We start from the raw sequence: 112618 nt of genomic DNA on the forward strand, positions 1-112618 counted from the left end.
CAACTCACCTCGCCGTTTTCTAACGGGACAATCCGTGAGTACTCCGTGCTACAGATCTGATCATCATCTACAACAGTCCTGCCATTAGGCTCCTTACCAAACCTTTCAATACAATCCTGTTTTGAATCTAAAGCAAATCAGAAGAACCCAATATATATTCTGCTTTAGTAACATACAGACATAAAACCCATCTTCTTCTCATTTCAAGCATCATGGATATTTCTAACTTTCTTCATCTCTGTGTACAAACACATGGGTTAGCCAGCAGCATAAAACTAATGGAAACAATGCTGGTTAACCCAACAATGTCCATAGCACTAAAACATGCAATTTTAGCTGCTAAATTCAGGGCACAAAAAAATCCCAAAGACTTTTTATACACCAATTATTAGCTCAGCTGTCTCGGTTACTGCCATAGCCTTTACTGAATGTTTTCTTACAATAAAATGGGTAAAAACAACAATCAAAAAAGTAAAACACTTTAAATTAAAAAAAGAGAGAAAATGGAAATAGGGGAAAAAAAAAACATATTTTTGATTTTAAAGATTTAAAAGTCGGTGTATACTGATGAACATCATCTCACGTGCAAAATACTGCCAGGGCGTGAAGGTCTTCCCGTGATCGACGGAGCGCTCGAGCACCCACAGATCCGGCCGTGGCGAGTTGGCAAACTTCACGATAATGTAAGCGACATGGAAAAGCTAGAAAGGAAACAAAAACAGCGGTCACAGAGCTGCAGTGCTTGAATGAGCGCAGATTTAACTTCTACAGTCATCAAAGTCGCATCACCGTGTCTCTCTTAACAAAATCAAGCTGTGATGGGATCTTAATCACTGTCGTTTTCCACACACACACACACACACACACACACACACACACACACACACACACAGAAAGTTGCTGGAGGTCAGTTTAGGTAATGTCTTGGTATATCTAATTGCTTCTATACCTGTGAAAACCCATGTGCTGAGCTTGTCTTCTCCATATTATTGAACTCAGTGGTAAATCTAGACACTACAGAGACCTGAGGCCCATAGTGACCAATTTTATTTTTTTTTTTCCCCTCAGTGTACTAACCTGGGTCGGTTGATATAAATGGGCTAGCCGGGCTAAGCTTACCCTCTATTTCAAGGATGCATATAGTCTAATGCTGCATACAAATTAACTCGGAAGCAGGAAGTCAAAACATGGATGCATCCATTATATGCTCGTTTGTTTAATAATAAAACCAAAGCCTGCACTTTCACCTGAGCTGAGGATCAAACCAGGTCGCTGGCATTGTGAGACAGCAACAGTTTCCTCTCTGCTATTATACTACACCTGGTTTATCTAACTTAATTTTAACACTAGAGTCTTTCTTTGCATCAGCACCAACATCCTCACGAGATTTCATAATGTAATTGGATCACGTTATTACTACATGAATCGATCACATTCACTTTACATAACTGAGACAGGTCATTAAAAACGTGTTTAAATTAAATTTAGTATAAGCAATTAAATCATATTTTGAGGAGAAGCTTAATATTTTTTATGTAAACTATTCGTAATATGATCTCTTAAACCAGACCGACCGCATTTTCCTTTTTTTTAAAGCTTAGTAATGCTTTGTTATCTTATTGTGTTCACCTATTTTCTGTTAGTAGCGTCTTTATGTTTATATATACTTTCTGTATATACGTACTTTCTTTGCACTTTCTGGTTTTGACCTTCGGCTGTTTTTCCTCATTTACTGATTACAGATTATTCTTGTTTGATGCCTGTGTTTTTACCACCAATTTGGATTCTGACTGTTTTTTTATTATGTTAATTAAGATTACTTAAGATAATAATAATAATAATAATAATAATAATAATAATAATACAGTTTATTTCTAAAGCACTTTTCTAGACCTAGATAGATAGTCTCTTTAGATAGTCTAGATAGTCTCTTTTTTTTGGCAAGACCTCCCCCCACTCCTAAAAAAAAAAAAAAAAAGATATGAGATGTAGCTCTTTTTGCAGCTGTTAACATTGACACTCCTATGTTGAGAGATGCACTCAAATTTGGATCTTACTATACATGCCATCTCCTAGGAAAGATCGGATTTGTGAGTTCACACACAGCTTTGAAAAAAAATCAGAACTGAGAAACAAAACTGGTGATCTGGACATGGCCTTGGATTTCCATTTATCGTCTTTGATGAATTGCCCTGTGTCTTGTTCACACCTGTGTGTTAAGAGGGATGGCATGCATACGTGCTGTCACACTGGCTCCTGCAGACGATTGTAGGCGAAGTCGGGGTGTGTGAAGAGACATGTCAGCTACACACAAATTCCTGAAATGGTGTTACATACCGAACACAACACCCCTATACACCCCTTACACCCACCCAACATACTATCATTCATGCCATGTCACTCCCATGCTACAGAGAGCAAGTTCCAACAACAAATCACAAACATTTTCTCCATCTTGTTGAGTTTAACGATGACTATGTATAATTATATTCCTTCACCAAGGATGATGGTACTAATAAAGTAGATGTAGCGGGACATGAATAACAGCAATACTAAAGAGTATAAGAATTAACGCTAAAAAAGCATTTGCTTTATATTATTAAATTTTCTTATAAAGGAAATCTGCATTGTGCATTTATTAATCATTTAGTAATATAGTTCTAATTATTTAATAGTCATAGGTATACAGTTTATACAGAATTTTTAAACAGTGTTATAGAAAAAAAAGGGATGAAATATGAAGAAAAATAGCAAAAAAAGCCATTTAAATCATTTAGTTTTATTTATAATAACTACCTATATGTTTCTCTTTCGGCTGCTCCCATTAGGGGTCGCCACAGTGGATCACTGATCCGCGTATATTTGATTTGGCACAGTTTTTATGCTGGATGCCCTTCCTGACGAAACCTTCTCCAATTTTATCCGGGCGTGGGACTGGCACTAAGAGCGCACTGTTGCACATTGGGGTTCGTTCCCTGGCCGGGAATCGAACCCGGGCCGCAGAGGATATGCAAAGAAAAGAATTTCACTGTGCTGTAATGTATATGTGACAAATAAAGGCTTCTTCTTCTCTTAAATAAAAATATAATAATCAATAAAATCCAGTCATTATCCACATTGCTCTTTAATTTGCTTTTTGACTGAATTTTAGTTGTCAGTGTTATGTTGTCTTTGCTGCATAAATAAAAATTATTCAAATGTGTTCCAGTAGGTTTTCTTAGTTGTTTTTATTTTGTAAACTCAGAGGCATTGTGTTAAAATGCCTTCTACACAAAGCATTAACTTTTAATCCTGAAATGTATGAAATCAAACACCATACCAGTCCCTGTGTATGCTGTTACTATAGAAACAATATAACATAGATAACATATTAGAAAGTGCTGTTATGGAAAATTAATCAACACCTTCTAACCAATCAGAATGGAGCGTTCATCACTACTGTGTTATAATGTAAATTTCACACAGCGATTGATTTCACACCTGTGATTTCAGGTTCAGAGAAAGTGTGTGTTCAGTTCACTAGTCCAGTCCTGCATGGAGCAATAAAAACACAATACAAAAGGAACAACACACACTCTTGCCCTAACATGCACTGACTGAATAAGACATGCTACTTTCACATTTTTCAAAGCCAAACAGTCTTAAATCAACTCCTTTTGTTTGTCACTGCTTTACACACGCTGTGGGCACACCACATATACAAGGGTACAAGGGTCCTGCAGTGTGTTAGGAAAGAACGTGTTTGATCATCCGTCATGTCATAGCACACAAAGAATGTGACGGGTAAACTCAGCACACACGGGACATGTATCCACTTCTTTTATTATTGCCTTCCTCATCCAAATGTAGGCATTGGTAAATATTTGAAAAAAGGGCCAAAAGATTACAACCTGTCACCACCGCTTTAACCAGAGACTCAATTAACACACTTTAGCATCTTCAGGCCAAAGGTTCAGGAGTCATGTTCTCAACTCTAGGTTCAGGAGTCAACTCTAAATAGCATTTCAAGGAGAAAATAGACAGCTGTGAATTTCAACACATCCTCCATTACCTCGCTTTACTTTCTCCTGTTCAGGTTTTACAATGACATGTTTATAGTTCTGCAGAAATGTCAGGATGGAAGCCAGAGCTCAGGCTGGTATATAAAGATCCATATAAAGATCATACAAGCTTAGGAAAACTTAGGTAATCAGTGACGAAGTAATGATAAGCTACCTCTGAAGTACAAACCACTCCTTCATTAAACACTTTTTCCTGCTCACCAGCGAAGGTGGATGGGACAGGGCACCTTGGGAAGTGGGAGGAAACCGGGAGAACCCTGAGGAAACCGGGAGAACCCTGAGGAAACCAGGAGAACCCTGAGGAAACCGGGAGAACCCTGAGGAAACCCTAGGCATAAGGAGAACATGCGAAACTATACAGTGACAGTAACACTGTCAAAAATTCAAGACCTTGAAGCCGTGAGGTGGAAACTCTACCCACTGCATCACTGATTAAACACTCAATATAACAAATAGTGATTCATACACACTGTAAAGGAAAGAGACGACCACTGAGCAGATTGTTATTTGAGCTGGTAGTGTGTTTGTGTGTGTGCGCGTGTGTGGGGTGCTGATATGAGTATATCAGTTGTATCAGCAGTGTTAGGTTATAAACACCTCCGCGTCACTGCTGTATTGAGAAACCACCTTAAAAAAAACATCAGAAACTGAGAATGAACGGAGGTTAGAGTAGGAAATAATTAACACACACTGTGCATGGAAAAAGACATTGTTTAGTATACATCAACAGTATAAAGATTACAATTATCATTTAGTTCAAAACTAAACAACATAACAGCCTTAATTTAGTAAAAGATTCACTGCTTTTTCTGCGTGTATATCCTTAGCGCAGTTCACTCACTCAACTGCAATGCTCTGTGGTAGCTAACACTACACAGCTAGCTAACCCAAGCTAACTAGACAAGATTTCTGAGCTGATTTTAAGCCATTAAATGTGTGTCCATTTAAGTTCAATAAAAAAAATCATGTCTCATTTTAATTATTGATTAAAATTCTGATGATGTGAGGTTTAATGTGAGGTTTTCATTACAGCACGTTTGCTAACTTTCATGTAGCTTGTTCACTCAGGCGCTAGTGTCACGATTAGCCAACCATGCTATTAGAAATGTAGATTCTCTCTGTGTTTAAGAGTGTACTTGAAGACCCATGGTTTAATGTCTTTTCCTGGTTTATCATACCTAAATCACCTCACTCATCACCTCATTATCAGTTAAAGTTTAATCAGAGCGAGACTATGTGGCACCCGTGTGTGTGTGTTTTGCTCTAGACCACAGGCTATTTTGGACATCTGTATATTGTATGTGAGCTCAGTGATTAAGAATGCTCCACAAATGAACAATCACCTGATGTCGCTGCAGACAGAGACAGACAGTTGTTACGCTCGGAGCCGGACCCCAAAGCAGCAGGACGAAATGAGGCCTTTAAAATAATATGAGCAGCATTAGTGTAACTGAGGGAGACAGGTGGCTGGGAAGGCCGTCATGTGGCGAGACGGATTTCTATTCTACTCTCACACACACACACACACACACACACACAACCTAAAAGGCATTATGTTAAATAACAAATGAGGTAAATATTTCCAAGAAAAGCTACATATACTTTCATAAGCCAGGTTACGCAAAGAGTCTTTTCCTCGAACAAATCAATCTTTGTGAGCTTTAGGCGTAACCACAAAATCCTCCACTGCACGCTCTTATATCTTCACCTGTGCGCATGGCTGAAAGGCTGGAAAAGGCAGGTGGTATTAAAGGTCAATCCCTAACAATGTTCCGTGCTTTAGCTCTGGACTCCCCAGTCCAAAAATGTCTCCTGATTCCAAGAAGAGTACCCGACGAACACAGAAATCATAAAAGCGCCACATAAAGGAGCAATATATTTCATCAAGTATTGCATTTGAGCATAAGACAAACACCTGTTAAGATCTACACCAAGGGTTTGAAATGTGTTTGGAAGTTTCAGACAGACTGTAGGATCGGTTTCGTATTGTTCATCACGTTCATCAGTACCACAGGTGCCGCTATTAAAGTTTCATAACATTTTCCACAACTTCAGCAAGAAGAGTCTACGGAAGACACTGCAGGAAGAAATGTCATCCATCTTGGAACGAATCAGCTTGGGAACACCTCATTTATACCAAACAGTCCAAGGCTTTACTGTCACTATAACAACCAAGAGAGCCGAGAGGTTCAAAAACAGATAGAGCTAAAAACTGTTCCACATCCACAACACTAATGCAAGCAATAAAGCAGGTCATATTTCTTCTACAGCTGTATGCAGTAGGTCAGTGATGGAAGGAAGTGTTCAACACTGACAACAACTCAAAAAAAAAGAGAAGAATGACAACTAAAGACAATGACGGGGTGGACAAACTGTTACAACTGTTTTTCACTTTTACATCACATTTTCCTGTTTTATTTTCTTTTTTTTTTTGTTTTCCTTCCCTATTATTCTTCTTCCATTTTCCTCTTTCTTTTCCTTTCCTGTCTTTGTTCCCTTTTCCTGTTTTTCCTTTCTTTTCCTTGTCTCCCTTTTCCATTTTCCTTTTTTCTTTCCCTGTTTCCTGTTCTATCTTTTCATAATCTTTCCCTTTTTCTTTTCTTTATCCCCTTTGCCATTTCCTTGTCTTCCTTTTTCCATTTATTTTTTTCTATTTATTTCATTTCCTTTACCCTTTTCCTTTCCATGTTTCATTTCCTTTCATTTCCCTTTCTGTTCCTCTTTTCCTTTCCATTCTTTTTTCCATTTTTTCTTTATCATCTTTCCTTTCCGTTTTCCTATTATTTTCTTATTCTTTTCTGATGCTCCTTTTCCTTTTCTTTTCCTCTTTCCCCTTTATTTCTTTTTATATTTCTTTCCATCCTTTTCATTTTCTTTAACTTTCTTTCTTTCTTTTCCCTTTCTTCCTTGTCTTTTCTCCCTTTTCTCTTCTCATTTTCTTCTATTTTTCCATTTTCATTTGGAGCGCTTTCCTTCTTTTGGCGCCTCTTCTTTCTTTCTTTCAATTTTCTCCTTCATTTCCTTCGCCGTCTCTTTTCTCTTTTTTTTTTCTTAATAAGACAGCTTTAAAAAGGTGAAGGTGAACTCTCCCTGCATTCCAGTTTATAACATGCCCTTATTAGCTTTCCCACATCACTTTCTTCTGGAAGAATCCCTGTTGCCATCTTAAGGGTCGTCCCATTACTGTAGCTTGTAAGATGAGCCTTTGAGAGCTGATGGATGAAAATATTTACCCAGAAGTGAAATCTGATGCCGTTTCCTTCTCAAAACTACAAAAGCAGGAGCAATACACCAGCCAGTAGGACAAATTCTCCATATTGATCCTCAAATATATGTAATTAGCTAGAATCATGCAATCTACATTCATGTGATCCTGAGACAAATTCAGATTAAATGGAATATAAGTGGAATAGCAGAAAAAGGTGCAGGAACAATAAAAAAAAGCAAGACAAAGCATTTTACCGACATGCCTAGAAGAACACAAACTTGTGTTCTTTTCCCACTTTGCTGTAAGCTATCTCGTGTGATGCAGGTGATACACACTTCCGAGTCATGAGGGAAAGTCAACAAGATAGTGTTGGAATGCAGGGAAGATGAGCACGCCCTTACTCGCCATGGTGGTGGAGAAACAACGGCTTTTGGATTTTGATTTTATTATACAGGTGATCGTGAAAGAAATTTCCGAATACATTTCCAAAATATTCTTGGTAAACGACAGCAAAAACTTTTTATTCCATCAGCTAAAAGACAATTTATTTTATATTGATGCTCAATCAATAGAGAGTTCATCTGATTGATCACCTTTATCCTATGATCCTGATGGGTGTGGTCTCTTCCAGCAGGACTCCGCCCCCCCATCTCAACCCAGATGATGCATTTCCACATTTCAATTGCTATGGAATAGAGTCAATCAGAAAAAAGGGGGTTGAAAAGCATTCTCGCTATCATTGCGAGATGAGGAGTTTGCCGGGCGTCCTATCAAAATTGGCCGTGCTCTCTGGGTGGAAGGGAAGGCATACTCTATTTCCCCCTGTCAATCACAGCAATGCTAGCCAATCGTGGGTTTCTCTGAGCTCACGTATGTGGAAGAGGGCAGATAGTGCTTTGCTAAGAGTGTGTTCCCCCACCCTGTGCTATGCTTCAAGATCCCTACTTGGTAGCTGTCATGTGATTAGGAGAGCTAGCTAGTGGGTGGGAACTGGCAAATGACCAAACTGGTATAAAATATGGTTTGAAATATTCACTGATGGAAAAACAAGTGACAGGTTTTGTGGCACATCTGCAAAGGTTTTGTGGCTTTGAAGAAGAAGCAGCAGCCATTATTTGTCACATATACATTACAGCACAGTGCAATTCTTTTCTTAGCATATACCAGCTTGTTAGAAATCTGGGGCCAGAGCACAGGGGCAGCTATGATACAGCACCCCTGGAGCAAAGAGAGTTAAGGGCATTGCTCTACCTGGCAGTACTGGGGCTTGAACCCCCAACCTTCTGATCAGTAACCCAGAGCCTTAACCATTCAGCCACCACTGCCCTAATATGCCCTTTGTGGCACATCTTCAGATTCAAGAGCTCCCTACTGATGGATTTGCTTGTGGTGGGTTAAACATCTTCCTCTTATGGCTGTAGGACTTGAATCTGGTCTTGCGACGTTATCAGAATTGACCTGGACTTGTCTCAGGCTTATAGGCATTAGTACTTGGATTTGTCTTGGTCTCAGACATTGGTCTTGCTAAATACAGTCTTGGTCTTGATTGACAGTTTGTAAAAGTAATGTTTGTGTTGTCTTTTGTCATTGAAACAACACACGAATGAAGCCATCTAGCTAACGTAAAGGCTTGGCCTCAAAAAGGTTTTGATGGTTTTTAGTCTTAACCTTGACTCGCTTTCATTTGAACTCAAGCTTGAATTAGCCTCAACCCCCTTAAGACTTGGCCTTGACTCAGTCTTGGCTATTCCTGGAATTGCATTTGTCTTGGATTGATATTGGTGGTCTTCACAACAACCCTACTTCTGCTTCCTAACGCCCTCGCCTAATTGGTTAAACGTAACATTCATTTCGACTGCATTCATTTCACTCCATTTAAGCTGCAAAAACATTTGATTTTTTGGATTTCTCTCTCCACACACAAATCCCTATGTGCTACAGACTATAATAATTGTTTACTTTAATATAATAAATGTATTTGTGTCTAAGATTAGCTCAGAGATTCAAAATCCCCTGGGAATCAACAGCCTATTTAAAAAAGTCACACTAAGAGAACCTCCTCATTGTGGACTGTAACTCAGTCAGAGATTTTAAAGTGGCATTGTTAAAGTATGTCCAAAGTCTGGGTGTTCTTTACACATAAAGAACCTTTTTTTTAATCAGTTCTTCAAGTTTATGGTTCCAGCTCTGTTCCCTGCATTAAACAAAGTCTCTAAACCCCCACATATCTCTATAAATAAACACAATGACACACACTTTCAATAACACACACAGGCTATTTTTGAGAGAACAGAGTCTCACTGGCGAGATAAGCGCCGGGATTCTGTATCCTTCAACAGGTGGATGTGTGTGCGGTGCGCGCGTGTGTGTGTGTGTGCGTTGTGTGAAAGAGAGAGTGTGTGAATGAAGAAAGCAAAAGCGAAAGAGAAAGGGGAACAGTGACTCCTTGATAAGCCATTTAGCAGAATCCGAAAGTCCATTATGAGTTATAGAGTTACAGCTGACCAATCATTTTGGAGAATTCAACAGCACTGTGGTATGAGAATACAGTAAAAACTTGACTTGATTCTGGAATAATAAAGCTCTATTTTTTACATCTTGATCTCTTGAGACACTAAAAGCAGTAGCATGGCAGCAGCAGTCCATTAGCTTCCCACAAATCCCTAAGAAACCATGATGACCTACTTGGAAATAAAGCAAAAGCACAGAACAGCATTAAACCCTAAAAAGGGCCTTGATATGAGGTTCTGTGCCAAAACCTTGAGTACAGATGAAAAGTGTCTCACAGAGGCTCAGTGCCCACCAAAACCTGCAGGATTATTAGTCTGCGTCCTCTTTTTTTAGCCTGAGGAGAATTTTTTCACTGTTCATCAGAGCAAGAAGACAAGCTCGGGATACATTTTATTGTCATAATCAAGAGGAATGAGTTTCTGAAGCTCAGGCACTCTGTAACATGACAGACTCAGTCTTAGGAAATGCCAATTTGAATCTGCTTGCAGTCACTTGTATAAATATGGGTGTGTAAAAAAAGTGATAGTGCCAAGACTAAGTAAGGTTCTTGGCGCATTCATGCTATAATTAATGTTTGTGTACAGGGGCATGTTTTTATATCTTGGTGGGGACCAAGGATAAGAATATCTGAGAGTTTGTATGGATATTTGCCTGGTCTCCAAGTTGTTTTCTTTTATATAAACTACAGCTTTTATTTAAAAAAAAAATCCACAAGGACTAAAATGTTTCCTTTTGGTTACCGAGGTTACGGTTAGAATTAGATTTAAGTGTAGACACAGCAATAATTAGCTTCATCAATATCAACTGGTTCTCACAACTAATGATATTAAGACAGATATGTGTGTGTACTCGTTTATATATTAGCCAATTTTCTTGGGAATGCTGCACACAAGTCCAAGTGATTTAAGAGAGAAACAAGAGATGGATACTGGCAAAGAATGCAAATTCCAGCAAGTGTGTTTCTCATGGTACACTCACCTGACCCAAATCCAGTGTGACGTTTATCTCGTTGTACCTCAGCCCCCTTGAGAGAGGCGGGCTCTGCCACCAGCGCTCCGTGCCGTCAATGGCGTTGCTCACTGGATGGGCTTTCTCAGGGTTATTGGCATTGCAGTGGTCACAGTACTGCCCCTGAAATAATCACATAAAGTCTCAGGGTCTCACACTTGTATTTTACATATCAACACTCTAACAAAAACAGGTTCAAGGGTTTGTAACTTCCTAAAACTTTCTACTCCTGATAAGGAAACATCCTGTTGTTGGGGTTTATGTAGGACCATTAAAGGTTTCACAGAGGTACAACCTGTACACCTGTTATCTAATCGGCCAATCATGTGGCAGCAGCATAATACAAAAAAATCATGCAGATACAGGTCAAGAGCTTCAGTTAATGTTCACATCAAACATCAGAATGGGGAAAAAGTGAGATGTCTATGACTTTAACCATGGCATGGATGTCGGTACCAGATGGGCTGGTGTGAGTATTTCAGAAACTGCTGATCTCCTGGGATTTTCACACACAACAGTCTCTAGAGTTTACTCAGAATGGTGTATAAAACAAAAAACCCTGAGTGAGCGACAGTTCTGTGAGTGGAGATGCCTTATTGATAAGAAAATGGCCAGATTGGTTCAAGCTGCCAGGAAGCGATATAGTAACGCAAATAATCACTCTTTACAACCATGGTGAGCAGAAAAGCATCTCAGAACACACAACACATCGAACCTTAAAGTGGATGGGCTGAAACAACAGAAGTCCACATCAGGTTCCACTCCTGTCAGCTAAGAACAAGAATCTGAGGCTATCATGGGCACAGACTCACGCAGTTGAAAATCACAAGAAAAAAAAAATCACCTGGTCTTTTTCCAGTCATCAACTGTCCAGTTTCGCATGATTTTTATTGTTTTTTTGCAATTTAACAGATCTGCTCACAAAATTAGCTCTCCTAAACAGATTCAATAACACTAAATAAATAAATAAATAAATAAATAAATAAATAGATTATTAAAACTCAGATGAGGATGGGTTCCATTTTGAGTCTGGTTCCTCTCAAGGTTTCTTCCTCATGCTGTCTCAGGGAGTTTTTCTTTGCCACCATCACCTCTGGCTCGGTCATTAGGGATAATTTTATAAATGTATCCAGAATTTACATATTTTTATAAAGCTGGTTTGAAACAATGTCCATTAAAAGTGCTATCCAAATAAAACTGAATTGAATTGAGTTGAAATAAATAAACTTTAGGGGATTATGGGTGACAAATACGTCAAGTCTGTGTTCTCCTTTAGCACTGACTCACAAGCAAATTTCAGCCAATTTCACAGGGAAGAATTCTAAAAGCTTTGAAATTTGAAAGCAACTTTGCACCACAGTTCAAATTTACATATTCAGCATCAGGGTAAAACCTAATTAATTCACTCATAGATGTAGTTTTGAGTCAGAAGTCACAAAGGCACAAAGTAGTTTCGAAACTAATGTAGCTTTTAAGCAAAGGCTGCTCTTGTGAGAGAAAGGTGTGTTGAATTAGAGAAGCTAGTGACCTGTGCAATATCTCTCTCTTAATCTGCAGTTAAAAAAAAAAGATATCTTAGGACTTTAAACTATCTTAAATAAAGGAAAATTTATCTAATATTATTCAATAGGAGTTAACTATAAAGGCATTAAAAACATTAATTCTAAATTAAAGGATAGAATTGTCTTTTTCTACTGGCAGTTAATTTGGTTTCTATCTAGAAAAAGATTGGTGTAAGTGTGTGTGTGTGTGTGTGTGTGTGTTTCCGCCACCAATCTTGGCTGACAAAGTGTCAGTGTTGCCTTATGTCTGATTAATGTTTTGTTTCGACATCTGAAAATGTCTTGCAAACTTTGGGGCCTTTTTTCTCAAATCAGTTTTTAAGGACAACATTTAAACAACAATCTCATCTAGTATATCTTTTTTATTTTATTTAATTCTTTGTCTTCTTAATACTACTACTACTACTACTAATAATAATAATAATAATCCCTCATCTTTCTCATTATTTATGTTCATTTTCCACTTATAATAAATAAAATATTTGTTTGCTAATGATAAATTTTATTTCAATTGTAATTCTTTCACCAAATGCTGTGAAATAGCTAAAGATCATCACTGCAACATGGAAAGAGGTTTCAAATTCTAGAATTTGTGTGATGCAGTATCAAATCTATCCTGCTTATGTTTGTTTAAAAGCATCCTTTTACAACATATATACTGAAATACGGTCTCTCCAAGGTTTAGCTGTACCATGGCACCAAATATCACAAACCTACAACCCTAAAGCTGAAAGAGAGTGTTTCCTTTCCCTAAAGCTCAGTTTCAATTTCCCTAAAAACAGTTTAGTTCTACTGAAAAACTGAATAAAGCTTTTGCATAGTTTCTATTGTCATACATCTCCAATCTTCTGATCTTCTTCTTTCTCAAAGATTTGTCCAAAGATCGCCCTAAAACAGAACTTTTAGTTTACATTTTAACTGATACTGATCTGTTGCTGATGAGTAAGATAGGTGCTAATGTGTACTATGAATACAACTACATGCTACCCAGCTAAAAACACTAGCTATTTTTTTAAATTCCATTTTTATCAATGACAATCATAAAAGCTTACAAGTGAAATAGCAAGATGCTTTCCATCTTCCTGAATTCTCCCATGACCAAAATGCAGCATAAAGGCATGCGGGGCAAAAAAAATGAAAGCTACCAAGCTAGACATGAAGAAACAAGTTTAAAAGCTATATTTTGTGCACATACGTTATCTCTGTAAACATAGTGATGATGGATCAGATCCTCAGTGATCACCGAGCCAGTTCCTGGAGGTTTACCTTGCGAGAGGGTTCAGATCAGCTGTAAACAAACATCTGCTCTAGATAATTAGTCTGTTGGATTAGGAACGAAGCTCTATAGGAAGGTGAATGCTCTGTGAAACTGGAAACTTCTTTAAGGGAAAAGTTACATTTATTGATGATGTTGTCAACATACAATATACTCAATGTTACCTCAAAATGGCTGCCCATTAACTATAAAAACCTGATTACGGTGTTTCAAGCTCTGAATGGTTTAGTTCAGGTGTAATTTGCTGAAATCCTGAAGCAGTACAGCCCATCCTGAGCACATCATTCAGCTCAAACTGACCTACATTTAGTCCTGAACATCTCTCGCAGCTCATTGGTCGAAGGTGGTTTTCCTACATCACCCATAAACTATGGAATCATGTTCCAGAGAGTATTATCCCATACAATATTACAAATATTAAAATAATAAAACTACTTGTTTAGCTTGGCTTGTTCATGTTCTTGGGTCTTTTTTCATGATTTGTAGGAATTGGTCCTGGTCCTGGAGAACCCCCTGTCCGGCACATGTTAATGTTTCCCTGCTCTAACACACCCACGTCAACTCATTAGCTGATGACTACTCGCTCACTCACTTGCAGTAACCGCTTTATCCTGATCAGGGTTGTAGAGGATCCAGAACCTATCCCAGATACACCCTGGATCTGGACAATAGTCAAAGGCAGGGCACCACACACATACACACACATTCACATTCACACACTCATACACACCTAGGACAATACAACACTTTCGTGACCTAGGACAGTCTTAGCCAATCCACCTACCCACATGTTTTTATGAGGCAGGAAGAAACCGGAGAACCCCGAGGAAACCCACTAGGATACAGGGAGAATAACTGATATTATCATCCGGCTGCATGATAATTAGTTGTTGATTAGCTGATTGCTTGAATGAGGTGTGTAAGATCAGAGAAAACTTGAAAATGGGCAGGACAGGGGGTTCTCCAAGACCAGGACCAGAACCAGGACCAGGACTAGACTAACAGTTGCAGATTGACTCATTCGTGTTGTGCATCATTAATTCTTTACTTCATCTTTTAATAGTCTAACTTTATCTTAGCTATTTTATCTACTGGCATGTTTTTGGAAGGTTGGAGGAAACCAGAGAACGCAGAAGAAACCACGTGGACACAGTAAGAACATCCACTGTGAACCTCCACACAGATAGTAACTCGTGCTCGGCTTCGAACCTGGAACCCTGGAGCTCTGACTTAATAATAATAATAATAATAATAATAATAATAATATTATTATTATTTCAGATAGTTGATGTGAACTACACTGTTTGCCATCAATAATCAATGAATACAAGTTTCAGCACTGAATGCTCAGCAGTGATTTCTGGAAGTCTTCACATCTTCCTGTTTTCCCAGAGTTGGGAATAACGCAGGTAGGCGCGCGCGCGGGTTTTACCTGGATAGTTTGGCTGGTTAATCCCACCGTCGGCCCTCCGACCAGCTTGCAGTAGAGATCCGTCCTCGGGTTGCCGTTTTCCTCCTCACCACACGTAGCCGTGGCGGAAATCACCGAGCCCTCAGCCAGGTTAAAGTACGGCGGGGTCAGGCTGAATCCACCCGGGACGTCGCTGACCGACGCTCGCGCTCTCGCCGCAACAACCACGCAAATCAGACACGGTACAAGCAGCCGTGCGGCGGAGTTCAGCGCTGCTCTTCTGCTCCGCGCCATTTTCCGTGTGCTTGGACTGTCGTGGACATTCAGTCATATCCGAGCCATGAAAGCTGCCCTCTTCTCTTCACTCCTCAACTTGTGCGCGAGACATCAGAGTTTATTGCACTTGCTGAAAGAGGTTTCCCCGCCGCGCTCGTGCACACGGGCTTCCTCTTTACTGTGCGTGTGCGCGCGCGTGCGCGCGCGTTTATAACTTGGTGGGACCAAGCATCAAACCAAGGACAATATAATTCATTCTGAGTCAAACTCTCCAAAAATACTTTAAAAAGTAGACTTAAAACTATATATATATATATATATATATATATATATATATGTATGTATATGTATATGTATAAGAAATAAAAAAAATATGTTAGTAGAACAATTAAGAAAATACCAACATGTACAAAACAACAAACAAACCACAAAACTCACTTAGTAAATTAGTGTAATTTTTTTAAAAAAATCAACAGATTTATCATAGTCACAAGTATGAATAAGCCAGTGTGAACAGGTCAGGTTTTAATCTGGATTAAAAAAAAAACATTCATAGAATAGTGATTCCTGATATGATCTGGGACATTATTCCAAAGCTAAAGGGCAGTATATGAAAAACATCTACCACCAGCTGAGAGGTGATTGAGGAACTGACAGTAGGCTTGCCTGAGCTGAATGAAGTGCTCGAGATGGGCTATACCATTCCAGAAGATCATTATCAAACTTTACCTGCCGGGAGATTCCCATCTGGGAAAATTTGCCAAGCAGGGAGTTTCTGGGACTTGGGGTTAAAACCCTTTATGCGCCACAACATCATAAATCAATACAGCACATCGGCACCAACTTATGAAATTCATTGGGGGTGCTCGTAATAACCTCATACAAAATCCACCCTCATATAAAAGTATATTGCGAAAAGTAAAAACTAACTTCTACTTTGCCAGAGAAAATTACTACATTTAATCCTTATTTCTGTTTGGACATGTGCCAAGATTGTGGGACAACTGATGCAGGGTTGCCTGGGGCATGTCAATTCATTTTTTTTTTCGATTTTCTCCCTAATTTGGTCACGTGCCAAGCCAGCTCTCTCCATCATAAAACAGCTACCAAGCAGGGAGGGTGAAAGCTAATGTACCACCTCAGAGTCATGTAAAGCCAAATCCTGCATCTTTTCGAACTGCTGCACAAGCAGCATCATAACACACGCGAAGGAAAGTGCTATCTGCCCTCTTCTGCATACATGAGCTCACAGACACCTACGATTGGTTAGAGTCGCTCTGATTGACAGTGGCATTGTACTCATTTCTAATAAATAACTGTTAATTTAATCATTTCTTTCTGGATAGGAAATGACTTACCTATTATTATTATTATTATTATTATTATTATTATTATTATATGCTCTAATTGTATTTGTGTATATAGTTCCAAGCTAATAATCCACTCACAAATCCTGTTGTTAGCTTATGCTACCAGGCAAGGGTATTTTGGTGTGTTCAGCCACATGTGGGCCACAGAAGGACCTTATAAAGATTCCACATAAAGCCCAGATGTGCACAAAATAGACATTTCAAATATGGCTTACTGCTGGTAGAGATGTAGCTGTACAGATGTGAGCCTTGTGAAATTTTCTGATGTGGCTGGTAGAGGTCTGGCTGCATTATGGAATTCCTCATTACGGATTTGAGCTGTTATTCGTTCCCCTATGTAGGCCAGAGGACACTTGTTTATGGTGCCCACATCTAGCCCAAAGGACATTTGCTGACTGCGAATTTCTTCAGATGTGTTTCATTCATGATATCTTCCTGTGAGCATTTCCTTTCAGGAAACTATAATTAATTGGACATACTTAACATATATATATATATTTTTTAAAGTCATATATAGTAGTCAGTTGCAAAGATATTGACTCAGCCTCAGATGCTCCGCCCACTGAGCGTCTTATAACCTTTGTACACTTTTCTAGCCACAGGCTCCAGAATCCTGAAGGTTGCAATCTGATTTTTCGGCAAAACAATGCAAAGTAAGAGTCTTCCAGAGAAAGATCTTCCTTTGAAAGTAGGCAGATCTTGGCTACATTTATTAAAGAAGAAGAAGACTTTTTTTGGTCCCATATACAATACAGTACAATGAAATATTTCTTCACATGTCCCAGCTTGTTAGGAAGCTGGGATCAGAGCGGAGGGTCAGCTGGGGCTTCAACCCCCCTAACCTTCTGATTAGTATCCCAGAGCCTTAACCACTGAGCCACAACTGCCCATACCAGAAACATACCAGATTCTCTAGAGAAAGCTAGAGGTCTGGTTCATAACACCAGCAATGACATTGCATGTGTTTGAGTTTTGGCAGTGAAACATATGAGGAATCAAGTGATTCTAGATTATTCTTCTTTTTGTGGCAGTTTCTACATCAGGATAGTGTTTCTTAACAGTCTTTCTTAATCAATGAAAGTGTGTTTGGACATCTACTGGTCTTTTCCTGTTTGATAGGTAATTTCTTGCTTCCTTAGCTCATGCCTCTGAGCACTTGCTGAGGAGGAAGTTATGTACAAGTGCACCATTTTATCTATAAAGTTGTGAAACACTGGGTTCAAATTTCACTTTATGTCAGACTAATTACTTTATTACATTAGTAAGTTCACTAGCTAGTCGACTAATGGGTTTATATGGTTTTTCCTGTGAAGCTAGCTTGTTGGCATGGTAGAACTGGTGAATTTCCTTGTCTTCCACTAGTTATAGACTTCCTTTGACTTGCCTTCATAGCGTTCATTCTTAAGTAGTTTCATTCAGTCTTCAATCTTCATTTAGTGTTTTATCCTGATTAGGGTCACACTGGATCCAGAGCCTTCCCAAGGAACACTGAGCTTGAGGCAGGAATGTGTCCTGGATTCCTGCCAGTCCATGCACACACACATTCATACACTCATTCATACTTAGGGGCATTCACACCTAAGAAAGTGGAGGAAACCAACACAGACATGGTGAGAACATGAGAAAGCTTTCAAAAGTTTACTATTTGCATGATAAATTTCATTATTAATTAGTTTAGAAATCAACAGGTAACTTCAGCTGTATTGTAAACCCAAATATTTAACTAAGTAAAATGTAATGGTCCAACTAGAGAATTAACATAATGGAGATTAAAAATTAGCAATTGATCTAGTATACATTTAGTGTTTTAGTATATTTACTATGACATATTTCTGCAATGTGGACCTCACAAAAATCTTGATTCAGGTTCCGGCTCGGGTCCTACAAAATGTTCTTTTATAGAGTGATGCTATAAAAGAACCAGGTTTGGATTTCCTAAAGAATATTTCAATTAATTGATCTTTAATCATTTTTGTTGGTGCTACAGAGAACTGAAAAATTCTTCTCCATAAATGTTAACAGTATATGGAAGGATCTATGTGGTGGAAAATAATGATTAATTTTATCGCCTCAGCAGCAAAGAAATGGTTAAACACTCAAGGTCTGAATGTTAAGGAACTGAAAAGTTTATCTCGCTCTAAAGAATCATCCATCCATCCATCCACTTATCTGATAATCCATCCATTCATTAACCATCCATCCATCATCCATCCACTCATCTGTCTATTCATCCATCCATCCACTCATCCACCCATCCATTATCCATCCATTCTTCAGTCATCCATCCATCCACTCATCTGATCATCCATCCATCATCCATCCACTCACCTGTCCATCCATCCATCCTTCATTCATCCACCCAATCATCCACACATACAGTATGTCCATAAACCTGTCCATCCATCCATCCATCCACCACTAACACATCCATCCATCCATCCACCACTAACACATCCATCCATCCATCCACCACTAATTAATCCCTCCATTAATTCATCCATCCATTCAGCTGTCTGTCTATCCATTCATCTACCCATCCATCCGTCCATCCATCATTCCTTCCATCATTCATCCACCATCCCTCCATCCACTCAATTGTCTATCCATCCATCCATCCAGCCATTTATCCGTTTATACATCCATTATTCATGCATCCTATCCATATCCATCCATTCATCTGTCTATCCACCATCCACTCTAATCACTCTAAAGAACATTTTCTGACACCATTCTTTTAAAAAGTGCATGTAATTAAATTTTATGTCTTTAAATTAGTCCACATTTTCTGGTAAAGAAGGTGAGTTGGTCAGGTGTTGTAGGTGTTTTAAGATGAAGTATCTTAAACTTCAAACAATCCTTTTCTTTGTTACAGTGATATTTTGGGAAAATAATCTGAGGAGCAATCAGAGAGGGGAAAAAAATCAAGATGGAAAGTTGAGGCTTTGGTGACATCTGTTGGAGGAGGGCTGCAAATAAAGACCTGTCAAAATCTAAAATCTAGGTCTTCTGCCAAAAACTAATCACAGCCCTGAATATTTCTTATCAGAAATGAGAGCAGCTCACCATAAATGACACTCCTGTGATTAGATGGGATTAGATGAAGTGACCTGGTTCTGATCCATCCAAGTTACTGTACTGAACTGAACTTGTAAGCCTTGTAAAACTGTTATGCCCTTATAGGGAAATAATCAACGACAGGGTGGTGCGATGCAGCCCAACACGAAGCGAATTTACTGTTACCACCCCGAAGACGATTAGTTTACAACAGGACATCCTTAAGTGTTTTATTCCTCTTATACCACGGCAATTTATTTAATTTAAATTTAATGTATTTACAGTATTAATGAACAACACATTGTACTTTTTATCCAGTTACAGTTGTAACTAATGTTGTAAAACATCAGAGAAATGAGTTAGTGTGTGTTATCACTTACATTATAGCAGGTATAAACAGTTGTTCCATCATCAGCATCTCTTTTTTTCTCTCTCTTTAAGTCTTAAGTCAAACCATGTCATGCTTCATCCAAGAAACAGGAAAGCCAACCATCCTAAAGACTTTCCCGTGGTGTAAAACGTAAAGTTACAGCTGTATCTCTGACTGTTACAACGCATTGATACTGGAGACTCCTTCCATTTTTGGAAGGAGTCTCCAGTGTCAAATGAATAAACTAATTAATGTCTCCTTACAGGACGCTTCACCATATATCAACAATGAAACATTTTTCAACAATCTGCTTGTTTCTGATGATGTACTACTATCAGAGCTGCTGTTATAGAAAATGAATCAACACCTTCTGACCAATCAGAATCGAGAACTCTGCAGCACTGTGCAGTTATGTTTGAGCTCAGTCTTTTTTCTAGCGTCTTCTTGTACATGTTAGTGTGTTTTCCTGCTTTAACACACCTGACACAATTCATTTCCAGGGGTAAGATTGGGAAAAATGTGCCGTCCACAGGGAATTTAGGAATTTACGCCTGGGAATCTCTGCTCTATCCGAAACTGTTAAGCATCCTCACTATACAGGGTAATTTCAGCACATCATCTTTACACACATTCTCGTGTGAACATGAGGTGTGATTTTTTTTTTTTTTCAGTGAAGTCTCCCACCCCCAGCTGCCATTACCTTGACAGATCCTGACATCTTGAATATATATGTCTTTTTTTTTATGCTTCTCCTATATCGCTATAGCCTGGCCAAACACTGAGGCACTCGAGCACAGGAAGCAATTATGAATGCAGACCAGCAGCTATGAGTGCTTTCAGAGAATGAGCATAAGAGTATAGGGGCATGTGGGTGGGAAGAAACAGAGAAAATCAATTCACTGCCAAGGCAAGCCAAGTGCGTTTGAATGCTTTTTGCACAGGATGTGCTAATGTATAAGAGAATTCATTTGGCTTGGAAATGTTCGGGAAATGACCTGCGTTTAACTCTTTACAGTGTTTCAACAAAAAAAAAACGATGAAAACATTACGCCGTGCATGATGCGTGTTTTATGTAAGGCTTGATTTAGGCTTGAACCTGATCGAGAGAAGCTGAGAGAACAGAGTCTGTTGCCAGGTAACAAAGCAAAAAGAAAAATACCAAAACCACTCTCATCAAAGCCGAGGTGAAAATCCATCAGAAATTACATAAGCGTCCTTCAGACTTGCGGCGATCAAGGCTGAGAGGGGTTTATGGGCCTGCTGACTTCTGCTGGAAGCAGTGCTTCTAAAGAAAAGCTTTCAATGTGGCACAACGTAATTAATTTCACGAAATCCTTCTTCTTTTCTTGACTTTTCAAAGAATATACCACCGATCTTTCCACTACTTTTATATTAGAAAATAAATCAGTTCAAAGGACTTAGATGAAGTTCCTCATTATGGTCTACAGGTTTTATATCTTTAATCTCTAGCAGGGATGGGAAAAATGATTCTAAGACACATGACAATTTTCTTAAAAGATTCTTCCCTGATATACCGAACATCATAATAAGACTTTAATATAGTTGCATGCTTTTTTTTTTTTTTTTTTTTTTAACCGAATCTAACATTTCTGGTTAGAAATAAACACTAGAAGTCTGGTGTTTTTCTACAATCAATAAAACTTAATAATAAAAAATAATATTATAATATTAAAAGCATCAAGTGGTCATACTGAAAAAAAAAACACATAAAGTAAGCACATATATTGAGGTGCCACTGAAGGTGTTTATTAAATGGATCAAAATGGATCAAATGGATCTCTTGGCAAGAGACTCGTGTTCTCGCTCACATTTGGGTGATTAGCTAGCTAGGCTATCAGGTAAGTACTGAAGAGTCTATGATAGCATAAATTCCAGTTACTCTTGGTCCAGTATCTCTATACACTGCTTCAATCTACTTTCTTCTTTGCTTATTTTTGGTTATAAACCTTATATAAGGCACACCAATTTCATTCCCAGAACTGATTTATCATTGCAGTGTTGTACTACACTTAAAAAAAAAAAACTCCACCAACCTAAAACCAATCACGAAAATAAGCATAGACTAACTACATGTGTTAATTTTATGATGTCAATACCTGGCTCGTATTAATCATTTTATCATTTCAGTATAACAGAATTATTTGACTCCAACTTATAAGGATGATGTACCTGATTCCAAACAATAAGCTTTTAGTTAAAATGATGGAAAGGTATTAAATGTTAATATAACTCAACATTCCATTACTGTTACAGGCCCAAACTGCTGAGCTAGCAGATTAATTGTTTCATAAAGCACATACTTTGTGCTAAAAGTCTCAGAGGCTTTTATTTATCTTTAAGCATGTACTGTATAAACCAGTCTCAGAGACTTTTAGCACTAAACATGTGCTGTATGAAACAATTATTCTGTAATAGCAGTTAATTATAAACATTCAAGCAATAAGTTGAAGGTGGAAAAATTGACCATTGGAAAGAACATACCTGACCATACAGTCCATACAGTATGTCATATGTTCAATTCATATCCATTTGGAAATCCAAGAACGGAAAACAAAAAATTATTGTTTTCTGAACTTACCCATTTCTTTTACTTTGGCTATGAATTTACAAAAAAAAAAACAGCAGTTTTTCAAATTTGTTGCTGACAATCTGGAATCTGAATATGTTTTTTAAGAATATTGGCCTATATACTGAATTTTAGGCATATATTTTGACAATATGTTTTGACCCAGAAGAATGACAAAAATGAAATGACAAGTGAATGACAAAAATGAAATGGCAGTGGCCAGGTCGATAACTGAGGTAAATCTGTCGAGCCTACAAAATCATTGCATTTAATAGGTGTATGCAGTGTTCAAACTAAACTACATTAAATACAGTGATACTCTGGGCTCAACAAAGTTACATTCACTGGCCACGGCCATTTCTAGGACATCATCACTCACTTGATTTTTCCTTCTCAACTTGGGTTTTGACAAAAACCTGCGGACACTCATGGCCGAGCATTTCTCAACACAGATTTGAGCCATACCGGTGTATGTCACTCCATCTTCAAACATGTGAACTATGATATCTGTTTATGGCTCTGACAATGCCATCTTTCCGATGCCTTTTTGCTATTTTTCCTGCTATTTTCAAATCCTCATATCTCCCCCTGCTGGTGACCTTTGCTAAAAATGGTGCATTGCCACCTCACAACTCAAGGGTACTGGGTTTGAGCTTAAGCTTGGGTTACTGTTGTGTTCATGTGGGTTTCCTCCAGTTTCCTCCCACTGTCCAAAAACAGGCAGGTAGGTGGATTGGCTACTCTAAACTGCCCCTAGGTGTGAATGAGTGTGTGAATGGTGCCCTGAGAAGGACTGGCTTCCCATCCATGGTGAATTCTCCCACATTTTGCCCAGTGTTACTGGAACCAGCTCCAGGTCTACTATGACCCTGACCAGGATAATGTGGTTGCTGGAAGTGAAGTGAAGTCTTTCCCATTATACTGTTAAGAATGGAAAATGGAAAATAAGAAAATGTTGCGAATTCAGGACTTTGACTTCTTGTTTTATTTGAAACAATGCATGTTTGTTTTGCAGAAATAAAATAGAAAAATTAAATTAAAAAAGTTCATATTTTTGTTTCATTTCCCTTTATAAAATTCAATGGATATGGATTGAATGGATGATACAAAGACCCCATACAGAGGACATAGAATTTCTCCAGGAGGAGACACTTTTGGTCATTGTACTCATTCAAATTCTAAGCCTGGGTGGTCTCTCTTAGAGAGAGGAGTTGCTGACCATCTTGTTGTGAAACACTACATGCCTGGCCCCCATTTGGTTATGCTGGTCAATGGTAACATAGGAGCTTCAAGGTACACTAATGGGTATTAACGGTGTTGCAACTCCTACGTTCTAGGAGATTTCCATCTCCTGCATACTGTGTTAGAGAGATGTTTTATTGCCAATTCAGTACTCTAGAGCTACTACAAAGCCAAGACAGCAAGGTCACTGTGTGGCCATTCAATCTGCACCAAGGAACAAATCGGACATTCTGCAATTGTGACTTGTCCTATATATAATTAGGTGGTTCCATGCATTTCTGAATTTCTGTTCCCTGTGCAATGGCAGTCTCTCTGGGACCCTACCCCTCTCTTGAAAATGCAAACGTTTTTTAGTCCAGGCCTCTTGGGGTCTTCTTCTCCTATGGCCTCTGGGTAATCATTTCAACCAGCAGTGCCGCTCTTACCCCGCCTTCACCACCACATATCTAAAAACCTGGACAACGCAGTGTCTCAGAATACTGGTCTCCCTGCAGTACTGCTCTTACCCCGCCTTCACCATCATATATCTAAAAACCCGGACATGCCAATGTCTCAGAATACTGGTTGCCCTGCAGTACCGCTCTCATCCCACCTTCACCACCACATATCTAAAAACCTGGACAAAGCCAATGTCTCAGAAGACGGGTTAGATGTTTAAGAGCCTCCAGGATGCTCGGGTTACTCTTCACCCACTTGATGCGCCTCAATGAAATCACCACTGAGGAAAATGAGCATGAGCTCATTGGTGTGTCTCTGGTGGCCATGTTGCTCTTTGGTCCAGTTCAGTCCAGCCGGAGCAGGATTGAAAGCTTGACTCCGCACGCTGGATCAGAATCTGCCCTCGGGATGGAGCAGCTTTTCTGTGGGAGAGCTCACTCTATTGTACAGCAACTCTTTTTTACACAAATTTGAGTGGGTTTAGTTGCCATGGAAACAACAGTTGAGATCAAAATGTTTAGAAAAAAAAGAACAAAAAAACGGTTTGGATTGCATCTTTAGATTTTAGTGCAGAAGAAACATACATACGTGTATATATACATACACACACGACGCACAGTACGGTTGTATGTGGAGAGAGAATGCATTTGAAATCAGAATGTTACAGTTATGTGAACATTTAATCGTTTCCAAAAGTACTTGTTCAACGTCACATTCTCTAAATCCGCTGGGAAACAGGAAGAGTAGCCTGAGTGTTAGCGTTTTAGAAGTACACCCCGAATGCCAGCTACTAAATAAGCGTCCAAAGGTGCCTACCATAAAAAAAACCAATCTTTCATCCAGTTACAGTGAATTTCAGTGCATTTCCACTCATCTAACATGCCCGATCATGTTTTTCTCATGCATTTTTTCCTGTAGTGTCAACACATTTGTAAACATGTTAAACCAATGAGGCATTTGTAAATGAGTGGGTACGAGTGCCATAATTAGAACGTCCATTACCTGGACTGGCATATTGTATACCTTCTTTTGTGCCAGTAACACATACACACATACACACACCTAAATATTTTACCACATTAGATGATAAATGTGTGTTAAAACTAACTGCAGGAGTGTGAAACTCCAGGAGGAGGCCAACTACTTCTGCCCTGAACATTTAATTAACCCTGGATTATTTATTTAATACTTAGTAGCAAAATGAACCTTTCTTGTGGAAACAGAAGAAAATTCTGTCACTTTTCCCTCCAGAGGAGATTTCATCTCATTGGGGCATGGATGAAGATATTTCCAGCAGCCTATATGTGTTTAAATGAGCTATGAACATGACAAATACTTGTAAGTGTTCCATGAATGGCTTTAAAGAGTCACAAGCTGACATTGCTGCATTGTAGCTGCTGTTGATGTTAAGTGTTTTTAACCTGTCCTTTTGTGAAAATGAATGTATTATGAATATGTTTGTGTGTGCTAATACATTAATATTCACATGCAACAGCGTAATGGAAAATTCCCAGCCATCATGTTAGGTGGGTGGCCCTTTCAGTGCCATTGTTTGCTTTAGTATTCACTCATACAAAGAGTGTACATGTTTCTGGGAGAGCCCAGAGGAACCTCCCATAGACATGGAGGAAAAAATATGAAACTCCATACAGACACGAACCCAAGCTCAGGACCAAACCTGGGACCCTGGAGCTGTAAGGTGGCAATGCTACACTTTCAGAATATTTTCAAGAATTATCAGGGTTTTACATGCTGCTGAATGGTTCCAGTTGGTTGTATAAAAATATACACTATGCGTCTGTCAGGCGCTTGTTATCTTTTTGCCATTGGTAAGCTTTAATTTGTCCTGAATACGATGACACACATTCTTGTCAGCAAGATCTGAGCTATTTGGCATTCCAGACCCAAATTTAACAGCTGTGAGGAAATTACCTTGGTGCTATATCCATAGTCCATTTCAATATGCAATAAATGACTGATAAACAAAGAGAAATCACTCAAATCACTTATCTGTTCATTTTTCCTCTGCTAAATGGTTAAACATTCTTATTGCCAGATTTTCTCCTTCAATTAGTGCACAGAGTTAGAGCCCCTCCTTGCACCTCACTTTCTCTCCAAAAGCAGAGCAGTCTTAAGAACTATTTCATGATCTATTTTTGACATATTATATTTGCACAGTGACCTGGATAGGAAATATTCATGAAACTGTCATTATGAATAGTTGTGATGCTACTCTGCCATGCAATCCAATATGTCACTACATTTCTCTGGGCTGTATGACAAGCTGGGGGATTATTATATGTACTCAAATAAAGTACGACATCATAGTGAATTCATTATGGTTATTAAATCAGTGTTATTGCCAAACAACGGTGAAACATTTGCAATCTAGAATGTGAAGGGCAATAAGGAAGAGTGAGTTGTTGTTGTTTTTTTTTTTTTTTTAGATCAAGTCATAGTCAACAACATGCAAAAGAAAACCCATAGCCAGATCAACTTCATAAGGTCAAATCAATCCAATTTTATTTTTAGAATGCTATAATGTTTTTACAAATAGAGTTTGTCACAAAGCATAATTATAGAAATCTGGGTTCAGATCTAGGTCTCTAATGACCAAGCCAGGGGCTACAATGTCAAGGAAAAAAATCCTCATCTTGGTATAAGGAAGAAACCTTGAGAGAAACAGATAGTAGGATTTTGATTAAAAAAAAAAAAGCATGATACACTTTTACAAAGGGCTAGACAACCACTGAAATCTGTTTCCAAACCCCAATGGATGTAGAAAGTCTGTTCAGCCACAGTGTGTCCTTGACCAGAAGATCGACAGCTTATATCCTTGATAACATCCACAACAGTTTCTGTTCTCCAGCCTCAGCAGCCTCCTCAAACTAAAACCTTCAATACTTGCCATTTTTCAGAGTATACACTCAAGCTTCTGGTCAACTAAAGAATATCTTTTCCAGTGCTTAGTGTATTTTGAGCAACAACTCTTCCTGAAACAACTAAGCTTTCTATCAGACTCTTAGAAATCAAGGCATGAGCTTGTGTGTGGGTGGCTACTCAACCTAGAGAGTTTCAGATTGTAGCAGGATTTGTGGGCTTTTTGCATGCACAATTTGATCCATCACCAAGAGGGATGATCACAAGCAGAATTACTGTTAGTGGGGTGACAGGTGACAGGAGCTGGCCCATCATGTGCCTGGGCCCCTTGAGAAGCATGCTTGGTCTGTCCTTTTTCTGTCTTTGCCAAGGTTGATGTGGAAGAACTCAAGTGGCATGCACAGAGCCCTGACACCAAACCCACTGAACACTTTTAGCATGAATTGGATCTCTGACTGCTCACCAGGTCTCCTCGTCCAACATCGGTGCCTGACCTCACTAATGCTCTTGTGGTTGAATGGGCAAAAATCCCCACAACCACACTCCAAAATCTAGTGGAAAGCCTTCCCAGAAAGTTGGAGGTTATTATAACAGCAAAGGGGAACTAAATCTGGAATGGGTGTGATTGGTCAGGTGTCCACATACCTGGCCATATAGTGTACCTATTATATTTGCTAATGGTCCTATTTTACATGCTTTAGGGTTCTTGTAATATTGTGTCTGAAAATTCTTGAGAGCAACACAAAGATTCGATGATTTCATTTGCCACAGAGCCAGGCATCCAGACTTCAAGCCCAACCAGCCTCAATTTCAATCACATTTGCACATGGTCAGGTTTGCTGTAAGGTTCCATATAGAGCCTGAGTTTGACTATGGCAGGATTTGTGGTTATTCTGAATGCACATTTTCACTCATCACCCAGAAGGAAATACTCCATTAACAAGATCTATGTAGAACCTTTAAGGTTCCCTGCAGAGGGACAAACCAAAGCACCTTTAAAAGTTGAACCATTGAACCTTTTTTAAAGGGTGTAGCTCATCCATCTCTAACTCTAGGTGTTGTGTGTCTCAGTCTGGTGGATGGCTTTGACTGGGAATGAAACCCTTATCTCTACAAATCTCATTTTGGAAGCAAATTTGGATCAGATCTCAAAGTCAGCTGTCAAACTGCACCTATGAGGGGTACCACCAGTTGGTAGGTAAGAGTACAGCTCAAGTTTCATACAACGTCCTGACCAGTAGACCAGAACTTCGGCCTCTTCTTGCTGACATTGAGAGTGGATATGTGTTAAGCCTGAAAGACACCTCTCTATGGCTTCTGGTTCAAATACAGTATGAGGTTCACATAACCTTTTGACAAATGTAAGCATAAATACAAGCTGAAAGTATTCTTATTTGATTTTATTTCATTTTTAGGCACGGTCTTGTGCTACTTCTTTAACTACATCTATAGCCCAATATTGAACAAAGGGCTTGTAATTGTACACATGCTTATTCTAATGACTTTTTTGTTTTTATTTATCTTTTTTTTTTTTTGCTAATGTATAATGCTGCCTGCATTATCCCAGCTTTATCCCAGGTAGGTAGGTGGCCCTTTCATTCCTTTTGGCTGCTTTTGAGTTCACTCATGCCAAATAGCTATAGCCTGGCCAAACATTCCACCAAGATGGATTTTTTTCCTTCAATGAAACAAAAATGAGGATGATTCATAGGCACAGTTGGAGCCTGGTACTGAAATGCAACTGCGTGATGTGATTTAAGAAATGTCTTTGTGCCAATGTGTAACCATACATTGTGTGAGGAAGCTAGTGTTTAATTCATTGAGATATGAGTGTCTCCAGGAACAGAACTGTAAATGTTTTAGGTATCGAGAACCCTTTTTTATGACGGACACATGTATGGGGCATTGCTTCGATTGTTTTCAAAGTTTCTATTTAATCAGAATGTGGATGGGAAATAAATTGGCAAGACATCCAAGCATAAATCATCACTCCCTACTTGGATAATATTGAATAAACAAACTAGATTTATCTACAAAGATAAATTAGTGGCACAAAAATTAAATTTAGCCTGACTGTGTAGGAGAATTACAACCTTCGGGTTTAATCTTTTGCAATCTGCGTTTCCATGGTATTGAAACTGTGACAGTGCTGTTGCACATCAGGCTGCCATGTGTCACTCGTCTTTGTTTCGTCTCTCTATCTCCTTTTCATGTGTTTAAACATTTTTGACACATTATTATTCGGCGAGCTCAGAAGCACATCCCACTGAAACTGTGGACAATTACAGCAATGCAGACCTGCGTCTCGTTAAAAACATAGCCCTGGTTGTTCACTTTGGTGGATTGTGGGACGAGCCATGTAAAATAGACACAGATATTTGAATGTGTCGCAAGTTGAAAAGTCTTCCAGTTCAGTGCTCTGGCTGTTATTGTAATCATACACATGCATTCTTTATTTCCTTTTCTTAGACGAGGCATCCAGCTTCAGACATTCAAAAAGCTGCAAAAGTAGCACAAAACGTGTTGACTATAAATCAGTGACTCAAACAACACGGCACCTGAGGTCCTGCTGCTATTCTAACATAAAAAGTTCTACCCACTTTGTATATCCTTCTGTGGATACTGTAAATGTGTACCTACAAGCTGCTGCTGTAATCATAATGACTGTCCTGTGCTCACCCCAGGACTCTTATTCACAATCTGCTCATATTGAACCTCCTTTTAAAACTGTAGTACTGTTTGACTTTATAGTATAGTATAGAGTCGAAGACGAATAACGATTTATAATCTCTCTATTCCGTCACCCAGAAGAGGATGGGTTCACATTTAGAGTCAGGTTCCTCTCAAGGTTTCTCCCTCATGTCATCTCAAGGAGCTTTTTTTTCCCTTGCCATTGTTACTGTATCTAATTCTACATCCAGATTTCTGCTTTGTGACAATTTGTATTATTAAAAGTCTTTATCTACAAATAAAATTGAATGAATTCTGAATTCCTTTGTGAATTTGCAGATTTCATCTCTAACATGGTTGTTTCTTTAGACCAGGAATTAATTGTTGGAGACTTTAATATTCATTTTGATAACCCAGAAGACCATCTGAGAACAGTAGTTGTGTCCATTCTAGATTCAGTAGGGGATAATCAGACCGTAAAAGGACACACTCATAGTGGTGGTCACACTCTTGATTTAATACTAACACTCAGATTAAATATAGAAAATATAGTCACATTTCCACAGTCTGAAGCTATCTCAGACCATTATCTCATCTCATTTAAAATGTGTCTTAATCATAATATATGCACCTTGCCACGTTACCGCATCAAACGTACATTCACTTCAGCAACTGCACAGAGTATTATCAGTAACCTCCCAGAGTTACCAACCATGATTGGATCACTGTCTGATCCCGAAGAACTTGACCAGCCAACTGAAGGCTTAGAATCAACGTTCCGCTACACGCTAGATAAAATAGCTCCACTTACAAGAAAAATAATTCGAGAGAAAAAGCTAGCACCCTGGTATAACGATCGCACGTGCACCTTAAAACAGACCGCTCAAAAAATTAGAACATAAATGGCATCAAACTAAATTGGCGGTATTTCAAACAGCATGGAAGGAGAGCCTTCTGAGCTATAGAAAAGCTCTTAGTGCTGCTAGATCAGTGTATCTCTCCACCCTAATTGAAGATAACTAAAATAATCCTAAATTCTTAATTAATACTGTAGGAATAAGAGCACAACAGAAACATGCACACAACCATTATACAGCAGTGATGACTTCATGGATTTTTTCAATGGTAAAATTGAAAATATCATGCAAAAAATTCAGACTATTAATTTAAAACCGGACAGTTTTATAACTAACCCTGTAGATAATAACATAATGATATCAGATCAACAATTAGAATGTTTTACTCCCCTTCGAGAGACTGAACTAATTTCACTCATCAATTCCTCATCAATATCATCAACCTGTATACTAGATCTCTTACCTACATGTTTCCTCAAACAGATAATTCCAGAAGCAATCGAACATCTTCTAAAAATAATCAGTTCTTCCCTTAGCATTGGCTATGCACCTAAATCTTTTAAACCAGCAGTTATCAAACCCTTGATTAAAAAACGGACCTCAACTCCTGTCAATTGTCCAACTATAGGCCAATATCAAACCTCCCCTTTATCTCCAAGAAAAGGTTGTAGCACAGCAGTTATGCTCATACCTACATAGGAATAATATTCATGAAATGTATCAGTCAGGATTTAAGCCTCATCATAGCACAGAGACAGCACTGGTTAAAGTGGTAAATGACTTACTACTGGTCTCTGATCAGGGTTGTGTCTCCTTGCTTGTGTTGCTTGACCTTATTGCAGCTTTTGATAACATTGATCATGCGATTCTCCTCGATAGACTAGAAAATGCTGTAGGTATTAAGGGAACGGCCCTTTCCTGGCTCAGGTCTTATTTGACTGATCATTATCAGTTTGTAGATGTAAATGGTGACTTCTCTTCTCATACTAAGGTAAAGTTTGGTGTTCTGCAAGGCTCTGTTTTAGACCCACTGCTCTTTTCTTTATATATGCTACCTCTGGGCAAAATTATTGATAAACATGGTATTAGCTTCCACTGTTACGCTGATGACACACAGTTGTATGTTTCAGCAAAGCCAGATGACAGACACCAGCTTAATAAAGTTGAGGAATGTGTAAAGAACATTAGACACCAGATGCTTATTAACTTTCTTTTACATAATTCTGACAAGACAGAAGAACTTGTACTAGGACCACATGCAGCTAGAAGTAAGCTTTCCGATTACATAATAACCCTGGAAGGCCTTTCTCTTTCATCATGTGCAGCAGTAAAAGATCTTGGTGTGATTATTGACTCCAGTCTTTCATTCAAAGCTCATGTAGATAATATTACTAGGATAGCCTTCTTTCATCTCAGAAATATTTCTAAGATAAATATAATGTCACTACACAATGCAGAAAAATTAGTTCATGCTTTTGTAAACTCTAGGTTGGATTATTGTAATGCCTTACTGTCTGGATGTTCCAGTAGATGCATAAACAAACTTCAGTTAGTCCAGAATGCAGCAGCGAGAGTCCTTATTAGAACCAGAAGATATGATCACATCACCCCTATCTTATCCATACTGCATTGGCTCCCAATCAAATTTCGTATTGATTATAATATACTACAATTGACCTACAATGCACTGAATGGTCTCACGCCTGAGTACCTGAGAGAACTTTTGGTCTTTTATGATCCGCCACGCCTACTCAGATCAAAAGGTGCAGGCTATTTGTTGGTACCTCCAATAGTGCGGGCTACAGCTGGGGGTAGAGCTTTCTCTTACAAAGCCCCACAGTTATGGAACAGCCTTCCACTCAGTGTTCGGGGCTCAGACACAGTCTCAGTGTTTAAGTCTAGGCTGAAAACATGTGTGTTTAGTCAAGCCTTTTGTGAAGAGTTTTTTTAGGTAAAGGAGCAGGTCTGGAGGGTTCACAGGCATAGAGTGTTGTGGTGAACTGGGACGTTTGGATGCTGTTGCCCCCCCACTCTCACACGTTCACTCAGGTTTGTCGACGGTGGAGTGGCTGGCTTCCTTATGTCCCAGGGTGCCCTCATGTCTGTGTTAGCTTCTGGCTCTCCCTTTTAGTTATGCTGTCATAGCTAGTCTTGACAGAGTCCCTGCTTGCACTCTGCATGCAAAGTACATTGTCCATAACCATTATGGGACAAAAGCTTACCTAGCAATCTCTCCCTCTCTCTCTCTGTCTCTGTCGAGCTACACATGCTACTCCTGAGATACAAATGATCCTGACCCCTTCTGCTCTCCGGACCTGCCTGATCCATCCTGATGCCCTACTTCTGGTTGGAGTTCTCATCGGTTGGAGATCGCTCGCTGCCTGCTGGGGGTGGCCCCATATGGACGGCCTGAAGAACTGTTTGGATTGCTGGGTATAGTGCCACCTGGGGGCTGTGGCAATGGCTTGGGGATCTTATATGGGGAATTGTACTGTGATGGCTTGGAACTGCGATTACTGTGGTGGCTTTGGGGCTGCAGTCGCCGCGAGCAGTTTTGCACTCAGGTCTCCATCAGTGGACAGTGGATAGGTTCAACAAACCAGAATTCATGTGAAAACTGTAATGAATTTACTGGTTGCACAGTTACACTATTTGTCCATTTAGTACATAGTTATAGAAGTTAGTTATTAATAATTGCATCTGTTATCACCCAGATGAGGATGGGTTCCCTTCTGAGCCTGGTTCCTCTCAAGGTTTCTTCCTCATATCGTCCATTGTTAAAAGTGCTATACAAAAAAAATTGAATTGAATTGAACTGAATGATTGTAAAACACATATCTTTTAATATACTAGAGAACTTTTTTTTTTTTGCAAAGCACACACTGTTCTGCAGTAACACTCAGTTAACCAAGTGTACATGGATGCATGTCATTTCATATCTGCCATACAGCCATCTTCATTTAATAGGTCATGTTTTAAAAGTTTATATTCACAGGTGGAAATACAAGAAAGGAAAGATATATTAGCACAAAGCCAATGATGTCCAAAACCATTTTTTCATGCATTTCCTGTCAAAACACTGAGAAGTTATAAGAAGGAGACCACACGGTTGATACAAGAACCACCAGTTTGCATCACACCATTTTCTGTCTAATCAGAGATGTGATGAATTTAAAATAAATAGAGTTTTAATGTGAGATTTTCCATTCTCTCTGAACTCTCTCTGAGCAGCTAAATCATGTTGCAGTTCACCTATTTTTATTGGGGAGTGCATGCATGGAAACATGAGTGCTTTCTTCTCCATGCCAATTCTTATACATGTAAAGAGCATGATGCATGCACACATACTCACTACAGTACTGAGGGGAAGGATGAGTGTAACACAGATCGCCATGGTAACCGATTTTCCCGCGGCCCGATCTGCCTGGAGGGCGAAAAGAGATAAACTGCTCCTCTAAAAAGTACGTGGGAGACGGTAGTGGATCCGGAGGGGAGGGGGTGGGTGGAGGATGGCAACTGTTCCACCACCGTTCCAGCCTTTCCTTGCCTTCCTGAGTCTTTCTGAGTCTTTCTGTGCTGCTGCTGCTGCTGCTTCTCGCGCCCTAAGCGTGAGTCCAACGTGCAGGATTTTCGCCACCTCTCGACTGTTTTGCATCACGGAAAACTACGGGCGGGAGATGAAATGAGGTTTAGTGCAATGCAATTGGAAACGGAAATCATTTTTTTTCTCCAAGGTTTTGCATGCATGCATGACAAGAGATATCACATTATTATTTGAGCTGGTTTTCTGGTTGGAAAATTCTCGCGCGCACCGACAGACACCAGGGTTTGTAATTAATCGGCTCGAGCCGACGGGAAAGGGGAGATGCACCTGCGCCTCACGCGCCGCCCGACATCTGATGCATAGCCAGCAACTTTTTTTGGGAGAAAAGTTCCTGGAATGTAAACAGCAGGAGCGGAGCACCGATCTGAACTCGCTTTTCAGAAGTGGATGCGCTTGGCATGGAGTGAGAGCGGCATCGCGCTCCTTCCTTGCACTCGCTCGCTTCACGTCCGGTCGGCATGGTCCGCTCCGGACAGCACGCGCCGAACGGGACGGGCTCGGGCTCGGGCGCAGCAGGCTCGGGTGCAGCAGGCTTGGGTGCAGCAGGCTCGGGTGCGCGCGCAGACGGTCCCGGTAATGAGGCACCAAAGAGCATCAAAGCGCGGCGCGCGAAACCTCCACCTCCGGGCCGCCGGAACTGTCTCACGGCAAACAGGTCGCTGTTCATCTTCGCAGAGAATAACCCGGTGAGGAAGTACGCGCGGAGGATCATAGAATGGCCATATCCTTACCTTTTACACCTTCATTCATGTGCGTGTGTGTGTGTGTGTGTGTGTGTGTGTGGAGTGGACATAGAGATAAGGTGAAGGGTCATGACTAAACTTTGACCCACATTCAAGACAAAATCTTTAGGAAATAATACAGATCCAGGTACCAAACTGTACTTTTCCTTGGTGGTTCCATCAAGTACCTTTAGTACGACTCTTTATACCTTTAAAATAATTGAACTGGACCTTAATAATCACCTCCGAACCACTGATATACCTTTAAAGCTTTACTCTAGGTACACCACATGCACCTTCCCAGGTAAAAGATTCATACTAAAGGTACAAAAGATGCACCCTTGATGATACCACCCCAACCCCATGCAGGCAACGAAGCAACATACAGTTTGGCACCTTTATTTCTGAGAGTGTTGACTAAATGGTGAGCCCATTAGGTACACCTACACCCACTAGCCCTTTTATTTGTAGATCATTTCATTCCAATTACTGACTGTAACCCATATGTTGCTCTGTACAATCTATTACCCCATCCACCACTGGACCAGTGGAAAGAGACCACCACAGGACCACCACTGACCAGATATTATAGACGGTATGAATGTATCTGGCTAACTGTTGCTTAATACTAATGTTGCTTAAATAATATCTGGTCAGTGAACATACTTTCCATTGATGGACGTGTTTGAGAATGACTGACAAGCCATGCATAGTAACAGTCAGTAATTGTATACCTATAAAGTGACCTATATGGTAGGTTTACCATTTACAGGGCCAATAAGGGGTTGTAACAACAAGGTGGGTGTATCTAGTGGCCCCTGAGTGCACTTCATATTTAATATGCTCAGAACAGGTCTGTTGTGCTGTGTCGAACTCGGCTTTGTTGGCATTTATGAATATCTTTGAGTGCTGAGGAAAACCTATTGTGTTTGAACAGGCTGGAAATGTGGAAAACAAGGTTTTTCCTTCTTTTTTTCACATGGTAGATGATGATTGACGTCAGCACCACGGACAGCGCAGTTGCATTAGTAAGCCAGAAAGCGCAGTTGAGTGTTTTCCCTGCTATAACACACACTCGGTTGGTCTCATGAAAGGTTTGGAGAGTTGAGTCACGTGTGTCAGAGCAGGGCAAAGGTAAAATGTTCTGGGATAAGGCTAGAAACACTGCTCTAAAGGAACCACTGTAGTTTAGGTGTCTTGTGTCCACCACCATGACTCCGAGATAATCTAGGATTGATGTTTCATTATCAGAAAACAGGCACTAAAGTCTACATTTAGGTCTAAAACTGTTTGTCACTGGGATCATACCATCAATGGTACATCTTGTATACCTTTAGTTAGAGGTCTTAGAAGATAGTGTACATATTTATAGTACATAACTGGACCATTAGGACTGCGATTGGACCATTGCTGACACTAATGAATCTTAAATTGTCTGTACCTTAGGGAACATAATGTACTTGCACTGTAAGGTTTGGTTAGGACTGTGAATATAAGACTGGTTGTGCTGTGTTGTGGTTGTGCAGTTAGAAAAATGATCATTTTTCAGTCAGCTCAAAGCCACACTGCACCATGTGTAAACTCATTCTTGCCTAAGGAAGCTCATGTGTTTCCCCCTGACTTCTTGAAGATAATAAATCTTGCCTGTTGTAACTGACAGCCCTGGAACATCAGATAATAATAATAATAAAAAAAACACATAGGCTAAACTTAGCTTACCGATATTGGAAGTGTAAAAGAAGCTGATTCTGACAAGTCCTAGATTAAACTCATCTTCACAAAGCGCCTTATTCCAGTCAAGGTCGAGGTGGATCCAGAGCCTTTCTGGGGAAAACATCCTGGATGGGACACCAGATTTCTGATTCCTTTCCCCAGTTCCACTCCTCACTGAGACTCCGTTAAAGACATCAGGGTTTTAATTAGTGGTATTTTTTCTGAACTCTAATAGATAGTCTAAAAGATACTCTCACCAAGAATACATATTAATGAAAAACACATTTGATTTGCATATTATTTTGGCATGGGAAAAGAGGGCCTCATCACCGAGTCCCAGTTATTTGTGCATATTTTCGATGTAAAACATCAGTCATATAGCTGGAGCAAATTTCCAAGCCAAATTCAGATTAATGCATGAAATTCATAGTTAATAGCTGTACTAAAGTCACAGTCCCAATCAGGATTGCTATATTTAGTGAGGCCTCTTTTTAGCAATGCACCAACAGAGACTTTCTAACACTAATGGAACCATTAGTGTTTAACATATCATAGATACATTTACTTCACTCTCGATCAGTAAGCTAAGAGCTAATTGTGGGCTAACTGCTGCTCTGTGTTGGGAAATTCCTGATTGGGCCATTAAGAGGTGCACAATTAAAATACTCCCATTTAGTTTTACATATTTTGAAACCAATTAGCCAGAAATATTGGTCTGGGTATTTGATGTGTTCCAAACAGAATGATTGGTAATACCTTATTAGGATAGTCCACTATAGATACGCTAGGGATAAGTTAGTAGTCTACACTAAGGGTATTTAACTAAAATGGAGAGCAGTGGTAACTCAGTGTTTAAAGCATCAGGGTGCTGCTCAGTGATACAGATCAGAAGGTTATAAGTTCAAGTCCCAGCACCACCAACTGCCCCTGCTAATGGCTCTTAACCCTCAACTACTCAGATCTGGATAAAAGCCTCAGTGAAATGAGGTCTATGTAAAAATTTGTCCAGTTATTTACAACTTCCTTAATTGCAAAGGATCTGCATAGTGACAACAGTTATCTTCCAGTACTTTTTTGCTATACCAATTTTGACTAGTGTCACAGACTAAACAGATGACCCTTCTTTTTTTAATGTGATGCAGGGAAAGGACACAAATATGTCTCTGTCCAATCACCTTTAAACATTCAGATCACTTATCAATATGTTGTTTAGTTCATTTTCATCAAAAATCTACTATGAAGTCTCCCATTTCTGAGCAAATGTCTCTAGTGCTATAGCTAGGCTCTGGTCCGATGAGCTGTCTTCAGCTAAATCATTTACATAAATGCATGTTATTGGATAATCTACAACCGAGGATCGGCTACAAGAAGCCAGGCTGGGTCATGTTTAGAAAACTTGAGTCACTGAAATAGTACGTCCAGTTTTGCATACGTTTGTCGGCTCTGCCACGGTGTTTTTCCGAGTACTCGGTTTGGACTACTTTGCTGGGTCCACATATGGATCCTGGGTGAAATATGTAGATTATGTACTAAACGTCAACAAACTGTCAGTTGTTGGAATGCTGAGACTCAGTTGATAGGTTGGTCATGACAGACACCTGACAGGTTGTTGACAGTCTACATGTAACAGGGAGAGTTTTGTGTTGGAGGTCACTATACAGGACACCACCGATATATATATATATATATATATATATATATATATATATATATATATATATATATATATAAGCATATATACAGCACATAGATTTCTATGTACAGTCAGAGGTAAAGATGCACGTTCAAGCTACTATAAGAGTAGAAGAGAAATAGATATAAGAGGACACTTCGGGACATGCTGTTATTGGAAAATGATTAACTTTGGTGGGGTTCAGTACACCTGCTTCATCACACTATGCTGTTGTTCCTTAATTAATTAATCCTTAAGCATATTTTTCAGTATTACTTATCTAATACTATTATCACAGTATTCAGTATACTATGAATTATTCAGTAACTACAGTGAAACTAATAGGAAATCTGTGTAGTTATGAGGGTGCAGAATGTAAGTCTGAACCTGCCAGCGGCTTCTATGGATAATTGTTTTGGGTTGGATGTTTTTCTGTTTGGAGTGACAGTATCTCAGTGCTTTTTCTAAGGATCTGTGTTTCTTTGCTGCTGAAACTGCGACAGCGATGTGGTGCGTCTGTCTGCCGTGTGTCACTCCCTATTGTTTAATCTGTCTGTCTCTCCTGTCTTTTTTCATATGTTTGACCATGGAAAACACTGAAAAGACTAAGTGTATTCCTGTATTCACCTGAGGTGTTTTAATGAGGTCCTTGTTTATAATCTCCCTGAAGGTGTTTTACATAAAGCTGATCGGAGATTAAGCGAATGTGGGAAGTTCTCGACAACCGGGACTATTTATAGCAGCTCGTTGTTGCGTGGACGTGGTTTGTTCAGCGTGAATCACTGAGAATCCCACAGCTTCATCACACCGTCCATTGTGGCTTAATGACACCTTTATGATGTTGGCGAGAAATTAATAACGGATGAGAGGACTTTTTAGCGTCCTAAGGCACATGTTCACATTTGGGTAGATGTCTTTCGCCTTTTTTAAGGAATCTTCATTCATTCATTCATTCATTCATTCATCTTCAGTAACCACTATATGTTAGTCAGGATGGTGGTGTATCCTGGGTCTATCCCGGGAACACTGGACACAAGGTGGGAATGCACCCTGGATGGGCGCACATTCACACACACTCATTCACCCCTACAGGCAATTTAGTGTAACCGTGTTTTTGGGAGGTGAGTGGAAACCAGAGAACCCAGAGGAAACCCACACAGACACTTTTGCAGAGAACATTTGAAACTCTGAAGTATAATTTACTGTAGATTGTAATTTAGAATGAATTGTATGGTGAAGAAATGTAATTTACTACAGACTTCATTCTCTATGTTCTTCTGCAAGTTACAAAGAGGCTTCTAACCACAGCATACGGTGTGAATGTGAGGGTTTTTTTTTTTTTTTCAGTACAGCCGCCTACACACAATAACCACTGTGCAAATGGTTTTCAAAACACTCATCACAAGGCACATTGAACATAATTTAGAGTCAAAGCTATTAGTATGGATGGCACTGTAATTTACCACTGCAATGCACATGCAATTTTAGTGAATGGCTAGCTAATGGAAATGATTATGAGAATCACAGATTAGCATCAGATTTCCTTGAATTTAGTTTTTTTTTTTACTGTCTAGTTTTTGGGGTGGATCAGGTATATTTCGATTATGGGATGTTTAACGGCAAACTCCACCCTAAAACACATTAAATGCATTTGTAATGAAATAATAATGTAATGTAATGTGATGTGATTCTGGTAACTTCTTGGTTAAGGCTGTATTTTCATTACTCCTGTGAGAAGTTAGTGGTTGTGTGCCGCACTGACATCACAGGAAGTAATCTTAAACATGAGGCTAGCTCCTAAAAACAAAACAGCGAGAGCTTTTTTTCTCACTCACTATTTTCCAGCAGCATTCAACCTCAGACTGGACTCGGTTCGGCTAGTTAGTGGTCAACAAGGTGATAAGGGTGATGGTGTCGATGGTGGTATTAGCATGAAAGTTGAAGCTTTGGAAGTTGATCTGTTTGAGTGTACAGATGAGGAAGTGACAGAGCTGGATAGACTAAATGAATAAAGCGCCGCTGCATGACTCTCTTTAGGTAGAGATGAAGCAAGGGTTAAATGCTACTGTCAACACTGTCAGCAAGTAGTCAAATGGTATTGTGGGTAATTTAGGAAACTGTTAACAACATGTCATTGAACAAATTTTAAACTAAAAACGTCAATTCATAATTTCATAATCTTAGACACCATTGAAGATCACATGTCGGTTAGATGATAAGATTAATATGCAAGTTGTTTATTTTTTGTTTAATGACTGTCCTCCATCTTATGGGAGTTTTATATGCACCTTAACCTTGCTGATACTCCATTTGAGTACATGATCCTGGCTACCATCATCGCCAACTGTGTCGTTCTGGCTCTAGAGCAGCATCTTCCCGGTGAGGACAAGACGCCCATGGCCAAAAGACTGGTGAGATTTTTTTAACAACTATAACACCTGCATTTACACAAACATCATAAGCATTGCATGAACACTGGGGAATTTTCTCTATAGTGCATTAATATTGCAGTAAAAGAAAGCATATGTGTTGTTAAACAGCACTGAGTCATTTGATGGTGTGTTATCGGATCCGTGTTTCTACACTAAAGAGCTTTTTAGTCTGAATCTCCAGGTGAGATAAGAGTTGTGCCATGATCATCATGATCTCTCCACAAAGACAAAGTGGAGGATGTGTTCACTTAATATACAATCACACGTCATATCTGCAACGCCCACAGGCCTTGCGCTCGGTGTGTGTATGATTCATGGGCGGACACTGCAAATCGTCAGCGTAATGAGAAATGTCATATTAATAGCAAATGCTGATTTTTTTTGGTTGTGCAGTAACAGGAAACAAAGTGATGCATGTCTTTATCTCACCTCTCACTTATCCATGTATCCCTGCTCTTCACTTAACCATGGTAACGACTCAGTGCTCATTTCCTCTCCTTTTCTGACTTAATAAAGACATTGAAATAAAACATAAAGGATGAAACAAGCTCACCTACCGTCTAGACACTGCTCTGTTATACAAAAAGAAAAACCCTTTCTCCTAACTAAATAATCTGAGAGCACAGTGTGGAGAATTGAGCTTGAATAAAAAGAAGTAAATTAAATCTTGTGAACATCTTTCTTGAATGATTTGCTTGCGGCCTCATTTACTTCATTTCTATGTGTTCACACCCCAACAGGAGAAGACAGAGCCCTATTTTATTGGGATCTTCTGTTTCGAAGCCGGCATCAAGCTGCTAGCTCTTGGGTTTGTTTTCCATAAGGGCTCATACCTGAGAAATGGCTGGAACGTCATGGATTTTATTGTCGTACTAAGCGGGTAAGTGATATTTCTCTCCCCTATAAGTGAATTTCCTTTATTTACTGTTACTATCTGGAGCAGATGGTATAAATGTGCTATCAGAGCTAAGCCCCGCCCCTGTCAATCCATTGATGCATTGTTAAACCCAACAGTTTCATTGTCTATTGATAAATATTATATTTTCAAGTTTTATCCCTTCCATCTAATATCACAACCAGCAATCACTGATTATTATTAAAAAGTTCATACCAAGCCCATGTTCCCCCAGCTTGTACAGAGCTTCATTCTGTGCTGATAAATGCAAGCACTTAGACTGCATACTTTCACACCGACATCACAACCCTCCCTTCTTTTTCGATCAGGCTTATATAAAAGCGGCATCATCAGACTGATTTGCTGGTAGCTATGCGACAGAACAAGCTGCCGGAGCTCTGAGTAAGACTGGATCCTTACCAAAATGATTCTTGGATAATCTCGGTAGTTCTTTATTTTGGTCTGATCAAGGTTTCTGAAAGGTGCTACCTGTGCATGTAGGTCTAGCTGTGAAAATGTTTTCCCAACTGGAGGACACTTTGTTGATTTGGAAGCTTTTTTTCCGTGGCTATTTTCACTTCAACACCAAAGTGGCTTGTCCAGTAGTGGCTTATCCATAAGAGGAGGTGAAGCAGAGCCCCACCATATACATCAGCCAATCAACAAATGTTAATCTTCATAAAGTCCTCATTCCCAACTCCATACATTTTAAATTCCATTGAAATACTAATTACCTCTTTTGAGTGACCAATGTTCCACTGATTTGCTCACCCTTCAAGAAGGTGTGTGAGTTGCACTTTTAGCTCCATAGAGTTATTATTATGCCTAGTGGTCAAAAATTGGAACTGCAATAGAGATCTACTGGGGCAGGCATCATGCTGCCCCATGCCCACTCCATGAACATTTTCAGTGGAGGAGAAGCAGACAGAACAGTTAATGACAGGTTGCCAGATTGGGCTAGTTTAAAAATACCATGCGTCTGACAAGATCTTGCTTTATACCAAATCATCAGAATTAAATCTAATACGTTTTCGCAATCAAAGGCACAGTGTAAGCGCCGACAGTGTGTCTATCGTGTACAGAACCAATTGTACTGTAAGATGTATTGCAAAGATTGGGAAAGGGAGAGGGGAATTATGAAGTAGGCAATGTCTATACATCAGAAATGCAGACGTGAACACCACAGTGGCCTTGTTTCCCATGCAAAGGCTGGAAACGTCAAGTGTGATAGCGTCTTGACTTAATTTTATTTGAGGCTGTGTTGTAAATAATGTTTTTCTGCCTCACCAAATTATATTGTCCGGAGCCACTGCAACTTATTTGAGCCACATTTACATCAAGTAGTTAAATTTTTATACAAAATGCTCCCTAGATTCTTGCCTTCCTTTCTCTTATGCAAAGTTGTTGCAATACAGAGTAGCTTGACTAATGAAAATGATACATGAACATGGCCTAAAAATTGGCAAAACCAGTTTTTATTTCAGCTGAGAGCTTTTGCAATAGGCCTTTATAAATGTTTATGTAAGTTTTATCATTTATGTCATTAAGGCATTATGTAAGAGTCATGTAGCCACATGAACACTGCCCTAAGGTAAAGTGTCGTAATACTTTGTAAATACAAATACCTGGTTATCTACCCAGTTTGTCACGATATCCAACCAACCTTTTAGTATAATACCCGTCAACTGGTGGTAGGTTTTTTCCATCCTGTAAGGAAGATAAATATACAAGTTACCGATCGTGGTAGGTGAGAACTTGGTGATAACTCACTATTTACCAAAAGGACTGAAAGTTTCTACTTGTGTATGTGAAAATTAGCTTCCAGTTGGTGGACATGTTGTTGGTTACCATCATGCATTGGAAGTTTTACATCTTCCGATCTTCCTGAGTTTTATTATTCAAGAGTTTCTCCATGCGGTTCTTCCCTTAAGGCCATTTTCTGCTTATCAGTTAGAAAGTGGCAGTGAGTAACACTGTCAGCTGGTGCTGAGTTTTTTAGCGTGGGCGTCGTTATGCGTAGGTTTTGCAGCATTCCAAACACTGCAGTGATTCCAGGTTAGAAAGTTGGTTTTTTTTAGTCATTTACATGGATTTAAGTTAAACTTTCTAAACTGAGATTGAGATATTGGAGTCATTTCCATATTATGAATTGAAGATTTCGACATTTAACTGCTCACCTTTGAAGTCTTTATTTTAGCATCCTTTGCATGAAGTAGGGATCAAGTTGAGTTAAACTGTTATATAAATTGCTCCTTTCTTTCATGTATAGCTTTGGCAGTATACAATAGCTTAAGAGAATGGAGAAGGAAATGTCATGAATAATTAACTGTGATTTACGTAATTAGTGTTTAAAATTTGATTATTTCTATAAGGACAGGATGGATAGCTTGAGTTGTTTTTTGTTTAAATTCCCTGATCCATAATTGACGTGACAGCAGTTTTGACATTTCATTATAGATGTTATTTATGCAGGAGTTCAATTTGATCGCTATTTAATTTATGGAAGACACATTTTCATTCTAATGACCCATTTTTTGTGTGATATAGTCCTGAAATCATCCTTATTGAGGCTTTCAGAGCTTTCCAGTGCTGATGAGAATGAGAGGCTTCATCCTTCCAAACAGAATTTTGGCAAAGGTCTCATGACGTCAGCCAGTCAGCAGACGAGATGAAGTGAAACTCAGCCAAGATGTTGGCTTCAGAAGCTGCTCTGCTCCCACACTCTAGTTTAAAGGTGTCGAGGTAGAAATGGCACATAAGTGGCACATGTTACAGTCACATTGTTTTTCACTCTGGTTACATTTTTTTCTTTTATTTTTGTGAGTCAGGCTTGAAAGAGAATAAATAATTCGATTGACTTGCATGTAATGAATCTAACCCATCCATAATGATCTATGATGATTAGTTGCAAAGTTAGTCATAATGACGTTCTAATGTAAGTCAGTTCTGAAAGCATCTTAACAATCTTATGTCTATCCCTTGACTAATGTGTTATGTGAAAATGACAAGAAAATTGGAAAAAGCTGTTTTTTTATTTGAGCTGACACATTAAAACTCTTTATGTCAATTTTGGAAACATCTGCAAACAAAGATATCTAACCTCATGACCTCATATCTCATGATTTTATGATGTTATGACAAAAGCAGTATTACAGCTGACAGCTTTTGGAATACGTTTCTATAAATGCTTGTGTAACTTTATGTCACTCGTCATAAGGGGTGTATGTAGGTGTCATGTTACCACATGTACACTGCCCTAAAGATACCTGGTTATCTCACCAGTTTGTTATGATATCAACTCAAACCCCCATCAACTGGTGGCATTGATGTTTTTCAGCCATTAAGGCTCATGTTACACAATTCATTCCCACAGCTTTGGTATCTTGTTACCATGGAAAATTATATGGAATTTCAGTTTAAGTTAGTGGCCTTGAAATATTAACTGATGGCCACAATATATTAATGTGTAGCTACACTTTATTGTAAAATAACCATAATGTCACCTCAGGGTTAACCAAAAGGATTGATTCGTAGGTTTCATCCTAAATGATTGTATTTTTAGCTGAGTGAGACACAAAAAAATGAATAGAATCTGAGCATTGTGGGAACAGGAACCTAAGCATGGACTTGACTGATAATATTACACTTTACTTCAATCTTGGAATGATGCATAAAGACAAACTGGAGTCACTGGCATTGTGAAATGGATATACACTCTCTATATCGAGCGAATTCTCAAAGCAAATACACTTTTTCGTCCATTCCCTCCAAGTAATAAACTGGAGGCCGTGTATTAAGTATAAGCTTCCCACAGCATATTAAGTCGTGGCCTCAATATATTAACCTGTGGCTTCAATATAATAATTCTTGGCCACGCCTTATTAAAAAACAACCACCAATAGTGTAGAGTCTCTGTACACTATTTCACATGGCCAAAGCTTTACTGTATATTACTGGCAGTGTTCAGACTTCTGTTGTCAGTTAAAATGTGAAAATAGTTCGCAGTTGGATGCTAAGGTGACCACTTCTCCCCTAAATTTAGAGCTCTAATCTGTTATATCACACTTGCCCCTTACTAGTACCATCCCTCCTCTTTGCAATGTAACCCACTTTCCCCCTGTATGCAGCTGACACACTTTTAGCCATCACACGTTCGGCCTCCTTTGACACAGAAAAAAAGTAAGTCAGACTTAAAAGAAAACTACACATGTGTCACTCTGGTCTGCTGGGACTAGAAACAAGGCCAGTGGACCACAGCTCGCGGCTGTCATTTCATCTGGAATTAATGAATCGCCTCTAGCAAATCTGCAGAGACGCACCGAGCTAATTTGATATTCTTTTGCGCTGAAGTCTGAGGGGAACGCGCGTGCAGAAAGTTTATATTTAATATACCGTCATATTCATTTCTGTATAATAGTCTTTTATTGGCAGCACTTGCATTTGCGTAAGTGGCCCCCTGTCGGAGGTTAGTGTTTTCCCCCTGGGCGGCTGAAGCCATTCTCCGTCTTTATATTAGTCCTGTTTGAGAGTGTAAAGTGCTAAAAATGGCAAGTGCTGCTTAAATAAGTCAAGACTGCCTCGGTAAACTAAAAGGTGTGCTGGGCTTTCTGGCAAGGTTGAATTTAGACTATATGGTGAGTGACAGTATGTCAGTGAAGGGCTGAAATGCAGGTAAAGCCTGCACAGGCATTTCTGTCATGCTGAACCTCTGGTATTTGCATTAAATTAGGCAGTCACATGACATTTAAAGAATAATATGTGTAGCAGCCTTGGAAACCCTCCACATGATGAAATTTGGACAGTTTCTACTATGAAAAGTTATGAAAAACTACTGACTTTTCTGAACTGAAATGATGTTTCTCTTTTGGACATATTTCAATCGCAAGTAAAGCTCTAGCATTGTAGCATTGTCTAGCATTGGAACACTGGGAGTGAATTGTGAATAAACCATGGATTAGACTCCAGTGCATCACAGGGTATCATGCACACACATGTTCATACACTCATTCACACCTAGGGCCAGTTTAGAGTAAATCCACCTACTGGCATGTTTTTGGAGGTTGGAGGAAACCTTTTGGAGGTAATAAATAAAAAATAAATAAACATGACCATGAAACTTTGTCTAACATCCTTCCCCCGGTTGATTCACAGCCTACAGACTATCAAATTGTCCATCAAACATTCCTCCATCCGTCCATTTCTGTACCACTTATCCTACACAGGGTTGCAAGGAGCCTGGAGCCTATCTCAGGGGCCTCAGGGCACAAGGTGGGGGACACTTTGGTGGGGTGCCAACCCATCACAGGGCATGCACAATCACACACACACACAGTCAGGCAATTTAGAGATGCCAGTCAGCCTACAATGTGTGTTTTTGGACTGGGGAGGAAACTGAAGTATCCAGAGGAAACCCCCAAAGCAAACTCTGCACACGCAGGGAACCAAACCCCCAACCCCAGTGGTGAGAGGTAACAGTGCTAACCACTAAGCCACCATGCTCTCCAGAGGGCAAATATCAGAACAGCAAACTAAACTTAATTTTCCATTAGGAAGCTATCCAAAGAACTCTTGAGAAATGCCAATTTATTCAAATTTATGTACACATATGGGGCTGCATCGTGGCGCACCAAGTATTGTTGGCATCTTTCAGCTCTAGGCTCCACGGTTCAGTTCCAAGCTTGGGTTACTGTCTGTGTGAAATTCCATGTCCTTGTGGGTTTCTTCTGGGTTCTTTGTTTACCTTGTACCTCCTAAGAACATGCCAGTAGTTGGATTTCCTACAACAATTAGCCCCTTGGTGTGAATGTGTATGTGCATTGTGCCTTGCAGTAGACAGCAGTTTCATCCATGGTGTATTCGTGCCTCACACCCAGCGTTCCTGGGATAGGCTCCAGATCCATAGTGATGGTTACGAAAGATGAATGAAAATGTCATCAGAATTGATAAAAGCCATCCTTATGTCAACTGACTCCTGTTGGACTAAGCCTTTATAAATGTCTAGGTTATGGGTTCTAGAGTTCTAAATGCATTCTCGTAACCTTCAATAGTCCATCAGAGATGCTAGATGGAACATTTATTCCTGTATGCATAGCATAGCCCAGTAAGCACTGCTCTTGAGTAGTTAGTAAGAGCAAATACCTAGTTATGATATCATTCATTTTCTGTGAAGTCTGTAGCTGGATTTGAGTAAAAGAGCTGACTTTCTTTTCTGTGATCGTGCTGAAGGTGGAGATCTGAGTCATTTTTGCATGTCTGAGTAAGTGTTTCACAGTCAGCTGAAATAAATAAAAAGTCTCAGCACTAAGTAGCACTAAAGAGTGTTATTGTTTGTGTTGAGCCTGTGAAATGACCAAAAGTGCGATCTTTGACAGTCATGGCAGCCTGCGAGTCTGAAGATAGGCCTCATTAGTCAGACGTTAGCACGGCGTCCCATGTCTTAAACATTAAACCTGATAAAAACTATCATCCAAGTGGAAATTCTGCAAATGTAATGCATCTGCTACAGTTATATTGATGATTTGCATGACTATATTATTTATTCATAAATAAACATTTCTATTTTAACAGGTATCAGTTGACGTAATGAGTTTTTTTATTCTGATATTAAGCGACATAAATTTTAGTCCTTTGAATAGGGTTAATAGCTTCCTAAACAGGGTCTACTTCAGATTTCCTCCAGAGGGACAAGCCAGAGAACCCTTAAGCATGTGAGATTTAACCTTTTTTTGAAGAGTGTAAGGAAGATATTATGTCTGAACTAATTTTGTAGCTCAGTGTACTTCTGTCACATCCAAACCAAGCTTACTGTAATTTAAAAATATAGAATAAAATAATAAACACAACCTCTGTTTCTGTGGTGTCATTATATTGTCATATGTTTTTAGAACATTCTTATAAAAAGATAGACCTCATTAGTAAGACACGCATGGCATTGCTTGTCCAAAATGTTAAACATGTATTAAAAAAAAAAAAAATCCACCATCCGAGTGGAAATATCTCAAATGCTCTGCATCTGCTACAGTTATGCTGATGATTCACAGTTCGTTGTTGATATGGCCATCCCCCCCTCCCCCTTCTGATTTCGCCTTGGCCTCTAACAGCTCGTTGCTGTGCGGCATGTAGGTGTACGTGTGTGGGAGAGGGCAAATTCTGTTCATGTTAGGAATTCAAAGCTTGGACGTGTCAGGTGCAATTTTTTTCCCTTTTCGAATTCGCATAGTTGGACAACATCATCACAAAAGGCAGAAAGCTCTCATTCAGGACAAGCGTGGCATGCACGTTCACTCCGTGATCATTAATTTGTCAAAGCCTTCAGCAAAGCTTGAGAGAAACCATCTTAAGAAATGTGTGCTGAATGCGGTGGGTTGGAATGTGGTGTTGAGCTGTGTGTGTCAGGTTTGAGAGACATAGTGATAGGAAAATGAAGTGTAAGTTGTACAATAGCAAGATTTCCTGCAACAGGGCATGAATATGGGAAGACGTGATATGTGACATGCTTGTCAGGGAACTCAGTGTTGGTGGCTTGTTTATTTAAATGTGACACCAATTATTTTTGCAATTTAATTCAGATATTGGATTAATAGTATATCTATAAACATGGAAAACAGCTGCATTTGATGCCTGGCTGTCTTATAAGTCAGTTAAGATGGTGCTTTGATATCTATGGAAATGGTACACCACTACATTGTCAGGTTACTATATGCCAACGATCATTAACCCTGAAGTCCCTTAGGCAAGACAGAATAAAATATTGTCAGGAAAGCAAAGCAAATATTGTGTGACTACATCAGTAATAACATCTTAAATCTAAATAAATTACCAATAACCTATTTGTCCACAAACTGCTCCTTCACTTTCTGGTGTTTTCCGCCACCATTTTTGTACAGCCTGCCTGACATATAGGATTATGGAATATGTAAGCCATGTATACTACCTTCAAACATCAGCCAGAAGAATGCACTTCAAAGGGCAGTTGACAAGCTTTAATGCCTTCCTGTCTTCGAATACAGCTTTAACAATTTTCACGCACCGATCGCATCACCAAGTGTATGGGCAGTGGTAGCTCAGTGGTTAAGGCATTGGACTACTGCTCAGAAGGTTGTGAAATCCCAGCACCACCATGCTGATCCTTTTGGACCCTTATACTGCTCAGTTGTATGAATGAAAAATGGAAATGGTACATGTATCCATTGGTTCCTGTTGGACAAGAGATACATGCATTGTCCAACAGGAACCAATGAATACATGCATTGTCCAATAGGAACCAATGGATACATGTATTGTCCAATGGAAACCAATGGATACATGCATTGTCCAATAGGAACCAATGGATACATGCATTGACCAATGGAACCCAATGGATACATGCATAGTCCAATGGGAACCAATGGACACATGTATTGTCCAATGGAAACCAATGTATATATGCATTGTCCAGTGGGAACCAATGGATACATGTACTGTCCAGTGGGAACTAATGGTAACATGCATTGTCCAATGGGAACCAATGGATACATGCATTGTCCAATGGGAAACAATGGTTACATGCATTGTCCAATTGGCAATTTTTACTTAATTTACTAATAAAAACTTCAATCCTCAGTCCCACTTAACCTCATTCTCAGTGTTGATGGTTATGCATGGGTAATTCTGGCTTGATTCTAAATTGTCATGAAGTGGACAGATAGACACGGTGAAGGTTTTCTGGTTTCACTGCAACCAACGTCGCAAACAAACCAAAGAGTTAGGCAATACTCAGAAATGTGAGGCACACATATGGTCAGGTTATCAGCAAACAGGAACAAACTACACACTAAATCAGGAAACTAGTAAAAAAAAATGAATCAATACGAGTAGAAAAGCTTGAAATCCTCACAATACAATGTTGGTGCAAGACGTCCAGGTTAGAATCCAGGTTATTTAAAGGTAGTAGTATGACTGCAGACAGGTGAGTGTCATGAGTAATCACTGATTGTGATGAGGTCACAGGCTGAGGGTCATGGGAGTTGTAGTCTGGAAATTCAGGAGTCACAGCGATATCACACAAATACTATCTACGAAAGCATAGAGCCTATGTTCTACTCTGTCTTCCACAATCAATAAGTCTTAATACATCAATATCATGCAAGGTTGGAGGAGCGTTAAACATGGTTTCCATGGTGTGTGTGTTTTAGACATCACTGTTCAACTGTCGCATTGCAATTAAAATTAGCATGAGAACTCTATTAAACCTAGCGCTCTGTTATCCTTTCACTACTTTTGCTTTACTGCAGTGATTTTGATCAGCATGTACCAGGTGTCCTTGCAAAGTCTGCTTTAATTCTGTTTTTTATTCAGCTTCGGTCTTTGTGTGCTGTTCCACTGAGGTGTATCTAGATCCATTCAAAGCTGCTTTTCTGAAAAGGACCTTTTTTAAAAAAAAAAAAAAAATGACAAAACGTGCTTATTGAGTGCTATTTCTATCAAAAATTATTAATTTTTGTGATTCCCAGTTTAAGACGAAAGCTTTCACAATCTCCCATATCTCCATTTATTGGTCTTGTTAGAACTTTGTGGAAATGTGATCAGGTTGGTTGGTTGGAAAGTTCTTGCAAATTTGGAGGAAGAGATGTGAAGCTTTGCTGGTGCATCTTAGGATATAGCATGAAATCATTTGGGTTCTGGTGTTATCCAGTGAGCACAAACGCATTAACAATTTAAAAATGCTGTCTTTGTCAGACTTTAATCTGGTTGTCAAGATTTTGGCTAGAGTGAAAGTTCTAACACACCTTTTCTATGATGTAGGAAAGACTACATTGTAGACTGACTATTCTGGTCACATACAAATCAAATTTAATATGGGCTAAAAAAAAAACTGGACAGATTTAGTGGACAGATGAAGGTGGACCAGGACTGAGCAAAATAAACCAATAACAACATCTTTTCTGCACCAACAATGAACGTCTGGTCATTCAGTGTTGCCATGGATACTGAATTGACTTGCATCAATGTAGAAAATCATTTCTACATTTTTATGTACATTACAGTGATACATTTGTCAGATGTTTTATCCAAAACAGCATACAAGTGAGACAGAGTCAAATTCATGAATCTAGATCAAGTGAGGCAGATTCGAATCCGAGAATCCAAATCAAGTGAGGCGCAATTGAATATGAGGATCTAGATCCAGTGAATCAGATTAGAATCTAAGAATTCAAATGAGGTAGAGTGGAATCCAATGAGTTAGATCTTTCTTTAACAGTGAGGCAGAGTCAAGTCTGAGGATCAATATCAAGTGGCACAGAGTCAAATCTGATGATATAGATCAAGTGAGGGGGGTTAAATACAAAGATCTGGATAAAGTGAGCTACAGTCAAATATGAGGGTCTAGATCAAGTGATGCAGAGTCAAATCCAAGGATCTAGATCAAATGAGGCAGAGATGAATCCACAGATCCAGATCAAGTGATGCAGCATTGAATCCAAGGATCTAGATTGAGTGAGCCACAGTCGCATCTGAGAATCTAGCTCAAGTGTGTCAGAGTAGAATCTGAGAATCCACATGAGGTAGTGACAAATGCAAGGATCTAGCTCTTTCTCTAACAGTGAGGTAGAGCTACATCAAATGAAGCACAGTAGAATCTGAAGATTTAGATCAAGTGAGTTGAATCTGAGGATCTAGGTCAAGCAGTCCAGACTTGAATCCAAGGATCTAGATCAAGCCAGGCAGGGTTGAATCCAAGGATCTAGATCAAGTGAGTTGAATCTGAGGATCTAGGTCAAGCACTGCAGAGTTGAATCCAAGGATCTAGATCAAGCAAGGCAGGGTTGAATCCGAGGATCTAGCTCAAGCGAGGCAGAATCAAATCCAAGGATCTAGATCAAGTGAGGCAGAGTTGAATCCAAGGAACTACCTCAAGCAAGGACGAGTCAAATCTGATGCTCTAGATCAAGTGAGACAGTGTTGACTATGAGGATCCTGATCAAGTGAGGCAGAGTTGAATCCGAGGATCTAGATCAAATGAGGCAGACTCAGATACAAGGATCTAGATCAGGTAAGACAAAATTGAAAACGAGGATCTATATCAAGTGAGGCAGAGCTGAACACAAGGATGTAGATTCCATATAGTTTTCATTTACAATTCAAAAGCAAAAAAGTTGTGTTTAGATAACTATTCACCCCCAATGCTGGGAAACCCAAAAATTTTTTCTGCTGCAACCAGTTACCATCAGAATTGATTTAATTAGTTGAATGAAGTCAGCCTGTGTGCAATTAAAGTGTCACATGATCTCAATATGAATACTCCTGTTCCTGGAAATCCTCAGAATTTGTTAGAGAACATACCTAAACAAACAGCATCATGAAGACCAAAGAGGTTTCACAACAACTCCAGGACAAAGTTCTGAAGAGATATCAGTCAGGGTTTGGTCATCAAAAATATCCCCCATCAAAAATATGACAACTACGATGTGAATTACAACTGTCCTACATGTTCAGCCTTCAGGTATAGATGCCCCAGATTGTCTATATTTATTAAAAATACAATTCTCCATAGACCCTTTTATTAAATCAGCTTACTTTTTTCAGGCGTTATTAAGAATGCATGTGTTTTTACAGTAAATCGGGGCCTCTGTACTGTTATTTTCTCCAGGGCAAACTTCATCAAATATTATGTGGTGGCACAGATCATTTTGAAGGAATGCATAAAAATAATTCTGGAGTGTTAAACCTATTTGCACTCAGTGGGATTGAGTTGATGGTGTTTGAATTGCTCTCAGGAGAGTCTTCAAGCATTTCTTGTGGATTTTATTTTGTTCTGTATTAGAACTGTGAGCAGCCTCACCTCTGTTTACTTACAGAGCACCAAATCTCTAGTCATTGAATTATTTTTCAATTATTTTAATGGCTATATTCTGAATATCTTTTTCCATTTGTGTTCACCTAAAAGCTTCCCCCTGCCCATTTTTATGGTTTTGTTTTTTTATACACTGCATCTACTGGTATCATCACAGAGTCTTTTCAAGCTATATATATGCCAGTGAAGACTGGACATAGTATAGGGGTGAATAGTTCATACATTGTTTATGGGCATGCGTGTTTCAAATCCAATTTCTGCTTTACAGAATTCAGTATATTACCCAGTTTCTTCAGTTTATGTAATGAAATCTGTTCACCAGTTGCTGTGATCTGTTGGTGATTTGTGGCCTTGGTGTACAGCACAGCCGTTTCCTTGAATAACAGCCATACACGATGTTCCGGTTGGATTCATAACCTTGAGACCGGTGCATTTTCACTCAGCAGCGTTCGTTCAGAGCCTTGAACACCCTTCGACGCCCCCGCGCTCGGCCTTTTTCTTATTGCTCCCACTCAGCATGTGCTCATTCTCTACCTCTGTACCTCATTCCCTCTCTGTTCTCTACAGCCGCTTCACTTCTCCTCACTGTACTCACAATCATGTTTATTTACATGTGGTGTTATGAAAGATATGATGGATGTCGAGATGAATTGTTTGGATATACAGGAGATCTATACTTACACTGTTTACTCAAAGGATGAAGGCACATTGGTGAAAGATTGGTAATTAAATGCTAATCATATGGGGAGTCGTGTTTTGCATCAAATTACCGCTAACCTGTTATTAACAGCACCTCAGAAAAAACGATGATGCGCCTTTATACATTTATATAGCTTTTTTTTTTAACCACATGGTGCTGTATATATTCTAATCATGCTGGGATTCCTGTTATTCTCCTCTATTTATGCATTCATTCTGTAATCTTTCATTTTTTCCACATGTAACTGCTTTATCCTGGTCAGATTCTTGAGATCGCTGAAATTTTCTTATACTCCATTGTAACTGTGATAGCATTAACAATGTACTGCTTTGACATTAACGTGATAGACATTTGCTATCCTTTCACGAGATTGGCAAAAATACAGCCCCAGCCAACAAATGAACACAAGATACACTTAATCAAACACTAATTTCACAAATAGTTTAATATTTAATGTGTTTCAGGGTCGAGTTGTACTAACCCTTGATCTAAAACTTGAAACAATTTTGGTCAAAAACATGAATTTGGAAGTGAGAGCACTTTGGTCATTTTTGTATTCCTGTTTTTGGTGTGAAGTATTTGAAAATAGGTCAGTGATGAGGCATCTGTGTGTGTGTGTGTGTGTGTGTGTGGTGTGTGTGATTTATTGTGCTGAACACAGGATCTTGGCCACTGCTGGAGCTCACATGAACATCCCAGTGGACCTGAGGACACTGAGAGCAGTGCGAGTCCTGAGACCTCTCAAACTCGTCTCAGGAATTCCCAGTAAGTGACTCAAATTTATGTAATGGATTATAAGTGGATAGCTCAAGAGTACCCAAGATTGTGACATTTAAACCATGAAAATGTAATCCGTGTAGGATAATAAATTGTTAAAATATGGTCTTTAATTCCCAACAAACTCACAACACTGTCTTGAACAAACATCACACCTTTACCTGTACATGAAAATGACAGGAATTATGAATATGCATGAATATGCAAATTGGAAATACAGCGTAGCTTGATTAGCTGCCAGACTGACTAGTAAACGTTGAGCTGCTTAAACTAGTAGACCATATCTACCAGCTGGTAAGTGTTGGTAGAAACTGAATTAATAAAGCTATTAATGTTTACATAATAGACAAAAGTCAAAATCTAACACATTTAGTAATCAGTTTAGTCAATTTTGACCAGCTTGGCCAGTGTTTTGGCAGCTACTTGCTGGTCAGACTAAGCTGGTGTGTCACTAGCTGGCTCACTAACGTCTGATAAACTAGCAAAGTATAAGAGTCTTGGTTTATTGAAGTCTCTCTGGCGCAGAGAAGCAAGAAGCAGTAATGCTCTAAAGACAGTGATGATCTCAGTTGCAGGGAGAGAGTAGCATCTAGATTTTACTCGATTTTGGAATGCCTACATTTCACAATCAAATTCCAGTTGATAAAATCCCAGGTCTGCCGTCCAAGTATGATGTTTCACTCAGAAATATGCTACTTTTCAGAAGAAAAATATGTTTGTTGGGTTTGTTACAAATCCTTAGTGCATACCTCAAACTAGTCATATGAATCCTGAGCATGAGGTTCAGGCAAGTTTTCTAATGAATCCTGAGCATCTTGAGGAATTCTCTCTCTGAGCTCATTCTCTGGTTTCTTTCATTAATAACAATTACATCCCGCTCACTATAAATAGCCCACCTTAGAATATCTTATCATTGATCTTCATAATAAGCCAGCCACCTTCATCAGCGGCCACACCAAACACAGGAACCAGTGTCTTTGAATTTCAGCCTGTAATTGCCTTCGTGCCTTCATGAATACATTACATCATGAATTTGCGAATGTATATAATTACACTCTATCTCCGGTGCTGTCCAAAAGTATCAATATTTGGTGCTTTGAAATTGTAATTGCATCAGATGTCTTAGAAACACTGGTGTGCAATTTTAAAAGGAAATCAGCTGGTAGGTTTTTTCAAGCATTTTGGAAAACTGGATCTGAATGACTGTTTATAGCTGCTATACTGTAAGTGATAAGAGGAACTAACTTGTCTTGTGGACATTCCACAATATTAAATGTAACTATAAATGTATAAAAAGTATGATGTCATTCTTTGATTAATAATAAATGTAATTGTTGGCAAATTGGTACAGTATGTAAGAGGAATAAAACAACAAAGAGATGTTGTGTTCTTGTTATTATTAAAGTTACTAGAACTAGAAAGCAATCAGGATTTTATATAAAAATCCATTAATATGTTACTTTCATAAATACTTTAAAAAATATTTAGAAGATGAATCTTTGGAAACCTAAAATGTGATCTTTGTAAATGAAAACATATTATTATAAGCAATAATAAATATTAGTAGTAGTAGTAGTAATAATACACATCATTTGTATTATACATTGTTACAATTATTATCCATACTGCCACAGATTTTGCGGTGATGTTGAAGTAACAGTTCTGTGTGTAACATCAGGTTTGCAGATCGTTCTGAAGTCCATCATCAAGGCGATGGTGCCTCTGCTGCAGATCGGCCTCCTCCTGTTTTTCGCTATCCTGATGTTCGCTATCATCGGCCTGGAGTTCTACAGTGGCAAGCTGCACCACACCTGCCTTCCTCGACCCGACATCCTCGGTTAGGATCATCATTAAATAATATAATCGTGATTGAGAACTAAAGCAGATTGGAGATAATGCTGAAGCCAGTAACACTGGTGTGAGATTGCACCTCTTTGGTGTAAATTTAGGAAATTTTCCATTGTTGTGTTGTGAGATTTTTTTTGGGGGGTTGTGGGTGTTTGTCTTGCCATCAGATAACGAGACAGTGGACTCCTCCGAAGTGGAGTTTGCCTGTGGTGTGCGAAGGTGTCCGGAGAAATACGACTGTAATGGAACGTGGATTGGGCCGAACGATGGCATCACTCAGTTCGACAACATCCTCTTTGCAGTGCTCACAGTGTTCCAGTGTATCACCATGGAGGGCTGGACTGCTGTTCTCTACAATGTAAGCTCGCATCACTTACCCAAATCAACCACTTTTACTTAGGACCACTTTTTAAACCTAGATAAAGTCTAAACATTTCTCAAAGGTTTGGTCATTTCGTGTAATAAACTATGGACAGTTTTCAGAATCGATCATTTAAGGTAGCAATCTATGTCAAAATTTATGTTGATATTTATTCAGGGAAAGTTCTCTGCACTTAGAGCCACACTACACAGGTGCTTAGCTTAGTTCACACCTCTGATTTTGCCAGATTTTTATTATTGTATAGATCTCAGTTGTGTCTAGATGTGCATAAGATCAAACATAATATAATCAGGGGATAGAAAATATGGACTGAAATAGCATTTTTTCCCCTTTTGCTGTTAGTTGCAATACAATTGGAATAAAAGTAAAACAGAATAAAATAAATTTTAGTCTAATTTAATAATATATGAATGAGAAAAAGACAAAGTTTTAAATAAACATCTAAAAGTAGTCTAATGAGTTGTAAATATACAGTATTAAAGTCTGTCATGAACAGGATATGGAAAGGATCCTATTTATTATTCATTTATTCATTCAGTGTCTCAATATACAGTAAGAGTGGGCAAAATGGCTGTTAGTTCAAGGTCAAAATGTACATTCTTCTGCTTTAGGCAAACTCCACCCCAAGCACACAACCCCCCCACACAACTGTTCGAGTAGTGTGTAATCTCTAGTTACATCTTGTCATGGGTTCATCTGAAAAACTCACTCCACAACACCAGAGGCCTCCATCACCTGAGTACTAACCCACTTCCAGGATACTGAACTCACCTAATTCCCATTACTTCTTCATTCAGAGATAATAAACACTAGTTTCCAGGTACACTTTGTGAAGTCTTGCCTTCTTTATTGTCTGCAATTCTGAGTCAATTGTTACTTCTCGTTGGACATTCTGGTATTTTGGATCTTGGACTGTTTATCATGTTTGCCGTTTCTCTTTGCCCCTTTGTATTTTGCTCATCTTTTTTTTGCCTACAACTTGGTGTGGCATTTTGTTCAATAAAATCCACCCTTCTGTTCAATAAAATCTCATTGTGTCCCCGGAGTTCTGAATACTGATACAATACGATTTCAGTATTAAATCCTCACTATGTATAACTCAGCTCTGAATAAGGCCTTTAGCTTGTATGCAGATACACTTTGTCTTATAATAAATCAAATATGAAGTTAAACAAGTGTGAGTGATGTGATTGGATGAAGTCCATATAGTACACACTCCACCCCTGTCATTAACCTTAACCTTCTCAATGTTTCATGTAGTGATTCTGGTGTGACCTTGGTGTGTTTTTGGCATTTACCATTTTGGACGTTCCATCAGATTCCAGAAAGTAGGCTAATCATGTCTCTGTTGTCCCATATGTCCTTAAACTAATGAGGGTCCCATGTGGCATTTTTATAAAGCTAACAAATGCACCTTTTTTAACCACACTTGGGTTGTTATTCTCAGGTGCTGGTTAAAATATGAAGTATTCAAGATTTTCTGATCAAACTTTTTTTTTAGCACTAATCTACACTATATCTCTGTGAATGGCCCTTAGATACGAAGTATATCAATATTTTTATATAATAAAAAGAATCATGCTACTGAAGTTCAGTGCGCTGATGATGTTTGTTTATGAGGGAGAAAGAGCTGTTATGCTGTCAGGAGACCTACACCAACACAGGTTCATCAGACTCACTGTGTGAGGGTGGATGGATCTTTTTGTTCTGATTACACTGAATTTCAACTCCTTTTCATGTTTAAAGCACAAACTAGTGTACTGCTTTACTGTACTCGACAGCATTTTTTTTATAGCATTGCAACAGATGTCTGATAGTCCAATAAACAACACTACAATATTGCGTAATTTAAGAGATAATGTTTGTGTGAATTAAATATTGTTCTGGTACAACCTTGGGCTGGTGAATTTTTGGCTTCGGATGTTTTGGACTGTCCATCAGCTTCATGAATGTAGGCTAATAACATGTCTGTTGTCCGATATGTCCTCAGACTAATGATGCACTGGGTCCCACGTGGAACTGGATGTACTTCATTCCCCTCATCATTATTGGCTCCTTCTTCGTGCTAAACCTGGTGCTTGGTGTCCTTTCAGGGTGAGAACCTCACAGAACATGCTCCTGTTTCTCTAACAGGAAAAATGTAACATGCTCTGTATAGCTAATGGCGTCAATCCTTGGAAATATGTCTGACAGCCTGGGAAAACCCTTAATATGGTAAAAACGTTGACTTTTGTACTACGTATAATTCTGAAAACTACAAAGATAAGTCAGAGAAGCAAACAAGAGGCCAACTCTCAAGATGGTGCTACCACCAGCGTGCTTCACTGTAGGGATGCTGTTCTCCGGATGATGAGTAGTATTGTTTTTTGGTTTTTTTTGCCAAATGTAGCACTTTGTACCAAGGCTTAAAAGTTCAGAGAGCCACTTTCCACATGTTTGCTCAGTGTCCACAATGTCTTTTGGCAACCTCCAAACAGGATGTCCTATGTCTTGCCATTCTTCCATAAAGACCAGCTTTGTGGAGTGTCCATGCTCTAGTTTGTCCTATGAACAGCTTCTTTCTTCTGAGATGTGGCTCTCTCCAGCTCCTTCAGAGTTACCCTTGGCTTCTTGGTTGCTTCTCTGACTAATCCCCTCCATACCCAGTCAGGCTGTATACCCTTGTGCACAAGAATCAGTATTTTTGTCGCCCTCATAATCCCCACTCAGAGAGGACACATGTTTCCTGTGTGAATAACATTTAGAGAAAGATAAAATGTGCTGTCAATGTGCAGTAATAGTAAGCCATCAATAAAGCCAAACTCTTTTCCCACTGCTCTTTTTTTTTTTAAAATCCAATGTCTTTGTGTGTGTTGACGTTTGTCCTGGTGCTTGATGTGTGTCCTGTTCCCCATAGCGAATTTGCTAAAGAAAGAGAGCGTGTGGAGAACCGGCGAGCCTTCATGAAGCTTAGACGACAGCAGCAGGTAGAAAGGGAGCTTAATGGCTACCGTGCATGGATTGACCGAGCAGGTACAGTATTTCATATTTACCTTATTTGCTGTTTTGAGCCCTTATATGCTTTACAGTATACAGCTGACCCATGATATAGTATGTGCTACAAGTTTCTTTACGTCCAAAAATCCAGACAATTAATAAAAAAATAAGACAAAAATATGGCAATTATAATTTGAGGGTAATATTGTTTGTTACTGCATATAATACGCGGTTGTAGAAGAGCAAAGACAATTCAGTGAAGCAACCAATAGGCCGTGGTAACGCACAACCTGATGCTACCATCACCATGCTTCAGTGTATTCTCAGGATGAAAAAAAAAAACTTTGCACTTTGTACCAAGGCCAAAAAGTTCACTTTTGGTCTTACAAGCCCGGAGAACCTTTTTCCAGACTTATCCACGCACAAAAGAATGTTCAGTAAGAGCAAACCATGAATAAGAGTCCTGGGATGAGCATTGGGATGACTGTCTTTATGATTACAGCAGCAGTTGATTACAGAAGCAGTTCTTAGGTGCAAATCTATAGCATCCATCTGAGATTGTCCAAGTATTTGTATAGTTTATAGAGATGTGATGAGTCTGGGGCTGCATTTCAATAAATCAATGAATTAATGACTGAAACAATCAGTCAATCAGTCAATCAATCAATCCCATAAAAGTGAGTTGTATGGTCTCCCAGTACTCCGAGTTTACTGAGTGTGAACCTCTCAGTTCTGCTAAAAGGCCTCCCAGTTTAGTTGCCCACGCCACCCCTGGTACAACTCGATCCTGCCTCCCACCTGAGCCGAGCGAGCAGGTAAGCGGCAGTGTGTGGAAACACAGCAGCTCTGTGAAGCCTCTGCTCTTCTGTAGGAGCTGCATGGCAAACTCGCTCTCCCACGCAGATAAGGGTTAGCAAAGAGGTGAGCCTGACTCACAGACTGGAGTGTGCAAGTGTGTGTGTGTGTGTGTGTGTGAGAGAGAGAGAGAGAGAGAGAGAGAGACCCGCTCTGTATAGTCATTGTTTTCTACAGTGCAATGGATCAGTTTTAAGCGTCATACTGGTACAGAGAACTTTAATCAGTCTCAAATGACGGACTCCAAACACGAGGCTCTTTGGCATTTCACTTTGACACTGCTCACTATTCAAATGGTTTGTGCTTAGTGTCATTTCTTTTCTTTTCTCTTGTTCTCCACAGAGGAAGTGATGCTCGCAGAGGAGAATAAAAACTCTGGAAGGTCTGCATTAGAGGGTATGAGGTCCTTCTTTATTATTCAGTCCTCTAGAGTGTTATTGTGCCTTTTTGTTCAATGCACACACATTCACATTCACACACTCACACACACACACACACACACACACACACGTTTTACGACCAATAAACAAATAGACATAAGTATGCATCTCCAGTTAAATTACTCCTGTGCTGTAAAAAGCTTTACTACATTTATGTTTGCAGTGAGACACATCATCCTGACGGTGCTATTAATTTTACCCTTTGAGTTGTTCTATATTTATTCTCTAAAAGGTTCGCCTGACTTGCCTCTTCTCAGAGTATGTAGTAGAGATTTTCTAAGACTTAGAACACCAAAGTACAAAGCTTATACGTGACTTCAATGTTATATAGAGCACGAATAGTATTAACCCTTCCTAAAACTTTATTCATTCTTATAAAAATGGATAGTTTCGGTTCTGAAATCTAAAAACTCCAAGCCGTTGTAAAATCCTTGATATATGCATCACGATAATTGAATTCTGTATTAATGCACCACGTTTCAAACCAATAAAACCATCAGTCCATAGAATGCCCTAATGTTTGCCTGTTATGTTGCTTAGGAGCCAAAGCTTCCTGTTAACCAGCTATATTACTCATAATAATATTCAGGATTTTATCATGTTGTTTTTCTCACCATTTTAAAGAAACTTCTTGCTTAAACTTGCTTAAACTTCGCTAAGCTAAACACCTTTACCTATGATAAAAGCACTGTAGCACATGTTCTTGAGTTGCTTATTGCTTTATTATACCACAGCGCTGTTGGATTCTCGAATCTGATTGGTCAAAAGGGGTTGATTCATTTTCAGCAGCTCTGACAGTAATTCCGGTTGCAAGGCAAGTCACAGGTTTATATAATGTGTTCGTTAATGTAATTGTTTCTTTAGTAAAATCTGACACAAGGACTGGTATTGCATACACTACACATAAACGGATTTTTAAAGGCGGGTTATTTTAAAAATAATAATAAACAGATTAAAGAAAAAGTGATAATAGGAACTAACTTGTTTGGAAGACATTGTGTGACTATAAACTTATAAAAATGTAAGATTTTTAAAAAATAAATAAATAGAAACATGTAATTATTTGCAAATTCTTGTTGTATAAGAGGAATAAAACACTTCAGGACATGCTTTTGCAGGAAAATAATCAACTTTAGGGTTGTAACAGTAAGTCCGCCTTACGGATGCATCACTCTACCCTGTCACTGATTATTTTCCTATAACAGCATGCCCCTAGTGTATTATTCCTTACATTATATTATTATTCCTTATATACTTATTGTATATAGTGTATTTTCTAATTTACAGACTACAGTAAAAACAGGTCAGTTACATCTGAACGATTTGTGAGCTAGACCCGAGTAGAGTGAGATACATGACAGCAGTGATAAAAACACATGTTTTTCTAACATGTGACCCAAAGTCAGGGGTAAAACTGGCATTTGTACCTTTGGTTTTCTTTTTTTTTTGCATAATAAATTGGCTTTTCCATTCATAAATAAAAAAAAAACAAGTTAAAAACACTACAGTGGTTTATATTAGGGTGTTGTACATGAAGTCACAGGATTAGTCAGCACTGTTGCTTCTTCCCAACGATCAGCTCTGTATAATTTCAGACCCGAGCCCCGGCAGCAGGACGATACGGCTCGGAAAGCGCACGGATGATGTTCGCGCTCTCGTTGCAGCCGTTCCCGTTACCACAGCAACAATCCTTTTCAGTTTTTCACATGCCCACTGATGTGTTGTGCCTTTGCTTGGCCTCTGCATTCAGGCTTTTGCAGAAAAAAGGTCACTCATGTCTTAGACGTTTGCGAGCTGGTCCCAACAGGAGCAGGAAACGAGACAGTGTGAAAAAGACGTTTACAACAATGTTTGCCTTTTTGTTTGAGTCTTAAGTTGTGATATTCACATTTTCACTGCAGTAGTTAATGTTTTTTTGTTGTTGTTGTTCTATTTAAGTGTTGAAGCGAGCCACGAGCAAGAAAAACGCAAGGCGTCGTGGAGAGGACAAATATTCAGAAATCGCAACAGTTGGTTAGTGACACCACTTTGACTACGTCCATATGCTCTCTCTCTCTCTCTCTCTCCTTTTTTTCCATTCTCTCTGAGCCTGTCTCTGTATTTTTTCTCATTCTTTCTCTATTTCTTTCTGCAAGACATTTGTTTTTGCTGAAATGGTTTATAGTTTATTTTGCCTACAAAATAAGTGTTAATAAGAATACATAACACCTACATAAGACATTCATGAGAACCAACATAAACGTGCATAAACATTTATAAAGGCATATTTCAACAGACTTTCATTAAGACTCCATTTGGAATTTTAATGTCACATGAGATCATTTTTTTTTTTAAACTTTTGACTTAAGGTTGTTATGACACTTTCCAGACTGATTTGTGAGAATGCTATAACATCTGACTTTGGAGCTGAGTGCACTTGATGATGGTGGTTATCATAAGTAACAGGTTCTCATTAAAAAAAAACGTATCAGTAGTTAAACGATGCTCACTTTACAAAAAGGCTAGAAGAGTACAGTGTCATGGCATTGTTATAGGTATTCATAAAACTTTATATGCAGAAATATGAAACTTTCTGAGAAAATGTACATAATTCTATAGTTACAGAAGTATCCAGAGTATTCAGAGTATCTTATGGAAGTGTCGCCTTTCCATTTATCCTCATTTCGCAAGCTACAGCACATCACCGCTATGTTTCATCATCACTATTATGTAATTATTCATTTCCCCTACTCGACCAGTCATCCCAAAAAACACTCTACTAGCTGACTAGTATTTTTTTCCATAGTTAAATCAAAAACTGATTGCTATTTTCAGCTGTTTTATTAGTGCAGCTATATAAATGCTGATAAACAACAGCATCAAATCCTTTCCTTTACCATATATAGGCTACAAATTTAAGACATATTAGGCTGTAAATCAGTGCAATAAATGTGAAAAATAATAAATCTTTAAGTGTGGACCAGTGGTTAAAATGCCCTGCTATGGAAGAGCTGATGGCTCAACTGAAACTGTTGATTCTTGAACTGAGAGTGCGCAGCATGGAAGCTCATGTCCTTCAGCAGAACCCTCATTATAGCTCATGTATAGCTCTTCAGGAGCATCTGGGAGGTTTTTCAGTGTGCAAAAACGAGTTTAGATCTGCCTGTGTGAGCTGTCATGCTCTGCTGATCTGTAAAAAGAAGACTTTTCTTAGCATAGTCTTACTGTAGCTGAGTGTAGAACTGGATTCATCTAGTCTGAAATACAGCATGATCAGACTACAAAGTACCGCTATCTGCCTTGCTGCTTTTTAAGCCACCTGACTAGTATACATCCCCACAGCAGTGACTAGTGAATGTATTTGTCTATACAACCCCTAGCTCTGACATACATTAAGCACACTAAGTCAACTGTCATTGCATTTAAGCATAAATTAGCCTGGAAAGTGTTATAACACTTGAGCCTAATTGACTCAAGTGTTATGCCACATCAGAATTGACAAAAGCAGTGTTTTTGACAGCTGAGACGCCTCAAAAAAGATTTATGTCCATTGTTATTAAGATCTTATGAACACTGCTTTTCAGTTACTATTATATATCATGATCCGGGGTGTGAAGGCGTGACGTTGTGTTTGCGTGTGTTCCCCAGGTGGTCCCAGGCCTCCGGTGAACATCCGCACTGTGAGACGGGGTCCTGCTGCCTACCTGCGCCGTAAAGAGCGCATGCTGCGCTTCTCCATCCGCCGTATGGTCAAGACGGACAGCTTCTACTGGATAGTGCTCAGCCTCGTGGGCCTGAACACCATCTGCGTGGCCATCGTCCACCACAACCAGCCCGAGTGGCTCACCGTGCTACAGTGTAAGAGCTGGGTTTGATTGCAGCATCCTAACCATCATGTTCTGTTTACTGGTAAAACATGGATCGACTCAGGCCATAGGACATAAATATATTTTATATTTATATTTTTAATGGAATATGAATATATTTTTAGATTTTATTTGAAATCTACATATTTTATGTTTGAATATTTTTTAAAAAAATTTAGTTTTTATACAGTATATTTTAGAGATGAAAACAATATTAACAGAATTAAGCACAGAACACTTTTCATGCTTAGGGTACCTCTTGATGTGTTTGTGTGTGTTTGTGTGTGTGTGTGTGTGAAAGTGGGAGTGTGAATAAAAGTAAAAAAAAGATGGGTGGAATGAAGACAAAATAACTTTTTTGTTTCGTATTTACAAAAAAAGTCATTTTTTTCACCCAACACATCCATTTCACCCTCAAATCACAATGATCTTACTATAATCTCTATAATATAAATAACTTTTAACATACTTTTTGTGTGCATTAGATCGGTTGAGAACTAAGTTTAATGTGTTGAAAAGATCATTTTATGAAGTTAATTTCCTATCAAAAGTAATTGTATGGAAAGACAATGATGAAATTATTAATTAAATTGCAAAAATCCATATTAAAATTCCAACTCTGCTGTTTTTTGTTACAATTGTCATGTTAAAAATCCAAATCCTAATTTGCGTCTCTTCAACGTTCATATTGTGACTCAAAATCAGAATTTACGTAATTGCAAATTTCTAGCCACATATAGCTAGTTACATGTGATGATGTACCGCTGCGCATTAAGTGGAAATCCATAAACCGATAAAATACATCAAAATTCTTTTGTAGTCATTTTAATGTATAAAATAAATATTGCAATAATGATTGAAATGTTTGAAATGTTGCAATAAATGATTGCAGATTGAAATATTTACAAAATTGACTACGTATTTGAGACTTTTAGTTAGGAAATTAACTTAGAGATATGGAGATATAGAGATATGACAGTTCTCATAGTCTCGGCTTCCTTTTTTACAGTTTTTCTTTTTTTTCCTCCATGATTTGTGTCTATTTTCTTATTAGAGATTCAAGTAAGAGGTGCTGTCAAGTGATTCACAAAATAAGACTCCCACCATTGTGAGTCATCAGTTCAGGCCAGAATATAAATGAAGGCCAGAGAATGTGGTCAGATAAATGTAGGACTTGAAAGAGAGCCTGCTATCAAAGGGATGCTCGGTTCCTGATCTTAGCATCTCTTTGATATTCAGAGGCTTAGTGATTGTCATGGAAAAACTGATTAGCTGCTCAACTGTGACATTAGTACAGCCAGTTTTGAGACCACGACGGCTTGCTTCCAATCTAGTCCGGGAAGTAATTCTTCATTTTCTTTCCCTTGATGTTCTCTACCAGCAACATGTAATATTATAGGATAAAAAAATTGGAATTATTACCATTTAGACCACAATTCTTTGTTCTGATTGGTCAGAAGGTGTTGATTAATTTCCTATATTAATCTTCTCACTTGTTGTAATACGTTATTGTTTCTACCTTAACAGCTCAATCACAATAAGAAAGGGATTCTGTGTTGTATAAATGTGTTGTAAGAAAGAAAAGTATATAATTGTTAATATGGTAAGGAGATATTTATTTAACATTTATGGAAGGAGTCTCCAGTGTAAATGCTTTGTAAAAGTCCATCATGCAAAAGTCTTTATGGCTTTACTCTTCTCAGTAACATGAAGAGTTGTGTTTTTTGGTTTTATTCACTTCAAGTGAAAGAAATAATTGAGGTTGGTGAGGGAATGGCTGTTTATAGCTGCTAGAATGTAAGTGATAACAGGAACTAACTTGTCTCTCAGATGTTCTACAATATTAAAAGTAACTATAAATGGATTACAAGCACACCATGTCAGTCTAAAATCGATTTTAAAATATTTGTTGGCGGATTGTTGTGGTATAAGAGGAATAAAACCCAGTAGGATGTGCTGTTATAGGAAAATAATCAATATTGTGAGGTTGCAGAGCTCCACTTCACCCATTGTTGATAATTTTCCTATTACAGCATGCACCAAGATGGTTTATTCCTCACATAGCTAGGCGTAACAGTCATGACATTGTGTCAAGTTTAAATAATCTTTAGCTGAATGTAAAATGAAAGGCATTAAATGGAAAATGACTTAAAATGGATACAGCATGTAGAGTGAGCTCGCACAAATCAAACAGCATACTGCTTATGTTTAGTAGGAGGCTTGTAGTGGAAGTCATAAATGATTAGGAAAGAATTATTATTCTGGAACATTAGTGTCTTTCAATATCAGAATGACTTTTTTAAGGGTTTACTTATGCATGGGCCACACTACAAGGTTTATGCAAGCCTAAAAATGTGAGAGACCCCAGATATACTGACAGATTTCATCGATTTATTTTTGTCCTGGATTGACTTTAAGTCATCCAAGACTACAAGAATTAGCCAGAATAAAACAACAAACTTTTCGGATTGTGTTCATCAATCAAAAATTGAACAATATGGTTTAATTTAACAATATGGCCTCCATCCTTGCTATTCGATAGCTTATAAAATAGCACTTGATCCAGCACATCCTGTTATTTTTTAATTTTTTTCAACTTAATGAAGCCACAAGATATTAAATCAAGGTCATGAAATAGCGATGAGTTTATGGGATGTAGACTACTTTAATGTGCTTTTAATTCTTTGTTTAAAAATGCCATTTTTGTTCATTTGATGTGCTTTCCTGTACAGAAAACAGGTCAGAAGGATAAGTTAACCAAGCACTCATCTACAGTACATGAGTAGTACAGCACACTTTAATTTCATTCATAACTTTATCCATGAAAAAAAAAAACTGTCCCGATGATTAGTAATAACTTTAAGTAATAACAGATTAAGATCTGATGTCGTCCATATGAAAAAAAATAAAAAACCTTTCATGGACTTAAAATGGAGTAACAGTGTTGGCCTCAGATGGCAGGTTTAGAGTGTATTTATGCTCGAAACGTGAATTTCAGCATGACATGTTGTGTGTTACAGCAAACTGACAGACCGTGATTCTGGACTTAATACTGCTCCTTGCTCAAGTCAGTAACACACAAAAAATGGGGTTTAGTCCACGTTTAGAAAAAAAAACAGCTATGTTTTAGGCAAACTCCGTCCCACGTGTGTAACTTTCACACTTCTAAATAGCGCTGAAGTCTGTAGTTCTGATGTCTGTGGTCGGAAACTGACTGTGTGCAATTTTGATATTAATCCTTATTAGATACTTAATTTGGTATTAAGGATCGAAATCTACATCCAGACTTCTGTAAAGCTGCTTTGTGACAATGCCAGTTGTTAAAACCATTATTCAAGTATATTTGAATTGAAATTCAAAAAGATTAAGTACTGCAGCCCCCAACAGTGTTTTGAGCTTTTTCTTTTTTTCACATCCAGGTGATATTTGGAACCAGGTGGATGTTCAGCTGCAGTTATCACAGCGATTTCCCAGGTGTACACTCAGCTAAATGTACCATAATCATGGCACTGAAAATGTTTTCGAACCTTTTGCAGACTATGCAGAGTTCGTGTTTCTGGGACTGTTCCTGGCTGAGATGTTTCTGAAGATGTACGGTCTTGGCTTCCGCCTCTACTTCCACTCCTCTTTCAACTGCTTTGACTGCGGGGTAGGTGTGCTGTTTGGAAGTTTTCACGATTCCACCGCTGAATCATTTTGCTCCTGTCAACAGAACGTCGTGACTCCGCTGTACAAGATTTTTTTCTTATGCTTAGTCCTGACTGGGAGTACGAGTGGGGATTTATGTCATCTTATTCGTCTCATATCTCCTGTCTTTCTGCAGGTGATCATCGGCAGTATATTTGAGGTGGTCTGGGGATTCTTTAGACCTGGAACGTCCTTTGGGATCAGCGTGCTTAGAGCTTTGAGACTGTTACGAATCTTTAAAATAACCAGGTATGTTTGTGAGAGACAGTATACCATCCAGTGCAAAAGTTTGTGCACCCTTGTGTCAACATGGCAAAGAAATTGAATGTATATCGATAAACCATTTAGTCTTTTAGGTTTTACAGTTTTACAGTCTTTTAGGTTTTACAAAAAAGCATCAAGTAGTCAATGTAAATGTCAAATATCGATAGTGAAAAAATTGTGAAAAAATATTTGCATACAACCTCCAATTCTGCTATAACTCTTAAAAATGTTGCCTAATGTTTTGTATTATTGTCTGGTTGATGGAGACTCAGACTTCTTTTTTTTTTAAAAAAAAAAAAAAAATCCACTGCCACCCACTTCTTCAGACACCAATATAGACTTTGTTAGCAATATATAAAGTTATATTTGTCTGGACTATTAAAGCAAGAGATGGAGAGAAGTAGGAAGGAAAGAAAATAGGAACAGAAAAAAAAATACATTAAATTTTTAAAAATCTGGAGAAAAATTAAAAATTAAAAGCAAATCGACAAAACACAATTTTACATTGAAGCAGGAATGAATACATGAGAGGGGAAAAAAATGAAAAGAGAAAAAATACAAACAGGGAAGAACAATACAATACAGAGGACATTTCTGGAGAGTGAAAAACAATAAGTTGCTAAAATTGCAAGGTAGAGATGAGTAATTTCCTCATCTCGTTGCATTTCATTTTTAACTTTTTGAAACTTAAAGTTTTGTAGAGGAGTTATAAAATAGAAGTTTGTGCATATTTTCCAGTCAGCAACTATGGGAGTGCAAACTTTTTTTTTTTGAATGAGGACTCATCTTTCTTTATGATTGTGCCTCTGACTGTCAGCAGTGTGTGCTTACTTTATTCTGCTTTAAACCCATCAGGTACTGGGCCTCTTTAAGAAACCTGGTCGTGTCTCTGATGAGCTCCATGAAGTCCATCATCAGCCTCCTCTTCCTGCTCTTCCTGTTCATTGTGGTTTTCGCTCTGCTCGGGATGCAGCTGTTTGGTGGCAGGTAACATCCAGATGTTGAGTGTGAAGATATAGCCTATAAATATCAGCTACAAATGCATGTAATATATTTCATGTAAAGTGTCATCCACTTTAGCCTCCTCGTTGAATTAATATTATTATGTAATATTATGTAAGTGTGGACAAATGGAGGGTTCTTCATTTCCTACCAGCACTTTGTCACTGCGTGTGCACTTGAATATTTATATTTATGGAGTATGAAGTATTTAATTTCAAACTTCAAATTTGAAAAAGAGAAATCTAGTGAAGGATGTCCAGCGTAAATTTCAGTTTGAGGAATTATCGCAATATTGAAGTCACATTACACAACAGAGCTGTTGAAATCTCAACTCTGATTGGTCAGAAGGTGTTGATTAATTTTCTATAACAGCAGCTCTAACAGTAGTTCCAGCTTCATTCAAATCACATGTTTATATATTAATACATTCATTCTAATACTTATTGTTTCTATAGTAACAACTTTTTGCTTAACATTTAAGGTCTCAGGTGTCAGTAGAAAGCCTTCAGAACTGTAGAATTTGTACTTTCTGGTTTCTTGGTAACAATACAATCTGCATTTTTTCATCTTATTAACTCTCAATGACAAAACAGGGAACGACTGTATATAGGAAATAACTCATCTCATGGATGTTCCACAACATTAAATGCAACTATAAATGGATATCGTAGAACGTTTTGTTCATTAATTAAGTAAAAAGTTAGTTGTCAGCAAATTGCTTAATTAAATGTATAAATTAATATGTATTCGCTACATAGTTAAATGTAACTATAAACTGATTAAAGAAAGTATGACATGCCAATCTTTAATAAATAAAAACTTTTAGTGTTGAAAAACTGCTGTGGTATAAGAGGAATAAAACACTTCAGGATGTGCTGTTTTTGGAAAAATCATCAACTTCAGTGTGGTAAGAGTAACTCCGCTTTGTGTCTGGCTCCATCACACCAACCAGTCGTTGATGATTTTCCTAAAACAGCACACTTCAAGTGTTTTATTCCTAACATAGGACATGTCACATAAAGAAAATTCTGCACAAGAGACACATAAATCCTGTTGCTTTCCTTCAGGTTTCACCACTATGTAAATCTCTGAAGTATTTTAATCTAAAAACATTGTTTATTATTTGTATTGTGTTTGTTCTTCAGGTTCATCTTTAAAGATTACACTCCTGCCAACTTTGATACATTTCCAGCTGCTATCATGACTGTCTTTCAGGTTGGTGCCAAATCACAGTAACGAGCCAAGGCGGTTTCATTATTTCATTACTATATTTGTTCATTTATGTCTCATCGTTTTTAAATTAGTCATCTTATTTGCTTTAACCTGCAGATTCTGACGGGTGAAGACTGGAACGAGGTGATGTATAACGGGATCCGCTCTCAGGGAGGCGTACAGTACGGCATGTGGTCCTCCATCTACTTCATTGTGCTCACGCTGATTGGTAATTGTATCCTTCAAATGTGTCTTGAAATGAAATCAGTACAGAAAGGCACTTATCCTGATGTAAAATGGGTTAATTATACTTAATTATATTTCTATAATAGTTTCTATAATAGTTCTATAGTTCTATATAGTTAATCATATTCCTATAAACTATAAGATGAGATAATGCAGGTTCCACTTATTTCACATGTATAGTGGCTTGCATAACTATTCACCCCTTTTGAAATTTTACACATGTTCCTGGAAGGCCCTACAGTTTTTTTAGCGAACAGCATCATGAAGACCAAGACCAAAATATCCCAAACTTCAAACCTCCAATAAATCCATTATTTAAAAAAAAAAAATCTAAAGAATATGGCACGACTATGATCTTCCTCGACAAGGCCAGAAAGTCAGTGATTGTGGAAGGAAGCCATTAGTCAAAGAAGGAACCAAAAGGCTAAGACTAAGAATAACTCTCTGCATGATGCTCCCACCACCATGCTTCACTGGGGGGAAAGGTTCTCACCTTTCACCTCCGATAAAAAGGACCTGAGAAATAATGTTTACCATGCATGTTGGTAAAGATTCAGTTATATTGTGTAGGAAAAGAGGCTTTGCACTTTTTCTTCAGTATAGGGAGACTCCAAGAAGAGCTCTTTTCTATCATCTCCCACTGAAATGAAACCAAAACCAAGTTCAAAATGCAGAACATTAAGATATAGGCAAGGGATTAATTTGTTGAATTCCTAACACAGGTACAGTCTTCATACGAGTTACAGGCATTTAACTTAGAAGTGGTTATAACAAAGGTGACAATAATCAGTTTGCATTTCTGTAAGGTGTACAGAATTGTAGGATACATGGATCTTATCATGCAACAGCCATGTATACGTCTATACCCCATACTAATTGATCGAATGTCTCCTGGCAACATTACTTAACATAAGGGAATCTTATCTCGTCCCAGTAGTACTTAAAGATTACAGTAGTCGTGGGTGTGAATGACATACCACAATCCTTGACCACAATTTGACCAGACACACTGCTGAATGTCTTCTTGGCCATCGCTGTGGATAATCTCGCCAATGCACAGGAGCTTACGAAGGTATAGGAAATCCTGTAGTTCCTGATATATGCAAGAATAGTTCAACTGACACATAACACAACTAATCTTAATGCATTAAAAGGATGAAGAGGAGGAAGAGGAGTTTTTCAATCAGCGGTACAAGGGCCGGGAGTTTGGCCTTTCTGAGTAAGTGTTATCAGTCCCGTCAGTAAGTTTATGCCACCTGCACCCTGTATTTACTAGATATAGTGTCATTTTGATGTACATTAACTGTACTTAGCTGACAGGAATTAGCATGATATGAGGGTTACAGTGTTATTATAAACCTTCTTGTGATCAGACTGTTGACCCACTACATATGGCCTAGCATCATTTATTAATGTGCCATCCGTCTGTCGCTGTTGGAGTGAGTCTTATAGAATGTTTCTTGCTATATACTAATCATAAAGAGCAAAATAATGAAAGTCTAACACTCAATGAGTGCGTTTGCTCAGCATCATGATGTTGTGACATGTTACCCTAGATAGAAATAGAAAACTTGTTTAAAGCTTTACCTTAATAAGACTAGATATTCAGTCATGATACAGACCAGCATTTACAGATGAACCACATCTGGCCCAATACTGAAATGCCACAAAATATTATATATGGTGGCATTGGGGACATTTTTGGCTTAAATTTTTAAATCATGTGAAAATGTTAAATGTGGCTGCTTACAGCTTGACTACTTCTGCATACAATATATTTACCATTGCCATAACTGACACTTATGTGAGAAGTATAGCTGGAGTTGAGGCTTGAGTTTTCTGCTCTATAGTTTAGTTTAATACTAGCTAGGTTAATGATCACTGGAAGATCATCATCAGTTTGTAAGGTTATTTAATATGCAAATCAAATGTTACCTTGTGTTCAGAGTAGTTCTTGTAGTGACTGGAGTCATAAACACTCTTTCACTGTGTGCTGGTTTGTAAGTCCTTCTTAATGCATTTACTCGAATGCCTCACTAAGACTGGTGCTTGTGAACTGTGATTGGACTCTTGCAACCCTCAGCGTTTATTACTAGACAGTATGCGTATGTGTAAGTCATAAAAAATTGCCCAAGTTGCATTTTCAGATTATTTCATAGAAGAAGGATGTTTAATCATATTTTAAAGAATATATTCTTGCTTGTGCTAACCTGCTAAATAGGCAGTAGGTTAATAAGGCTTTTCCATTAAGGTTCTCTTAATAACATTATTTTTGAATGAATTTCAGCATTAATAAACCATAATAAAGTAACTAATGTTTGTATTCATTGTTTATTTCATCTGTGAGTAAGAAATGCTTCCACAATGATCTAATATGAACTAAAGCCTTAATTAATATGATATATTTGCAGTGATTAACTGAGAAAATTATAAACGAGGCTGAAGGGTGGGTGCCAATATTTACACCCTGAGACCTGAGTTAAGTTCATTATCAACATTAACAACAGGAACATGTTGTACTGTAATTTATGCTAATTTATGTGGACTTACCTTTAGACAGTGATGAAATCAAAAATCAGTCAATAAAAGCATATTTATTTAACATTTAAACCAATATCAGTTAACATGTGTTGACTTAATTGTGTAAGGAATAAATACATGACAGGGCATGATGTTATAAGAAAATAATCAAAGTGGCGAGTCTTTATAACAACATTTTTTACAATAATTACAGCAACAATGGCATTTTTTAGTAATTAAATAATGACGTGATGTGTTTTATCCATTTATGGTTAGACTCAATATTGTGGAAGGTCTGCAAAACAAGTTAATTCTTCTTATTAGTCATTCCTTCAGCAATCTCTCTTTTTTCTTCCTTTTGACCAAAAAAATGCAGCACGTCATGTTACCAAGAAACCAGATGTCCTCTGTCCTAACACTGGAACACTCACACCGGAGACTTCTTGCTAAATATAAATGCTAAATAAACGTCTCCTCACAGAGAACATCTCTTTTTCTTTGTTAAATAGCAGCAGAAATATTTTTTTCAATGTGTTTTTTATTATTACTCTTAGATTATTGATCATTACCATGGAAACATCAGTGTATTAGAATGAGCGCATTGATATAAACCCGTGATTTCACTTGCACCCAGAACTACTTCAGAGCTGCTGTTGTGGAGAATTAATCAACAACTTCTGACCAGTTCCTATTGAGAATTCAAAAGCTCTGCAGTATTAAAGTGTATTAAAGCTGAAGTTTGTTAATAGTACAGTTATTAGGTTAGTTAAGGGTTAGTTAAGTGTTATCGATTAAGTTGTTAGGGTAGTTTATGCTACCGTTTGCCTGGAGTGTCTTTGTGTACTTGCATTAAACACAAGGAGTGTATTTCAATTACAGTAGTTGACAGAAAAAAAAAATGCTAAATTAAAAAAATTGCCTCTTTGAAGCAGATTAGAAGGAACTATATTTGAATTTATGTACCTGCAAAGCCTGATTTTCTGAGGTAGGAATGATGCATGCTTGCCTGCTTGCACTCTTGCATGCTTGTTGCCTCTTTCCTCTTGAAATTCAGCGAAAAGACCAGTATCACTTTATTGTCTGGTCTGCTTAAACTGATGTCCAAATATTCCAATAGTTAAATTAAACGAAAAATGTCATGTGGAAAAATAAAACCTTACTAACATGATAATGATAAAGTTGTTGTGCAATTTTACAAACAGTGTTGACGTGCATCTTGGATGATGAAACCCGCAGAACAATTGGCCGACGCTTCCAGTAGAAACCTTTGCCTGGTGCATTCAGCACAGCTTGAAGGACTTAATGCCAAAATAATATGGTGCTGCCATTGTATTGTCTTGTCAGTTTATGGTTATGGAGTGACAAAGACCAAACCGTCACTGACGCTAAAGCACTAAGAACAGCTTTTTCATTATCTTGAAAGCTTAGTACATTGTTGCGAGGTATTTCAAGTTATTGCATAAGAAATGCCTCTAAGACTGCCTAGACAACCATGTGTCCACCGCCTTAACAACTCCTGAAAGCTTTTCTCCAGGGGAAATTCAATTTTTATGTCTTGAGTTTTCTCAATCTACGCAACCCACGGCATTTGGCAGAAAGCGTTGCGAGGTTCATCCATTCGAGAACTGAAGTTTTGTAAGAACTGGGAACAAGAACTACTGGCATTGAGAATGTGACACTGAAGTTTGGTCTTTTGAAAGCAGTAATAGGAAGGGAATGTAGGGGGAAAAAAAGCTATAATGTACAGTAAACATGTTCTGGAGTGCACTCTGTGTGAGAGAAAGTGCAGTGACATTTAGGCACCATTGCTTCAACAGGGATCCTAATGGATTTTTGGCTTCTGGCTTGGATTAAGTCATGCAGTCTGGCTGTATCTTTGGGTATTTTGAGGATCTGAGCCCATCCAGAAGCCAAAATCCAATAGGACAACTTCTGGGGGGAAAAAAATCTCACAAATGTTTGCAGTCAGCTTTAGATTGTGTAGACATCCAAAAATAATATCATGTACTGAGGTGGTACACCAACACACCAGATTAATAGCATGGTACATGGCTGGTTTGCTCACAGGAAGTGAGTACTGTTAGAAGTATCTTGTTTTTTAGCGCATATTATGGCAAGTATAGGTCATACCGAGCATGTCGTTAACGTCTTTAGCATTAACAGTATAGAAAAATTCTCCCTAGCAAAACAATTCAGCCATCTTTAATGATCCTGATTTGGTCTTTGTCATTCTGATTGTTTTGTCTGTCTGCTGTACAAATACACTAATGGCTTATTTCCAACCAATCATTCATTTGGTCACATGGACAACAAAAGAATGCGTATAAATGTGAGTAGCGCTGTCTCTCTATACCCCTTTTTACCTGTTCCACCTCCATCCTCCACGTTCATCTTTTTGTCTCATTTATTCCACGTATTCAACACACATGTGCAACTTTAATACACTGTTTCTGTTTTGAACTTTTTGTCCTTTTCATTTACTAGCAAATTGTTTCTAGGGTCTTTCTTTGTTTCATTTTTTTCCTCCCCTCGAATGCTCTTTTTTCCAGCAACTCTGAATTTCTCCAACCCAAACCAATAACCATTATTTTGAAACTTCTAATTTCTCAGATTTGATCAAACACACACTCCCCGCGAATGCTACTGTGATTGTGCACGTTAAAATAATAATTTTTGTGACTAAGTCTGTGTTTTGTGGAAGCAGACGGAGGCGCAGGCCGTATCTCTACAGAAAACGAGCCATCCATAGAGGCAGGCCGAACCCAGCCGAGGCAGAGGAAGAGACGGTGGGGGCGAAAACCAGTGAGGAGCAGCCTTCTAATGCCTTTGCCAACCGACGTGACAGACGCAACAAGATCAAGATGTCTGTGTGGGAGCAACGTGCCAACCAGCTGCGCAGACGGCGTCAGATGGCGAGTCGCGAGGTTCTGTTTGACAGCCCCACTGAGGACCCTATGGGCACACCGATGAGTGGCCACCACCAGACGCACACCACAGTCCCCTCTGCTGAAGCCAGTCCAGCACACCTGCCCGAGTCACCAATGTCAGTCGTGATGCCTTTACCTGAACCACCCATGTCTATCTCGATCCCACTCCCTGAACCGCCTGAATCTGAGCCCGTGTCTCTAATGGGCTCTGGGATGGAGGACAGACCCTCAGGCACCGTCCATCGCTCCAATACGGACAGGAGGCACCGGGTGGCACGAAAGTTCCGGGCTGCTGCGGCAGCAGGCGTCGTGCAGGGTGGCCGACACCGGAGACACAGGCATCGTGAGTCCAGGACAGAGATTAAAAACACAGATGAGGAACAGTTTCAGGAAGGAGGAGATGACGGAGAGGCTTCCCAGTCCAGACAGAGCTTGCTGATGGATGAGACTGACCCGATTATGTCCCATCAACCTGACGAGGAACAGCAAAGGTACAATGCTGTCTAGTTAATCACCCTAGACATGGTGTAATGTCGAGCATAATGTCTAGCCTGTGATTTCAGCATAATTCATCTTTACTAAGCAGTTTATCCTGGCAGGGTTTTGGTGGATCCTGAGCCTACCCATGATATGAGGCAGGAATACACCCTGGATGAGATGCCATGCTCACACATATTCACACATAATTTAGTGCAACCAATCCACCACCACTATGTACAGTATTGTGAGGTAGGAAGAAACTAGAAATGTGGAGTGAACTCACACGGACACAGGGATCCCATTAGGAACCCCACACAGACAGTAACCCAAGCTCAGGGCCTTTCACTCTTTTTATTTACTGTAGGCTTTGGTCAAAAATTGTTGTCAAAGTCCACAATCATCACAGGCAAACTGCAGTCATTATCCAAAAGAGACAAGAAAAGGTCAAACTCCAGGAGAAACTGAGAAATCAAGGAGAAGGTCAAGAGAACAAGGAGACCAGAGAAAAACAAGACAAATAGCTTAGAATTGTAGTAGTAATACTTGTGAGACCCAACAGGCACAACAGATTACCATGAGACAGATTAATAATTGCAATCAGGGGAGAAGAAGTTTGGACTATGGAAAGGTTGTAAGACTATCTCTAGCCTTGTAGCTAGTCTCTGGTCTGATGAGCTGCCTTCAGGTAAATCATTTACAAAAATGTATGTGATTGGATAAACTGTAAGAGAGGGTCTGCTACAGAAACTGAGCTGGTTCATGTTTAGAAAACTATTTTTTATATGGCTATTTTTTAATATGTTGATTGGTTCACCAGTTGAGGATCCCTGGTCTAGAAGATGAGGTGGTACTTTAAAACTGAGGATCAGAGTGATTCAGTTTGTAGAGGTGGGACAGAGATAGGAACTGTATCTGAGACAGGGAATAGGACTGGATCAGGAGCTAAGATGGGGTCAGGACCAGGCCTCGAGTTCAAGAACAATGGGAACCAAGAGGAAACCCCGGAAGCACAGGGAGAACATGCAAACTCTGCAAACACAGGGCGGAGACAGGAATCGAACCCCCAACCCTGGAGTTATCCACTATGCCACCATGCCCCCTGTTACTTCATATGATTTACCAATATCAATCATATAAATCATTGAAAAATTTCATATACACTTCCATTTGTTTGTCCTCTGTGGCTTCCATCATTCTTTTCACACCTATGATGGTCTTTTTCAGGGACAGTGTGTGTGAGGTTTCAGTGAGATCTGATGTGGCTGAGGGCGAGTCTGGTCTTCAGTGCACTTGCACAGCTCTGAGCGAAGATAGAGAGGCCGAGTCCTGCCTGCAGCACCGGGAAGAAAATACGCCAGAGCTTAATTACCTCTCAGGGGAAGCCATCGATAACGAGAACAATGCCTGCTATTTAAACCAGGGGGAGTCGATGACGGAAGCGAGCATTATGAGAGAGATGTCTGCCCAGCCTCTTTTAGAGTTAACGCCAATGACTGGTAAAGTAAACGGCTACGTCATCTTTACCGTCATTAACTATGCTGTTCATTTAGTAATATAAATTCATTATTTGATTTAAATTCTCATGCAAAGAGCCACTGATCCGTAATTCAACCAGTACACATTTAATTACGTTGATATATTTATTCAATTCTATATCTTTTTCCACTGTAACACTAAACCTAGCATAAACACTAACACTTTGTTTTATATGTCTGCTGGATGGAGTAGCATACTGTCCATGACTCAGATCTATGATCTATTGTAGTCAGCTTTAAGGATGTGGAAGCTTCTCACTCAGAAAAGACCGGTAGGGACGACGATGATGATGATGATGATGATGATGATGACATGGATGAAGATGCCCAAACAAAAGTCGCCAAACCTGAGGCACCCGATAGCATGTTCATTTTCAAGAGCAAAAACCCGTAAGCTTGAAGCCGAGTACAAAGTATTATACATCATTTTGGAGCCAAATTATAACGAAACTAAACATTGAGTGAATCTTGTTCATCCTAACTGTAGGATCCGCAGAATTTGCCACTATGTAGTGACACTACGCTACTTCGAGATGACCATTCTTCTTGTGATCGTGGCTAGCAGCATTGCTCTGGCCGCAGAGGACCCCGTGTGCACCAACTCTGAGCGCAACCGGGTAACAAATTTAACCTTTTAACCCTTTATTCTTCAGGATCTCAACCTGTCTTGTTGAAACTCTAACTACATAAACAACGCACCTTTTCCTCTCACCCTGGCTAAAGAGTCACTTGAACTTGAAGAATCATAATTCATATGAAATTTATGCGTTATGTTTCATATCTTTCTCACATGTAGTGCATGTGTTTTTAATTTTGTGATTTTTACACGATTCATTTATTTTAACTTGGGATTTTTGCAATTCATTTATTTTAACATTGGAGTATTTTCAGATGATTAAGATGGTTTTTACATGAGTTTTTCCACATAATTCATTTATTTTCATGATTCATTTATTTTCACATGTACTTTTTTTCACATGATTCATTTATAAACATGATTTTTTAATAGATTAATTTATTTTCACATGATTTTATGATTTATTAATTTTTACATTAATAATTTATTTTCACATGCCATCTTTTACATGATTCATTTATTTTCACATGTGATTTTTACATGATTCAGTTATTTTCACATGTTCGTTTGTCACATGTTCATCTTTGTAGTTTTTTTGTCAATAGAAAATTATGCCACAGAAGGCACTGGGGGAAAAAAAACATTGTCCATCTGGTTTCATTGTTGAATTTTCTCTTCTTACAGGTTCTTCGTTACTTCGATTACGTTTTCACGGGTGTGTTTACATTTGAAATGATCATAAAGGTATGTAATCTGCTGTAGAATTTTACTACACTTCCTGCTTACCAAGTGTGTCCTAATATCATATTGAAAATATTTCATTTATTCGGCCTTCCTGTTTGTTAGATGATCGACCAGGGCCTCATTCTGCACGACGGCTCATATTTCCGAGACTTGTGGAACATCCTGGACTTCATCGTGGTGGTTGGAGCTCTCATCGCCTTTGCTCTTACGTGAGTGATTTCCCTGTAGCTCACTGCCTTTTCATTGGGTTATTTAATTGGATTAATAATGAAAACGATTATAACCACATTTTACAATCTGTTGGAACTATAGCCAGTAAACACAGCAAAACCTAAATTTGTTCAAGAATTGAAGATTGTTTAAAAAAAAAAAATTTTATATAACTCCTCATTTGTTTCACAAGGTTAAATGGCTTTCATAATATTTGTAATTTTCAATCTTTCACTTTGGTGTCAATTTCGGTTATTACAATGACCTAGCATTCACTCTTTCAAAGGTCATGAGTAGTTATTGATATAGAATATAATTGTTTTATGTGGCACTGCAGTGTTTCTCTGTTTTTAATCTCGTTCTTGCTGTAAATGTTTTTTTCTCTGTCATCCCTCTTTCTCTCTGTTTTCTCTGTGGACTGTGTCATTGTGGCTGCCAGGAATGTTATGGGGTAAAGCCACACACTTCTCATTCATATTGTTTAAACAGATGCATTATTTATGTCAGTAACGTTCCTGTGTGCAGCTTTTGTGGAGTGTTTTGTCAGTTAAATGCTTTTTACAGAGTTCGGTGTTTATCAAAGTTGTAATATGTACACTATATTCAACTTGTTTACGTAATTTTCTGTTGAAAATTCAATTGTGATGTTATAGTAGTACACAAGATCTGAGCGTATGATGTGCTACTCTGGCTGAATTTCCCAGGATGCACCACGTCTTTATGGCATCCCAAAAAAATGAAGTGAAGAATGCAACATTGATTTCCATTTCAGCTCTTCATGTCTGAATTTATTACTGTGTAAATTTAAATATTAATGAGAAATAGTGTAGCAGTGTGATATAATTCCAAGGTAACTGGGTCCACAAGTAAATTCAAATGGCAGTGTAGTATGCCAGTGATAATTTATAGCATACTATGTAATATATTACTGTAAAGTGTGTATACTCAGCGTGGGCTTTATTTGGCCACATCCAAGAATCATAGTCAGTACCCTAGCAGGGGTCAATACATAGGCAAGCAGCATTAAATGAGGATAATCCAAAATCAATAAAAATAAAATAGTCAAGAGTCAGAAAACCAAAATAAATGTGCAACGGAAAATAAGGCTCAGAACTGCATGATCCAGTTGGCAAGACTTCGCAAGGATACAGAGACACAACATCGAATAAATGAACAAACCAAGCAAGGACTTAACATGGAACAGGTGCACACATTTGAGGAGCAAACCAATGACATAACAGGGGCAGAGACATGAAAAACATAATCAGTAGCACTTGCAGAACAAAACAATACAAAAGCAGTGTTTGCCATGCAGGGAAAACTGTAATTTTAAGTTTTTCTGACATGGAAATGTCTTTAGGACAGAGTAATTTGTGCTTAGCTGTTTCTTAGTAACATGACAAACTGCATTTTTATCTCATTAATGTCAAGAAAGTGAAAAAAGAGAGGCTGGTGAGGGGACGTCTGTTTATAGCTGCTATAATGTAAGTGATAACAAGAACTAACTTGTTTTGAATGCAATCCACAACATTAAATGTAACTATAAATGTATAAAAATTATGACGTTATTTAATAAATAAAAACCAAAAAAAAACATGGAACAGAAAATAAGGCTCCGAACTGCGCAATACAATTGGCAAGACTTCGCAAGGATACTAAGACACAGCAGGGAATAAACAGAAAAACTAGTCAAGGACTTAACACAGAACAGGCGCACACATTTGGGGAACAAACCAATGACATGACAGGGACGGAGACAGGATCAAAACCAAAAAAAAAATACATATGGCCATACAAAAACAAAAGCACATGGAGGACACAGAACAAATGTAAGCAGAGTCGCACGCTACTATGATGAATAGTATGCAGTATACTTTATTTAAGTGGAGCAGGTGGGATATCAGTATTGGGTCATAGCCATCTCCTGCAGTTTTTTGGTGTTGTAACTTAACATCCACTTTAACTATAGATTTTGTAAGCAAAAACAACGTATAGTCTTATATTTCATAGCTTATTTGCTTATTATTTAATTAATACACATACATATCTTGGAAAAATGTGTCCATTATTATGATCTGTAAAAGATAAAAGATGAGAACTCTGGGTTATAACCCTATACAGTATCCTTTTTTGGTACGTACCGAGGGTATATTATGTCTGTGAGTTTCTGAGTTTCATGTTTCAGTCCATTTTGTCTGACTAATGTGAGTTTTTTCAATCACAGAAACAACAAAGGCAGAGACATCAAGACTATTAAGTCTCTGCGAGTGCTGAGAGTTCTCCGGCCTCTCAAGACCATCAAAAGGCTCCCAAAGCTGAAGGTACTAGTTTGACTCAGCCAAGGATTAGTTTGAGTGTTTTCCACTACACATTTAAAAACTTGAACAGTCACAATGACTAAAGCAAAAAGCATCTGCTTCATCATTCCCGCTCTCAGTGACAGTATTATTAAATCCAGCATTGACAAAAGTGCTTGAATTTTACATTATTGCATTGTCTTATGGACAGCTTGGTTAACCAGCTTATATTTGCGTTGACAAAAACACTGAATAAAAGGCTTGTTGATCTCAAATATACAGTCTAAATTATTGGCACCATCTGAGAAAATAGATCAAATATTAAATGAAATATTAAATATAATTGCATGCTTCTACATTTTCACTCAAACTATTTTCACAAAAATAGAACTTCTCAGATCTTTTCTAAATGATAGCTGTGTTTTTTCCCATATATTGAACAACTTGTGATTTCTCTAAATAATATTTTACATTTAAATCTATTTATTTGGCACACACTTTCATCCAAAGCAACTTTGAGCTATGCAGTTGAGGATTGATTGTCTCACTCACAACCACCTGTTGAGTAGCCCAAAGCCTTAACAGCTAAGTCCTTTGAATTTAAAATAAATCCGAACAAATAGTCATCTTTAAAAAAAAAAAAAAAGAATTACATTTTATTGCATTAAAATAAGGTTCAAGTTCAAAATATCAGTTATTGCATGTTATTTGTATTATACTATATATTCATTTTTATCAAGGGTGCCAATAATTCTGGATCTGCCTGGAAACATGTGATGTCAGGAAATAAAACAGTGTTATCATACAGTAAGGCGACTGTATAACCTGTCAGCAATAAATAGTTCCACTAGTCCCGTTCCAGCAGTTCCTACTGGTACAGAACCTAGAATGGCTTCCACCTGTTCCAACCCATACAACTTCTGGTCTGGAAAAAAAAACTATTCTAGTGCCAAGCTTTAGCACCTTGGCCTTGAGGTTCATTCTGCTGTGTATTTTTGGACTTTTATCTGAATTAAACAGCAGAAATGATTGAAATGTCATAGTTACATAGATACACGTTGTGTTCCAGTGAGTTTTAAGGGGTTTTTTTTGTGCACGCAGGCCGTGTTCGATTGTGTGGTGACGTCCCTGAAGAACGTCTTCAACATCCTCATCGTCTACAAGCTCTTCATGTTCATCTTTGCCGTCATCGCAGTTCAGCTGTTTAAAGGAAAGTTCTTCTACTGTACAGACGGCTCAATGGGCACACAGAGAGAATGCCAGTGAGTTCCACACACACACACACACACACACACACACACTGACATAATTATTAATGAATGTAAACCTAACCCTAACTTTAAGTTTTCCTCATGGCCACCAGCTGAATGTCCCCACAAGGTCAAAACTGTCAGACATTCCTATATAAAAACATGTCCACACACACACACACACACACACACATAAATATATACTTTCGTGTAAAGCTAATAGTATCACACCTTAGCATGTAAACATTGTAAGAAATCTTGCACAGAGTCAAACATTCTCCAAAATGCCTTTATTAGGTTTATTTGCAAACTCCTCCAAAAAGAGTTCTTAATGTTTATAGAAAAAGTAAATATCATTAAAACTATAACATAAGATTCATACCAAAGAGTGAAAATTCAACATATTCAAACAGTATTTAAATCCAGGAACGATAGGTCTGGCGGTCAAAAGATTCTCGCCCTACAGCTACCGCTTCTGGTCCATCTGCTCAGAAAGTAAGAGAGACCCCCGTGTGACAGACGCACTCATCCTACACACACTCACACACACACACACAGACACAGACACTTTTGCTCTCTCTCAACAGTCTACCCCGTCACCATAATGTATAGACACTTCTACCATCTGTATGAAATATAAATAAGCTTTGCATTTGCATAAAACTTTATCTAGCTTTTAGAGGCTGAGTTAGCCTTAGTAAGGAACGTATTATATAAGGAATAAAACAAAATGGTGTGGTGTGAATGCGGCCCAAGTTACTGTTACCACCTGTAAGTTAATTATTTTTCAAATAACAGCACATCCTGAACTGTTTTCTTCATCTTATACCACAGCAATTTGCCAATTGCAATTTTTTTATTAATTACAGAACAACCTGCCATAGTTTTTATTTATAGTTATCTATATTCTGTATACGTCTGACTGTTACAAAGTGCTTACACTGGAGACTCCTTCCAAAAATGTGAAATAAACATCTCTTCACAGAAAACATCACTATATCAATGACTATACATGTTTTCAGTTTGTTTATGAGGCACGTCAGCCTTTCAAGTTGTTACCATAGAAAGATATAAATGTTGTAGCCGGGACTACTGTTAAGCCGCTGTTACAGAAAATTAATCAACAGCTTCTGACCAATCAGAATGAAGAATTCAACAGCACTGTGGTATAGTGTAAATCAGTTCATGTCACGATAGTATATACGCCTCTTACACCATGAACATATATGCATATATGTACATATAGCACATGTATATGTACATTCATGCAAGACTTAATATTAGAATAAAATATCAAAAATAACATATTCAATAAACTGGAGTGTAACTGTTACGCCATTATGGCCCTGTGTGTGTTCAGAGGCTACTACATCGATTACGGGAGAGACAGGAAGGAGGTGAAGAAGCGGGAGTGGAAGAGACACGAGTTCCACTATGATAACGTGATGTGGGCGCTGCTCACGCTCTTCACCGTGTCCACAGGAGAAGGCTGGCCGCAGTACGTATACACTCACTCCACCCACCAGCTCTAGCTCGCGCTCATCTCCTATCTACAAAATCAGCTTTACAGCAGAAGAAAGCAACATTCTGGGCGTTCTGCCATCGTGGTCTCATCATCCTGAACCCTCAAGATGTTTGGAGTTGATTTTTTTTTCTTTTCGCAGATCCAGGGAATAAGATGAATAATCTGCTTTCACGATTAATAAAAAAAATAGTCAAATATTGTGGGTGACAGTTTACTTTGTCTTCATAAGGCGGTCATAACTCTTACATAAGCCTTCATGACAACTGGCATAAACATACACAAGCATTTAGAGATACTTATTCCAAGACTACACCAAGACACCGACTACAACTCAGTCAAGCGGCATATGCTTATACTGTATATTTGTAGCCTGTTGGAATAAGTCTATAAATGTTTGTGTAGATTTATGTCAGTTATCATGTGGGTGTTATGTAGCCTTATGCTACCTTTAGGTAAAGTGTTACCTCATTTTGGGCCTGCATTAGTGTTGTTCTAAATGTTACGTCAATATCTATTGATATACTGGAAAGTTATGTGTATTCAGAGTTGGGTTACGCACAGGTCGATTTTCTGGCTTCTTAAGATAAGCTATGTCTCTGATTAAGATATTGTCTCCTCCCATGCGGAAAAAAAAACTTTTTCATGGACTCTAAACAGATAATACCATTAATGAATGAATAGTGTCATATTTATGGACTAAATATTGGCCATAAATGGCATTTCATAATATTTTTGAGTGTATTTACAACCCAAGATGTAAATTACAGCGTGACTCATTATCACGTATAACTGAGACATGCTGCTGTTTCACTAAAACTCCACCCCACTTTTTCCAGAGTTACTGTATGTCTGAGGACTGAATACTGATTTGCATAATTTCAGTATTAAATCTTCACTAGACGTGTTTAGTACAAATCTGACTATGGCCATTCGTTAGGAGGCTTTCTTCAACAGCAGAGATATGAAGTGTATTTTCTTTTTAGTTAATTAGCACAAATTCGCTCCATTTTTTTGACTAATTAAAACTGTGTGTTCTGTTCAGGGCAATTAAAAATTATTTTTTCAACATGATGCTTTATTTTCTTACCTTTGTTTCTCTACTGAACATTCATTTATTTCTAAACACTATTTATATATTTAAATAGTTACAATTTTATTTATATATTTAAATAATGTAATACTTAAAATGTAATACTATTTACAAAGGTTGTGTTCAGCTTGTTTTGTAATTTTGCAATTATTATTGGAATGCTGGATATTGGAATTATTGGAATACAAACATTTAATATGACTGGGGTTTATAAATCATCTTAAAATGTTTTTTTAGTGACTTTTCTATTATCTCCGTCGCTTACTGTATTTACACTCACACCTGCACACACACTCACCCCCCCACACACACACACGCACCTACCACCAGAATCCTCGAGTATGGGAAGAGGTTTTTGGGGTTCCGTTTCCATCATAATGTTTTATATTGATTATCATTAAAATGAGGAAACAATAGATTTGAATATAATTTGAATATAAAAGTAACAGTTTTATTGCTATAAAATCTGACAATTTGCAACATAATGAACAGATCACAAGTGGAATTAACTGCAATAATTATATATGTGTTAGTGCATGCACAGTAAATTTAAGTCACATCGTGAACTGTGTACGAGGATGTTTGTGTGCTGCTTCAGGGTTCTCCAGCACTCAGTAGACGTGACCGAGGAAGATCACGGCCCGAGCCGAGGCAACCGCATGGAGATGTCCATCTTCTACGTCGTGTACTTTGTAGTCTTCCCCTTCTTCTTTGTCAACATCTTCGTTGCCCTCATCATCATCACATTCCAGGAGCAAGGGGACAAAATGATGGAGGAGTGTAACCTGGAGAAAAATGAGGTGAGCTTTCGTATCAAACCAGAGAGCCAGAAAGACAAAGGGTCGTTCAGACACTTCAACTCTAATCCTAACACTCGTCCTCTGATTAGTGAGTGTGCTGTATGACTAATTGTGTATATGACTAATATGTGCTAATTGTTCTCGATAGCTGCAGCAAGATCAGATCTCAGAGATTCCTGTTCTAAATGTATGAATGTAAAATAACAGTGTGCAGCCATGAGTGTAAAGATAAATGTGAACGAAAACCTTTTCAAGTGGGCTAAGTGGGCGGGGCTTAAAGCCTACTCCGAGTTGCTAAGTTTCAGATAATGCAATCGGACATGAAGACACATGAGTAGACAAAAATGCTGAAAGATTTTTGTTGAGTTTTGACATTTTTTTTATTACTACAGTGTAAGAAAAGACATGTTAATGATTGATCAAATTCATTATTTCTACCTGTAGTGTTCCTCTTTAAGTTGGATAAAAAAAATATAAAATCTTTGGACCCTTGAGCAAGAACCTTACCTCTCAACCACTCCATTTCATCATTTCAATTGTATTTTGTTGTAACTGAAATCGCTTTGAATAAAAACACGTCAAATGAACATATATCATGTAAAACGCACTAGCAAAGCAATATTGCACTAAAACGTTTGTGTTTGTTCTGCTTTTTCATCTCATTTCCTCCCTGACTGTTTCAGAGAGCCTGCATAGACTTTGCTATCAGTGCAAAGCCTTTTACACGTTACATGCCCCAAAACCGACAGACTCTTCAGTACCGACTGTGGCACTTTGTCGTCTCGCCGTCGTTTGAGTACACAGTCCTGGTCATGATCGCGCTCAACACTGTGGTCCTCATGATGAAGGTAACTACATTGCTATTCTGCAACATCGTCCTGTAAAAGCCACAGTATCGGGTAGTCTTTAGCAAATCAAACTGATTGCTAATAGGCGTAGCTTAGAAGTGGCATTGAACGGGACAAAAATTCATACAGTGTTCAAGAACTTTTTTTTTTTTTTAATAAGCTGTCTATATAGCCATCAGTGATTTAGCTGTATTTGTGCCACAACTGTGGTGAATTCAATTCACAAGTTACATCAATAATCACATGGGGAAAGTTTTGTGTATTCAGACTCATGTTACGCTGTGCTTAGGTACATTTTCTGAATAAAATGACCTGTGTGCAGTTCACACCTACTAGTATAGCAGATTTTTCTTGTGCTGTCTCAGCTCAGTTCAGGTATATAAAATGTCTAAAGCTTTTTTTTCTCCATGTTTCCTAATTCAGGGATCTTTTTGGGGAATTTTTGAATAGAAGTATTTTAGGAATTTGGGAATTATTTTTAGGAATTTTTCAAGTAAATAAAAAAAACAGTTGCCTTAAAGCCTGAAAAAACAGGGTATACAAAAAACTACTGTTACTTTACTTCTATATGTAGCAATTCCTTTTTTCCAAAGACCCAAATGAACATCTATAGCAGCCTTATATATATTGCAAATTTGACATCAACTCCTCACTCTATATTCAATGAGGCAACAGAGAGGGACAATAGTTCTGACCCCTTTGGTCTTATTTGGACACAGTATATCAGGAAGAGTGAACTTTATATAGCAGCACAGCTGTTTTTTTCCTGATATGGCAGTAGATAATACTCTGTAGCGACTCTGTACCTGTATTTGATGTGTGTTGCTGCAGTATCACTCGGCTCCGGCTGCCTATGACATGGTCCTGAAGCACCTGAACACGGCCTTCACTGTGCTCTTCTCCCTGGAGTGCATCCTCAAAATCATGGCCTTTGGCTTCATGGTGAGTTGATCAGAGACAGGGTTTAGGTCCAGATAGAAGTTTTGTAGCCAGGGAACCACTACAGTGTAAGCAAAATAAAAAATTACAGAATATTGTTACACATTACTAGAGGCGCTATGGATTTTATTACTAAACTCTTCCTTCATGGAACCTAAACCAATTATATTGCAATAAAATAAAATTGAGTATCATTTAAGAAGCTCTTTTTTCACCAAACAAGTTCACTTGCCTTATAGTAAAGCGTGCATTTCGAGTTTGACGGAGCACTTGTTTAATCTTTTCCCATTTAAGTGCTAATAAAGTGGGCAAAAGAAACATTTTGGCAGTGTATGTATATGAAAGTCATAGACTCATGTTTACTTTAGTCACGTTACACAATAACCTATATTCATTTATCTTTTATCACAGAATTATTTCCGAGACACTTGGAACATCTTTGACTTCATCACTGTCCTCGGCAGCATCACTGAGATCATTGTAGACTTGCAGGTAAAAAATCAAATCTTTTCTGATTAAAAACTTTATATTTGCTTACCTTTAAAGTGTCTTTCATTTCGTTTTATTATAACTAAAGCCTTGTCTGATCCAATCAAGTTGTTTCTCTGTTCTGTATTCATTAATATACCACTGCTGAATTCTAGATTCTGATTGGTCAGGAGATGTTGATTCATTTTTAATGACTATGTCATTCTGACCGCAAGGCAAATCACGGGTTTATATTAATGCGCTCCTTCTGATACATTATGGTTTCTATAGTAACAGTTCACACTGTTTTCGGACACTGAAGTTTTCTGTTTAGCATTTTTGTAAGGAGTCTCCAGTGTCAGCTCTTTGTAACAGTCAGAGGTAAAGCTTTCCAAAAGTCTTCATGACATTTTTTGAGAGAGAATAATGAAGTGATAACAGGAATGGACTTGCTTCTCAGACATTAAACATAACTATAAATGGATAAGAAGTCATTCTGGATTATTGATTATTTTCCTATAACCGCAAGTCGTATTTTATTCCTTACATAGACCAACAAAATCTGTATTAAAGAGAATTATCTATGAACAATAATGGATTTACGGTGAACAATAATCTAATTACTTTTATCTTACATCTTTTTGTGGTGTTGTTAAAGCTAATTCTGACTCTAGATTCAAGCTCTCATTAAAAATGTACTGTCAAGATTAGCAAAAATAATTAGCAATATCAAAAATGCCTTATAATGATGCTTTTTGCGTTTGAGAGTTAGTGACCAAGTCACCCAACAGTATAGCAGTTCTACAATAAATTCCCTCTTCTTTCTCTTGCAGTCTGTCAACACTTTTAATATGAGTTTTCTGAAGCTGTTTCGTGCAGCCAGGCTCATTAAGCTCCTGAGGCAGGGCTACACCATCCGAATCCTCCTCTGGACCTTCGTCCAATCCTTTAAAGTAAGAGCCATGTTCTGCTAAGATCCTAATGTTAAAATCCTGACACAAATCTAAATTGTGGATATGAATAATTATTTTAAATAGGTTAATGAGTGCATGTGTAGATATGAATTAGTACAAATTAAGGGAAATAAGAGATTGAACTCTTCTGATTTCAGGCGCTGCCGTACGTGTGTCTGCTCATTGCTATGCTCTTCTTCATCTACGCCATCATTGGCATGCAGGTTAGCCATACGTTGTGCACCATACACTGTACAATAATAGGTTCAGGTTCAGATTAAAGATTAAAAAGAAGCATATAATCAAGCATGATATGACCATTCAGTGTCAAATGCCCTGTATGTTCATTTCTGCACCAAAGTAATTTAACCACGCCCACTTCCACCACTAAGCTAGTTTAACTATGATTGATAAACAATAAATAATTTTTACTCTTTTTAAAAATATATTCAGTGTAACCCACTTCATGTATAAATTTTGTGCTTTTTATGACTTAATGATTAGACTTTATCAGGTTAATGAAATAAGCCTAACTCCTCCTCTTTTCTGCAAACACAATCAGGCTTGCAAGTCACATGATAGCACGGTACGGTAACGCCGGTATTTTCAGAAAAACGGGAAGTCTCTGATGTCTCTGTAGCATGAAGAACACTCCTCTCCCACATTACTTATTCTTTAGGAGTATTCTTGGAGTGTCAAGTCCTTGTTAAGAGTTTATTTGAAAGGTTCCTACTTTGTGCCATCATAAGTTTTGCGTAAATCATTTATAAGCCAATGCTGGAGGATTCATGGAAGTCATAAGATGACATTATGTTGGTTGGAGTAGATCCTTTAGTATTGTTGGTGTATTTTTAGTTTTTTAATCCTTATTTTGAAAGTTACACACTCCAGAATCCTCGAGACGACTTTCCCTATTCCTTTAACTGACACATGGGCTTCTTAAATAAACGAAGCTGTATTGAAGTGATGCTGCAAAATCATTTGGATTGAAGTGAATCAACACACATCTAATTTTATGCTTCTATATGAAACAAATACAGTAAATACATGTTCCTAAAAACATACGATTTCCAGCTAGGCAGAAGATCTCACAGAAGATCTGAAAACATGAATGTGCTGTTAGTAAGGACAAAATAATAAGATAAGGATGAATAATTATAGATAGAACAGTCTCAAACTAATTAAAAATTGAGAGTTCCTCTCTCCTCACTCTTTTAACCTTTCATTACATGAAATGTCACCTCACAAGTTCTGACATAAGCCTTACATTAATCCTTGATCATTACTTTATTAAAGATTCACAGCAATGCTAATGAATGTTTTATGAAGGCCCATTGCAGGTATCCTTCACATGAAGTGCTACCAAAATCTTTTTGGTTTTGGATTCAGTGTGTATGAGCTGTGTATTACACCTCGTCCTGTGTGTCGCTGTAGGTGTTTGGAAACATTAAGCTGAATGATGAGAGCCATATAAACCAGCACAACAACTTCAAGACGTTTTTCGGCGCTTTAATGCTGCTGTTCAGGTGAGTTTGTGGATCAGCGTTAGCCTAAATAGTAGTGTATAAAACTTCTGATTATCTGGGCAAAAAAAGCAAAGATGTTTTTTTTTAATTTGAATATTAATTTCATTTATTTTTTATTTTTGTAAAGTAAGACTTAAGTAGCCATAAGGCTGTGGAAGGTGATATATTTATTATTATTATTATTATTATTATTATTATTATTATTATTATTGTTGTTGTTGTTGTTGTTAATAATAATAATAATAATAATAATAACAACAAAAACAACAATAATAATAATAATAATAATAATAATAATAATAATAATAATATTAAAATATAATTTTGCAAAGGTTATTAATGAATAAAGAAGAAAAGCAAATGGACAGAGAATTTCAAGCACTTGGAGTTTTACTGAAATTTTATTTTTAATTCTTTTGTATGATTATGGAGTTTTATAATTCTCTCAATTTAATCCACGAATTAGCAAATGGGGGGAAGTGTGCAAATGTCTAACGTTTCTTTCCTCATATTTCCTAATTCAGCAGTGAAATCTATAGAATTTTTAATACACTTATTTTATATTACGTAATATTACGAAGGGTTCTTTTTCATTTTTTTCCATTTAATTAGGAAGCATGGGGGAAAAAAACAAAACACTGGACATTTTATACGCTTGATATTGTAGAAGGGAAGTGAGAAAGAACATTTTAACCATTTTTAGACCTGGTCCTTATTGAGTGAGAAGTCCTTTACAACCAGTTAGATTGCATGTAATTGTAAGTTCATGGTCACATCTTCAGAGGTATACACGTGTATGTTGTTTGCAGGAGTGCAACAGGAGAGTCATGGCAGGAGATCATGCTGTCGTGTTTAGCTGGTCAGGAGTGTGAGCCCGACCCTTCCATCGCTCCACCCTTCATCTCTCCAGATCACGAAGGCGGCTGTGGCACTGACTTCGCCTACTTCTACTTTGTCTCCTTCATCTTCTTCAGTTCTTTCCTGGTAAGACTGGACTTTTTATGTAATATACAGTATTTATGTTTATTGTTCAATAATAATATTGATAAATCTCCTCTGCATTTTGTCTGATTATAGAAGCATGGATAGAACAGATAATAATAATGTAACCATCATATACATATATGAAAGCATATCTTCTCCTTCCCTTGCCTTTGTCGTGCTACTTCATTACTTCTTTGTGTAAGAGTCATAGCAACAATCTGTTATTTTTGCACCATAACCATGACTCATGAGAAATAGACTCATGTTAAATAACCTGGTGTGCATCGTTCATCAACATATGTCCAGCTAACGCCGTGACAATGATGATAATGTTTTTAAAAACAAGCCAGACTGTAGAGAAAAGACAAGAAGAAATCAACTTTCATAAAGTTGCTATAGACACTCAAATGTATAATATATTAAAGGCAACTTCACCTTTATAAAAACGTGTTTTTTATCATGAACCTTTTTTTGGAAGATTTTATTCGACTGCCCAGACTGGTCAACGTGTAAAAAATTGTTCTTGTAGTGATTTTCAATGAAAAATTTGAGTATTGAATATACTAGCTATAATATAGCTATAATTTGAGTACCAAATATACTAGCTAATATTATGCTATAATATTAAGCAAGTGTTACTGATTTATAAACTATAAAAGCCACTCAGGTTCCAGTATGCAAATACTGGAAATGCAAATACACAACAATAAAGAGCTTAACCATTTTTTATTGCTTAAAAACCTTTTATTTTAGTTATGTCATGACCAAGTTAATCATAAGTTAAGGATACAAATAGAAACAAAACGATCCTAGACGTTTAATACAGTTATGGGTTTAATGTTATTCCACAATGACAATTTACATTAACAAAGTCTTTTCCTTTCCTCAGATGCTAAATCTTTTTGTAGCTGTGATCATGGATAATTTTGAGTATCTGACACGGGATTCCTCCATCTTGGGACCACACCATCTGGACGAGTTTGTTCGGATCTGGGGGGAGTACGACCGGGCAGCATGGTGAGTCATAAAAAGTGAATAAAAATTAGATGCACACTCATTTGGATTAAGGGAAGAGAGGGATCTTAACTACTGTGTGACTGAGGAGTATAATTAGGAGTAATTTGGCAACTGGGGTCGGACATATGCTAGTTGACTTGGGGGGGAAATGATCTCCCAGGTAGAAACAGCTTTCAGATATATCCACGTTTGATTTGACAATGGTCCAAACACACAGGAAGCACTACAAAACCAAGCTGACAGCTCAGCAAAATTGAACCGTGTTGTTATAAAACACTAGCATCAAGCAGGAGCAATTCTAAATAATTTTTACACCAATAATCTAAAGAATCCCCAGTTTGTAGAACATTTATCCAGCTAAAATGGCTGCTGAGGGGAAAAGCTTAGCTGTAATTAGCTGTATTAGCTCACTAAATAAGCAGGGCCATGGGCTAATTACCAACTTCGGACACTTTTTTCTTATTTCAGATTAAATTTTCCCTCATTTTTTCTCTTCACAATTGCCTACAAGTTCCAAGGAAGCCTGGAAGTTCCTGAAATAAGCCTGCTTACACATATTAATTCTGTTTACATCAGCTGGCTAATGCAGAATTCAAATTTGCTAGCATACAGTACATACTAGCCTTCACATGGCTAGCAGTGAAATGCATCTATCTAGGCATTTTTTTAAAATATACAACTAGAATTTAAATCACAATTCATCCCTTTCTTAAAAAAATGACCAAATATTCTGCCCTGTTTTATCTTTTTCTCCCTTTTGCTCTTTTATGCTTTCATGTTCAATATATGCTAATTGCTTTAAAAGGGAGAAGTAGGGAAAGGAAAACAGTGAACCCAAGTGTTGTCCACTCATAAAACTACTGCTTGTCAGACATATTCAGTACATATTTATGGAATTTTATTTATTTCAGTTATTTCCACACCATAACAGATGCAAGAGCTATATAAAAACTAGCATACATTAGCTGCGCAGGTGCATGTCACATAATTCTGAAATCTAGCTTTAGTTATAGGTTTTTATAACCTATTTACACCCACAAGGTCACCCAGCCAAAAATGATATCTTCCCAAGTGAAAACATAAATATAGGCAAATTTATCTAATATTTCTCATTATGACACCTTCATTCATTCATCTCACGTAAGCACTTTATCCTGGTCACCTGCTCATTCATGTAATTATCTAATCAGCCAATCACGACGCAGCAGCGCAGTGTTTAAAATCATGCAGATACGAGTCAAGAGTTTCATTAAATGTTCAAATCAAACATCAGAATGGGGGAAAAAATGGTTCTGACTGTGACATGGTTGTTGCTGCCAGATGGGCTGAAACTGCTGATCTCCTGGGAATTCCACACACAACAGTCTCTAGAGCTTACACAGAATGGTGCGGGGGGAAAAAAAATAAAAATAAATTTAAAAAAAACTAACATTCAGTGAGTGGCAGTTCTGCAGGCAGAAACGCCTTGTTGATGTGAGAGATCAGAAGGGAATGGCCAGTCTGGTTCGAGCTGACAGGAAGGCTACGGTAAGCTCAAATAATCACTCTTTACAACCGTGGTGAGCAGAAAAGCATCTCAGAACACAAAACATGTCAAACCGTGAGTTGGATGGGTTACAACAGCAGAAGACCACATCAGGTTTCACTCCTGTGGCAAGGCAACGTTTTTCCGAGCTTCAACTGTCCAGATTTGGTGTGTGGAAATCCAAGGGAATTATCAGTCTCTGAAATACTCAAACCAGCCCATTTGGCACCAACAACCATGCCATGGTGAAGTCACATTTTTTCCCCATTCTGATGTTTGAAGTGAACATTAACTGAAGCTCTTGACCTGTATCTGCATGATTTAACGCATCTTCACTTTCTATGGTATCAATGCTAAGGTTCCCAGCCCTGGTCCTTGCATATATAATATTATATTGGTTTCCTTGCTTTAAAACCTGGCCCAATTAATCAGCTAATAATCCCCTTACTATATCAGTGTGGGTGTTTTAAGCAAGGTTGGGATCCACAGCACTATGCTGGAGTGTTGTGTCAGCTGGCACATTTTTTTTTATGCTTAATACTTTTTTTGGGGAAGGTTAAGCCAAGGCAGGGGGGGGTCCTCTTAAAAATGTCAATATGTCAGGGACTGCAGCACCAGTTGTCATATTAAACTTCTACTTTAAATTTGCCTGTTATTTTTAAATACACTTTTAACCTGTTCTCCCACTGGGCGAGTTCACACGCTCTGCAGTTGTGGGGAAATCCTTTGAAAAAGTCATGAACACTTAACGAGAACAGCATGAAAAGGAATTGATAAGCTCCTAAATGGGATTTTACCAGCAGTGGCACAGTTGGAACCCCAATTTTGCAGCTTTTTAAAATCTCCTGCTGCCATGGTTATACAAACTGTGAAGGACAAAAAGAAATATTATAAGGAATATACAGTATTATAAGAAAGAAATGTAGGGTTTTAGTACAAAATTACAAAATAATAACTAAAAACGTGGTTTTAATAAGATACCATTAACTTAATCACCTTACCATGTCAATCAACCATGCTTGAAAGGATTAACAGTCTATATTATTGTAACGTTTTAATGTCAGCACCTCTCTCGTGTTTTTTTTAGTGGTCGTATTCATTACACTGCCATGTACGAGATGCTGACCCACATGTCGCCTCCTCTCGGCCTGGGGAAGAAGTGTCCCGCTAAAGTAGCTTACAAGGTGGGAGAAAAGATACGATGTTTGTACAATGTTTCTACATCATGGTGTTTCGTCTGACCGACGCTGTGAAGCTCTGATCTTGTGCTCGGGCAGTTGTTTGTTTGGAAAGCAGCTAAACTGTTACCTGTTTATAATACAGTTTTGTTATGGGTGAACACACAGAGGCTGGTACTGATGAACATGCCTGTGGATGAGGACATGACCGTCCACTTTACTTCCACACTGATGTCCCTGATCCGCACCGCCCTGGATATCAAAATCGCCCGAGGTAAAAGAGAGAGAGAGAGAGAGAGTGACAGATAGTGGCATGTTTAACAAATATGCTCCGTGTGGTTTCACCTTTTTCATGTGCTGGTGTATCTCATTAGCTATATATCAGCTCTGCTTGTGGAATAGTAGGAAAACAATATGTTATATACATATATACATAGTTTTAAAAATATGTATATAAGATTAATAACCTATATATGGATAAAAGAAGAAAACATGTAGCACTTTCATGCAGTTCCACAGCACTATTTAATATTAATACAATATAGTATACATTTCTTTTCTTTACAGGGAGTTGTGTAGACAGCAAAATAGGAAAATATAATAACAAAATATAGAGCTTTAAAAATAAAACTTTTTTTGATGGTGTATAATTTTTAAATTGTGTATTTTGTATATGTTTCCTAAGTGGTATAGCTGAATGTAGGGGGAAAAAATACATTATCCATTATACTGAATCACTTTTCAGCTAATTTTCTGTTAAAATTATAAAATTCAAATTGTAAAATATATTCTAAAATTAAAAAATTAAACTAATATTCTGTTTAAAAATTAGTTTTCATTAATAAAAAATATTTGTTTGTTTATTTGTTTGTTTGTTTGTTCATTGTTGGTTTACTTACTTATGTACAGCGTTTATTTATTTTAATAAGTTAATTAATATCTATTTACAGTACATGTTTTTGTACAGATGTATTTATTTATTTGTTTATTGATTTATACTTTATTTATTTGTTTGTGTCACCTACTTATTTGCAGTGTTTATTTGTTTTTTTAACATTCAATTATCATATATTTATTTACAGTACATGTTTACATACAGATGTGTTTGTTTGTTTGTTTATTTATTTATACTTTGTGTCACTTACATACAGTGTTCGTTTTTATTTATTTAACATTCAATTAGTTAGAGTATATCTATTTACAGTACATACACATGTATGTTAAGTTACACATATGTTTACTTATTTGTATACTTTTTTATTTATTGTTTGATGTTTTGTCTATATATTTATTTCATTTCATTTTTATGTACATGTAGTTATCTTATTATATCTTATTATATGTACAGGATTTGCAGTACACTAGTTAGTTAGTTAGTTAGTTAGTTAGTTATGTACGTTATTGAGTTTAAAAAGCTTTTCATGTTAAACTCATATAAACAGTATATATGTGTGTGTATGTGGAGGAGGAAGCGTAAAGGACAGAACGTGTTGTCTGTTTGTTTATAAAATAGCAAACCTGTGTACTTTCAGGAGGAGAAGACCGGGTGCAGCTGGACACTGAACTGCAGAAGGAGATCAGTGTGATTTGGCCTCATCTCTCCCAGAAGACCTTGGACCTGCTGGTGCCGATCAATAAAGGTGATGCCCAGGTGCCCGTCGCTTAGGCTGATAATCACTGCGTGTCCTACTGAATCCACGTTTTAACAGATTTCTGCCACTCACTGAGTCAGATTACCTGAAAACACAGTGTCTCAGTACAGGATTGTTTAACAGCTCTCCGTGTGTCTGAGCGGATGATTAATGATATCCATCATCCCAGCTTTTCTCAGCACTGAAATCTGGGTTTAGTGTCTACTGTACAACTGATGATTTTTAATTTATTGAATTTATTTATATAGGAACTGCTTGGATCTGGAGAAATCCGGATCAGTGTCATTTGAAAGAGGGACTATTACTCAGAATGAGAAATCCTCCTCCAGTTAACACTGAATTGTGGGATTACCAAAGGAAGAGTGTAAATATGGAGTGAGATTAATGGAGTAAATATGCAGAGCGACAGCGAGGACTGGTGTTAGATGTCTTGACTGAATCCATGAATTAAGACGATAGTAAATCCTACTGTGTCATTACTGACAGCCATGTCGTGTTTATAATGTCAGCCATGTACATTAATCATTTTCTCTCTTGTATCATGAGATATATAGATACATAGAGCACCAATGTGATGCTGCTGAGCTTTATTTCTGTTTGTGCAGAAGCAGATGTTAGACTTGAATTCAAACAACGTGTGCTTGTGTGTGTGTGTGTGTGTGTGTGTGTGTTTATGTTTCCCCACAGACACAGACATGACAGTGGGTAAAATCTACGCCTCCATGATGATCATGGATTACTTTAAACAGAGCAAAGCAAAGAAGTTGAGGCGGCAGGCTGAGGAGCAGGTACGTGTAGGGATTATAATTACATGCTTAATTTTTGAATATAGATTCCATATCGCCTTGTGTATCAGCTCAAACCACATGGCAAGAGAATAATACTTTTTAAAATAAGATATAAACTAATGTAACGTAAGGTACATTAAGTGAGCCATAGACATCGATTATTGGAATATTCTGGCCTGATTGGTCCATCTTGATTTGTCCACTAAATGTATGTATTTTTCCGGTGCTTATTAAGTTATACGGTAGTTGCATCCTTGGAAATATGTATTAAAAATTGAAATCTAGACGTCCCAGAATATCCAGCAAATGAGTCTTTTAATGTCTTTGTCCTCACTGTGTTTTAATGGCTTGTCTGAATGGGTGGTGTAATTTTAAAATCAGACCTGTCACAGCTCATTTTTTATACCAGAAGGCCTTCAGTTTTTTCCTCATACAGTCTTGTAATTTAAGCATGTTATTATTTTATTAATATTTTATGACACTTCTGCCCATGCTTTGCAAAGCTTAAAAGTTGTATAGAAAGACCATGTGGAGTGATCATTCACCTCTCTCTCTCTCTCTCTCTCTTTCTGTCTGTAATGCACAGTCGAGCAGTCCTGCCCTTCCTCTCATATCTCACAGCGCAGGCTCGGCTCTGTAAGTATCCTCGCCATTTATCCAGACCTGAAATGTTTCAATCATGACTGTTTCCTTCACTGGGATAATTCTCCTTTGCTGATCAAATGCAGTGGTTTAAATTTGAGGGTTCTGTGCTGTTCTGTTTTGTTCTGTTTTGTTTGGTTTTGTTCTGTTCAGTTTTGTTTGGTTTTATTCTATGTGAATTTGTTTGGTTTTGTTTTTGCGCTGTTCTCTTCTGTGCTGTTCTGTTCACTTTTGTTTGGTTTTGTTCTTTTCTTTTCTGTGCTATTCTGTGCTATTTGGTTTTGTTTGGTTTTATTATATCCTATTTTTTTCTGCATTGTTCAAAACTGTTCTGTTTGGTTTTGTTTTGTGCTGTTCTCTTCTATGCTGCTCTGTTCCACACTGTTCCAGTCTGTTAGGTTCAGTGCTTTTCTGTTTTGTTTGGTTTTGTTCTGTTCTTTGCTGTTCTTGGCTGTTCAGTTTTGTTTGGTTTTGTTCTGTTCAGGTTTGTTTGGTTTTGTTCTGTTCTGCTCAGTTTTGTTTGTTGTTTTGTTCTGTTCAGTTTTGTTTGGTTTTGTTTTGTTCTGTTCAGTTTTGTTTGGTTCTGTTCTGTTCAGTTTTATATGGTTTTGTTTGGTTTTGTTTTGTTCTGTTTGGTTTTGTTTTGTTTGGTTTTGTTCTGTTCTGTACTGTTCTATTTGGTGCTGTTCAACACTGATCTGTGCTGATTGGTTTAATTTTATTCTGTTCTGTTTGATTTTGTATTTTTTTCTGTTCTGCTCGGTTTTGTTTGGTCTTGTTCTCTTCTCGATGTTCTGTTTTATGTTCTGTTCTTTTCTGCACTGTACTGTGCCACTCTGTTCAGTGTTGATTGCTTTTTTTCTGTTCTTTGCTGCTCTGGCCATTCAGTTTGGTTTGGGTTTGTTCTGTTCTGTGCTGTTCTGTTCTTCTTTTGTTTTGTTTTGTTTATATTTAAGCTATAGTGCTTTTATGAATTTGAGCCCTGCACGATGGTTGTTCAATGTTAAGGCAAAACTTGCTGCCAGACAATTCTGATATAGACTAAAATTATATGTGTTATGTACATAATGTATGAAGTGCTAAGCTTAAGCTAGGTTGTAAGTGCTAATTGAGCTTTCATTTTAGCACAAAACACAATGGCTATTAGCATGCTTCAAACCACACATAACCACCTACTCCTCAGAGCTGAGCACCACGAGGTCCAGAGAGCTGGCACGAGCGTTGGCTCTCTAGGGTGCAGAGGAGTGGAGTGTGAGCACACATCACGAACCCAAAAAAAAAAAAAACACGTCACATGTTTTGGTAACGCAGCAGCAGTTTTAAAAGTGTGCCTACATTATCCTAACAAATTCATTTCCCATGTTAATCTGAAGTCTGTTTTGTCTATAATGAATATTTAAGTCTTAATTATCCCACATTTCCTGTAATTAACATCCTGCTTGTTCCTTTGTAGGACCAGTGGTGGTTTCGTGGCCCTGAGTCCCATCTCACCCCAAGAGCTCTTAATGCAGCCGGCGTCACATCAAGGGGAAGACAGTGAGGACTATCAAGTGTCCATGGTGAGTTTGTCTCATCAGGTTTATATTTTAAACCTAAAAAAGAAGAAAAGTTTAAGAGCTCATGTAACATGGTAACATGTAATTAATTATTGGGCTAATCTGACTTAAAAGATGTTGATCTATTTTATCTGGGTATTAAATATTCACTTTTTTGGTCCATATTGCATTTACATTTATAGCATTCGAACCAGAGCAACATACAGAAGTGCTTTTAGTTCCAGGATATCCACAGTAAAGTCAACAGATGGGTGTATTTATCTAGTAAGCTGAATATTTCAATTCAGCAGCAGTGAGGCGTATCTCAAACGCTATTGGCTGGTGTGTAAATCAGTCAAGCACTTCAAACCACCGTCACTCTGATTTCCTGTTTCACAAGAAAATACAGAATCGGAGCACGGCTCTCAAGCCATTTCATGGAGACGTTAAACATATATGTGTATCTCAAGATACTTTCTGTGTATGTGATGTGGGAAGAGATGACCATTCCCACTGTTCCTTTAAGTACTCGGTCTATTTAAATACACAAAACACTTCATCCATCAGACAGTTTCTTCTGTGAAAAGGAACCCAAGTAAAGAAATAAAGTAACAAATGAATCAGTGCAAAAATAGAAGGAAGAAGGCTGATGTTGTAGATCATGTCGTGTGGTGTTGAACAGGCAGATGAGCAGGAGATAGATGGATTGTGGGAAGAGGAACAGCCACCTGAGCGTCTGTACCGACCAAGACACAAGAGTTACAAAGCTGCGGGTGGGTTAACTCACATTTTCAGCTTTTCATTAGCATGCAAAATCCATGCATTATCCCTGGATTAGATCACGTCTAACTTGATCTGATTAATGCTTCTCAGTGTCCCATTCAGAGCATCAGGCAGAACGAGAGCGAGGGCGATCTAAGGAACAGCGCCACCTGCTGTCCCCAAACACGTCCCGCTTCAACTCAAACGAGAGGAGTTCGAAGTCCTGCTCTCGTTCTCCCAGTGAGGAAAGACGACATGGACACACTCGGCAGGTAAAGATGTGCAAATAAACAATACGACGGTGCCTAGATGTACAGAATCCTGCAGTTTACAATAATAATAATGACAATAATGAGTAAAGTTTATTTTTATTTTTCCTTTTTTAAATTGTTTTTGGTGGGGTTTTTTTTGTATTTATTTGGTTTTTGTTGTAATTATAAAGCAACCTTTGTTGTGAGAAATACACTATATAAATTAAACTTATTATTATTATTATTATTATTATTATTATTATTATTATTATTAAAAGAGCACCATTCATATTTTACAATACTCCTGATGAAGGACTTTTTAGCAAAACATACTCATTTGTTCTTGTTATCTGCAACATTAAACATAACTACGTATAAATGTATGAAGTGTCATTGTTTAATTAATAAAATTGTTGGAAAATTGTTGCAGTAAAGGACAAATAAAACACTTGGGGATATGCTGTTATAGGAAAATAATCAACTTTAGGGTGGTAACAGTGACTCCACTTCATCACACCATCTTGTAGTTAATTATTTTCCTATAACAGCACAACCCAAAGTGTGTTGTTCCTTACATAACGTAGAATTTATGATAGATAGCATTAATTGTTATTAGCATCCCCTTTAAATGTACATCTTGTGATATTACTTTTAATTTAAAATCATTTCATTCCTATCATAGCTTTTTGGCTAGATTTTGGCACAACATATCAGGATCTACACATTCCTTTAGGAGTTACCTTTTAAGAAATGGAGCAGCTGTGTTGTGGATTGGAGTAGAGCTCTTTTCTGGGCCAGAAAAAAAAAATATAAACAAAAGCCTGACACTAACTGGTGCCTTGGTATGGTAATATTGCACATCACAATTTTTTTAAGGTATCTTTGAAATTAAAAGTCTATTATGGGTGTAGGAAGACTTTTAAAAATTACAATCTGCACCTTTAAAAAGTAAAAAGAAAGCAAACAGGATATTTTAATATTCCTAAAAATTGGTTTCAGTATTAAAACAATATACTATTGAATAAAAAAGACAGAATAAAGAGTTTGTTTTTAATAACTGATAAAACCAAAACACTTAATAGAGGTAAATGGTTTTTTGGATTAATTTGTAATACTTTGCCCTGTGTGTGTGTGTGTGTGTTTTTAGGGAAACAGCTCAGACAGCCCCGTTCCCTCCACCTCAGAGTCGAGCACACCGAGCGCCAGGCGTCGCCTCTCGCAGACACCAACTCACTCGCACCCACACGTCTCCTACTCACCGTTAGTGTGCCACACTCAGCCTTCCTCCCAGGCTGAAGATGAGGAGGAGGAGGAGCGAGGAGGCGCTCCCATTCTGGGCTGCTGCAGCAATGCCTTATGGGACGAAAACGCAGAAGAGGAGGAAATACAAGTGGGCGAGGGAGAGGACGAGACAGGGCACATTGAAGGGGACGAGTATCTGGGCTCGGGCGCCCGTCGGTTCCCTTCTGAACCCTACCTCGCCCTGCAGGAGGAGGAGCAAAGCCCCGATTCCTCAGCCATGGAGACTCTGACGTTTGAGGCTGCTGTGGCCACCAGCCTGGGCCGCGCCAACACCATCACGGCCTCCATGCGCACGCGCGCACGCCTCGGCTGGCACGTCCCCAACGGGCACTTCCGCAAACGCCTGGCACAGAGCGTCTCCATCTCCGCGGGCGAGCCTCTCAGTGACACGGAGGATGACAAATACTAAGCACTGACCAGAAGAACTCTGGAAAAGGACGCTGATCCCTGCGACAGCAGCATCTGAGCTGCGTTGTTGAATATACTGTACGTACAAGTCAAATGTGATCATTAAAATGGAGGAGTGCTAAGATTTTCACCTTTTTTAACATATAAGCAGCTGTCTTGTCTTGTTTCTAACAAAACACTCTGAGAGTTCAAGGGAGAAAAAAAAAAACCACTGTACATTTGAAAACCAGACTAAAGAGCTTCATCGTCTGTGGGAGATAATGAACTCAGACTATCGCTGTTTTACACTCTGAAATGCTGATCAATTACACTTTCTTTCGCACGGTAAATGGTTTCCAAACAAATTAGGCTACGTGTTGCAGAATGAATGTAAGGAAATGCAATTCAGTTCCATGAATTCAGTTCTACTGGCTCATTCATTTTAACCAATGTTTACTTTATCGATGACACACCGATGCACAAATCGCGTGCAACACCTTGCAATGACATATTTTTGTGAGCTCAGAATTAAAGCCTAAATGCATCTACTGTGTTGGATTCATTCCGATTTCTAAACATTTGTACAATCTGAGAAAATAAAAGAAAGTAACTCGACATTGGATGAAATGTGGTGTTTGTTGTGGAGGTGTGTGTGCACCATGTACAAGATAAGATGCTTGCGTTCATGCTTTTAAATAGAGTAAAACAAGGGCCTCTGCCTCAGGCCCTGCTTTTCAGGTTCACATAATAATATTCCTAATTAAAATTTCATAGGATATTCTACAACTGGCACGAAGATCAGCACATCATGACAGATTAACGTGGACCTGTCACTATGTGTAGACGGCTACATAGCAAGGGCACATGAACACAGGTAGTTTATCCATGGGGCACCATAATATATCAATATATATTGTTCATCTACATAAAGTCCTCATTCACAACTCCATGCATTTTAAATTCTGTTGAGATATTAATTAACTCTTTTGAATGACCAGCAAATTGTAGCGTGCAGTGTGTGCACCACCCCATTTAGCACCACAGGGTTATTATCACACCTACTGGTCAAAAATGGGAACTACAACAAGCACTAATAAAGGCCTACTCTTCAGACACCAACATCTTGTTACAGCAAATAATCCAAATTACATTTAACACATTTCTGCAAACAAATGGTAAAGTGTAAGTGCAGACAGTGTGTCTATGATTCACAGAATCATTTCGTATTGTAAAATATACTGCACAATTGGGAAAGGAAAAGAGGAATTACAGTGGATAATGTCCATACATCAGAAATGTCCTGCTTCACCAAAATGTATGCTCTATCTATTATTTTTTCTTCATGGTCACAACCTTTAATTATTCAATGATCTATTAGAGAACCATTGAAAAACCAATTTTTCGATGAGTGTATTTTTATGCTTTTATATTTATAATAATATTTTGGATATTAGCTTTTATAAATACGTATAGTGGCACCGCTGACAGTATTGGAACGGCAAGGCCAGTTCTTTACTTTTGTCAGAATTTCAGCTTTCATTTCCTGATATTTACATCTAGACATGTTAAAGAACTTAGAACATGGTACCTTTTGTTCGAACCAACCCATTTTAGGATAAACCCCAGGATAAACCAACATGAAGACCAGAGAGCTATCTGTGGGAGAAAAGCAAGTCATTTTGAAGCTGAGAAAAGAGGGAAAATCAATCAGAGCCATTGCACAAGCATTGGGCATAGCCAATACTACAATTAGAAATGTCCTGAAAAGGAAAGAAACCACTGGTGAACTAACAAACAGACATGGAACAAGTCGGCCAAGGAAAACAACACCAGTTGATGACAGCAACATTGTGAGAGCTGTGAAGAAAAACCCCAAAACAACAGTCATCACCATCACCAACAACCTTCACAGGGCAGGGATGGAGGTATCACAATCCACCATTTGAAGAAGACAAGAGCAGAAATATAGAGGCCATACCTCAAGATGCAAACCACTCATCAGCAGTAAGAATCAGAAGGTCACACTGGAATTTGCAGAGAAATACGGAGATGAGCCACAAAAGTTCTGGAACCAAGATTAACTGCTACCAAAGTGAAGGAAAGCCCAAAGTGTGGAGAGAGAAAGGCTCTACTGATGATCCAAAACATACAAGCTCATTGGTCAAGCATGGTGGAGGTAGTGTCATGGCTTGGGCTTGCATGGCTGCTTCTGTCACCTTATCACTTTCAACAGGACTGTGTACTGGTCGGCGTCGTAGTTATGTACTGTCTGTTCTGTCTTGCGCTGTCTGCACATGTTTGCACTTGTGCACTTTACGTTTAATTTATGTAATTTATGTAGTCCCCGTAGTTCTGTGTTGTTCTGTGTTGTCTTATGTGGCACCTTGGTCCTGGAGAAACGTTGTTTCGTTTCACTGTGTACTTGTATATGGCTGAAATGACAATAAACTCCACTTGACTTGACTTGACTTCTGGAACGGGCTCACTAATCTTTATTGATTATGGAACTCATGATGGTAGCAGCAGAATGAATTCAGATGTCTACAGAAACATTCTGTCTGCCAATTTAAGTTCTCAGTTGTTTAACACATTAGATGTAAATATCAGGAAATTAAAGCTGAAATTCGGATCTATCGTCTCATTTTAACAATAACACTGTTAATACAGGCTAACAGTAAGTTAGCTAATTTCACAAAATTAGACTAAAAACATGTCTGGTTTACGTTTACAAAGACGGTTCATCACTCAGAAGGCATGATATGAAATACTCTCTTTTATAACCAGACCGTAAAAATGCAAAAAGTTTTCTACCTCATTATGCCTGGAGACTTTGGCTAAGCTGTAGGCTTTTTTGTTTTATTCAATTTACAGAGTGTGGCTGCTCAGCTTAGCTAATGGTAGATATTTAGCTGGTGTTAACCGTGGCTTCAGAGCTGCTAATTCAGTGTGTAGGCTAATTTCATGTTAGTGATATAGTTTGCAAAATAATATATATATATATATATATATATATATATATATATATATATACATATATATATATATATATATATATATATATATATATATATATATAAATTGAAATGCATGCTGTAGGTGTTTTGTGTTTCAGAGAGTCAAACTTTTCATTGTCCAATGTTTGTGAGTATTCTTCACTTCTTTTAACGCACAAATGTTGTCTTTAGGAGAGTACTAGTACATTTATATCTGTATTCATAACACCACTGTGTTGAATTCTCAAATCTGATTGGTCAGGAGGAGTTTGGATAATTTTCTATTACAGCCGGGCTCTGACGGTAGTGCAGCTGCAAATCACAGGTTTATATTAATGCTCTCATTGTAAAAGGTTATCATTTCTACAGTAACAGCTAATTAAAAGTTACTTGTCTAAGATTAATAATAAATAGATTTTAAAATGTGTTATTTAATAAAGAATTATTTAATAATGTATAATATGTATGATATGGTGAATTCTTCAGTAAGGAGATGCTTATTTAACAGAAAGAGTCTCCAGTATCAGTGCTTTATAACGGTAGATTTTCCACCACATGAAAGTCTTCAGGACGGAGGAGTTTGTATTTTCCGGTTTCTCTGTAACATGATAAAACACGTTTTTTTTTTACTTCAAGACTTCAAGAGAGAAAAGAGAGAAGCTGCTGAGGAAACAACTGTTTATAGCTGCTGTAACAGGAACTAGCTTGTTTCTTTGACATTACACAACACTGAATGTAACCATAAACTGACCCAATGTATGAGGTGATGTTCCTTTATCGATTAAAAAAAAGTGAATTGTTGTGATATAAGAGAAATAAAACATTTCGGGGTGCGCTGTTATGGGAAAAGAATGTGAAAAAGTCAATAATTTTCCAACTACAGCACACCTTGATGTGTTTTACTTCTTACATAAAGTATAATTTATGTTGATTAATTACGTATGGTTGTAGAAAAAAATATATATATAATTAAAAAAAATAAAAAATATATTAATTTGTAATGAAGAAAGCAAGAGAAAATAGATAGATAGATAGATAGATAGATAGATAGATAGAAAATCTCAACAACAAAAAAAATTAATTAATTAAATAAATAAAAAAGCTCAAGGCTTTTAACATGAAACCTGGATTACTTCCGCTAGTCGTCCCGGAAGCGGAAATGCAGTGACTAGTAGTGTTTTGTGCGGCAATGAAATAACGCGCGCCTTGTGTACAAACGATTATACGTTTTCTGTTAACTATGTAGCTAAATATTTATATTAAAAACAATTTTGTTTGCTGTAGTCTGGTTTCATTGTAGCGTGTTGGTTTAATTTTACAGCTAAAAAGTTATCAGTGGTCGGTTTAAAGGCGAGTGTAAACACCGTCATGGCGGCTGCAGGAGCAACGAACGTGGGCGATATTGAAGAAGACGCCTCGCAGCTGTCTTTCCCCAAAGGTTTGTTTACATGAAGATGTTTCTATTCATATGTCACATTACAAGCGTTTATACTTGCTTACATGACGCATGCAGCACGACAGGGTTCATCTGCTCTGATGTTATTCTGGCTGTCCTATGAATTGGGTTTCTGCGCATGCGCAAATCACTATTATTACATTCTGTATCATATATACATTAATGTAAGTGATGGAGGCGTTTTCTGATAATGTCACAGTAATGATGTAGACTTAAATAGCACAAACTACTTGTTGTATTGTCATATACCCTGACATGACGTTGTCCCATGTTTTTGTGACAGAGTTTGAAAATGCTGAGACTCTCCTGAACTCTGAGGTCCACATGCTCCTGGAGCACCGCAAACAGCAGAACGAGAGCGCTGAAGATGAACAGGAGCTCTCCGAGGTCTTCATGAAGACGCTGAACTACACGGCCCGCTTCAGCCGCTTCAAGAACCGGGAGACCATCGCCAGCGTGCGCAGGTCCGAGAGTTACTGCAGTCTCTGTGTGTCTGATTCCACTTTATCTGATGTAACGTTAAAGGTGCGGTGTGTGTGAGTGATGGGGTTCGGAGCTTTGAAGCATGTGTAGAAAAGGTAGGTAGGTAGATTTATACTCGTGCGAGGACACCAAGGCGTCCTGCACAGCTGCTGATGTGAGATGTGATGTGAGAGTGTACACTGGGGGCAGTTTCGCATGAACCAAAGCAGAATTTACAGAAAAGAGAAGAGAGATAATGAGCCGTATCTGAGCCGAAAAAAAACAAAGGAGAGTTGCATGATTTACGAATACGTAGTGCGTAAGTTTATTTTAAAAAGTGCTGGGGGGAAAATCACACCAAAGAAGCCTCGTGTGATCAATTCAGTGGCACACTCTGAAGTGTTTTCCTTCATCTATATGAAGCAGTATCAAGTGGTTCATGTATTAAATCCACAGTTCAGGCAATCATAGTATTATAAACACTGTCGAGTTTTTAAAATTCCTGTGCTTTGTGCCGCATCTTTACCGGGAACTTTACAGTGAAAAGGAAAAACAGGAAGTGTGCGATCCTACAGGATTAAACTGGCCATTATAATCAACTTCAGTTGGTATTTACATATGCCTCAGTATCAGGATTAGAGATTTCTCTAAATATATCTATTATATAATGCTTAGATTTTAGTCTGAGGTTCTTGCTTACACAATTGTGATCAATGTTATTTGCTCATTTTAGTGTTTTTTTTTTATTATTATTATTATTATTTACAGACTAAGCCTACTTGCTGATGATACTGATGATTTTGAGTATTTAATTAATATAATCAAGGATTTCTCGGGTTGTGAAAATGATACTGATAGGTAACTGATATTCGAATGGCGCTGTTTTTGTTGTTAGTGTTAATTCCTGGTCCTGTGCAGCTCTTGGTATTCAGTATCAGTGAATGGCTTTTGAGACTTTTATCTAAATACAATTTCATTTAAACACTTTCAATGGTTTTGTTTCGGACAGTTTACTCTTGCAGAAGAAGCTACATAAATTCGAGCTGGCGAGTTTGGCCAATCTGTGTCCTGAAGCTGCAGAAGAAGCGAAAGCACTCATTCCCAGGTGAATTCTGATCAACATCGTGATTTTTTAAAAGTGCTCAGAGTTTGCCAAAACTTCAGGCCGTGTTTGCTGAAAAAGCTTGGTCACATCATGGCTAATTAGTATGCAAGAAGAAAGGGCAAAATAATGTAATGAATTAATGTCAGGAATTTATGCTAGACAGTGGGGTGTTTATACAGAATTAAACTTTTAAAATTGTTTTAAAAAATTGAATTAACAGAAATTTAGACCATTTAAATGGCAAAACCATTGTCAAGGAAATAATATAAGAGCTCTGAATTAAAAAGAAAAAGTATTAAAAGTGTATAGGGTATTAATTTTAAGTATTAAATACTGCAGTTAAATCCTATAAGAGGACTGTCTCACTTTATGAATATATAAGTTCTTTCACATTGGTATTTTATCGTTTGTTATTAAAGGGTTCTAACGCACTTTTCCTTCTTTCTCCGGTAGCTTGGAAGGTCGATTCGAGGATGAAGAGCTGCAGCAGATTCTGGATGATATTCAGACCAAAAGAAGCTTTCAGTATTGATTTCAAACCTGTGCAGTGCACGAGGACTTTTTTTTTTTTAAATAATGTTCTCCATTCCATATATTTTGGTACTCTCTAAATCTCCATTCATTGTTGATGCATTGTTTGTGACTATAAAAATAAATCTGATGTGTTTGTAAAGGTTTGTTTTGTTTCCATGGTTGAAACTGTTCAAGTCTGTTACACACTAAAAAAAAAAAACTTTATTGGGAACTGCTTGGTTTATCTGATGAGAGAATTTTATGACAAAGTGAACGCTTGGAAGATTTTAGATGTGGCATTTCAAAGGTTTAGTTTATAGATTATATCATGTGATCACTGATATTATTTCACGACTGTCACGCAACAGGGCAGAAGGACGTTCCCGACATAACACGTTTTAAAAAGATTGAAGTTATTCAGCAGTAATGATCTGATCTCTGTGCCATTCAGATATGCTGTGTAAAGATTCCGCACACCATCACACCGCCACCACCAGCCTGCGCTGTTCACACCAAACACAACACATCCATATAGGAACCTCAGGAACCTGGATTCATCAGACTAGCTAACCTCCTCAGCTCCTATCCTTGTGTGTGTCTATTACAACTAATTCAATATCAAATAGAGCTAAAAGATGGAGATTAGTATCTTGTACTCTGTTCGATTTCTATGGAGGGTGCTAAGGATTTTTTAAGTAAAGATCAGGAACACAATGCTTTTATGATATGGTTTATTTGCTATAAAACCCTGGTCATCAGAGAGACTGAGAATAATGTTAGGCTTACATCTGGTCTATCTCTGCTGACTGGTCCAATAGCAAGAGACTATAGAGGCTGGGAGAGTTAATGTTAGATCCTTCACTAAAATGGTGAATTGTAACAATCAACTAGTCAGATAACATCCTGAATATTAAACATCCTGTTTTAAAACAACACATTTCAGTGAACCATTTGTGGGTCCGGACTCTCGTTCTTCACTCTTGTTAATGTTCAGGTTTTGTAAGAATTCTCTTCTTTCCATTCACGTTCTTCCAACACATCATGGATAATCAGATTTATCTTCCGATAAATCCGTATAGACAAATCAAACCTAAAAGGGTTTCTGTCTTTGTAACTGTAACTGTCTTTGTGCATAATGACCCTTTGTCGAACTGTTACCTTTATATGAAGTCAGATCAAAATTTGTGGTACAGCAGGTAGCGTTGCCACCTCACAGCTCCAGCGTCCCCGGGTTTCATCCAGAGCTCGGGTTATTGTCTCTCCATGTGGGTTTCCACTCCAGTTTCCTCCCAAAAACATGCCAGTAGGTGGATTGGTGACTCTCTAAATTGCCCCTAGGTGTGAGTGAGTGTGTGCATGTGTGTGTGAATGGTTTCTGTGATGGCCTGGTGTCCCGAGGTGTATTCCTCACTCACTCCCAGTGTTCCCGGGACAGGCTCCAAAACCACCGTGACCCTGACCAGGAAAAAGAGGTCACTGATCATGAATGAA

At 38.1% G+C, this 112618-nt stretch overlaps 3 protein-coding genes across 5 annotated transcripts in view; 2 read left to right on the forward strand and 1 right to left on the reverse strand.

The window, feature by feature from the left end:
- LOC113526350 (laminin subunit alpha-3) overlaps positions 1–15492 on the reverse strand; it is a 106087-nt gene extending 90595 nt beyond the window's left edge. For all 3 annotated transcript variants that reach the window (XM_053233138.1, XM_053233137.1, XM_053233139.1), the window contains exons 1-4: positions 15059–15492; positions 10759–10911; positions 584–701; positions 9–127 (exon numbers count right to left, since the gene is read on the reverse strand). In XM_053233138.1, the coding sequence (XP_053089113.1) occupies positions 9–127; positions 584–701; positions 10759–10911; positions 15059–15331 (663 nt within the window). In that variant the 5' untranslated portion in view covers positions 15332–15492. The remainder of the gene's footprint in view (positions 1–8; positions 128–583; positions 702–10758; positions 10912–15058) is intronic.
- Positions 15493–39903: 24411 nt separating this feature from the next.
- cacna1eb (calcium channel, voltage-dependent, R type, alpha 1E subunit b) lies at positions 39904–105213 on the forward strand. The gene is made up of 44 exons (XM_053233639.1): positions 39904–40903; positions 41665–41804; positions 55014–55117; positions 56808–56966; positions 57145–57335; positions 59350–59453; positions 60256–60371; positions 61533–61586; positions 63569–63643; positions 65258–65467; positions 69012–69124; positions 69299–69411; positions 70282–70413; positions 71574–71643; positions 71758–71875; positions 72891–72958; positions 73041–73105; positions 77111–77824; positions 79038–79309; positions 79579–79738; positions 79836–79965; positions 80610–80669; positions 80772–80878; positions 83104–83200; positions 84278–84438; positions 85787–85924; positions 87640–87841; positions 88525–88689; positions 89521–89631; positions 90040–90120; positions 90930–91049; positions 91208–91273; positions 92484–92575; positions 93385–93559; positions 94449–94576; positions 97189–97285; positions 97448–97553; positions 98812–98919; positions 99619–99719; positions 100306–100355; positions 101815–101920; positions 102579–102669; positions 102770–102930; positions 104057–105213. The coding sequence occupies exons 1-44, from the start codon at positions 40775–40777 to the stop codon at positions 104618–104620; spliced, it is 6324 nt and encodes a 2107-aa protein (XP_053089614.1). The 5' UTR covers positions 39904–40774; the 3' UTR covers positions 104621–105213.
- Positions 105214–108723: 3510 nt separating this feature from the next.
- Positions 108724–111287, forward strand: polr2d (RNA polymerase II subunit D). The gene is made up of 4 exons (XM_026914074.3): positions 108724–109029; positions 109331–109511; positions 110519–110614; positions 111068–111287. Exons 1-4 carry the CDS (start codon positions 108960–108962, stop codon positions 111144–111146), a joined length of 426 nt encoding a protein of 141 aa, XP_026769875.1. The 5' UTR covers positions 108724–108959; the 3' UTR covers positions 111147–111287.
- The last annotated feature ends 1331 nt before the right edge of the window (positions 111288–112618 follow it).

This window comes from Pangasianodon hypophthalmus, chromosome 4, assembly GCF_027358585.1.
Source record: "Pangasianodon hypophthalmus isolate fPanHyp1 chromosome 4, fPanHyp1.pri, whole genome shotgun sequence".
Classification (NCBI taxonomy): domain Eukaryota; kingdom Metazoa; phylum Chordata; class Actinopteri; order Siluriformes; family Pangasiidae; genus Pangasianodon; species Pangasianodon hypophthalmus.

Bases quoted from the DNA above. Each gene is read 5' to 3' on its own strand.
- cacna1eb (XM_053233639.1), top strand. From the start codon at position 40,775: ATGCACCTTAACCTTGCTGATACTCCATTTGAGTACATGATCCTGGCT. The intron at 59,454-60,255 runs GTGAGAACCTCA...TGTTCCCCATAG, and splicing joins GTGCTTGGTGTCCTTTCAGG to CGAATTTGCTAAAGAAAGAG. The intron at 99,720-100,305 runs GTACGTGTAGGG...TGTAATGCACAG, and splicing joins GGCGGCAGGCTGAGGAGCAG to TCGAGCAGTCCTGCCCTTCC.
- polr2d (XM_026914074.3), top strand. From the start codon at position 108,960: ATGGCGGCTGCAGGAGCAACGAACGTGGGCGATATTGAAGAAGACGCC. The intron at 109,030-109,330 runs GTTTGTTTACAT...TTTTTGTGACAG, and splicing joins GCAGCTGTCTTTCCCCAAAG to AGTTTGAAAATGCTGAGACT. The intron at 110,615-111,067 runs GTGAATTCTGAT...TTTCTCCGGTAG, and splicing joins GCGAAAGCACTCATTCCCAG to CTTGGAAGGTCGATTCGAGG.